General features: G+C 35.7%; 9 protein-coding genes, 2 long non-coding RNA genes and 1 other non-coding gene across 27 annotated transcripts in view; 8 read left to right on the top strand and 4 right to left on the bottom strand.

The window, feature by feature from the left end:
- The window catches only part of LOC111483336, a 16019-nt gene extending 10388 nt beyond the window's left edge, over positions 1 to 5631 (top strand). The window contains exon 3 of the long non-coding RNA XR_002718346.1: positions 5516 to 5631. This is a non-coding gene — a long non-coding RNA (uncharacterized LOC111483336). The remainder of the gene's footprint in view (positions 1 to 5515) is intronic.
- Positions 5632 to 10102: 4471 nt separating this feature from the next.
- Positions 10103 to 14562, top strand: LOC111483276 (calcium-dependent protein kinase 2-like). Its single transcript, XM_023129432.1, has 8 exons — positions 10103 to 11032; positions 12835 to 12978; positions 13106 to 13258; positions 13374 to 13489; positions 13561 to 13728; positions 13818 to 13945; positions 14051 to 14150; positions 14234 to 14562. The coding sequence occupies exons 1-8, from the start codon at positions 10357 to 10359 to the stop codon at positions 14303 to 14305; spliced, it is 1557 nt and encodes a 518-aa protein (XP_022985200.1). The 5' UTR covers positions 10103 to 10356; the 3' UTR covers positions 14306 to 14562.
- Positions 14563 to 17302: 2740 nt separating this feature from the next.
- LOC111483294 (ATP synthase gamma chain 1, chloroplastic-like) lies at positions 17303 to 18635 on the bottom strand. The gene has a single exon (XM_023129475.1). The coding sequence runs from the start codon at positions 18484 to 18486 to the stop codon at positions 17428 to 17430; it is 1059 nt and encodes a 352-aa protein (XP_022985243.1). The 5' UTR covers positions 18487 to 18635; the 3' UTR covers positions 17303 to 17427.
- A 24265-nt stretch (positions 18636 to 42900) lies between these two features.
- Positions 42901 to 51031, top strand: LOC111483279. 5 transcript variants are annotated; one of them, XM_023129439.1, is made up of 5 exons: positions 42901 to 43083; positions 46452 to 46580; positions 48292 to 48434; positions 49111 to 50385; positions 50525 to 51031. In XM_023129439.1, exons 4-5 carry the CDS (start codon positions 49198 to 49200, stop codon positions 50666 to 50668), a joined length of 1332 nt encoding a protein of 443 aa, XP_022985207.1. In that variant the 5' UTR covers positions 42901 to 43083; positions 46452 to 46580; positions 48292 to 48434; positions 49111 to 49197; the 3' UTR covers positions 50669 to 51031. The 5 variants fall into 5 exon arrangements, with proteins under 5 accessions (XP_022985207.1, XP_022985209.1, XP_022985205.1 ...); XM_023129441.1 differs by lacking the exon at positions 46452 to 46580 and having other exon boundaries at positions 50534 to 51031; XM_023129437.1 differs by lacking the exon at positions 46452 to 46580.
- Positions 51032 to 51539: 508 nt separating this feature from the next.
- LOC111483301 lies at positions 51540 to 63737 on the bottom strand. 7 transcript variants are annotated; one of them, XM_023129487.1, is made up of 13 exons: positions 63671 to 63737; positions 63186 to 63306; positions 62926 to 63077; positions 62124 to 62272; positions 61771 to 61858; positions 61305 to 61380; positions 61171 to 61202; positions 60521 to 60642; positions 53558 to 53821; positions 52759 to 52857; positions 52558 to 52608; positions 52162 to 52249; positions 51540 to 51959 (listed from the first exon to the last, which is right to left on the bottom strand). In XM_023129487.1, the coding sequence occupies exons 8-13, from the start codon at positions 60599 to 60601 to the stop codon at positions 51787 to 51789; spliced, it is 756 nt and encodes a 251-aa protein (XP_022985255.1). In that variant the 5' UTR covers positions 60602 to 60642; positions 61171 to 61202; positions 61305 to 61380; positions 61771 to 61858; positions 62124 to 62272; positions 62926 to 63077; positions 63186 to 63306; positions 63671 to 63737; the 3' UTR covers positions 51540 to 51786. The 7 variants fall into 7 exon arrangements, 5 of the variants coding, with proteins under 5 accessions (XP_022985255.1, XP_022985254.1, XP_022985253.1 ...); XM_023129486.1 differs by lacking the exon at positions 61771 to 61858 and having other exon boundaries at positions 62926 to 63105; XM_023129485.1 differs by lacking the exon at positions 61771 to 61858.
- A 1301-nt stretch (positions 63738 to 65038) lies between these two features.
- Positions 65039 to 74085, bottom strand: LOC111483262 (pre-mRNA-splicing factor ATP-dependent RNA helicase DEAH10). 2 transcript variants are annotated; one of them, XM_023129416.1, is made up of 16 exons: positions 74000 to 74085; positions 73466 to 73703; positions 73135 to 73204; positions 72999 to 73045; positions 72830 to 72910; positions 72529 to 72745; positions 71676 to 72102; positions 71278 to 71481; positions 70728 to 70888; positions 70416 to 70601; positions 69951 to 70182; positions 69551 to 69750; positions 67018 to 67152; positions 66629 to 66836; positions 65992 to 66034; positions 65039 to 65808 (listed from the first exon to the last, which is right to left on the bottom strand). In XM_023129416.1, the coding sequence occupies exons 3-14, from the start codon at positions 73197 to 73199 to the stop codon at positions 66653 to 66655; spliced, it is 2139 nt and encodes a 712-aa protein (XP_022985184.1). In that variant the 5' UTR covers positions 73200 to 73204; positions 73466 to 73703; positions 74000 to 74085; the 3' UTR covers positions 65039 to 65808; positions 65992 to 66034; positions 66629 to 66652. The 2 variants fall into 2 exon arrangements, with proteins under 2 accessions (XP_022985184.1, XP_022985185.1); XM_023129417.1 differs by lacking the exon at positions 74000 to 74085 and adding an exon at positions 66310 to 66351 and having other exon boundaries at positions 73466 to 73740.
- An 82-nt stretch (positions 74086 to 74167) lies between these two features.
- On the top strand, positions 74168 to 74493 carry LOC111483335. The gene is made up of 2 exons (XR_002718345.1): positions 74168 to 74258; positions 74350 to 74493. It is a non-coding gene; the product is annotated as an uncharacterized LOC111483335 (long non-coding RNA).
- A 12252-nt stretch (positions 74494 to 86745) lies between these two features.
- Positions 86746 to 86822, top strand: LOC111483520. The gene has a single exon (XR_002718384.1). It is a non-coding gene; the product is annotated as a small nucleolar RNA R21 (small nucleolar RNA).
- Positions 86823 to 97685: 10863 nt separating this feature from the next.
- Positions 97686 to 101240, top strand: LOC111483285 (probable serine/threonine-protein kinase PBL23). 2 transcript variants are annotated; one of them, XM_023129458.1, is made up of 5 exons: positions 97686 to 97985; positions 99205 to 99386; positions 99477 to 99666; positions 100061 to 100452; positions 100735 to 101240. In XM_023129458.1, exons 3-5 carry the CDS (start codon positions 99546 to 99548, stop codon positions 101020 to 101022), a joined length of 801 nt encoding a protein of 266 aa, XP_022985226.1. In that variant the 5' UTR covers positions 97686 to 97985; positions 99205 to 99386; positions 99477 to 99545; the 3' UTR covers positions 101023 to 101240. The 2 variants fall into 2 exon arrangements, with proteins under 2 accessions (XP_022985226.1, XP_022985225.1); XM_023129457.1 differs by lacking the exon at positions 97686 to 97985 and adding an exon at positions 97994 to 98433.
- A 3266-nt stretch (positions 101241 to 104506) lies between these two features.
- LOC111483260 (DNA polymerase I A, chloroplastic/mitochondrial) lies at positions 104507 to 117478 on the top strand. 2 transcript variants are annotated; one of them, XM_023129408.1, is made up of 12 exons: positions 104507 to 104850; positions 105591 to 106584; positions 106767 to 106958; positions 107713 to 108392; positions 108612 to 109074; positions 109481 to 109576; positions 109919 to 110011; positions 110172 to 110366; positions 116352 to 116444; positions 116519 to 116731; positions 116817 to 116906; positions 117064 to 117478. In XM_023129408.1, the coding sequence occupies exons 1-12, from the start codon at positions 104714 to 104716 to the stop codon at positions 117223 to 117225; spliced, it is 3408 nt and encodes a 1135-aa protein (XP_022985176.1). In that variant the 5' UTR covers positions 104507 to 104713; the 3' UTR covers positions 117226 to 117478. The 2 variants fall into 2 exon arrangements, with proteins under 2 accessions (XP_022985176.1, XP_022985177.1); XM_023129409.1 differs by lacking the exon at positions 104507 to 104850 and having other exon boundaries at positions 105835 to 105932; positions 106114 to 106584.
- Positions 117479 to 118544: 1066 nt separating this feature from the next.
- On the top strand, positions 118545 to 119846 carry LOC111483311 (protein LHCP TRANSLOCATION DEFECT). Its single transcript, XM_023129502.1, has 2 exons — positions 118545 to 118894; positions 119446 to 119846. The coding sequence occupies exons 1-2, from the start codon at positions 118643 to 118645 to the stop codon at positions 119701 to 119703; spliced, it is 510 nt and encodes a 169-aa protein (XP_022985270.1). The 5' UTR covers positions 118545 to 118642; the 3' UTR covers positions 119704 to 119846.
- On the bottom strand, positions 118897 to 123923 carry LOC111483286. 3 transcript variants are annotated; one of them, XM_023129460.1, is made up of 10 exons: positions 123725 to 123923; positions 123426 to 123606; positions 122966 to 123078; positions 122755 to 122833; positions 122333 to 122361; positions 121486 to 121579; positions 121166 to 121255; positions 120818 to 121007; positions 120074 to 120500; positions 118897 to 118980 (listed from the first exon to the last, which is right to left on the bottom strand). In XM_023129460.1, the coding sequence occupies exons 2-9, from the start codon at positions 123570 to 123572 to the stop codon at positions 120091 to 120093; spliced, it is 1152 nt and encodes a 383-aa protein (XP_022985228.1). In that variant the 5' UTR covers positions 123573 to 123606; positions 123725 to 123923; the 3' UTR covers positions 118897 to 118980; positions 120074 to 120090. The 3 variants fall into 3 exon arrangements, with proteins under 3 accessions (XP_022985228.1, XP_022985227.1, XP_022985229.1); XM_023129459.1 differs by lacking the exon at positions 118897 to 118980 and having other exon boundaries at positions 119908 to 120500; XM_023129461.1 differs by lacking the exon at positions 118897 to 118980 and having other exon boundaries at positions 119908 to 120500; positions 123426 to 123579.
- Between the last annotated feature and the right edge of the window lie 1296 nt (positions 123924 to 125219).

The following is a 125219-nucleotide window of genomic DNA, read 5'->3' as shown; positions in this document are numbered from 1 at the left end:
GGGTTTTTTTTTTTTTTTTTTTTTTTTTTTTTTTTTTTTTGCCTATTAAGGCAGTTCCGCATAGGCACTTACTATTACTATTTCTAGAAAAAGCATGACTGACGACCAGTAGTTTTCAACACTATTGAGAGAAATGTTCTAGTTGGATGAGTTTGACACGTATAATTAGTATCTAACACCTAAAAATAGCTTTGCTATTAGCAATTATTTCAGCTCGTCTCCTACAAGGGTATCGTTGTTCTTCGCGCGTTAGGGCGGTTCCAAAAAGTCACTTCTTTTTTAAAAAAATTTAGGTCCATTATTGTTTCCAATGGAAATATTAAGATACATGGAAGTGGCTTTTCGGAACTACCCTAATGTGCGAACAATGGTACCCCAATGAAAAACGACTCGTAAAGAATGCCTACAATGATGCTTATTTGGGTGTCGATCACTGATCATACTTGTTAAAATAATCCAACTTGAAATTTTCTCACAATAGTGTCAATAAATATTGTGACATAGCTATTTTGTCAAATGCTTTACGCGATTTGGTTAGGGTTTCCAAGTTAGGGATTTGATTTTAAGTTCATATATGACGTGCTATAGACTCTTTTTTCTTCGAAATTTAAGTCCTAGTGTTGTTTCCTATTGAAATATTAAGGTACAAAGAACATATATTGGCGTTTCAGATCTACCCTAATGCACGAATAATAATACCCCGAAAGAAAATGAGGTGAAAAGATTGTCAACAAGGAAGCTATTTTTTGGGTGTTGGTTGCTGAATGTATGTGTCATAATTATCCAACTTGAACATTCCTCACAATAGTGCAAAGAAATATTGACTATCACTCCTTTTTTTCGAAGGCTCTATGCGACCCTATTAGGATTTTGGTTCTTAGTTCATATATGCGACACTATAGGCTTTTTATTTTTATTCGAAATTTAGGTCCTAGTATTGTTTCATGTGGAAATATTAAGATACAGAGAATGGAAAGTGGCTTTTTAGAGTTTCCCTAACGTGCGAACAATGGTACCTTGGCAAAAAGCGAGCCAAAGAGATTGGCAAGAGCGAAATCTTTTTTGGGTGTCAATTACTCATCATGCATTTCAAAATCATCCAATGTGAAGATTCCTGACAAGTGGAAAAATAGCGACTATCACTCAATTTTTTATGTTGTCCGATATTGAATGCTTTACACAATTCAATTAGAGTTTCGATTTTAAGTTCATATATCTGGAACTATAGCCTCTTTTTATTCGAAATTTAAGTCCTAGTACTGCTTCCTATAGAAATATTATGATACCAAGAACATACCAAGAATAGAAAGTGGCTTTTCGAAACTGCCTTGGCACTTAGGCAATGGTACCCCAACTAAAAGCGAGCTAAAAATATTGAAGATAACGAAGCTATTTTTAGGTGTCGATTACAAATCATAAGTGCAAAATCATCCAAACATGAGTATTCGTGACAATAACGTTAAAGTTATCATCCGTCACCCAATTTTTTTTCCTAGAATGCTTTACATGACCAAATTAGGGTTTCAGTTTTAAGTTTATATATACACCCCTAATATGAACCAAAAGACATCAATTATACAATATACTTCAATGAAGATGCGAATAAAATATTGTTGAAATTATCAAAAAATATTTTAATTCATGCCACGTTGAAGAAGAATGAAGTTTCATCTTATAAATTTTGGGTGGATTACAATTTAGAGTAATTTGGAGTTATTGTATTTCATTAATGTATTTTAAGACTTTTTATTTACTTTAGGTTACAATTACATCATGGTTAACGGTGACCATTAAGTATGAATGTTAGAACTCTTGGAATGTCTAGTAGTTTCATTTTGAGGCTATATAAAGCTATGTATGTTGTATTTGTAAGAGACTTGGAAAATATAGTAAAAGAAGCATTTGTGCTCTTCTTTGGCCAATGTTGGCTAAGTTTCTTTGCAATTCTATGTAGTTTAGGTTGCATGTAGAATCATTCAAGCTCGACATGATCAATCTTGCTTGTGGAGTGATTCGAATTTCAAACAAGTGTTCTTGCGTGAGATATTTGATCAACAAGAATCATTTAAGCTAGACATGATTGATCTTGCTTGTGGAGTGATTCGAATCTCAAACTATGTTCTTGGTTTGAGATAATCGATCAACAAGGTAATTTGAATCTTATTCCCCTTGAGAAGAAAGTAAACATATATCTGGTTCGCTTAGGGCATTATACTGACCTTAATTACCTTGGTTAAAGTAAAAATCGGGATGGTCGGAGTGGTGAAAATTGGGCAAAAATACCCTTTACTGAGTTGAATAGTCGATTCTTAGCCATCAGAGCCATGGGAGCAAAGTCGAGCCAAGCCATTGGAGCTGAAGGAGTCAACGTCTACCGGTGCAACACGTGTCATTGTGGGGGGAGGTGACACATCGCGGGTTGCTTCTCGAGTCGAGGTGCGGACTTCGGGTCACTGACTCAAGTGCACGGAATGCAAGTGTTTGGGCCATTGCGGATTTTGGGCTGAGGCACTGCAAATGGGTATTTGACAGTGGAAGGCAGTGCCAAAATCGAGGTGAATACCAAACGCTTTTTGAAGTCTGTGCCAAAATATTGACGTAAAGCATGGATTTCGATCCGACACTATCAACTTTCAAAACAAAATAGTAGTTGTCCATCTAAAACTAAGAATATTTTTTAGATTGTTTTTTTTTTTTAATAGTTTTAAGGTATTATGGAAAGTTTTAAAAATTAAGAATATTTTTGAAGTAAAGTATAAAATTGAGAAGTATTTTTATATAAAATGAGCCAAACTGCCAAATAATTAGATTTTGCATTTAAAACTCATTACAGGACCCAACTTGGCCAAAGCTTTATTAAATTTAGTGCATTGGAGTCAACGTCTTGTTTGGATGTAATTAATGTGGCGTTTATTAATTCAACCATCTTTTTATTATTTTAACTTGAAACATATAAAATCGTGATTAATAAATTATTAATATATTTTAAAATTGAAAAGAAAAAATATAAATCCTTAATTTTTTATTAGAAAATTATATTAAAAATGTAAATTATTTATCAAAAAATTCTTTAAAAAGAATAATTTTTTTAAAGACTAAATAAATAAATAAAGGAAAATTTTCCTATAGAAAATTCTTGCTCCGATCCATAAGAAAAAATGGGAGAAAGAGATGGAAAAGGTGACAGGTACTCCGAAAATTTTCTCATTCTTAACACGTATCGTGGACTCTCTCAAAAGAATAATCAAATTTATGAGTATTTTCGTAATGGAACCTTCTAGATTTATAAATATAACAATTAGACATAAAAAAAAAAAAAAAAATTGTGAAAAGAGAAAAAAAGAATTAAAGAGTTAATTAAAAGTAAATACGTGTGGGGTTGTTGTTGGTCAATTCAGTAACTTTTTTACTTGGTTGACGCGGCTCGTGTTTTGAAAACGCGTTTTTCTTCTTTTCAAGAAAATTACAACAAAAAACAAATCCCTTAAATATTTATTTGAGAGAGAGAGAGAGAGCGAGAGCCAATCACGCGGCTTCTTACTTGGCATCAGCGATAAAACACAAGTTCCACGTGGCCAAGTGGTCAATGCCCCTTCATTCACAATTTTTTTTTAATGATATTTAGTAATAAATTATTGTTTACCATATATATTATATTTGATATTTTATTAGAAGACAAATATCTATAGGTATCTTTCCATTTATTACTCTTTCCATATTCTTGTAATTTATTTGATTATAAATAAGATAACTTTCCACCGTTAGGTGGGTGGATTAATCAAACATTCTTAGATATGTTTAAATAATTTAAAGTTTTTTCTTTTTTTCAAATATTTAAACTACCTATCATAATTACACTCTTATAATTCAATGAACAAGTCAGTCATACGAAAGTCGAACTTTGCAGACAACCTTAACCTATGATTGAGGTTCAAGTCACGTTTGAAATAAATGTTTTAAAAAACATGAGTGAGAAAGAAATCAATGTTATAAACTAAGAGCGAAAAAGGAATAACCATAACTTTGATAGTATATAACCTCCGTGTATGAAGAATTGACAATTAGACACATTCTCTTATGTTCTACCTCTTTGTTGGGAGGACTTGCATTTCCTTCTTAGGTTTGTCACTTTCCATACTTTTGGAGGAGTTGGGTTGATATTTTTTATTATCCCCACTTGTGGAATCCTAGTTTTGCCTTATGTCTGGCTAAGATCAAACAATCGTTCGACTATAGAATATGCCTTGAAAATGTTTTGAACTCTTTGTTCGTAGAACTTGGTCTTCGTCCATGGCTTTAACCCCTCAACAAAACTGAATACCTTGTCTTTCTCAAACATATCACGAATATCCAACATAAGTCCAGAGAATTACTTAATGTAGTCTCGACATTATCTGACAAGAACTGAGAATGGAGTTCTTGGATTAAGCTCTCCTAAGTGTCCATAGTACATCGACCATCTTGAATGTCCATGTATTTGGATCTCCACCATAACTTTACATCTTCGGCTACATGCATTGTTGCCAACATGATCTTCGCTTCTTATGCTACCATATTTGTGGCTCAAAAGTACTGTTCGAGTTTAAAGATAAACTTCTCTAGAGTCTTGACATCTCAAACCCAGCAGAAGGGCTTGGATTCTAGGACCTTTATCTTGTTGAATTAGACTGCACCCCCAACTAGGGTTTGGTTCCACACCACTCTCATGGTGAGGTTTAATCTGGCGCTCAAATCCGCCACTTCCCCCCTAACCACTCCTAAGGGTTGCTCTTAAATCTTCTGAAACCATCTGAACGATCGGTTGTTGTTCCATCCAAGCAACATAACCCATCAATCCATCCACACACGAAGCCACTAGCAGTTGTGGTCTTGTCTTCTAGGGCCTTGACCCTAGCCATTAATTCATGAACAAACATTATACCAAGGTGCCTTGTCATCTCGTCGATCCTGTCAGCTTTAGTGGCAATCTCATTCATGCAAGATCCCAAAAGTCTCATTCCCTTAGAAACTTCACTCAAGTAGAGTAATTGATCTTTGATCTCTACAAATTAGTCAACCTGGAACTTGCCCAGCTGTTTTACAGTGGACATGTTTGTGTACTACGATTCAATGAGCTTACTCGACTATGATACCATTTGTCACAATCGCATTCTTGTCGCAGCGAAACAGTGATTGTGATATGAACCAAGGCATCAATCATGCAATATAAACTTCAAGGAAGATGTGAAGAAAATGTTGTTCAAACACAAGATGTTGCAATTCATGCCCCATTAAAGAAGAATTAAGCTTCATTTATTTTTAGATGAGTAAAAATTTTGGGTGGATGATAGTTTACCGTTAAGATATTTCATTCATGTATTTTAAGATTTTTTATTTACTTTAATGTTATATTTACACCGTGGCTAATTATGGTTATAAAGTATACCTAGTGACTAATTATGGTTATAAAGTATACATAATGGCTAATTATGGTTATAAGATATGAAAGTTACAACTCATGGAATTCCACATAAAGGTTATAGGTTTTCATTTTGAGGTTATATAAAGTCATGTATGTTATCTTTGTAAAGGAGACTTAGAAAATGTAGTAAAAAGAGAATTTGTGAGTAAGTTTCTTTGCAATTCTATGTAGTTTAGATTACATGTTTAGAATCATTCAAGTTTGACATGATCAATCTTACTTATGTAGTGATTTGAATCTTAAACAAGTGTTTCTCCCTTGAGATATTTGATCAACAAAGTAATACATTTATAAACTTTCTGATATGGAAATCAACCCAAGGGAAAGTATGGAATGGATTACCTTGATGATCAAGATCAAGAGTAAAAAAAACTCGTTTCTAAACTCGTGATTTGAATCACTCCACAAGAGATTTGATCAATAACACTTAAATGACTCTTAACACAAGAATTTGCAAAGAAAGTTTAGCTCTCAACAAAACTAAAAAAGAAATTTTATTCTTAATTCCAAAATTTGATGTCTAATCAAAGAAAAGAATGTTTTATATAGTGATAAGATAAGAAACCACTACAAGGGGAGTAAGATTCGGATTACCTTGTTGATCGAATATCTCAAGGCAAGAACATTGTTTGAGATTCGAATCACTCCACAAGCAAGATCGATCATGTCTAGCTTGAATGATTCTTGTTGATCAAATATCTCAAGGCAAGAACACTTGCTTGAGATTCGAATCACTCCACAAGCAAAATTGATCATGTCGAGCTTGAATGATTCTACATGCAACCTTAACTACATATAATTGCAAAGAAACTTAGCCATTGGCTAAAGAAGAGCACACATGCTTATTTTACTATATTTTCCAAGTCTATTTACAAATACGACATATATGGCTTTATATAGCCTCAAAATGAAGCTACTAAATGCATTCCAAGAGTTGTAACATTCATACTTAATGACTTTAATTAACCATTATGTAATTGTAACCTAAAGTAAATTAAAAGTCTTAAAATACATTAATGAAATACAATAGCTCTAAATTACTCTAAATTGTAGTCCACCCAAAATTCAAAACATGAAACTTCATTTTTCTTCAATGTGACATGAATTGAAATATCTTTTGATAATTTCAACAATATTTTCTTTACATCTTCATCTTCATTGAAACATATTGTATGATTGATGTCTCTTGGTTCATATCATATAGCCTTTACAACCTTAACCTATATGATACATAATTCTCAAATTAAATGGGCTAGTAAATGAGAAATACCCATAACCTCCCTATTAAAATAGCTAGTAAATGGTGGAATATAGTAACCTATGTGGGTTACAATATAACCTTAACTCCTATATTTAAGAAGACAAATAAATAGTTAAACTATAATTAAATAATGCAATTAATAAAATGTGCTTATTAGTCATTTTTTGACTAGTTTCATAAATTCAGCAGAGTTCATTAAATGCAACTTAAAGTGCATTTAATTCATCTCTTTCTTGAAGCTCAACTTTGCATAACATATAAGGGAGGTCTAGAATTTCCTTTGATGAGCTCACTATAGCTTGAATATAATTTGTTGGCTTTTTGGCCCTTGATCTCACTTCAATTAATTTCAATCAATTAATTGATTGATGTTTTGATGATAACAAACTTACTTTTAATTATTAACTTATTTTGAACTGTCCACGGTATAAGGTCGGGAATAACGATTACAACGACTTTTCAATTACTCAAATCAGAGCTAAAACGAAGAAATTAGAGTCGAGACAACATACCCGACGTGATGATGTGGCAGCAAAATCAAAATATATCAAAGTATGACATTTATAATGTTGGAAGAGTAACAAATGGTGGAGTTTTTCTTATTATTATATTTCTAAATAAAATTATTTTTACAAAATATAAATTTGAATATAATCGTTACTCACATTGATTTTTATTATTATTATATTATTATATTTTAAAATTTTGGTAGTTACTCACATCGCTTTTATTATTATTATATTATTTATTTATAATAAATTTTGAATTTTCATTTGACTGTTACTCACATAACTTTTTTTTTATTATTATATTAAAAATTTTAAATAAATGAATTTAGAAAAATTTTCTTGTTTATTTACTTTTAATCTCCACCTTCCATTATTCCTAACACAATCCAATGGTCAATATTAATTCCTACATTTTGTCACTTTCTCTGTATAAACTCATCAACTTCCCCACATTTTAAAACACACAACTTCCATAAATTCTCCAATTCTCATTTGTTCAAAGTCTCCATTGTTTGTGGCTCTCTCCAAGCTTACAAGTTTATTTCTCTTCATCTTATTCTTGAGAAGGATTATTATTGTAGTGTGAGGAAACAGTTGTGAGTGTCCCAAATTGTAAATCTACTCTTTGAGAGAGTTGTGGTGTGTTATTATCAAACTCAAATACTTGTATCGGTTTGATCTTATGTCGTGGAAAGGATTGAGTTTGTTCTTGAACTCGTAAAAAGAGCGGTGTAGCGGTTTAGCTCTGATCCATGGAAAGAGTCGAGAAAGTTCTTTATTCAAATTCCCAAGAGGCACTTGGGGAGTGTAGTAGGTCGAGTTTGACCGAACCACTATAAAATTACGGTGTCATTTTCTCTAACTCTTTCCTATTTAATTTCAAAATTATTATTGTGATTTATTGCATGGATTATTGTTTTGACTTGAATTATTTTGTTCTAGTAATTATCATATTCTACTTATTTATAAAAAGTTTCATCATTAAAAAAAATTAATCACGTTTAAACACCTTTACCGTTAAAACCCTATTCACCCCCCTCCCCCCTCTAGGGTTGCCATATCGATCCAACAAGGTTTGTTGTAGCTTCTTGGCTCTCGTCCTTGTAATTGGACCTTGAGGTATGGAAATTCTTTGGTCGTGGTTCATATCACTTTCCCTTGAAGTGATTTCTTATCATTAGGACTAAGTTTTTTTGCAACTCTATATAGTTTAGGTTGCATGTTTAGAATTATTCAAGTTTAAAATGATCAATCTTAATTCCGGAGTGATTTGAATCTCAAACAGTATTCTTACCTTGAGATATTTGATCAATGAGGTAATCTGATTCCTTATTTTCCTTGTAGTGATTCCTTATGAGTTTGTATCAACTTTCTCGGAATTGATTCATTATCATTTGAACAAAAAGGAAATTTGTGTTGTCTATTACACGTTATGTGATAATGATTTGACTGTGTATGTATTTTTTGAAAGTATCATACTTCCATGCATCTAAATTTTATGACCATGATGTCACTTGTATGACTCTCGAGACACCCTGAAGTGAAATATGATATATAGTATGTCATAAACAATAATGTATGTTAGTCTCACTTAGAAATTCCATGATTCATCCTATAAAAATATAATTTTTTGGCTTGAACATGGATTACTTCTCCTACGTTTATGCATGTGCGTGTCTATAAGAATAAATTTGGATCCTATTTCATTTTGTGGTTCGTTGCACGAGAGTTCGTAGACCTAATGTAGACTTGGGGTTTACGAAAATAGGGGCATTCTCCTAATAGGTCCACATGTAGTGTGTGGATTATGTGTAGGGAAGAACTATACATCGAGACCCACATAGAAAATGAAATTGGGCTTCAACTATAAACATGATTCTAGATCCCATAAAAATATTAAGTCATAGTCATGTGTATTTCCATTTTCGGCCCTAACAATAGAGTCACTTACTGAACTTATCCTATTATTATTAAACATTTTTTTAGGTAAAACTAAACGACTCCGTAAAATTGAAACGTTTTAATGGAATTGATAAAGTAGACATAAAATTGGGGTGAGAAAAAAAAATTAATGAGAGAATTTTGTTTGTTTCTAATTTGAATATAAAAAAATAAAATCCACTTTTAATAAAAAAAGAACATGTTAAAATATATTTAAAATATAATTTTGTCATTTATTTCTAAAAATCAATTTAATAGACATTACTTTCTTTTTTTTTTAATTTGACTAAGAATATGTTTAAAAAAAAAAATCAAATGGGCATTGGTTTTTGAACATACTATTCTATTATTTAATACTCAATATTTCGTCATAACTATTTATTTTATTTCAATAACACTAAAATCAATAAATATAGTCTACTCGCATTATTTATTAATTAAATAGTTGATCAATAAGTTTTTATTTTTAAATTATTATTGCAAATTTTAATCTCGATATCTTAAATAAGTTAATTCAAATAATTTTTTTTAAAAATATATATAGTTCCAAAAAATTATTTATTTGAGAGAGAATTTGGTGAGGTATTTATGGATTATATAATTATTTATTTTTTTCAGTTTATATATTTATCGCATCCATAATTCCTTGGACTTAAAAAACGTGGATTCAAAATTACCTTTCTGTCCTCACTCATTAAATATAATTTTACCTTTATACCCTTTTTTAAAAAAAATAATATTTTTGGATCTGATGAATGTTATGACAACACGAAGAAAGTTGGATATAAATTTTTTGTTTGTGTTCACTCATTAAAGATAATATAATATAATATAATATAAATTTTTTATAACCTAATTTACCTATTCAAATAATTCTGTTACTCTAAATTAATATTTTATTTATTTATTTATTTATTATTTTTTTTTTTTTTTTACAAAACCCAAGTTCTTCTTCCTCCCCTTCAACAATGGACAATAGTTGACCAATTTCAACCGCTTCAGATTCATAGCCTCCATCGTTCTTCCCTTCAACCTTCGATCCCCATTTCCATAAATCCGCTTTAACTTTTGAATCCAAGATTCAGCTAAATCAGCTGTGTTCGGGCAATCTTCCATCTGGGATTTTCTTGTTTTCGAGTTTCTAATCTTCTATTTCAGTGAGGGTATTGTCGATTTGATCCAGAATGGGCGTGTGCTCAAGCAAAGGCAAATACAAACCGCAGTATGATCGTTATGAGCACCAACCAAAAGGTCCAGCTCAACACGCCCATCAGTCGCCGGAGAGTCACCACTCGGCGGCGGCGAAGTCAACCGGTCCTCCCAGAAGCCCCCTACCCACCGTCCTCAGGTCTGATTCGATTCTTGGGAAGCCATTAGAGGATGTTAAGCTGCATTACACCATTGGGAAAGAATTAGGGAGAGGGCAATTTGGGGTTACTTATCTCTGCACTGAGAATTCCTCTGGTAAGCAATATGCCTGCAAATCCATTTCCAAAAGGAAGCTTGTGACTAGAAATGATAAGGATGATATTAGAAGAGAGATTCACATTATGCAGCATTTGAGTGGGCAACCTAACATTGTTGAGTTCAAGGGAGCTTATGAAGACAAGCAATCGGTTCATTTGATCATGGAGCTTTGTGCTGGTGGCGAGCTGTTTGATAAAATTATTGCAAAGGGTCATTATAGTGAGAAAGCAGCTGCCTCAATCTGCAGGTCTATTGTTAATGTGGTTCACATCTGCCATTTCATGGGGGTGATGCATAGGGATCTCAAGCCTGAGAACTTTCTGCTTGCTAGCAAGGAGGAAGATGCTATGCTCAAAGCAACAGATTTTGGATTGTCTGTTTTTATTGAAGAGGGTGAGGTTCTTGCTCTGTTCATTGGATTTTTTCTTCATGCCTTTTTGATTGAATGTTTCTCTGTGCTTGCTTTAATTGAATTTTCTGTTCTTGTTGATAATTTTATGGTAAATTGTGTAGGAATTTGTGTGTGGCTTACAAGTTTTAGATGGTAGAATTAGATATATATTTCAATTGCTATTGGTGATCATCTGTTGTAGTGTTGGCAAATGTTCAATGTCTTGGGGCAAATTTTAGTTTTGATTTTCCAATTTAATCAAACTGAACCAGGACTTGAATTAATGGTGCATAGTTTTAGCTAGGTTTGGACATTTTATTGCTAAGTTTAGGCAATTCATGTTTTATTTTGTAGCTACATGTGGGTTTGGAGATTTTTTTGCTTGATTTTGATTAGTTTTTTGGTTGAATTTTCTATGAGTTATTGATTGGTTTGTTGTTTCTGCTTTTCTAATCTACTTTGAGAAGCTGTTCATTTCACGGACTTTTCACAGCACATTCAAGTTTAGGATTCAAATTGTTGAAATTGAAATTTTAAGGTTAACATTGACTCATGGATTAAGTGTGAGATCCCACTTCGGTTGGGGAGGAAAACGAAACACTCTTTATAAGGGTGTGGAAACCTCTCCCTAGTAGACGCGTTTTAAAAACCTTGAGGAGAAGCCCAAAGAGGACAATATCTGCTAGCGGTGGGCATGAGATGTTACAGTAAGTACAGGGATGCAAATCGATTTTATTTTATCTCGAATAATTTCACCCAACTACTCCATGTATTCATCCTGATGCTGATTCAAATGTATGTAAAGTTGTAAGTCCGTTGGTGGTATTCATGTACTTATCCAACAATGACAGATCAGAGTTAGTCAACCTCAATATAAAAACAAAATATGGCTAGAGATCAACTTGTGATTATTGAAGTCACATGGGTATAGGAACTATTATTCTTGGTCAATGTTCATCATTATGGATTCATAACCTCAACCTGACCGAATGGGCTTATTATCTTTGCGTATTATTCATTCTAACAGTTGTTAATGCCTTCATCCTGACCGAATGGGCAATCGATGTCGAATTATCTCAGTCTCTTCAGTTTTTTTTTATCAATTTCCTTTCTTGTTATATGAGATTATTTCATGAAGTGGATGGCTTCAAACATGATTAACTTTGGTTGCACAACTTTCTAATGTGTTTTCTTAATTTTATAAGACTGAAGCACGACATTTTAAGCTTTGACGTTTTGTAGGATGCATGATATACTATTTGAGAGTCGAGTCGATAGGTTCTCTGCTTGTCTCAATAGTTCTTGCTTTAATATCTATCCATTTTGTCCTGTGAACTGGTTATAGTGTGAAGAGGAGACAATTCAGATATCTAACAATATAAAGTTAACTATCACTTTAACAAGACAATTCAGAGCTAAGAGTCACTTAAACAAGACTTTAATCCTCCAATGATACGAAATAAGGTGTCTTAATTGATTTTAGACACCTTATTTCTTATTTCGTATCACCCAAGCACACTCTTGATAAATTTTGTTGACTTCTAAGATACATCCTATGATGATTATAGGCTATAATAGATAGTTGTAAAACTCCTTTCCTTAAAAACGTGGCGGAGGCTGGAACCATAGCTCAAGATTTCCTAGTTCGAGTTTCCCAACTGACTTGATAACTCAGGTGATAGCAACTGCTTCACAATCACTAAACCTGAGTGCTAAATGAACTCATGCTTTGCCGAAGGGTTTAGGAGATTTTGATGAAACTATATGTGTTTCCCCTGAAGAATTGGTATTTGACTTCTTTCAGGAAAGGTGTACAGAGACATAGTGGGGAGTGCTTATTATGTCGCCCCTGAAGTATTACGTCGTAAATATGGGAAAGAAATTGATATTTGGAGTGCTGGAGTCATGTTGTACATATTACTCAGTGGTGTACCTCCATTTTGGGCAGGTAAAAAGCGAAGTACTTTCTTTTTCACTTTCGCCTTGCTATGTTCTTTCGGTCGAACATCCTGTCGCATTTTCTTTTTCGAAAAAATGCGTGGCCAGTATTGTGAATAACATGATCTTTATTGCAGAAACTGAGAAGGGCATATTTGATGCAATATTGCAAGGACATATCGACTTTGAAACTGATCCATGGCCAAAAATTTCGAACAGTGCCAAGGACCTGGTGAAGAAAATGTTAACTCAGGACCCAGCACAACGGATTACATCGGCACAGGTTCTCGGTATGTAATTGTCTACGAATGCTTTCTTGAATCCTTACTAAAACAATTGGCAAACAATTGGTATGTGAATCTGTAGCATTTAACTCGGGGTAATGCCGTTTTGTATCTTATTTAGACCATCCATGGATGAGAGAAGGCGGAGATGCGTCGGATAAGCCAATCGACAGTGCAGTATTTACAAGACTCAAGCAATTTAGAGCAATGAACAAACTGAAGAAGCTTGCCCTGAAGGTGATCATCCTTATATTTCAGAAGAAGTTATACTTGATTGAATTAACAGGTAGTTTATGAAACAATTGCAGGTTATAGCTGAAAATCTTTCTGAGGAAGAGATCCAAGGCCTGAAAACAACGTTCACGAACTTGGACACGGACAACAGCGGAACCATCACTTATGCAGAATTGAAGTCTGGACTGGCCCGGCTTGGCTCAACGCTAAGTGAGGCTGAGGTCAAACAACTTATGGAAGCGGTAATATATGATTTAACATCATCGACCACTCGAAGTTCCTTATTTCTTTTTCCTGACATGAACTGAAAGAACCTCGATCGCTGTTTCAGGCTGATGTGGATGGAAATGGTTCAATCGATTACATCGAATTCATCACTGCTACGATGCATCGATACAAGCTAGAAAAAGAAGAGCACCTTTACAAAGCCTTCCAGCATTTTGACAAGGATAACAGTGGGTCAGTCTCTCATCCTAGAACACACAACTATATAAACAAACATTTATCTTCTTTTTGAATCAATTTATTTCAGTCTTTCTGAGAATTTTCTTATTGTTCTATCAGTTATATCACAAGAGATGAACTGAAAGCTGCAATGAAAGATTACGGAATGGGCGACGAAGGGACTATTAGAGAGATTATTTCCGAAGTCGATGCAGACAACGTAAGTTCATCCATATGTAGAGTCTGAAACACGAGCTAATCTTCTCTGGTAAAATGCAACTAATTTGTGTTCGGGTTTCGTAGGATGGAAGAATCAACTACGATGAGTTCTGTACAATGATGAGAACTGGAACCCAACAAGGCAAACTCTTTTAACATGTCGAAGGATACCGAAGATCGTCGAAGGGATCGCCTAAAGCTTGGCCATCGGCAGCAAAATGTTTGAGACAACAGCTAAAACATTGGTTTCGGGTTTTAATGTGGTATTTTTGCATAGCAATTGAATTGTTGTTTATATCTGTGTAAAATTTGTTGGCCTGTGTAAGCCATGCTGGATTAATTTGTATTTGCCTAAATGTACTTGTTTACTTGAGTATTAATTATGTCTACTTGATATTTGCTTATGTTTTATTTAATGGATGGAATTTATGAAGAAGGCTTGCTCGTCTCCATCCTTGCAACCTATGGGAGTTTCATGCACCATATAATAATATTGACTAATCATCTCATAATATACTTATATCATAGTATAAACCTAACATAAACCTAACATAATACACATCAAACAATCACAAAACACGGCATGTGTAGGGGCCACAGGGCACGTGTCATTCATACTTTAAATAATTCATCCAACCAATCAATAGGAAAGAACACCTATATCTAGTTGGCCTAAGTTGAAGTCACCACACTCCCTTAACTTAGCTTCTCCTTAAAATCTAATTCCATCTAGGGAGTCTTTCAATCATAAATTAAAATTCTACTATGAAAATTAGCTCATAATTTGCGTTGAATAATCCTAAGAGTACCTATATTAATCTTTAACACCTTTGAATGTGTTATAGTAATCATAGTTCAGTGTTTGTTAGGGAATGTATTCTCCATTTGTCTCACCTATATACAAGGAAATGAGATAATTTTTTGAGAATAATCTATTTAAATAACCATTCAACGTCACAAGGAACGAGTTGGAAGATGAAATGCTAAAAACGTCAACTAGCTGACCTACTAGAATAGGAACGTTCTCACAAGCGAGCAAGAGGAAAAGAACTTTCTTTCACACACAAATGATGATAGAGGTTGTAGGAAGAACCATGAGTATGCAAACAACCAATTTAGGTGTCCCATCAAATTTCAATTATTAAAAATTGAAAGGTTACCAATACAATACACATTGAAAAACAAAATTAAAAAACTGTGTTACAAAACCTAATAAAACACAACAAATGATGTCTACTCTAGAGTTCAATCTAACAGGTCCACAATTGTCGATCGTTCCATGAAAGAAAAATTAGCAATGGTGAGTATATAATATATTCAATTAGTAGTTCACTTAGACCTAAAAATTAGGTTTAATTATAAAGTCTTAAATAAGGTTTAACCTAAACTCTCAATTATAGGTCGTATACCACAGGTAAGCCTCACTTTGCTTATTTGAACCAAACGAAAATCGAAAGTCTTATGACCATGCTCCCTTACTTATGAGCATTCTTAATACCTTTGATATTTTAATAATCCCTCATTTGTCTCTTAGGATGTTCGGGACTTTGGATTAATAGATAGCCCTCTAATAACTCCTACAGCCACTCAAATCATGTAATCTCATCATTTACAAGAGAACCATAAAGGGTCAAAGGTAAGCTTTAACCTTAATTGTACCTTACATAGTAACTCAATCACGTAATCTCATGTTACGTAGAGTTAAAGTAATTGGTATAACTAGATCACCAAATTCCGTGTTCTCTAGTCGTTCAATTTTCATACAAATTTGGAGTTCTTTTGACTTAATTTCATGAAGTTTAGTGTCTTTTAAGCTCAATTAAAATTATACCTATTCATTCAACTTTCTAAAACCTACTCGTAGATCCTTATGTAACTACTTACTCTCATGACTTGCTTGTGTGTAACTGTTGTATAAGTAGTCTTGGGTTTTCTAACCTGAGCATTTAAGTTCTACAATATGACATAAGAGGGAGAGTCCCTCGTGTTTGTCGATTCTATGTGGTCCCTTGTTCTACTCTGACAGGAATAGTTAGAGATCCCCTAATCACACTCACATAGTGTACGCATTGCGCTGTTAGATACATATATGTCGTATAGAATTTGGAAGCACAAATGTAGACTCTATCACTAGTGATAAGTCTCTCAATAAGGATTAACTAAAAACCTTTTCATAGTGTCACAATCATACAATCATATGACACAGTGGACGTATCTAAAATAAAATATTTCTTTTATCATGTTTCATACACAACTTGTGTGGAAAGTCTACTTAGCTACTCAAAGTCGATTACATCCTCGATGAGTCTTTGTATTATGATCTTGATCATAAGTAACATAATCAGACATATATATAACTTGTGAATATATAATACTTAAATGGGTTGAACTTCTTGGAAATATTTTGCCCCTATTTTAATCCAAATACCTTCATTTCTTAAATAATAAAAATTAAGAATGATATTGAAATAAAAAAAATAGATAAATGGAGGTCGAACCAGATAAAAAAAACATGTCCACGTGTTCACATGCAGTCAAGAGCATGCCCACATGCATGGACATGCGCACGTTTTAGATTCCTCCCATGCGTGTGCGCATTTGAGCCCCAATAGTTGATTCATGTTTTTCTCTTCTTTTTTTTTGTTTTGAACTTCATCTCCTATGTTCGAGTGTTGTGTGTCACAGTTATGTTTGTCTAAGGCATGTTGCTTATGATCGCATGTCGGATGTCCCAATCATGCTTGTCCAAGACATGTTGTCCATGCCGCATGCCCATTCCAAACCTCTTTTACTATTTCATGTTATGCCAATACGGGGGTGTATAACCTGTCACCAAAATCATGTCTACACCCGCCAAAGCTAAAATGTGTCAAAATATACTATAGGTGGATCTAACTAGTCGTCAATTTTTCGTATCTGAGTTATATGCTATCAAAGTTGTTACCTATTTGCTTTTGACTTATAAAGATGCTTTCTTTACGATTATTTTCAACTCACATTTTTCAAAATATTTCTCTCAAACTTGAAGAGAAGGTCAGAACAAGTGTTAGCTGCTACAAGTAACACCTATTTGTATTTAGGGTGTTCCCTTTTTCTTTCTCCTAATTTAAATCTTATTCTTCTTTTATAGTCCAATATTCGTTGTTCACCAAATTGGAAGAAGTTTTAAGTACCAATCCAATTGAAAAAGAAGATACAAAAATCACATTCATACATTCATGTTCTGAAAGCCTACATGAAATTTGTGGATCAAATTCTGTAAGAGTAATTATCAAAAATCAAAATCCTTGAAGAGCCTCAGCTCCAGCAACAATTTCCAGAATTTCCCCAGTAATCTTAGCCTGTCTCTCTCGATTATAAGCAACCAAAACAGAGTTCTTCAACTCCAGAGCATTCTCAGAAGCATTACTCATGGCGTTCATCCTCGCTGCCACCTCACTCGCCATGGATTCCTGCAAAGCCCTCAAAATCTGGCTGTTCAAATACAGAGCTATCATCCCATCCAAAATCTGAACTGGGTCTTGTTCAAACTCCAACAATGCCGGAATTTCCTCTAAATTCCCCCTTTTCCCCTCTCTCTCCACCTTCAATTTCCCCTCCTTTGTTGTCAATCTAAACCCTCCATCTCCCATGGCTTCCCTATCGCCCAACAATGGCAGCAATGTCTCAATCACAGGCTCACAATTCAGCAACGAAACGAACTTTGTGTAAATTAGTTCCACTTTGTCCACTTCTTCGCTGATGAACAGAGAAAACACAATGTCTGCAATGGTTTGTGCTTCTTTTGCTGTCGGTACTGAACCGCCGCCGCAGCTGGTTATGTATTTATCGACTTGAACGTCGGACCGGCGGCGGAAATGCGAGTTACCCTTTTTTCCAACGCTGATTAGGATGTGACCCAGATCGAGATTTTTCAATTCGGCCAATCGGGTGTCGGCTTTTTTTATCACGGAAGCGTTGAAACCGCCACAGAGTCCCCGGTCACCGGTGAAGACGACGAGGGCGACTTTTCCGACGGGTGCAGGGATTAGAAAGGGGAAATCGATTTCGTGTGGTTGGATTTGTTGGGTGATGAAATGGAGAAATTGGGCGAGGGATTGGGCGAAGGGGCGACTGTTGATTACGGCTTCTTGGGCTCGGCGGACTTTGGCGGCGGCGACGAGCTTCATGGCTTCGGTGAGCTTCTGGGTGTTGTTGATGGAGTGTAATCGAGATTGGAGGTCGCGGGCGCCGCCGCCGCGGCATCGGATTGAAATGGGCGGTGGAGATTTGGGAATACGGCGGAGAAGGGTGGGAAATGGGGTTTGGTGGAATCTTGGTTCGAGAAAGTGGGTCATAGTGGGAGGAGATTTTTGAAGGGTTCTGTTTTTATGTTTGATGATCCGATCGGCGATCAAAACAGAGCCGCTTGATGTTGACGAACACAGACAGAACTTCAGGGGCCTGTTTTGAGGCTGTGAGAGAAGTATTAACTTTAGGGTTCACAACCAAGGCCTCAGTAATTATTATTATTATCATTATTTTAAATTACATCACTAGAATTATTATTAGTTTCATTATTTGAAATTAAATCAAAACTTGGACTACACCCATCATTTTTTTATTCGGTCAACTCGACTCGAAAATAGGGTTATAACCCTTCCAACTCTACTCTACTTTTTAAAAAATTACAAATATTTAATGTAGATTACCAACCAATTTAATCCAAAAATTTAAGTTTGTCCAAAAAAATTCACTGATTAAATATATGAAATGTATGTGTGCATTATGCGTTTGAAGTTTGAATTAAATGGAATTTTTTAGTGTTATTATAAGCTAGAAATTCACTTTGCTTATAATTATACCTAGGTTAAAAATTTGATTTACTCCTATAATTATATCTCTTATCTTTAAGTACTACTAATTTTTTAATAATTAGTTTGTTTATGATTCAATCATAAATCAAGTTTCTCTCGAGTCATGGAGAGGATTGTGCCATAATGTTCCCGTCCCAAAATCAGCACTTAAGGGAATTACTCATCTACTTACCCTACATGGGGGAGTGATATGAACTACGACCAAGGAATTTCCATACCTCAAGGTTCAATTACAAGGACGAGAGCTAAGAAGCTACAATAAACCTTATACAGTTATATTCAAGCTATGGTGAGCTCATCAAAGAAAATTCTAGAAGACGTTGAAGACCTCCCTTATATGTTGTGCAAAGTTGAGCTTCAAGAAAAAGATGAATTAAATGCATTTAAGTTGTATTTAATGAACTCTGCTGAATTTATGAAACTAGTCCAAGGATGAGTTAATAAGCACATTTTATTAATTGTATTATTAAATTATAGTTTAAATATTTGTTTGTCATATTTAAGCTAGTTTTAAATATAGGAGTTAAGGTTATATTGTAACCCACGTAATATTCCACCATTTATTAGCCCATTTAATTTGGGAGTTATATATCACATAAGTTAAGGTTGTAAGGGCTATATAAAGCCTTCTTTTCTTTGATTAGACCTCAGATTTTGGAATTAAGAATAGAATTTCTATTTTAGCTTTGTTGATAACTAAATTTTCTTTGCAAATTCTTGTGTTTAGAACTTGCATATAGAGTCATTCAAGTGGTATTAATCAAACCTCTTGTGGAGTGATTCGAATCACGAGTTTAGGAACGAGTTTTCTTTACTCTTGATCTTGATCATCAAGGTAATTCGTTCCATACTTTCCCTTGGGTTGATTGTCCATATCATTTGGTATCAGAGCTTCAGGCTCAAGATCGGATATATGTTTCATTGCGCTTATCTCTTTTAATTCTCTTATAATTTTTTTTCTCAGTTTGTGTAGAATGTTCATGTTCTATCACAAAAATATGTAACAAAAAAAAAAAAAAAAAATTCTTATGTTCTTTAAAGGGTTAGATCTGGATCTTATCAACACTTTGTTCTTCTTTAAGATCTTCTAAATCAATTTTCTTGCGGTAAATTGATAAGATTTTGCCAATGAGAAGAAAAAAAAAACCATTGAAAGAAAGAAAGCATATTGATGTTAAATGTCTTTCTTTTTTTCCTCTTGATTATTATATGTAACTCTCATATGTTCCTGCGTCTAAATTAGTCCTTAATCATTTTCTTTCTTTAATTCGTTTCTTTGTCGTTATTCGAATTGCTCCTTCAATACCCTGTGCATGTGTTGAGTGTGCTGTCTATTCACTTTGAATTGCACTTAGCTCTATAACATAGCTTGTCTCACATCCCAATTTGTTTTTTGGAGTGTGATTTGTGTGTGCTCAATTGTGAGGGTGAGTTTGTAAGGGAGTGACACATTGATTCGAGTGTTGAGTGCTAAACACAAGTGAACTACATTTACGAGTGAATACACATGAGGGAGCGCTTGTGAGGTCCTTTTTTTTTTTTCTTTTACCTTTCTTTTGTAGCATGGAAAATCTAGAGGACAATACTGACATTACTGATGCACGATTGAGAGAAGCCCAACAACGAACCATGGAAAGACTAATTCGAGGAATAGAAGAGTTGACTGATCGAATAGGCAGATTGGAGATTCAAAATCAAGCTCGACAGAGGATTCCACTACCTACGCCCTCAACCGATACATATGAGGGCAACAATTCTGATCACCACGAGGATAATACACATGTGGTTAATCATGGCTTGATGCGAGGGAGAGACCATGGAAGAAGGTATCATAATTTACAACAACGAGTTCCTTATGATGATAGAATTGATCGTAACGTGGGGAGCATCAAATTAAAACTTCCCAAGTTTTATGGAAAAACCGATCCAGAGGAGTACCTTCAATGGGAGAAAACGGTGGAGTCGGTGTTCAACTGTCATAATTTTAGTGATGAAAAGAAGGTACTGTTATGCATTGCTCAATTCAAACAATATGCTCAAATTTGGTGGGATAAATTGATGTCAAGTAGGAGAAGAAATCTTGAAGCACCAATTGATTCATGGGTCGAGTTCAAAGAGTCCATGAGGAAGCGTTTTGTTCCACAATATTTTCACCGGGACATGGCGCAAAAGCTTCAAGCATTGAAACAAGGACGCAAATCTGTGGAGGATTATTACAAGGAGATGGATACATTGATGGATCGACTTGAACTCGATGAGGACATGGAGGCTCTCATGGCGCGGTTTCTTAATGGGTTAAACACAGAGATTGCGGACAAGACTGATTTACAGCCTTATTCTAATATTGAGGAGTTGTTGCACATTGCAATTAAGATCGAGAGGCAAATCCAACGAAGGTCTCAACGGTATTCTTCTAAAACTTTTCCCAATTCTACTTCTACATGGAAAAGGGATAGTAAGAACATTGATTATACGCATAGAAATCAAGAGATTAATGTGAAGCCTCAAGCTAAATTTGAGAAAGGGGAGAGTTCTAGAACAGGGAAAGAAAAAGTAGAAAAGTCTAATGTTCGAAATAGAGATTTAAAGTGTTGGAGATGTCAAGGGGTAGGACACTATAGTAGAGATTGCCCAAATGCAAGAATTATGACCATCAAGGAGAACGTGGGGAGCATCAAATTAAAACTTCCCAAGTTTTATGGAAAAACCGATCCAGAGGAGTACCTTCTTAGTGAAGAGGACCCTACACATATATCTTTGGTTACTCGACGAGCTCTAAACACCCACATTAAGGAGGACGGCCTAGACCAAAGGGAGAACTTATTTCAAACTCGGTGTCTTGTTCAATCTGTACCTTGTAGTGTTGTAATTGATAGCGGTAGTTGCATCAATGTTGTGAGTTCCATTCTGGTCAAAAGACTTAATTTAAAGACACAACCACATCCAAGACCCTACAAGCTTCAATGGTTGAATGATTGTGGGGAAGTCCGGGTAACTCAACAAACTCTTGTTTCTTTTACTATTGGAAAATATGTTGATGATGTTTTATGTGATGTTGTTTCCATGCATGTTGGAGATTTACTACTGGGGAGGCCTTGGCAATTTGATCGTCGGGTAATGTATGATGTGTATGCAAATCGATACTTTTTTACTCACAACGGTAGAAAAACTACTCTTATTCCATTGTCTCCAAAAGATGTATTTATTGATCATTGCAAACTTGAAAAGAAAAGGCAAGAGGCTGATGCAAAAGCAAAGATTGAAAAAGAATCAAGTGAAAAAAAGAGCTTGAGGGAAAAGCAAAAGAGTAACACTCAGTCTAGAGAAAAAAAAGAGAGAAAAGTCAAATCAGTAAGCTTGTATGTTAGATCAAGTGAGGCTAGGAATGTTTTGCTCTCTAACCAGACTATTCTTGTACTTATGTGCATGGGATCTTGTTACTTTACTAACATGCTTAACCCTTCTTTGCCTAGTGATTTTGTTGTGCTTTTGCAAGAGTTTGAAGATTTATTTTTCGAGGAGAAACCTAGTAGTTTGCCACCACTTAGAGGGGATTGAACACAATTGACTTCATTCCTGGCGCGCCCATTCCAAACCGACCAGCTTATAGGACTAATCCAAAGGAGGCTGAAGAGATACAAAGGCAAGTAAGTGAACTCCTTGCTAAAGGGTATGTACGTGAAAGTTTGAGTCCTTGTTCTGTTCCAGTTATTCTTGTACCTAAGAAAGATGGTTCTTGGCGTATGTGTGTTGATTGTAGGGCTATAAACAAGATAACTATAAAGTATAGGCATCCAATTCCCATATTAGATGATATGCTTGATGAATTGCATGGATGTAGTCTTTTTACTAAGATTGATTTAAAATCGGGTTATCATCAAATTCGCATGCATATTGGGGATGAGTGGAAAACAACTTTTAAAACAAAGTATGGTCTTTATGAATGGTTGGTTATGCCTTTTGGATTAACTAATGCACCTAGTACATTCATGAGACTAATGAACCATGTCTTACGAGAATACTTAGGTAAGTTTGTGGTTGTTTATTTTGATGACATCCTTGTTTACTCTAAATCTTTAGATGATCATATTACCCATGTACGCAATGTTTTGACTACTTTAAGAAACGAATGTTTGTACGTAAATTTAAAGAAATGTAGCTTTTGCATGGAAAAAGTTAACTTTCTTGGGTTTGTAGTTTCATCTAATGGTGTTGAGGTTGATGAGGAGAAAGTGAAGACTATAAAAGATTGGCCTACACCTAAAAATGTAAGTGAGGTAAGAAGTTTTCATGGTCTTGCAAGTTTCTACAGTAGGTTCATTAAGAATTATAGTACAATTGCTTCACCCTTAAATGAACTTGTTAAGAAAAATGTATCCTTTATATGGGAAAAAGATCAAGAACTTTCTTTTAATACTTTGAAAGAAAAATTGAGTTCTGCTCCCTTGCTTGCCTTACCTAATTTTGAATCTACTTTTGAAATTGAATGTGATGCTAGTGGAGTAGGGATAGGCGCTGTATTAATGCAAAATCAAAGACCTTTAATGTTCTTTAGTGAGAAGTTGACTGGTGCATCTTTGAGGTATCCAACTTATGACAAAAAGCTTTATGCTTTGGTTCGTGCATTGCAAACCTGGCAACATTATCTTTGGCCTAAGGAGTTCATTATTCATACGGATCATGAAAGTTTAAAGCATATGAGAGTACAAAATAAACTCAACAGACAACATGCTAAGTGGTTAGAATTTATTGAAACATTCCCTTATGTCATAAAATATAAACAAGGTAAGGAGAACATTGTTGCAGATGCATTATCACGAAGGTATGTCCTCCTCAATACTTTGAATGCTAGGTTGTTGGGTTTTGAACACATAAAGGATTTGTATCAACATGACATGTTCTTTGCTCCTTTTGTTGAATCTTGTGAAAAAGGACTCATTGTGGATAACTACTTGTTGTTAGATGGATTTTTGTTCCGAAAAGGCAAACTTTGCATACCATCTTGTTCCATCCGTGAGCTACTTGTGAGGGAAGCTCATGGAGGTGGTTTAATGGCACACCATGGAGTTTCTAAGACTTATGATATGCTCTCTGAACATTTTTTTTGGCCTAAAATGAGACATGATGTTCATAAAGTTTGTGCTCGTTGCATAGCATGCAAACAAGCTAAGTCTAGGCTTCAACCACATGGTTTATACTCCCCATTATCGGTTCCTAATGGTCCTTGGATTGATATATCAATGGATTTTGTTTTAGGTTTACCTAGGACTAGGAAAGGTTATGATAGCATCTTTGTTATGGTTGATCGATTTAGTAAAATGACTCATTTTATTCCTTGTCACAAAACTGATGATGCAAAACATATTGCAGACTTGTTCTTTAGGGAAGTTGTACGATTGCATGGCATTCCTAAAAACATCGTTAGTGATCGTGATGTAAAATTTTTAAGCCACTTTTGGTGTGTTTTATGGGGTAAATTAAGAACTAAGCTAGTATATTCAACTACTTATCATCCTTAAACGGATGGACAAACTGAAATTATTAACAAAACCATGACTGCTATGCTTAGGGCTATTATTGATAAGAATCTTAAGACTTGGGAGGATTGTTTGTCCTTTATAGAATTTGCATATAATAGGGTTGTTCATAGCACTACTAAATACACATCTTTTGAAATTGTTTATGGTTTTAATCCTTTAACCCCCATTGACTTGTTACCCATACCGTCAAAAGAGTTTGCGAATTTTGATGCAAATGTCAAGGTTGAGTTTGTTCATAAACTGCACAAGTAAGTGAAAGAACAAATTGAGAAACAAAATTCCAAGGTTGCCACCCGAATTAATAAAGGACGTAAGATTGTCATCTTCAAGCCAGGAGACTGAGTTTGGGTGCATTTTCGAAAAGAAAGATTTCCTACTCAAAGAAAATCTAAGCTTTTACCACGAGGAGATGGACCTTTTCAAGTTCTTGAGCGTATCAACGACAATGCTTATAAAATTGATTTACGGTAAGTACGGTGTTAGTACAACTTTTAATGTTGTTGATTTGAGTCCTTTTGATGTAGGTGATGGCTTTGATTCGAGGACGAATCTTTCTCAAGAGGGGGAGAATGATATGAACCACGAAATTTTCATACCTCAAGGTCCAATTACAAGGATGAGAGCTAAGAAGCTACAACAAACCTTATACAGCTATATTGAAGCTATGGTGAGCTCATCAAAGAAAATTCTAGAAGACACTGGAGACTTACCTTATATGTTGTGCAAAGTTGAGCTTAAAAAAAGAGATGAATTAAATGCATTTTAAGTTGCATTTAATGAACTCCGCAGAATTTATGAAACTAGTTCAAGAATGAGTCAATAAGCACATTTTATTAATTGCATTATTTAATTATAGTTTAAATATTTGTTTGTCATATTTAAGCTAGTTTTAAATATAGGAGTTAAGGTTATATTATAACCCACATAGGTTACTATATTCCACCATTAACTAGTCATTTTAATATGGAGGTTATGAATATTTTTCATTTACGAGCTCATTTAATTTGGGAGTTATATATCACATAGGTTAAGGTTGTAACGGCTGTATAAAGCCTTCTTTTCTTTGATTAGACATCAGATTTTGGAATTAAGAATAGAATTTCTATTTTAGCTTTGTTGAGAGCTAAACTTTCTTTGCAAATTCTTGTGTTTATAACTTGCATGTAGAGTCATTCAAGTGGTATTAATCAAACCTCTTGTGGAGTGATTCGAATCACGAGTTTAGAAACGAGTTTTCTTTACTCTTGATCTTGATCATCAAGGTAATCCGTTCCATACTTTCCCTTGAGTTGATTTTTCATATCAGGGAGGAATAAATTTTATCTAGAGAATCAGCTTCCTATTTCGTAGACATATTAGAATCAACTATAAAAGTTATTCTCCCTCGACAAACTCTCACAAGCAATAGTTCATAACTCATTCAGGATTAAAATCGAGTCCAATATGATCATCTTATGAAATATTAATTTTCTCAATTAATAGATTTATAAAGAGAGATTAAATTTTTTGTAGTCAATCTCATACAAACTCATTGATGGGATACTTCCACATTAATGATTTGGATAAGATCATTTGTAACAATTTATGTATTATAGACACTTTAGGTTATTACTGTAACATAAACTGCATATATGTCAACCACATAATGCTCGTGATTAAATTAATAATCTTGAATTTTTCATACCAGAGAATATTAAATTGCAAATCAAATAATTAAATTTATTATTATTAATTAACTAAGAAGATTTAAGACATAAATACCAACACGTTCATAACTCAAGATTAAGATCAACTTGTATATGATTATCGTTTGAAATATTAATTTTCTAAATTAATAAATTTATAGAGAGGGAAAATATTTTGTGGTTCAGTCTTATACAAATTTATTGTATAGTATACCACTACACATGTCTTCACATGAACGATTTAGATCAATCATTTGTAATAATTACAAAGGGGATGTATCCATAACTTTACAGGAATAAGACACAGAACCTTATCCATATACTATAGGCATTTTAGGTTATTAATTGAACATGATTCTCCCCTATGTTAACCATATAATCTTCGAGATTACGCTAATCATCTTGAATTTTTCATTGAATTGCAAATAAAATTATTAAAATTATTATAAAAAATGAAATTATTAATTACGAAACTTTCCATTTTAAATCCCAACAATACTAAAGCATGAGATGATGACTTTTACCAAATAACCTCCCAATACCATGAAATTTTATAATAGGCATTATTTCATGATCAAGGATGATCCACGATTATATAAAGTTTTAAAATAATTGGAACACGATTAGAAGCTAAACTAAAAGTTAGGTGTAAAAGGACCAAAATGTCCCTAGATTTCTTTAAGATATTTTAAAACCGAAACATCCTCCAAATGACTTAAAACTTTAGGACATAAAGATATATTCAAGGTTTCAAGTTATTTTGATCAAGTTTAGAACTCAAACCAAGACTTCAACAAAATATTCCATAATGACTATTTACCAAGATTTAGATCTGCCTAAAATTTAAAACGTATTAGGGACATGCAATGAGCGTCTTGGGCTTAATTTAGGACCTTGAAAGTTTTTATAAAGTATCATAGTCAAGGTATTTATAATCTTTATATTATGTTTGGGGTTAGCCTTCGATTTTCAAGCTCAAGCTTTGATGTTTTCTCATATTAAGTTTTAGGGTTAGCTCTTAATTTTCAAGTAATCAGAAGTCTACCCTAAATCAAGATGAGCTCTTTGTTAACTCTTGATTTCGAGTAATCAAGATGCTACCTCACGATAAGTTCATAATAGCCTTTTGTTTTTTAACAACTCGGAGGTTACCCTAACTCAAGATGAGTTTAAGGTTAGTTCTTGAATTTTAAGTAATCAGACTACTACCCTAAGATTCAGATGAGCTCTAGGTTCATCCTTTATTTTCAAGTAATCAAGATGTTACTTTATAATAAGGTTTAGGATAGTCATTGGTTTTCAAGTAATCAAGAGCCTACCCTAACTCAATATGAGTCCAAGGGTAGCTCTTGATTTTCAAGCAATTAGGAAGCTATCTCAGGATAAGTTTTAAGATAGCCATTGATTTTCAAGCAATCAGAAGGTTACCCTAACTCAAGATGAGTTCAAGGCATGTACCTAATTTTCGTGTAATTAGGATTTTATCTCAAGATAAACTTTAAAACAATCCTTGATTGTCCAAAACCAAAAAGTAAGGTACAAGTAGTTTTTATTTTTAAGTAATCATCGGCTACCCAATGACCAAGAATTAAGCAAGCAAGTATTAGGCCGCCTTTGATTTTCCAGTAATCAATATGCTATCTAAGCTCATAAATAAAGCAAGTATGTTTTAGGTAGGCTTTGATTTTTTAAACAATGAATGTGCTAACCCTAATCTCAAAGATCGATCAAGTAAGTATTAGGTAGCCTTTAATTTCAAGTAATCAATATGCTACCTTAAATACATAAATCAAGTCAAGCATGTTTACTTCACAGTCATGTCATAAAGTAGCACGACATAAGTCAAGTCAATTAACACATGAAGACAGAAAAATTGACAAGGATCATGTTATAACCTAAAAATTAGAAGAAAAAAAAAAGCAAGGAAATTGTCCCATATTGCTTAAGTTGAGAAGTGGAGAGTTGGCCTAGCAAGGTCTCTCACCTCATTTATCATCCCATTTGAGCGGTTTGGAGACAGTGGAGAATAAACTTTTTGACGACTCAAGGTCGCCATTTCAACTGATCCAGCTTGAGTCTAATACTCTCAGACCATTTTCTTCTAGTTTCAACTCTTCCGGAGCGTTTAAAATTTTAGCTAGTTTATTTAAATTAATGATGCATAATTAGGTTTAGCTAGTATAAATTAGCTGAGTCTAATTAAATTATTTTATACAAAATGGCTCAACTAGTTTAAATTTTTAGGAGTAAATTTAAATTATTGTCACCAAAATTAGGTGAGCCAATTTTCTAATTTATGATTGTGGACTCTTTATGCATAATTGAATTTTAGAGAGTAGTGTTAAGCTAGCATCAAGGAGTCTTAGTAGCTTCGGCCTAGGCCAACCAAGTAAGTGACCTTACTATCGACTCGATCGGAATTCTTTGCCTTATGTATGACGACTTGTTCCTAGTGGCCTTTACACGTGTCATTTATGCTTTATGTTATGTGATGATGTGATGAGATTATATGATGGTATGACGACGTTATATGATGATATGATGACGATATATATGATGTGATGACATTACACGATGATGTGATGTCGTTATATGATGATGTGATGATGTATATGGTGATATGAAATGATGATATGATGATGTAAGATACATGATGATGAGATAACTTAATATGATGATATTTCACATTAAGATTGATGTGCATGTATTAAATGCACTGAAATATTATGACGATGAGTTTTCTAAGACACAACCATAATTGATGTTAATGAGGATGAACGTATAAAAACCAATGCATATGCATGTTATCTAGGGTAATGTGTAAGAGATGTATAGGGTTGTGTCATAAAGATGATTCAAATATGAAAACTATAGGAACCTCGAGTTACTTTTCCATTTATGATGATAAGTACAGACGCAAACACTATGATGATGATGATTGTTAAGAATAATTGACCGTTCATTATAAGGCAGATATCTAAATATTTGCCTTACATTACGGCTTACTATATTTGCCCTTTTATTAAAGGCAACTATATTGTATTCATTTATTATTCTTTTCTTTTATTGTTATTTCCATATTATTTGTACTTTACCATATTTCTGTATTCTGTAAAGGATTGTAAATAAGAGAACTCTCACCACCGTTTAGGTGTGGTGGATTCAGCAAACATTTACATGGTACATAGCTCTTTCAGTTTAATAACCTTGATCATTTCTTCTCTATGTGTTAAGGATATTTAGTAATAAATTATAGTTTACCATATATATTATATTTGATATTTTATTATAAGGCAAATATTAGATATTTGCCTTATTATCCTAGCTATCTTTCTATTTATTGTTATTTTCATTTATTACTATTTCCATATCCTTGTAATTCATTTGATTATAAATAAGATAACTTTCACACCATTTAGGTGTGGTGGATTAATCAAACATTCACATGGTATCAGAGCCCTCTCGGTTTAACAACCCCGATCCTTTCTTTTCAATGGCTTTTGAATCCTCTAATCTTCTTCTCCACCACCCCTGTTGGCTTTGACGCCGCAGGGGCAGTCTTCATGGCTGCCGCAGGCGGAGCCGATTGATTACTCTGGCTCCACCCTATTGACCTCCAAATCACCTTTCGTCATACTCTGTACATACAACCTTACCTTTTCCAACCCAATCGGTTTTCCCCTTGGCCAATATAGTCTCTCTCATTTTCTTCCCAATCAACCTTCATCCTTCACATAAACCCTAACCTAAACCTATCAACCTTTTGCAGAGATTTACCTTCGGAATCTGGGTGCCGCACTGGCCTATTCGCCAACCAAGTTGTCGCCGCCCTTCCTGCCAAAATTGGCTTCTTCGCCCGATGAGGCGACTCTTTCGACTGCCCTTCTCGCCAAAATTGGCTCCTTCGCCCAATGTGGCGACTCTTCAGGCTTCAACATTGTCTTTGTCCCTTGCTCTAGGTTTTCCCTTCTACTTCTTGGGGTTAGAAATATTCTCACCAGAGCCAAGGCAGCATCGTCGCTAAGCGACAATCCCTCTTCATGGGTTAGACATAAATATTCTCACCAGAGCCAAGGCAGCATCGTCGCTAAGCGACAATCCCTCTTCATGGGTTAGACATATTCTCGCCGAAGCCAAGGCAGTATTGCCACTGAGCGGCGATTCCTCTGCAATTTTCGATGGCCAAGAAAGTGTTTCTCTACGCCTCCTCTGAACCAGGTTGTTGACTTCTTCATGAAAAGTGTTTCTCAACCTCTTTGAATTTTTCAGATTCAAGCTTCACGTTCGTTTAAATCCAACGCTTAGCTTGCGGTGGGGTGTTAAGGATATTTAGTAATAAATTATAGTTTACCATATATATTATATTTGATATTTTATTATAAGGCAAATATTAGATATTTTCCTTATTATCCTAGCTATCTTTCTATTTATTGTTATTTTCATTTATTACTATTTCCATATCCTTGTAATTCATTTGATTATAAATAAGATAACTTTCACACCATTTAGGTGTGGTGGATTAATCAAACATTCACACTATGGCTTCTGAATCCTCTTATCATCTACTTCCTTTCAATACTCTAATCCATATGATCACCACCAAACTTTCTTCCTCCAATTATCTTCTTTGGAAAAGCCAACTTCAACCTCTCCTTGAAAGTGAAGACATGTTGGGCTATGTTGATGGAACTATGGTTCCACCACCTCGCTTTGAACCAAAAAGCTCCTCAACACTCAACCCCAAATATTTGGTGTGGAGAGTAGCCGATCAACGACTTCTCTGTCTCCTGGTCTCCTCTCTCACTGAGGAAGCCATGACTGTTGTCTTTGGTCTTTCTATTGCACGTGATGTTTGACTTGCGTTGGAAATTACATTCGGTCATCATTCAAAAGCTTGTGAACTGAGACTCAAGTATGACTTGCAGCTGATGAAACGTGGCACCAACCTGTTGCTGAGTATGCTCGTGCCTTCAAAACAATTTGTGACCAACTTCATGCCATTGGCAGACCCGTTGAGGACATTGATAAAGTGCATTGGTTCCTTCGTGGACTTGGCACTGAATTTTCAGGTTTTTCTACTGCTTAGATGGCTCTCACCCCTATCCCCTGTTTTGCAGATTTAGTCTCTAAAGTTGAAAGTTTTGAGTTGTTCCAGCGCTCCCTTGAGTCCTCTGACTCCACTCCTACAGCATTCACAGCCACTAATCATGGTTGCACCCATGGAAGCCACTCTACTTCCTTTAACAACCAGCAAGGTCGTTCTTATTCCCACAAAAACAACTCTTCCAATCGAGGACGAACCCACTCAGGTCAAGGTCATCGACCACTTCACTACCAAATATGCCGCAAAGAGGGCCAATATGTTAACTGCTGCAACCAACGGTATGTTCGATCTGATTCTTCTCATGCTCACCTTGTTGAAGCCTTTAACACGTCATGTTCTATTGCTGGACCCGACGCTGCTGACTGGTTTCTGGACACTGGGGCTTCAGCCCATATGACTGCCGACTCATCTATTTTGGATAAGTTTAAAAATTACTCGGGTAAGGACTCTGTGATCGTAGGAAATGGTGCATCCCTACCCATTACCCACACCGATACACTTTCTCCTGTTCCAAATATTCACTTATTAGATGTCTTGGTTGTCCCTCATCTCACTAAAAATCTTCTTTCCTCTCTCGGTTACATTTACCAATAATCTTATTACTATCCATAATCGTCAAACAGGAAGGGTGGTGGCAACCGGTAAAAGAGATGGAGGGCCATATGTGCTGGAGCGCGACAACTCTGCTTTTATTTCAATTCTTAGAAACAAATCTTTACGTGCTTCATATGATTTATGGCATGCTCGCCTGGGTCATGTGAATCATTCCGTTATTTCTTTTTTAAATAGAAAAAGTCATCTTTCTCTTATGTCTTTATTGCCTTCTCCATCATTATGTAATACTTGTCAGCTTGCGAAAAGTCATCGATTGCCTTATTCTCGCAATGAACGTAGGTTGTCTCATGTGTTAGATCTTATTCATTGTGATCTTTGGGGTCCTTCTCCCGTCAAATCAAATTCGGGTTTTCTTTATTATGTTATTTTTATTGATGATTAATCTCGATTCACTTACCTTTGCCCTTTAAAATTTAAATCTGATTTCTTTGATATTTTTTCTTCAATTTCAAAAATTTGAGGAAAATCAATATTCTTCTCGTATCAAGGTATTTCAAAGCGATGGAGGTACCGAATTTACTAGCACTTGTTTCAAAACTCATTTACGTAATTTTGGCATCCACCATCAACTCTCTTGTCCATATACACTTGCTCAAAATGGTCATGCTAAGAGAAAATATCGTCATGTGACTGAGACTAGCTTGGCTCTGTTGGGTTTTATGTCCTAAAACTCATAGTTTGTAAATAAAAACATATTCTATTTTCAATAAAGTTATTATTGTTGTTTATTCATTAAAGATTGTTATTGAATAAAGTGAACTTTACGATTATTAATCTAAATTCAATATACTAAGAACACTCTGACTATAGTATGATTACTTGAACTATATGTAGAGACATAAGAGTGAATCAAGTTCAAGTATATAGTCAAAATGATCTATAGTACAGGGATAAGGCTGAGTACCTTATCATGGGGACGCTATGGATGCGGCCCATTTTTGTATATGACATAAACAATGTGATCACTAAATTGTACATGCGGAGACATGTGAGCGGAGGCGTCCTATGCAATGAGTATTGCATAAGATCGGACCATGAAGAAAATCATTCACTTTATAATGTCGCTTACTACTAAGACTGATTTTCTTTTCATTCGATGACCTAGGTAACTCGATTTTAATCCTGAGCTAACCATGAACTCCTGTTTATTCGGAATTATCCTTAGATTTGCATGGGTGAGGGTGGCTCAAGTTCACAGACTCAATAGGTCTCCCATTTCAGGGGTAAGACTAGGTAAATGGCTGGGGACGTGGGGTGCAAGATGAAATTAACTCCTACCCACTTTTAGGGATAGAAGAGAGGTAGTTCCCTTAAGTACTGACTCTAGATCTTGAACAAGGGGCCCCACCCTCTCATTGGTCTGAGAGGGATTCGGTTTACTGGTTGAACCATAAACCAATTGTTCATTAGAGGATTAGTGAGACATAAGAAACAAGAAGTAACTTCAGGGGTAAAACGGTAAATTTATCCAGCTCTAGTTACGAACAACCTGTGAATGATCGACTTACTAATCATGGTTATATCAAATGGACAGAAATATATCTATAGTGAGGGGAGTGCAACTACTAGGCTATAGCGGAATATCCTAGTAGTTAACGAATGTTGGTTAACAAGGTTAATGAGTTTAACCAGTTAATTTTAGATCATTGGAGCCCATGATCTATAGGTTCATTAGGTCCCTCTGCTAGCTCATATCGGACTAAACCATAGAACAGTGTGACGAGTGAGTTCGAAGTGTTCGAATTCAAATTAGGAAGAATCGCTACATATATATACAATATATTTAACCACATTTTTGTTTTATTTACGAATTAAACAAAAAGAGAGAATCTGAGATATTTAAATAAGATTTAAATATCTTAATCAAATATGTGTCGGAATTAATTGAGATTGACATTTGAATTAATATTAAATATTAATTAAATAGTTTAATTAATCATTTAATATTACTTTAATTTGAAATTAATAATTCAAATGGATTGTTGAATTAAAATGAAGAAAGTCAAAATGTTGACTTCATTTAATGAAAAAATTCATGCTTGAGTTAGTGGAATTTTGAGGTGTCAAAATTTGGTTTAACCAAACTTGCATGCTTGCCAAATAAACCCCACAAATTTTTAGTGGAATTTTGAGTGTCAAAATTTGGTGAACTCAAACTTGCATGCTTGCCACATAATCCCAAACATTTGAGTGGAATTTTGAGTGTCAAAATTTGGTGATCTCAAATTTGCACGAACATGCAAACATGACTCTATAAATAGAGTTATCATAATACATGAAAGTTCTTCTTGTTGGTGAAAAACTTTGAAAAAAACATCTCACAAACACTCTCTTCATATATACAAAATCCCTCCCAAGTTTAGTCACTCACCGGATTCCACAATCCTGTTCTAAGGCCAGAGAATAGTGGAGAAGACACTAGTGGTGGTTCGAAACCGATTCGTGAGGAAAAAGAAACTTGAGCGTCAAAAGGTTAGTATTCTAACTCATTTAATGCTTTTGAACATGCTAGCTAATTTACTATAATTGATATACTTAGAGTGCCTAAGATTCAAATTGCTTCCACATGTATTATATTAACACCATCAGGCCCTTCTCTTTCACTCTCATCGTTCTCCTTGTTTTTGAGTTGATGTCTTCAACACTACAGCTTATATTATCAACCAGTTGCCTACTCCACTTCTTGGAGGTAAGTCACCCTTTGAACTCCTTTATGGCTACACTTCACATTATGACAATTTTCATTCCTTTGGTTGTCGTGTTTATCCTTATTTGCGTGATTTATGCCAAACAAACTTTCTCCCCACAACATTCCTTATATTTTGTTGGGTTATAGTCCTACTCATAAAGGGTTCCGCTGTCTTGATCCTGCCACCACTAAGCTATATATCACCCGTCATGCTCAATTTGATGAAACTCACTTTCCTGCTATCCCTAGCTCCCAGGCCCAATCTCTTTCCTCTATTCCTATTTCAAATTTCTTGGAACCACATTTTTATCATATTGATTCATCCCCCCTACCACTTCATCATCGCACATTCCTCAATCCAGTTCATCCCCGTGTGATATTTGTTCTGACCTCGTGGATGAGTTTGTGTAGGTTGATACTTCTCTTACAGGTTCCACTTTGCCACCCTCGACTTCTAATTCGACCTCTATTGAACCTACTGTTGATTCCTCTTCTTTGGGCACTCATCCTTTGATCACACAAGCCAAAGCTGGTATATTCAAGACTCGTCATTCAACAAATCTTGGTATTTTTGGCTCATCTGGACTTCTTTCTGCTCTTCTTGCATCCACTAAGCCAAAAGGATTCAAATCTGCGGCTAAGAATCCTGCTTGGGTTGTTGCCATGGATGAAGAAATTCGAGCATTACAACAAAATGATACTTGGACTTTGGTTCCTCGCTCTGCCAACACCAACATCATGGGCTCTAAATGGGTGTTTCATAATAAAAATTTTCCTAATGAATCCGTCGATCTTTTCAAGACTCGTCTTGTTGCTAAAGGTTATACTCAGGTTCCTGGTCTTGACTACACTAACACTTTCAGTCCGGTTGTCAAAGCTACCACTGTTTGTGTTGTGCTTTCTATTACAGTCACAAATAAATGGGCTCTTCAACAACTTGATGTCAAGAATGCTTTTCTCAATGGAACTCTTATTGAACGTGTTCATATGAAACACCCTCCTGGGTATATTGATCGTTGATTTCTCACTCATGTTTGTCTATTAAAAAAAGCCCTTTATGGCTTAAAGCAAGCTTCTCGTGCCTAGTTTCGAACGTTTTAGCTCATTTCTTCTCACACTTGGGTTTTCTTGCAGTCGCGCTAACACGTCCCTTTTTGTCTTTCATTAACAATCTAACTTTATCTATTTGCTTCTTTATGTTGACGATATTATTGTTACCGACAACAACTCATCTTTTATTGACAGCTTTACTCGCAAGCTTCATTCTGAGTTTGTTACCAAAGATTTGGGTTCTCTCAGTTACTTTCTTGGTCTTAAGGCTTCATCAACTCCTGATGGTCTCTTTATTAGTTAGTTAAAATATGCTCGAGATATTCTTACTCGTGCTCAATTTCTCAATAGCGAACCAGTCACACCTGACTGCTGATGGTTCTTCTTTCTCTGATCTTACTCTTTATAAATCTCTTGTTGGCACCTTCAGTACTTGACTATTTCGCGTCCAGATATTGCCTAAGTTGTCAATTCGTCAGTCAATTCTTGCATGCCCCTACTGCAGATCACTTTCTTGCCGTCAAACATATTCTTCGCTATGTCAAAGAAACGCTCCACTTTGGTCTTACCTTTCGTCCATCTACTATTCCTAGTAAGCTAGTCACTTATTCGGATGCTGACTGGGCTGGTTGTCCCGATACTCGTCATTCTACATCTGACTATTCTATTTATCTTGGTAACAATCTCGTTTCTTGGAGTGCCAAAAAGCAACCTACTGTCTCACGCTCCAACTATGAATCTGAGTATTGTGCTCTTGCTACAACTGCTGCTGAACTTCTTTGGGTTATGCATCTGAGTATCCATTTATGATGATGAGTACAGACGCATACACTATGACGATGATGATGATCATGGCTCGCATGACACTCAGGGGTTTGGTGACCTCCAAACGCCGCTACAGACAGTTAGATCGACTATGATGGGTTTAGAGGGGATGCAAACCGCCTGGAGATCCATGCTCACACGTGTGGGTCATGTGTAAGGAAGTACTACATATCCACTTTTGTCCGGACTGAAGGTCACCCATATGATGGGTTTAACAATAGTTTCCTATACCATGAGTTGTATGTGTATGCAGTTCTTTTACCCCAATAATGGGGTCACTTACTGAGTTTTTCCTTAAAATACTTATGTCGTGTGCTACTTATATATTAGGTAAAGACAAGACACATTTGTACAGTCACCATGACACGTGCATAGGATAGTGGTATTTTATTTTCTTAGTCTTAGGTTAGTATAAGGTGTTTTTACTATGTTTTACTTGTTTTTATTTCGTATTTCCTTAAGTCGTCTTAAAGATGTTTTCGAACATGTAAGTCCGTGACAATGTTTTATGATGATGTTCATAATAGAATAGGTTATGATGACGGTAGTGACTTTAGGTTAGTAGAAATCTAGGGTCGTTACAGATCAAGAACTATAACCTTGAATGACATAGGAATAAGGAGCTTATTAGGCATCATTAGAGGAGATTCCTAATAGTGCTCAGTAGTAACTTGTATGGCATTATAAGAAGAGACGTTACCTATCTCGAGAGTACAACTCTTCAATATCAGCTAGACTCGCCCTAGAGCCTGAGATAGAAAACAACAACCCTAACTTATATGTAGGAAGTGCAATGATTTAGATGGACCTCAGAGAGTAGAGATGAAAATTTAAGTGCACCTAAAACTCTAAATTAATCTTGATGGGTGAATTACACATTTGTAATAAGAGTGTGTAGGGTATTTGACTATGAAAGCCTAATAGAGCGAGTATGAACCCAATGCCATGAAGTTAGATTAATTCTAGAAACCTTAATGAACACAATTTTAATAACCGTGAATAAGAGCAGTTATGTGAGAGCCTATATGTATGTTGCTCGCCGATTATTTTTATACTCATTTTTGCACTCATTTTTACTATTCTTGTTTTTTACATTAATTGTAAATGGTTTGTTGTGGGCAAGAGAGTGTACGGCCTGATGGCCGTAGAGGGAACTTTAGACTCGTATCATGTATTTTCTACTTATAATTATGTATTTTGGAACCCTCATGATTTGCATCTTTTTTGTATTTATAACTCTTGCAGAATGTTTTTGTAACTTCAAAAACATATTTGTATCGGAATGTTTATTCATTTCTAAATTACTCCTTTGTGTCACATGTTTGAAAATTTAAAAATTTATCACCCTTTTTCATCCTAGAATCTAGGTAGTGGTCCATGGTTCGTAGGCTTGAAAAGTGGGTCGATATAAAATAGCATACTAATGGTTAAATCTCCTCCACAAAATCTTTCTTTTATTATAAGGAATGAGAGTTTTAGAGAGATTGCACGTCAATCTACTCATACTAATGGTTAAATCTCCCCCACAAAATCTTTCTTTTATTACAAGGAATGAGAGTTTTAGAGAGAATGGACGTCAATCTACTGTAAACCTAGAATTGTACTCTTGTGATCATAGAATTGCATACTAAAGGACTTGTCTAAGAAATTTTGATGGATTTTAAGCTTGAAAAGGGCTTGAATTGAGCTCTCAATAGTGCCCGAGCAAGTAAGTTGTCATTCTAGTCTTTTCTTAAAATATACTTGTAGGATCACTTTAAAATGTTCTAAAATATTAAGTTAACTCATTATTATGGGAATATAAAAGGATTATGCCACGAACTACATAAAGTGGGTCCTAAAACTGATCAATTTAAGAAATTGACTCATTAAATGATATTTGATATACATGAAATTTTATCGTATGACCTAACTTCATGAAAGATTAATATATTTTGAATTTGAAGGTCATGTGCATGTTTTGGGTATGAATCAACATTAAAAGTGAAAATGACAAAAATACCCCTATTATGCCCACTATGCGTACTATTTTCGTTTCATATCCTTAATGAACTATAAATTATATAAAAATTCACATAACGCCTATTTATAATGTTACAAATGAATTATAAATAGCTTTATGTGGGTTTGGTATGATTATGACATGTATACTTCAATTAAGGCTTATAAACTTTATAGAACGTCGTATGCTTAGATTATGTCTTAACCCCTTTTATAACAAACCGTTAGAGAGAGAACCATGAACTTAAGAACTTTGGACTCTTGCTCTAGGGTTAATAGCCAAGCACTAGTTACCACTCTTTCTAGACTTGCCTTATGCTCCACGTCATCCTAGACCTATTTCACGGTACATCATGATTTCATATTTTCCTCAGTTCTGTAGAATGCCTTACTCAAACTATTTGCGAGATGCTCTAGTTTGCAAGATGTTAGAACTCAAATTATGTTGCAATGTACTAAGGGGAATATTGAAGCAACCATAGACTAAACACGCATTTTGAATCCTAATCAAAATTCTTCCCATAAGTTTTTTCCAGTGACCTTGTGATATGAACCAAAAAACATCAATCATATGATATACTTCAATGACGATGTGAAGAAAAGGTTGTCAAAAATATCAAAAGATGTTTCAATGCATGCCACATTGAAGAAGAGTGAAGTTTGATTGTTATAAACTTTGGGTGGGTTACAATTTAGAGTTTTTAGGACTTTTTATTTACTTTAGGTTACAATTACATAATGGTTAATTATGACCATTAAGTATGAATGTTACTAACTCTTGGAACGCCTAGTAGTTTCATTTTGAGGCTATATAAAGCCATGTATGTTGTATTTGTAAGAGACTTGAAAAATATAGTAAAATAAGCATTTGTGCTCTTCTTTGGCCAAGTTTCTTCGCAATTCTATGTAGTTTAGGTTGCATGTAGAATCATTCAAGCTCGACATAATCAATCTTGCTTGTGGAGTGATTCGAATCTCAAGCAAGTGTTCTTGCCTTGAGATATTTGATCAACAAGAATCATTCAAGCTAGACATGTTCGATCTTGCTTGTGGAGTGATTCGAATCTCAAACAATGTTCTTACCTTGAGATATTCGATCAACAAAGTAATCTGAATCTTACTCCCCTTGTAGTGGTTCCTTATCTTATCCCCTTGTGATCTAGTTGGTTTTTGGGAGTCTTTTATGACAAGGAACATGCTATGTGGAGCGAAAGTGGATAGCCTAATAGAATACTCCCTTTAAACTTTTTCAAGAACAAAGGCTCACACAAACCAAGTTTTAAGGACTTGGGACCCATAACTTATACCTCAGAACGGAAGTTCTCATAATAGAACTCATGTTATGCCTAATAGTTAAGTTTTGAGTAGGTACCTACCATTAATAGTGTGGTTACTTACTGACTATTTTTTAAAAATACTCAAGACACTTGTTACTCTTATTTTTAGGTAAAGGTCAAACACCCGTATATGGATGAGAATACTACAGTAAACGTCAAAGTGAATGTCAAACACCCCTTTTCCGTATAGTTGCATTTATGTTTAAATTTTAGCCCTTAGGTTAGATTAGGGCGTCTTCATTACTTTGTGTTGGATCGATATGGCAACCCTAGAGGGGGTGAATAGGGTTTTAACAATAAAAGTATTTAAACGTGATTAATTTTTTCTAATTATGAAACTTTTTACAAATAAGTAGAAGATGATAATTATTAGAACAAAATAATGCAAGTCAAAACAATAATAACTAAAACATGCAATATACTACAATAATAATTTTGAAATTAAATAGGAAAGAGTTAGAAAATATGACACCGTAGTTTTATAGTGGTTCGGTCAAACTCGACCTACTCCACTCCCAAGCGCCTCTTGGGAATTTGAATAAAGAACTTTCTCGACTCTTTTCACGGATCAGAGCCAAACTGCTACACCGCTCTTTTTACAAGTTCAAGAGCAAACTCAATTCTTTCTATGGCGCAGGATCAAACCGGTACAAGTATTTGAATTTGATAGTAACACATCACAACTCTCACAAAGAATAGATTTACAATTTGAAGCACTCACAACTATTTTCTCACAATACAATCAAAATCTCTCTCAAGAATAAGATAATAAAAATAAAATTTGAAGCTGGGAGAGAACAACAAACAATGAGACTTTGAACAAATGAGGATCAGAGAATTTATGGAAGTTGTGTGTTTTTAAAAGATGGGGAAGTTGACGAGTTTATACTAGAGAAGAAAAGTGGTAAAATGTAGGAATTAATATTTATAGTTGGATTGTGTATAGAAGGGGGAGATTAAAAGTAAATCAACGTGAGTAATGGTTAGATTAAAATATCAAAAACTCCACCATTTGTTACTCTTCCAAAATTATAAAAGTTATCCTTTGATATACTTGTCCATCATTTTGATTTTGCTGTCACATCTTCTATGTTGTCTAGATTGTAATCTCTTCATTTTAACTTTGATTTGAGTAATTGAAAAGTCGTTGAAATCGTTATTCCCAATCTTATACTGTGGACATTGTCCACAGTACTAATTAAAAGTAGGTTTGTTATCATAAAAAATCTATCCATTAATTGATTGAAATTAATTCACAGTACTAAGAATATTTAAGTCATGACATATTTTCTAAATGTGTTAAAGTTTTATACTCACTCTAGTTTTTATGTCTTTCAAGTAATGACAAGATGTCAATTGAGGACCGAAGCAAATAGCTTAGAGAGATAAACCTCGTGTGTGTGTGTGTGCACGTGCGCAAGATTTGGATTTCTCGACTGAATCGGGTGAAGAAAACAAGATCCCCGCAGGTCGAACCCAAATCTGGACTACCTGGTTGCATCAACCCAACTCAATCATCTATCAGCCTACTCGCTTCAGTCATAGAATCAACTCAACCCACGTAGACCTGCAACCCAGATGTTGGTACGCAATGGCCCAATTCACTTGCATCAGACTCGGACTGTAACCCAAACACTTGCAGCCCACGACCCTGTATAGCTGACCTGAAGTTCGTGTCTCAACCTGAATGCAACCTACACCCGTGCCCACTTCTCCCAGCAACACGTGTCAGTGTTGTAGTCGCCGACTCCTTCGTCTCACGTGACTCCATTGACTAGGGTCCAGCTTCAGCTTTGCGACTCAAAAACCTATTATTTGGCTTGAGTTGTACAATAGTACACCGATCCTTACATTTTTTTACCTTTTGACCATAAATAAGATAATCGAGCTCATTATATGACCTTATTTCACAAATTTAAGTTGAATTTATATTAGAATTGGGAAATACTAATGAAGGGCGATGAACGACCTAATAGGAAACGATCTCCAATGACATTTGGATTAACTTTAAGGAATGAAAGCTTAGCAAACGCGAATTTAGGGAAATAACAGCTAAGGCCAAACAAATAAGTGGCCTTATTATAGGATAGGCTAGGCAATTGTTTGATGTATGATGACACGTGCCTAGTGGTACCAACATGTGTCATTTATGCTTTATACTTATGATGTCTTGATGATGAATTATGATGTATGACGTACGACGTATGATGTATGATGACATGTATGAGTTGTATGATGACGTTTGACAATGTTTTACAATGATTATGATGTGGTTATGATGATGTTGTATGATGACGACGATGCATGCTAATATGATGACATAAATGATGTTATTTCCTTAATATGACGTTATTTTCCATATTAAGATGAGAAACATTTTATGAATGCCATACAACATGATGAAGATGATTTTCATAGGACAACATTAATGATGATGAAAGAATGAAGACTAATGCATGCATATTACTGATAGTAATATAAGGATGAAATTAGGGTTATGCCATAAACATGCTTTAAAAACGAGAAACCATAGGGACCTCATGCATTTATGTGTGTACATATACATCGGGATACTTCCCATTTTACAATGATGAGTATGGACGTGTACTCTTTAGTTTTAACCTTAAAAGAGGGTAAAAACTTCTTAAACCAGTTCATTATTTTTCTTTAAAACTTTATCAATGGTTAAATTTGCAACATTTACCGTATGAATCTAATTTTAAGGTGTAATTTGATGAGAGGAAAATGGTTAAGTTTTTAAAATAATAATGATTTGAATTACACCCACCAATTTTGAATGGTAAAAATTAAAGTCTTCAATTTACATAATACAAAAATGGTGGGATCATTTTGACCCTTTCAAAACTCTTATTTTATATATTTTTTTATTTTGGTATCACATTTATTGGAGTGGTTGGGTGATTCATAAATAACAATTAATTAATTAATTATTTATTTATTTTATTATTTAAAAAAAAAAAAAAAAAAGGACAAACTTCAAAGGGATTAAAGACAAAAGAAGGAAAGAGAAGAAGAAGTTAATGTCGCCTTCAACAAAATCTATATTTTAACCCTAAAAAATTCGAAACTTCCAATTTCAACCCCAATCTCACTCCTCTCTTCCCCTCTCAATTTCTCTCATCACCATTGTCGTCCTACCTTACCTTGCTCTTCCGCTCATCAACAATACTCATTTCTCTTCTCAATTTCTTCCCCAATACTCCTAACCCAGGTATGCTCCGGTTTCCTCCACATTTTAGTGTTCTTTCTGTGTTTCTCGATTTCGCTAGGTTTTACTTGGTTTTTTTTATTATAAGAAATGTACATTTTTTGGGGTGTGATTTCCGCAATTTCTGTGGGGGTTTTTTCGATTACTAGCTATTTTGATTCGATTTTGTACTTTTTGTTCTTTTACGAGTTTTGTGGCAGCCTGAATATGGCCCTTCGAGATGCTGTTAGTAGCTTTAATTTGGGGATTTTCTTCAGTTCCAGTAGAAGGGGGTTTTTCGAAGAGGATTTTTGCTTCTTCATTCTCCTGTGATAAGCTTGTTTAAACAGGATTTTGATTCTGTTGCATGCAATGGTTGTTCTAAATGGGGGTTTTTGTTTTGTTTTTTTTTTTTTTTTTTTTTTTTTTTTTGAAAATCTTTTTAAGTTTTGAGCTATGTTTGAGGATGGCGATCGTGGTTTTGTTACAAGTAGTCTTTGTAGGTTTTTCCATTGGCGAACAAGAGTTCCCCTCGCCTATGACTATTTTTTCTAGGTCAGCTCTGTGCGATGGCTAAGACAATTAGGAAAGACTTCGGTTGACTTTGTAGCCATATTTATGATGAAACCTGTTTACGAAAATTGCTTGACAAACAAACAATTTTGATGGATTATTTTTCCTCTGGCAATTTAAATAAGTATTTAATACTTTAGGAAATAAATAAATCGACACAGTAGCGAAGAGAACTATATTTACATAATTAAAGACTGACGTGAAGGGGGAGAGGGAAGAAGGCAACATGGGCATGGGGAGGGAGAGACTTTATAAATAATGAAAGAGAATATTAATATGAATATTTAATACTTGTTGCACATAGTTTAACGGATTAAAACATTATATATATATAATCTAAAGGTTCGATGTTTCCCACATTGTTGAACTCGGAAATAAAAAAACTTAATCACACTTAGAACAAAAGGATTAAATGGACACTATTAACTAAATAGTAACTATAACTTGAATATTATGAATTAAAATGGGAGAGAGAGAGGGAAAGAGGAAGAAGTGAACTATGTTTTTTGAAGTGTGAGGCACACTAAAGTGCAATAGCCTCCCCGATGTAAGCATTAGGCGCAAAAATAAAATAAGGCAAGCCTTTTTCTTCTTTCTTGTTGAAGTGCATAATCGACGAATGTAAGTAAATGCTACTTGCAAAAGATTTCATCAACCTGAAACAAAATCCAAAACCGAAAAGAAAGTAAAGAAAGCAAAACATCTCCAATGTTGGTAGAAATGTACAAATCCCCAAAGTTAGTCACTCTTCAGGAAAATCCCCAAATCTTAGCAGGAAATCTTGAATGAAGATTGTAATGTTAGAAAATGAAGTAAACAAGTCATGTCACTTGTTTGTGAATGTTGAATCTTGAACGTACTGAAATCCAAGATGCTGCTTCTTTAAAGATCCAATTTAAAAAGGAAGTAAACTTTGAAGGCCACAAGTTATATTCTAACAAAAGAAAATAGTATAAGTTCCGCTAAAATTAAACTATTACATTAAATAACCAGCATTTCCTATCAAACTTCAGCCAAGACTCGAGTACTTTTTTATCTCACTCCCTATGAAGTTTATAACTTTTGAGCATTAGTCTCTTTTTATGACTTCAAGAAAAGAAGAACTTACATGTTGCAATGTGAAATTGCATTTATGTGGCAGTGCCATAAAGGTCCCACAACAGCCTATGTCATTATCCTTGCCTACCCCTTCACAACCCCAACCCACCAAAACTGCCTCACTCAGCCGGTCGAAAATAGAGAGAGAAGTTCCCAAGTAATGTATTTTTTATTTGTTCAAAAAAACTAATGATTCCTAGTAAATTATTTGAGTTCAACAATATGTGGGGTGGGGTTTCAAACCTTTGTCCTTTTAGTCTAAAGGCATAATACCTTAACTAACTGCGAGATGATTTGGTTGGTGATTCCTAATACGTATTTTATTCAATTAATTGTTGCAACTGCTAAAAAATTAGGTTTTCCCTTTCCCTCTCCACCCCTTTCTCTTCCTTCCGTCTTGATGTTATCTTCATTCTTTTATGGTATCATGTTGATTTTAACATGTCATTTGAATTTTTAGGATTCTTGGATTGGATGGTTTCATATTCTTTTATTATTCTTTTTTGAAGACAGAATGGTTTCATGTTATGAATTTCTGCAAATATTGGGTAGCTCCTTTGTTCAGTGGAATAGAAAACTTAAAGATAGTTTGGAGAATGTTCTCCCTTGACCTAATAATTTCATGATGTAATTCAAACATTTTCTCTGCTCAAAATCAATTTAGGGTCTGAAGAGTGGTGGTAATTTTTACTTTTTACAATTCTGCTGTTATTGGGGCATCTTGATTTTTTTTTTTTTTTTTTTTTTTTTTTTTTTTTTTTTTTTTTTTTTAATTTTATTTGTTGTTTTTTTTTTTCCAACTTTCTTTTCCATTTTGCATTTGTTGTTGGTTGATGATATCTTGTGAGCATTGGTTTCTATAAATAGAACAGGAGGTGAATATATATTTTTGTTCTCTTGTACCTGTTGTCATAGAATCTTTTATTTGGAAATTGCTACCCTTAAATTTTTATCGAAGTTCAATCACAATTGAACCTATATTTGATTATTTCCAAATTTGATAAGTTGTCTTACTTTTTATGTGGGTAGTTTATAGTCAGTATGATAAAGCTTCTATTTTGCTAATTGTTTGGAGTATATTATTGTCGTGAATAAGTAGAGGAAAGACTTATATCCTCGTCTGCTGTAGAATCATAAAAACGATGATGAATGGCTTGCAAAGATATTTAAACCATGAACAAGTTTGGCTGGCTTGTTCTAGGAAAGTTCTTTGTGATTGCAGTAGTTTTTATGAAGATTTTTCTATCTACTTTTTTCTTTAGTTTGATTTGTTTTAGAGCCACTTTCCATTCACAAAATAACTCCGATGGAATATGTTTTTAGAAAAAGTCTCCCTCGAGTTATTACCAAATATGCGTGATTTATTCAAATTAGAAGGCATATGACAGATGTGTGTAATTCCTTCCAGTTCATACTTTTTTTTTCATATTTAGTTCATTTTAATTTAGTTTGTTTGTCCGATACTAGAATATCTTCATGTGTGTATTATAGGTTATTTTTTCTAATTCTTAACATTTTATAATCAAAGTTTATTGTTAATTCATATGAGAAGTTGATACTTTATTTTTAAAATAATTAATTAAAACCTTCAAAGATCAAAATATGGATTTAACATGTTCTTCCACTGCAAGAGTTCATCTATTAAACACATTTTTTAAAACAATCAATTGAAAACTATAAAAATACATATAGATTTTAAAGCCCCCTTTTCGTTTTAACAGAAAAGTGTTGGAGTTTCATGCTTAAATCATACTGCCGGAGTTTGGAAAGGCATGCTTCCCAGAATGGCAGAGGGGTATGGGCCTCACTTCAAAGAAGCGAGGTGCCCTCACTAAAGGGTGTGCCTAAGTGTAAGTGTGCATGCTTTAGTGCGCTCTGAGGCCCTTATTTTATTTTATTTTTCATTTTTCATTTTTCATTTTTTTTTTTTTTTGTGAAGAATCTCTTGGAAACTGCTAGGAAATCTTTTTTTATCCTCAATTTCTCCAAATAATAATAATAATAATAATTTATATTCTCAAAATTAATGTTACTTTACTGTTCCTTTTTTATTTTTTGAAAATATTAATGTTATTATTCTAATACTATATTTTTAATGTATAAAAATTTATTTACAAGAAAAAAGCCCTTGCTTGTCATCGTGCCTTGTACTTGAGCTCTAAAGGACTATTTTGCTTTAGTGCGTTTTGAACATTTATAAAGCAAAGCAACTGGGTGATAAAATTCAAATGAACCTTTTTCATTTCTAGTCATGAATTCTTAGAGTGGTGGATAGAATTAGAGGAGGTGTAGGAGCTTGTGATATTTAATGTGTCTGTTTGAGCATCTGTTACCCAGACGTTTTGTAATTATCGTTTTGGTATGATGCTTTTGGATTGGAGTTTTCTCTTGTAGTGTAGCTAGTTGATGCCTCCTCTTGTGGGCTTGTTTTTTGTATGTCCTTTCATTTCTCTTAATGAAAGCTTGGATTCTTACCATGTATATGTAAGTCACAAATTGAATATTAAAATGGCTCATTTGGATTTGCTTAAACATTATAGTTCGGGATAAATGCTTCCTTTTGGATTTTTCCTTTGTTGTTTGTGTGTACTCATTTTCTTTCTCAAGTAGTTATAACCCTTGGCAAATTGAAGCAAGAATCCTTGAAAGATTAAGTACCCTTACCTCACACAAACAGACCAATCCCAAAGGATGAGTTAGAATATAGGTTGCCATGATAATCAAATACAAAGGAGGAAGGAGAACTAGTTTCTTACTCGGTTTTAATTCTCCCAATCAATTTGATCAATTCAAAACTTGGTTCAATGTTCAACCAGCTCTAGAACAAGAGTTGCAAGAGGGATGAAATACTTTGGGCTTTCAAAAGAAAAGTAAAAGTGCATTACACAAATTCATTAAGTATTTCAACCTGAATTACACCAAATGAGAAATAAGATTTTTAAACAACAATGTATTGGACTTAACCTCCTATGTGGTGACAAGGATTGGGCTAAAAGATTAAGAATCAGAGCATGAGAAGCACTAATTAAAGCTACATCATCTCTCTTTAGTGGTGTTGTCTTTACCTAGCTGTGGAATGTGAAAATTTCCCAGAAAATAAAGTTCTTTGTGTCGTGCATCCTTATATAAGAGTTTACGCATTGGGGTGAGAGGGAGTTCTTTTATTCCAAGCTTAGGGGTTGTAGATCTATGATCAATGAGCTCCTTCATTCACTCCATTTGTTTGGTAGGGAGTTCTTTGTGGAAATCTGGGTTGAGTGTAATTGTGGGGCCTTTGGGGTGAGAGGAATAATGAAATTTTTAAACAGCTTAAGATGATTTTGACCAATGTTTGGTCCTTTGTAAAGTTCCATGTTTCTCTTTGGACTTTGCAGTGAAGTTTTTTTTGTAATTAACCTTTAGATCTTATGCTGCATGAATGGAGTTCCTTTTTAAGTGTTGAACCTTTCCTTCCATCTTCAAGAAATGAACAAAAGAATTCATTTTGCAGCTCCTATCGTTTCCTTCATATTCTCCAATTCTACTATTGTTGAGGCCTTCTTGTTCATTTCCTTCTTGTAGTTCCTCTTGGGAGCAGGAGGAGGGCTTATCTCCGTGTTCTTCCCCTTCTTGGAATCTTGGAAAATATCTTTTGGAGGCATTCGTGAAGCTTGAATGTTGGTTGGATTTGCGTCTGTAACTTCTTGGTTGATCCTTCACCAGATGTAAGACACTTGGAGTTGATTTAAAATCTCTTAATTCATTTCATGTAGCTACCCTTTTCATCCTTGAATCCTAGCTTTATTGCTTTCCTCACTTTCGTAGATCACACCTCTAGCTTTATTGAATCCTAGCCTTTGTTGGTTTGGTTGTTGTTGCTATCTTTTGATTTGTTCAAAGTGTAGCCGGTCATCATTATTCAATCAGATCATTATCACAACCCTTTGTTATTGAAAGAAATCGGAGTTAGTCTAATAGAAGAACTAAGCAAGACATGAAGACATAATATTCACTTCACCATTTTATATGTATATATGTATGCCTTTTGCGCATGTTGATAGTTCGGATGTTTTGAATATTATGGGAGATAGGTTCCTAATGGTAGGTTTATGCACACCAGTGAAAAATTCTGAAGAAGGCAATATTGTTTGCCATGCATTTTGGGCCACTTTTTCTGATTTGGCTGCATATGGACGTTTCCGTTAATTATTTTTGGATATCAAGTCTTTTTACTTGAATTTTGTGATATTTGGCTTAAACCTGACTTTTTATGTAAACTTTAGGGACGTTTCATTATGGCTGCATATGAACATTTTTGGCTTTGAATATAAACTAACAGTCTCTGTTTTCTATATAAAATAATAATAATAAAGGTACTAAAGATTTATTTTGTTTCTGTAGTCTTGAAATATGCTGTTCCTTTTGCTGCTGGGGGTGCAAATTAATCGGTACTTCTGAACGAGCAACAATTTGCCAGGATTAAAGAGGATGAGTCAGGCTGACCAAGGAATCAGCGCTGATAATTTAGTTGATGCTCCGTTGAAGCGAAAACGTGGTCGTCCCAGAAAATATCCGAAGCTAAGTTATGATGAGAATATTCTTATTTCAAAGAATAGAGGTAAGAAACATTTGGAGGCTATTCCTATTTCTCCTGGTTCTGGAGTAAATGGAAACCAATCACAACCAGCAATTCAAATTCAAAATATATCTGATGGAATGTTGGGACAAGTCGTGTCTGGTGTCATTGAGGCAGTATTTGAAGCTGGATATCTTCTGTGTGTTAGGGTTGGCAACTCTGGAATCACTTTGAGGGGTGTGGTCTTTAAACCCGGGCATTATGTCCCAGTTTCGGCAGAGAACGATGTGGCCCCTGATATTCAAATGATCAGACGAAATATGGTTCCTTTTGCTACAGGAAATCAGAGTCCTGGAAATAACCCTCTGTCCAATAATGGAGAGGTCCCATCCCACGAATCATCGGGTGCCACACTGGGGTTTAAATATTCGCCTCCACATTCGAACTGGGACGCTCCTAAAGAAAAATCTGTATCATCTATACTTGCCCAAATTACCCCTTCCGGAAGCTCAAGAGGTAATGTGGTTCCTGTTGTGCAACTACCTGCTAAACTAACTAATGGACCCTTAGGTCCCTCTGAAACATTTACACTTCAGACTGCTGATATTGAATCCTCAAAAGGCAAAGAGGTTCTTATAGGTTCTTTTACGTCAAACGAATCAGCTCCCAACGATGTGACAGTTGGGATAGAAAGCTTTTCTTTCCAACCTCAAACTAGTCAGCAGGTCGTCTTACAAGATAATGTTTCGGTAGAAAACGCTTCTCACAACAAATCCTTGGTAATGGAAGTACATGATTCAGAAGGTAAATCAATGGCATTGCCTAGCACGCCTTTCGAGAGTCTTGTGACTGAAGTGATCAAGAGAATTCAAGCCCCCACTCTGTCAGCTGAGATGCAGACTGAGAACAACAAACCAACTGTTACCATATCAGCTAAAGAATTCGAAGTTAGCTCGGAGGTTGAAGCTAACCTCCTAGCAGATGGAGCGTTGATGATTGAACCCCTAAAAGCAGTGCAGCCACTTCATGAAAGTTCAGAGCATATTCCCAAAGCTCTGGATGACGAGTCTAGAACTGGCAAAATGACTGAGCTGTTACAGGTACACGAGTCTTCGACTAGAATGTATTTTTCGTCGATCTTCAAGTATTTGGTTAGATTACTAATACTTCTTGTACATGGGAAGAATTCACTTGCTTTATGCCGCTGCCTGCGCTAACAAAGTGACATACTTCGACAAGGTTTTGCAGGAAAACATGATGCAAACTCCAGATCCGTGGGGTGACGTGCACGACCCGTGTTTGATGCTGAAGTCGGAAGAACCTGGGGAATCAAGAAGAGAGATTGGGGATGAAGAAGAAGCTGGCAACCAAAAGCAAATGTGAGTAGCAGCAGCATGTATGGGCACAGTTAATACTTTGGGTATAGAAGGGGGGGGTACCATATGGTGTAGCTGTTTTTCTGGACGCTACCCAACGTCTAATCCTAACATAGTGTAGTTGGATGATTCTCTAGTTGGATATTTGGATATGGACAAAAAGTTCACATATGGAGAGTAAAGTAGCTAAAAGAGCCTTAAGTTATAAGGTTTTGTTGGGCAGATTAATTGAATTAATGAAATTTATAAGTTTTAATCCCGAATCGTTTAGAGAAAGGTAGCTGCCCGTCGTATGAATCAAATACTTCTTAGGTTAAAATGTACTTCGGGTTTCATTTATTTTAATTTTTGTACTTTTAATTTTGAAAATGTATTCTGGGTTGTATTTTCTTCTTACCTGAAAAATTATTATTGTTATTCATCTAATTTCTATACAAAGGACTAAGGACTAAATTTAATATACCATTATTGGAAGTGTGAATGGAATTGTAACAAAACCAGAGTCTACCGTTCAATTTATAGCTGTCTTTAATACTCTATTTTATTTATAATTTTAGAAAATTCAAAAGTTTAAATTTTAATTTAAACTTTAGAATTCTTAATTCAGAATTGTTAAACTTTAAATCTTAATTCCTTAACTCTTTAACCATGTCGAAATAAATAGATTTCATCTATGAACTCAACCAAGAAAAAAAAAATGCTGCTGAAGTTGATTCCTTGATCACAACATGGTCAGTGAACAGTACAATTCAGCAAGGGATCACATTTATTTAAGATGGTCATTAAAATCAAAAGAATATCCTGCCTTTTCTTTCTTTCTTTTTTTTTTTTTTTTTTTTTTCCCACATTTTCTACAATTTGAAACCAACCCATGAATGACAATGAATCGTTCCCTCCCTAGAAATAATGCTTATCCTAAACAAATTTTAATTCAACCTATACATAGTTCATCAGGCCCCATCCACCAATCGAAGGTAAACTGTCTTGATTTGAATGGAAACAATCCAATAAAAAGAAAAATGCTAATAATTAATACAAATTGGGAAAATAACTTTTAAGAGGATCAAAATTTTGCTAAAACCTTGGGGTTGACTACATGGAGAATTAACAAAAGAAGCAAATTCATTAGAACTTGGCGTTGAAGAATGAATTAGCTTCTGGCAGTTGCATTGGGTGGTTGAGTGGGAAGGATGGCTGCAAAGCTGGAATGACCTTTGGCGCTGCGGCAAGCGGTTGGTGTCCACTGGCCATGAATGGCTCTGGAACACAAAGCTGCAATGCTTGTGTTGCTGCAGTTCCTGCATTGGTCGAGGACGTTAAGATGAAAAGTTGGGTGATGAAAAGGGAATTGTGAGATCCCACATCGGTTGAGGAGGAGAATGAAACACCTTTAAGCCTCGAGGGGAAGCTCGAGAGGAAAGCTCAAAGATGACAATATCTAGTAGGGGTGGCGGACCGATACAGGAATGCTCAGGCATTAGCCAGGAACAAGAATTTCACCTTGATGTTTCGGATATTGAACAGGCTGTGTTGTCAACAAAGGGCAAGGTGGTATCGGTGAGATGATTGTCGTACCTTGAGCCAAGTCCTGAAATATGAGACAAGGAAACTAGGTAATTCAGAGTCAAAGGGAGAAGCAACATCATGAAAACAGACTAGATGATGAATTGACCTCAGAAAAAACCAAAGAACTTCAAACATATAGATTTAATTATCAAAACAGAACATATACATCCTTCAAGTTCACAATTCACAACTATTTAACTGCTGCTCATGGCGTCAAGAAACATAAAGTGAAGAGAGATCAATTCTACAAGGTAAAATAATTCAAGGAAGCAATAGAATTTGTGGAAGGATGGCTTATACTTCAGATAAATGGGGTCACTAAATGCTTACATGGGAGAGTGGCTGCATATAAACAAGTTGCCCAAGACGACCGACCATAACCTGTAGCACAATAGGGGAGGTGCAGAGGTTTTCAACACATATATTATCAGCTGGTCATGAATGAATTAAAGTACATTCTAATCTGCCAACTAAAATTGCAACCAGGAGGAACTAAATTGAAAGAACAAATATAATCATGTTTCCACTTACTGCTGGAGAATTTGGGGGCCCAAAGGTCGGGGCAGCCTGGAAAGGATACTGACCAACATATCTTAGTGGCTGCGTCCTGGTTCCCACATGTCCCACCATCTGTAGGAAAGATAGAGGTTGAAAACTCGGACAGCAAATTTGTAGGAATGAAGTTTATTACTACAGTTGCACTGAAAGTTTGAAAATGCTTTTACCATTACCAGCAAAGAGGATCCTACTGAGATTAGTTTATAAGTAATAAACAAAATTACTACATGCGACAGTTACTTGCGTCTTGTTGTAATAGAGAGCGGTATAAAAACTGTTTGCATGATCATCATGCATCCCTAGCCAACCAAATTATCATTGGAAATTCCAATCGAAAGATTCAAGGAAAACCCTACATACAACTCTTTTTTTTTTTTTTTTTTTCCTTCTGGGATACACTTCAAACCGATGTTTTCTTATGAACAATAAAATTCATTTGATATAACCATATTGAAACCAAGAAACACCTTAAAAAATCCTGGGGGATTAGCCAAGTACAAGTTTCAGATTTTAATACTCACCTATCATTGAATCTCTGTTACCCAAGATACAGTACATGGTCTTATAAATGAGATCTAAAATTGCCTTCTCAAACTAGGGAAGGAAGACCTAGATGCAGCTGAAACACTGGAATTATATATTCCGACTTTAGTTTTAGCTTTTGTTCATTTTGGTTGTGAAATGGAGACACAACTATTAGAAGAACTTGACCCCCATAAGGCCAAATAGATAGTTTGATAAGAATAACAAAGGAAAACCGATCAAGAGAAACCTGCCCAAACAATGCGTACAGGTTGGGAAAATTGAGCAACGTTGCCACCAAACCCAGATATTGAGTTGTCATTTGGGACAAACTTGGCGGCAGGCCCAGGTGAACGAGGTACAAAGGACTGAACACCACCTCTGGTTGTGCAACAGGTACATGTAGTACTGGCGTGTTGTTTGAAATGTAAGACACTGGAGCTGCAGGGGTTGCTGACATGTTATTTGCAACGGATGGATAGAAGAGTTTGGCTCTTGGATTGAGCTTGAATTCCTGCAGAAGTATAAAATAGAAGAATTATTTCATTAGTTATCGGAGAAGAAATATCAATTATAACTTTGCGACCTTACAAAAGTCTTCAATCTGTGTTCATCACTTTAACATACATGTACAAAGGCCGTTGCAACAGGTAATAAACCGTCCATAAAACACATACAACCTACCTCACGTCGAAAATGTTTCATTAAGATGTATGAAAAAGACGGAAAGTTTATCCAAATTTCAACACTGTTGTTGATCCAAATCTCATATTTCGAAGGGAAAGAAACTTACCTCAGTTGAATTTGTCCTCGCTAATTACCCATTTCTACCTTTCCTCTTGAAGACCCTTAAAAACCAGGATCTATGACTGAATATCTGTTTTTTTTAATAAGAAAAAAAAAAAAAGTAACCGATAGATCCTTTGTCAAGAAAACGAGAGGAATCATCTTGTTGGATGGGAAAATGTTGCCCATCCTAATCAGTTTGGTGGACTGGAAGTGATGTCAGAAGGAAATACGTAGCTAATTATTCCAGAGGCTATATAGAGATCCTTTGAAACCAGTAACTTATGGCAATTCAACCAGCAACTACACCAACGTTCGGTAGGTTAGTAGCACAAGTCCACGGTGCAACATTCCATAGGAAAAATGCCTTCACTCAGCCTACATTTCATGAGGACCGATGAAGGAAGCAAGGTTGATCTAAGGACTCACGGAGAGGATGCTAGTTTACCAATTTTCTAAGCTGTTCAGACATGCAAACAGCAGTAACAGTACTATAAAGCCAACATGGTTTTCCTCCTGCCCAAAGTGGTTCCTTGAGGAACTGATAAGGATGATGGTGTTGCAAATGTTCCAACTGGACCTATTACACGATCCAAGGCCAAGAAGATTCAACAAGCATTCATTCTTCACCTACAAAATTGGATAGACTGTTGCAAATGTTCCAACTGGACCTATTACACGATCCAAGGCCAAGAAGATTCAACAAGCATTCATTCTTCACCTACAAAATTGGATAGACTCGGTTCAACCATTATTTCATGTGTTACAAGCGGATTCAATTGAGGAAGAACAATCTGGAGTCTCGAAAGTGAATATTTGCATGGTTGAAGAGTAGCAGATGAAGTTACTATAAATTGCACTGAGATAAATTGTTAGAAAACTTTATTTATTATTTTTAATTTCATAATTTCTGGCCAAAGACTTTTTTAGTGGGCATTTGAAGAGTACAAAGTTTCTTTTTTGTGTGGGAGACTATAAATACTCACAAATTACTATATAAAAGTCAGATTTTAGAGGAATGAAATTGAGTTCTCAAATTGAGACTTTCACCCTTAGAATTTGAGCATCATCTTTGCCATTTCTAAGTTTCAACCAATTCTTGTAGTAGATTGCATCTAAGTCATTCAATAAAATCTTGAACAAGTACGATTGTGGAGTAACTCAATTTAGAACAAGGTTCCAAATCTTGCTTCTAGATCTTTGATCTTAAGAGATAATCTAATTCTAGTCTTATCTTTTGGTTGATCCAAGTGTTAATTTCTTTGATTCAATGGTTCTTGCTTCATCAAAAGTTTGGATCGTTAGGCTGAGGATTAGGCCTTATCAGCCCAATGATCCAAGAAATTAACACCTCCTTATACAAAATTTGGATCAACCAAGAGATAAGGCTAGAATTAGATTACTCTTAAGATCAAATATCTAGAAACAAGATTTGAAACTTTGTTCTAAATTGAGTCACTCCACAATCGAACTTGATTAAGGTTTGATTGAAGGGCTCAGATGCAATCTACTACAAAAAAAACTTGCTTAAAATTTAGAAATGGAAAAGATGATGATCAAATTCTAAAGGTGAAAGTCTCAATTTGAGAGCTCAATTTCATTCCTCTAAAATCTGTCTTATAGGTATTTATAGTCTCCACAAAAGAAACTTTGAACTCTCAAATGTCCACTAAAGAAGTTAGTGGCCATAATTTACTTCCACTCCCTTTTAATCTCCAAAAAAAAAAAAAAAAAAAAAAAGGAGTCACTTTCACAAATAACTTCCCCCACCCTTTTGCCCACAACAAGAAATTATGAACCCAACTTCAATGGGATATATATATGATAGCTTCTTTTCTTTATGGTTAAAAATAATAAATAAAGCTTTCTAATAACTTATCAATCAAGTGCAATTTATCGCACCATCATTCGCTACTTCAACCGTGCAAATATTCACTTCCAAAGCTTCAAATGGTCCTTCCTCAGTCGAATCAGTTTGTAACACATGAAATAATGGTTGAATTGAGCCTATCCAATTTTGTAGATGAAGAATGAATGTTTGTTGAATTTTCATGGCCTTGAATCGTGTAATAGGTCCAGTTTGAACATTTGAAACACCGTGATCTTTATCAAGAACGGTTAACCCTCGTCATTCTTCAGGACTTTCCTCCTGCCCAAAGTAATTATGACTGTAAATTCTATAGACCCCTTATTATGAGAGTCTATACACGTAGGTGCGGGAGGGAGAGAAGGGGTACATGAGGAGGGTTTGCTCGAATGACTGTAGACCCAAGGAATTTTGTTAGTTAGAAGAGGGGCATGGGTACGTGAAGAGGGTGTGCTTGGATGGTTATGTGGGTCCAAGGGATTTTGTTAGTTGGAAAAGAGGCACGGGAAATAGAGCATATAGTTGTATGCTTGAGGAAGGGGTATCTTTTCGCTAATGGCTTTTTTGGCTATTCTCTATGAGAATGGGGAGAGGTGGGAAGCTCTCTAAACTATCCTTGCTACCTTTCTGGTTATTAAGTAAATGGTTGAGCAAGGCCTATTAATTTTTGTATCAAAGCAGTGAATTCCGAGGGTGATTTCTCTAATGGAAATGTAGATAAACACTGAGAGGGGATTCCCTTCATCACAAAAAAACACCAATGGATAAGGGCAAGTGTGTAATTGATGATGAATTTGTATGAAAAGGAAAAGATGATCAAGGAAAAAACACTAAAAGTAGTGAAGGGATACACACGTGGTAATTAGGTGAATGAAATCCATTACATGTTGTGAATGAAATGAAGTTGACCTACCCTCTTCTAACATGTTACAATCCTCTTCTCTCCGGTTACAATCCTTTACAGAATCCATCTTGCATATCTGAAAGAGGTTGACCTCCTTGCTTTTCTCATGTTACAATCCTCTTGACGCCGAGCACCCTTTCTCCTCAATCCACGGAGACAAAATGGAGGACTGGTGCCAACAGTTCATCACAGAAGAAAGGACTCACTAAGCCGAGATCACTAACTAATACTAATCTAATACTAATTAGAATAGAAAAGAATTGTCTATGTCATGTTATGTCTTCCCAGGAAAAAATATGTGATGGATTATGTGATGATTGTCATGTATACATGATGCATATATGTAATATGTCATGGATGAAAGGAGAAAGGGAGTGATGTTAATGCAATGCTATGAATGTAAATCGTGAGGATCTCATGCATATATGTATGTCATATGCATCGGGATACTTCCCAGTTATGTTATGTTAGTACGGATGCGTACCATCGATATTTATGTTCGCCATGATATCTTCGGACCTTTCTTTTTTGGTGGCATCGGACGACGTGTTAACACGTTGTGCCCAACCAAGCCAAACCCAGGGGTATGTATATGAGCCTGCTAGTGGGTCCATGTGCGCGTGCAAGTCTGTGTGTGTGGGAAAACACTACACATCGAATCCTGTTCGAAATTAAAAAGTGTCCAAGATCATGTTACGGTTTTAAAGGATAGGTCCCATCATTATATGTGTGTGATTCCATTACTAGCCCAACAATGGGTGACTTACTGAGTATTTCTTAAAATACTCGAGCCACATGCTACCCTTATATTTTTCAGGTAAAGGTAATGCACCCCTGCACGGATGACGGTGAATGATGGAATGGTCATAGAAGTCAAGATAGGCCAATAGTATGCATTAAATTTCATTTAGTAATTGATAGGTAGTTTATTTCATTTTTCATGTTAAATGACTGTTATTTTTCTTTTCTTGTTTTAAATTAAATGTGTAAGTCCACGGCTTCATTTGAAACGTTTTATTTAAATTTCTGCATATGTTATTAAAAGCATGCATATAATGACGTCTCTAGTTTAGGCAAGAAAATTAGGAGCGTTACACCTACCCTCTTCTAACTGAAAAAAGATCCCTTAGGCAAATCATTCAAGCACACCTCCTCATGTGTCCCTACCCTCCCTCACTTGCGTACTTGTAAACTCTCGCAATAGGGTATCAAATTCCAGACAAAAGAGGAGCGACTGAACACAAATCAGCTATATTTCGATTCATCCTCTTTTTCCAAGGATTTCATAATTGGACATTGAACCCATTTCATATGATGGGAGTTGCGGGTGTATTGGGCGCTGCTCTGAACTAGCAAAGGATTTTTCCTCCACATCCGGCCAATAGCATTTGGAGACAGTTCCTCATGAGATCAGATTTTTCAATTTATTACTCTCTCTCCATTTAATTAATACAAATGACAGAGTCCTCTAACAGCCTCCTCATTGGGCCTTTCTCCCCTTATGGCTTCATCAAAAGTTTTGGTCTTCATTGGGGCAAACCTAACAACATACAGGATTTTTCATTGAAGATATTCCATTCTTTAAAAACAGAAACAAGATTGCTTTCGAATTTTTCTCGTTTGTTTGGGAGTTGAAGCAGTCTTCATAGCTAGATTTTTTGTAGTTCTCTATTCGAGCCTTTGTACCATATGCAGTGGTTTAGTTGCCGAATATGCTTTTTCAGGCCTAGCTTTAGTGGCTCTTCAGTGACATGGTTTTTGCTTCAGGGATTGTGTCTGTTTCTCCATTGGGCGCTTTGTTCTTCATTGTATTATTTGGTTTCTTATATTTTTGGAAGTTCCTTTCTTTTTGGTATGGTTGCTTGTTCTTTACACTTCCTATGGGAGTTTGTTTCCCCAAATCTTTTATTTCTTTTCATATATCAAATGAAAATTTTGTTTCTGGTTAAGAAAAACATAAATAACTTTATACAGATATAGTGAAAAGTCCTGAAGAGTAGAACACCTTGAAAAAAAAAAAAACAAAACAGAACGCTCTATAATTAAGTTAATTACAGAAGGGATATAATATCATTAGTGTAAAGAGCATCCCTTTCAAATACGCCCTCCCATTTTATTTCCCTATTTAGAAAAAATTATGTAGTTCCCTTCCATCCAGATATTTTTCCATAGCCTTGATTTAAATAGGTCTTCCCCAAAACCCCTGCCATTCACTGCAAATTCCTTCATGGATTTATGAAAACCCTATCCAACATATTGGCGATTCAGAATTGAACACCAGCATCTTGAATTTAAACTCACGCACCAGTCTAAAGAAGGAGCCAATTTGGCATTCTGTAACTTATCTGAAGCAGGCATTTAATGATTCAAATAAACAACTCCACAGTAAAATTTTCACCTTCTCTTGTACACTACCTCTTCACATCAGCATAATCAAATTTTCCTCTAGAGTGTTCTTCCTTTTCATCAATTTTTCAATAGATGATCTGATTGAGATATGGTCAGATTCTTCAAAGATTTCAAAAAATAAAAATATATTATGGATAATTACAAAGTCCTAGCCTTGTGGGTTGCCTATACCTACATCCTCCCTATCGCATGGAAAGTGCCCAACTTTCCAACCATATTCCTGTATTCCTCTATGTTGCCATTTTAGAGTTTTACGAGTGGATAAGAAGATAATTAGTTCAATCACCTTCAGTTCTTTGATTACACTCCCTTTCTCTTTGGCTAATCGGAAGATCCTATAATGATCAGAAATCTCTTCAAAATTAATTCTTATGGTAGTTGGGCCAACCTGAGAATAGCAGTTAGGTACACACTTTCAGCCAAGAGGTCATAGAGTCGAATCTCCTATGGAACTAAAAAAAAATCCTTAATGGAAAAGAAGTGGCTGATGGTTTTGGATGGTTTTGGATGTAAACAGTGAGTGGCATCTTCCTTAATCAATACTAGCAACTCTACTCAACGTCTAAGGGTTTCTGACTCAATGAGTAGCATCGTCCTCAATGAGTAGCATTGTCTACCATGAAAAGCCCTTGGAAGTCAATTGTAGTGATACAAATTGTTTACTCAAGTCTGTAACCTCAAGATGCTTGTGGATCTCATCTTCTCGAAGGTTTGGGTATCCAAATTAGATTCGACCACAGAATAATTTATCTTGACAAGTTGGTGTGTGATATGTAAAAGAGAGGATGAATTGGCGACTACCTCTTCCTTTGGTACCTTTATGTAAGAAATTGAGGAGGAAATTTCTCAAACTTTTTAATTGGTCTTATCATTGGCAAACTTTCTGTATATTTAAACCTTGTTTTTTTACTAGTATGGGTATTTTCTGCAGCTGACTTTTGCATCAATGGCTTTTCTTTGATTTGTGCCGACCGGAGAGCGTTTAGTAACTCCCATAATTTCTGTAAGCTTTTGGCTTGTATTTCGTCCATCCAATAAAATTTTATATCAATAAATACATTTTTTTAAAAGAAAAGGTGAAAATTAAAAAGTTCTTTAACTCAAGGGATTGTACTAATCTGAGGGGATTTTGGCTGAGAACAATGGAAAAGATATTAAGGTATAAATATAACATGATAAATGTCCCATGAACATTCTATCTATTAATTATAGTAGTAATGTGATAAACTGACAAGGATACGACATACCTTGCCATTTTTATTGGATTCTGAACCATGAGAAGGGGCCATGTCGATCGTTGACTGCATTGAACTATGACAGGAGTTCATGCTTCTATCCACAGGAAAAAGTGAAGAAGTTGAGACACCAACTGAAAATGCATACGTCGTTATGTTGAGTGAAATGGGTCTTTCAGTGCATGGTTTCTCTAATTTAATAAGAGCGGAAGCAGAACAATTAGATACTCTAAACAATTGTTTTATGGCATTATTAAATTCTTATTATTCTCTGAATTTACTTTATCAGGCCGAAAATCCACCGCATAAAAAGATATCTACAATTCAAGTGGTCAAAGAATGATAACATTACATAGAAATATCCACGCTGGAAGGTATTTGAAAACTATACAGAAAAATCATAGGGTCCTACACTAACTAGCTAATTTCAAGAGATAACCACTTAATCCTACAACATTTAGTGTCAAAATTTATTGAGCATTTAACATTGTAGGTAAGTTGCAACGGAAACTACAACTCCGTAGTGCTATTTGCAAAATCAGCAATTCAAATAAAAAACCATCTGCAATTATATTTAGTTCATATATTAAGAAAACCCTTTCGTAGAAGCTTTATAACCAAATTAGGTGAGCCAGATATCATTAACAGCACTTTGAACTCACCACTCAATAAAGAGGATTGAACTCAGATCAACCTACAGAAACAAAAGTAGTCAGTCTTTAGTATAGTCCACCCATATGAAATAACATCTAATTCTCAAGAAAACACGGATCCTGAATAAGCTTAACTGACATACATTTAGTCCTTGACGCATGTCAAATTCCTGACCACGATCATCCTGCTCCGTTTTCAATTGGTTATCTGGGTCCTGTCTATCAAATAATTTAACATAAACCATAAGAAAAGGAGCACTTCAGTGAGATAAGAGTAATTGTTTACAAGATAAAACTGAACCAACAGATATATCAATCTCAAATAAAGTAGAGCGTGTGCCGCATAGAATGTTTCCTTTCTGGTATGAAATTGCTTCTTACCAAAAATAGTAGTAGCAATAATATCAACGAAAGAATTCATGATAGTAATTAGTTACAAAATAAAATTAAACCAACAAATATCAATCTAAAAAAAGGTAAGAGAACCATTCTCCACACGGCATGTTCCCTTTTTGGTATGATGGCCTCATCATGGAGATGAGATAAGCCTCAATTCTTTGCTGAACAGCCATAAAGAAAGAAATATATTTAGGAGAAGTTATTTCATACCTCCAATTGATTGCAGCGCCAGTGACAACTTCAAAATGCAAGGAGGTTGGTGGGAAGATAGGGTCATTATGAATAGGAATATGATAAACTTCAAAACAAAGGCCAACATGCATAAACTTAGATAGCATGCCAACGAAATAATTCATACAAACAGTTAGTAGTGTAGGTATGTTGAGCGAATACTATTTTTCAAGTACTATTAGTAGGTATCTTTCAGGAGGTTATCTTAATTAATACATGAGTCATTCTTAACTATTCTTTTAATAGAGCCATCGCTCCTCTAACTTAAAATATTAGAAGCATATGCTGGGTGAGTGTGCTACAACTATGCAAGCAAGGCACCAAAAGTTCACCTTTTTGCAATTTATTCTCTCTTTTCTGCTGTGCATCTCTCTGGTTGTTCTCGACGCTATCTCGCAAAAGTGGTCTAACATCACTAAGCTTCCCAGTTACAGTAGGCAGTGAACCATGAGCAAACCCATTTTGATCTTGGACCAGGTCACTGTTTTTACAATTAAAATCTGTGTTGGTAATCACGTGCATTTAAATGCGCATATGAATCACAATAGAAATCGAGAACCCCCATCTATCTTTTTAGTTCAACCATTGTGAGTATGGAAATTTGAACCTCGAAACTTTTGGCCAAGGTTGCCAAGGTTATAATGTCATAACCAATCTCAAGATATGCTTTGGTTGACAAAACCTTCCCCCATCTTGAAATATGGATTATTAAGCAAGAGAATATAGCTTTCTATGTGATGCCCAGTGCTAATTAAAATGCCAATAAATGATACTTTCCTGAAGCTACTATCATGAAACTAATTATGCAATAATTTGTCTAGTATATAAAACCAAGTAGGAGAGAACAGAATATTCTTTCCAAGTAAAATCAAATAAAAAATGGCCATTTGAAGACAACATAACCTTCTCAACCACAGATAGGCGCTTCTCTTCGGAAAAATCCCTCAGTTCTAACTCAAAATTCCTTAACATAAATTATGAAACTCCAAAATTTAGGCCATTTGTACCAAGAGTGACCATGGAAACAATCTGCTAAGAACAACCATATACATCACTCCAAACGCCACAGACAAAAGAATATCAAACTCCAAAATTTAGACCATAAATATACACAATGCTAGGAAGGGAGTATACCTTATTTGATTAATCGGACACCCCTCCTTGAATGACTCCGCACATGTCTTAGCCTCTGTCGCTGGATGCAACAAAATAGGATCGTTGGCCTTGGCTTCGTAATCACAACCAGCCAAGAGTTTGGAAAAACTACCAGCCGGAAGTCGAACCTACTGTACATTTGAAATAATCCAATGTGACCTAGATTTCCATTAAACTAAATTAGATTAAATAACATGAGTACTAGATAAAGCGAAATAAAAGTGGCCTTAATTACATACCATCGCAAAACTTGAGCAAGATCACCAGAGAGAACAATAAGAGTATCAATTACAACGGCATCGTCCACATTCACATTCCTTTTACTCTTTTTTGGCATCCTTGCTTTCTTCAAAACAACGCCTATTGATGCACAGATTGATTTCGTAACTATCACCATTTCTCGACGTATATGAAAAATGAAAAAATTCAACAAACAAGATAGGTACGTCTCTTGTCCAAGAGAAGGTGATGTAAGAAAAAAAAAACAAAACAAAACAAAATAGATGCCAATGTTTTCATCCATCCATGGTCAGGTCAAATTTACGATCCAAATCATCTACACACCGGAGCACCAAATGCATACGATAGAATTGAAATTAAAAAGAAAAAAACGATGGAAAACCACAAATTCACATAAGAAAGAACACAAACAGTACGATTGAAGTAGCATAAAGAATCAGGGAAATTAAATGGAGGAAGCAAAGATGAAGTAAGAAGAGAATACCGTATTCATTCTGGACACAGGCAATGTGGAGTTGCAGAAACGAGATCTTATGGAATATGAGAAATTTTTGGCTGTTGCGTTACGTGCTATATTATCATTTTATTTTTAAATTTCAATTTTTCTTCACATATTAAAAAAAATGTTATAAGTTTCAATTTAATAAATATTTAAATTTTCGATTTTCGACTTGTTCTAACAAAATTTTAAATTATACCTTTATTAAAAATGAAATTAAAAATTTATATCATAGGATAATTTTAAAAATATAATTGATATTAAATATGATCGAACTACATCAATTTTATTTTTTTAATATAATTTCTATTAAAAATATATATAGTAACATTATTTCATAAATTTGAGAAGAAAAGTTATTAGAAATAGAACGAATAATTGAAGAGTAAAGTTTACCAAGACTCTTGAGATACATGTATGTGTCAAGGCATAGGGTGGATATGACACTGATAGTCATAGATATGACGTATTTTCATGTGATCTTATAAATAAGTTAACTTTTCTCTAAATTTTAGGTGTATTTTTATAGGGGGTGTAAATTGTCATTTTTAATTGTTTTTAAAAAGAATCGGGTTTAAAAAATTATGTACCAAACCTATACCAACTACTTCTAGAACAAAGAGAGTGAAAGAAAAATGATATCCCATCCTCCTGCCCAATAAACCTCCATTTTGCATGAATTCTACCTCTACCCAAGAGCTTGAAGGAAAAAATTGAATATCTACGCATACACATTCATCCTTTCAAAACTCATCCATTAGCTTCGGGGAAGGTGAGGAAGAGAGTTGACGAAGAAATCGAGCCATGATATGGCTTGGATTTCGACCAACTTTTATGGCAAATATCTCTCCCACTAAAGGTTGAAGATGATGACATGGTCAAGTAAATTCTAATTTTTTCGGAGAATTGGATTCTCACCAATGTTTCTATTATTCAAACCGACATTCTCGCGTCCGCTTCGTCCACCACTGCTCGCACAAGTGCTTCCCTCTAAGGCAAAACACTCTGTTACCAATGCATTTTTACATTCCATAGTCTCATCAGATCGCTTAACCCCGTTCATCTTTGGCACAAGAGCGCTCAAGTATGCTTTCAAGTTTGCTTTTAAATTTGTAAAGAGTAACAATTGAACTCAATCCATGGAAAGAGTAAAAAAGGTACTTATTCAAATTCCAATTGAATTGTTTGAGAAACACAGAATGAATGAATCAAAGGTACATTGAATTAATACTTCAAAAGTATGGATCTCAAAACCATATCATTACAATTAATCATTTATAACTAAAGAATCTTTATTTTAAATCTAAGATGAAAGTGTCATTAAATAAAAAATATATAATGTTCAGTCTCAAATTTACATCCAACATTCAACTTTATATACCTAATTAATTAACTTATCACAAAATATAAGACTTCAGATATTAATAGAAATGAAAAAATCTCAAGTCTCCAATACCAAAACACACACATTAATCCCTTATGTTCTAGCCCCTGCAATTCTAATGAACAACCACACAATAGTACATCAACAATGGCAGTCCTAGTCACTCAAGCTGACCCTGCTCAGAAGATTACTGCAATGAATTTCTACTAATCTGAGGATAATTTTCTTTTCCTAATGGAATCTGAACCAACAAGAATGATATCTATATCCCATATTGAATCCTCCTCAGCAATGCAGCTACCGACAATTGTTCGCTACTTTTCTCAGCCTTTCAAGAAGATATGAAGGTCAAAAGTGTCAATTCAATGGGGGTACTCATTTGCCACAGTAAACAAAATAATTTCAATAATCCAACACTACACAAGACCACTTGAAAACCAAGGCAATGCAGAGTGACATCCCTGTTTTAGACCATTGAAAGGCAGGTTTTCTCAGAAAAGGTTGAACGCAAGTAATCAGAAGCATACCAAATTGTTGTGTGTTGGCTAATTCTCTTGAAGGGCAATCAATCGTCATTCATGTTGATACATCCAGTAAGAATGTCTGCTTGTTTCCCTTTAGTCATAGAAGATAAGCCAACTTTCACAATATCTCGTAGAGTGAGAGCACTAGACAAGCACGTACGCTGGCAAAGAGAATTGGTTTCCCTTTAACTGCCTCCTTTTCTTTTGAGGAGTTCCTGGTGGTTGAAACAAAAGTAAATCCACGTTATTGCAAGAGAGGAACAGTTCTTCAAACATAAGCACGTTGCATGGATCAATGTGAGAAGGTATTGAGAAGAAAATAAATAGGAAAATGGCAGGCAGCGGTGAACTACATGGAAAAGAAAATAGCAGTATAAAATTCAAAATGAATGACCCACCTCAGGCTATCCCTTGTAGTCGATCCTTCCACATCTTGGGAACCTTCATTCAAGAAATACAAAAATGAATGGAGTATAAGCATCCACAGCCAATAAAATTACTCAGAATCCAAATGAAATGAACTATCAATTTGGGAGAGAGAGAGAGATACGTGACCGGAAGAAGTAAAAGAAAGTAATCAACCAAAAGGAGAAAAAATTAGCTCTCTCTAAATTATTATTTGAAATCAAATGCTTTTCGAAAGTGATGGGAAATCTCGCTTCATTCTCCATCAAAGTTATAAAATGCTAAAGGCATCCTATCTGAACTTCAAATACCTTCTCCGGAAATGGAGCTGTCCAATGTGGAAAGCCAATGAACTGAAAAATGCATATGAGAGACATGACATTGAGAAATATTTCCCAAGTATCAAACATTTACTATTTCTAAAACCTCAAAATCAATGCTATATATTAGTGGACTAGAGAAACGTTTCATATCATTGTTGTTCTCTCTGGACCTTTGTACACATTTTTTCTCTTGTTTTCCCACCTTCATTAAAAAAAACCGAGTGCAATCCAGCCAATCAAGAATAAAAGAAACTCTTTCCAGAAATAATTACAAGACAGTGCAGAGAATGGAGTAATACAATAATACCTATGTGAACGTAGACACATCAATTTAGTTTTGCAGTGCATAATAATGCGGAGCCAGTTCAGACAGCCAAAGTCGATCAATTCTAGTGATATTGCGGATGTACTTGTGATTAGTTTGCACGAACTCGTTGAAAATTACACAATCTGGTTTTTTGCGGAATAGCACAGAAGAGGGATGAATCTGTACCACCTCACCACTTGCACAATCCCTGCATTTTTTGTCATGTGTGAGATAGAATAAAAAAATTTAACAAGACAACTAGAACTACATGAAGAACGTATCATAAACACGACCCAGAATGGCCTTTATTCTAGAGTAATCCCAAAGCCCAAGTTACAAAAAGCGTGATTAGAGATTGATACAAGCATGAGACAAATACAGATGAATACCTGTATGTTCCATCTGGCTGCTTTGTGGCTACGTTGAGGAAAAAGGAAGCAGCTAGGCATCTACAAAACTGAATCGTGTCATCTCCACAAGAGTGAAGAGGAAGATTCATTTGTTCAACATGTTCCCTAATTTGACTGCAATAAAATATATGGTTGGAAAGATTATACAATGAAAAATTTATATGGTTCTTTGCTTTTCATAAGCTGAGAGAGAAATGAAAGAGTGTACAAGCGCATACAAAAAACAATCTACAAAAAAAAACCCTCAACAACCTATAAGAACATGCTCCAATCCAAAAGAATAATAAGTATTAAGCTGATAATTTCAAAAGCCCAACAAAAGATGCCCACAAATAGGCTTTAAACCTTGCACCTTCCCAAAGATCTTATGAAGACCCTCCAATCCTCTAAAAATTCTATTGTTCCTCACCATCCACACTTCCAACAAGATAGAAAAACAACATCACAACCACAAGACCTCAATTTCACGAAAGGTTGAGTCCATCGCAATCTCCTCAAACAAAGACCCACATTTCCTACTACGTACCAAGTCTATCTTAAACAACTTGAAACACCAACTCCATAGGTAGTAACCAAACTAGCAACTCCACAAAAGATGATCAAGATCCTTGCATGTTGTCATCGATCACACCACTGCAAATCCAAAATCAAGGATGAAGGTCGTCGGATATGATCGTGAGTGTTTACTCCATCAGGCAAAAAAAAAAAAAAACTTCACTTTCTTGTGGATTTTTAACCTTCCACAAAGAGGAAAACATGGAGGTGTCCTAAACGGGAAAAGGGAAGCTTCAGAAGAGAAGCTTTAGAAGAAGGGTGGTAGAACCAAATGTTTTTAAATCTAAAAAGGGCAAGATCCCATGTCACCAAATATTTTCGAATTTAAAGATGATAGGCCAAGGATCTGAAGTCTATGCCCCCTCAACGATCACCTGAAAACATTATCCACCCATTAATAAAAACGAATTCTTCCCAATCTACAAAACACCACTCTCTCTGCCATTAGACTGAGTAAACCTATTGATAACTAGAGAAGGATCTAAGAGTTTGCACTCAATAATTTTATTAAGGTTCCTCACCGACCTCGTGAGTCTTCCTCAACTAAACTTCTCAGGCAGGAATCTAATAACCTTGAAACTCACAGCTAAGCATCAATGCTCACCATAAAGGTCATAGAGGCTCCCGAAACTCCTTCCTCCCTTTGGGACTAGACGGGCCATACACATCCAAGACTATCCTACCTTCACAACTTGGAACTCAAAATATACAAAGAGAGAAAACACTCTTTTCAGAATCTTGTAAGACTTAAAACCTCTCCCATACCACATCAAAAAAATGCCTCCAAAGCCCATATTAACTCCAGCCCTGCCTACTCAACATGATACCACCTAAAGACTCTTAACAAAGAGACTACAATATTCTTGGAGCTTAGTTTCCAACAAAGTGACAATATTATGCCTTTCCCAAAGTAAGAAATCCTTGAGCAGCCTCCACTTGTCTCACTCAAACCCCACACATTCCAAGAGACAAAGCTTCATTGAGTTTAGTTCCCCAGCTTCTGACAAAGCCTTTTTGCCATCCTAGTTAATTGAACAATCTAGGTTTTTCAGCTTCCTTAGCCTCTTACTCATGGTCCAACTGTCTTTTGCCCCTTCTCCTTCCCCAAATGCTCTTGAGACTGCTCAATTGATACAAGATGATTTCTCACCGATTGAGGAAAGCATAGCAACCATACCATTCTCTCTTGGAAGCGGTACTCCAGAGAATTAAGTCTTGGCCTTGGAAAACCAATATGACCTCTAGTAGTATCGAAGTGGCTCTCAAGACCCCACACATGCTCTATGGCTAACACAAAGGAGTAATCAAAAACCCACTCTCCCCATTAAAGTTGTAACCAACCTTTGTGAGACCATGCTAACCTCAGAACTGATGCAGTTTAAACAATGGAAATTAGGAGGGAGTTGTAAAAAGACAAGGATAAGGAAAAAAACTCAATCCCAGGTAAAATAGGAGGACTCAGCATAAGAGAAGAGGAGAGCAACTTTGGACATGAAACAAGGACTCAAAGACTTGCATCAAATCAGAATGAGCATTCTAAGAAGAATTGTATATCTGATTAGTATTAACTAGGGGTTTAGCACCCTGACCCTATAAAGCCTACACCTTGTTCGATGGATGCGGACTCAATTAAAAAATAGGTGGGAAGAGATGCATAATGTATAGCTTAAAACATTTTGTGCATGTAAACATTCAATAATCAATTAAATAAACAAAAGAAGAGCCCCGGCAAAGTTCCTTTTAAATAATTCATTAAGAAATTAATGGCAAGGACTAAAATATTTTTTTTTTATCCAAAGTTATAATGCTAAAAAATATATTTTTAAATTAAGGTACTAAAATAGAACTTAAACCAAAATTTCAAAAGTGAAGAATTTGCTCTAGTTAGAGGGATCAATTATCTATGAGACCTCATCACTTGATCCATGAACATTAACCAAGGAATTGTGTTGCTAACCTGTGAACGTCACGTGCGTGTCTCAAAGATCTACTATTTATAAAATTTTCTTTGCACCACTTTTTCAAGCTTTTCTCCACTTTTTCTTTGCTAAGTTCCAACTTTTTCTTATTCAAAAATTCCTCAGCAGATCGATACACATTGATTAGAGTGAGATGATCACCTTCCAGACTTGAAAAACATTTCATTTTAGCTCTTGCCTGAAAACAGAATAAATATATGGAGTTTTACCATAGAGATAAATAGAAGATAAACAAGACTTCATCATAGGAAATATTTCTAATTATTAACTATTGTTGAGTGAATGACACTAGCATGCTATAACTTTTATGATACGAGGACAAAATCTAAAAACAAAAGAGGAATAGAAACACATAATTTGTATAAAGTGTTGACTGACCTCTTCTAACTTCTCACGAGGGTGGTAAAAAATGGATTCAACTGAGAGCATTGACACAGTTATCAACATTTCTTCCAAACAGTTGAACTGACCGGCAACTATCAAAGCTTTAGAGTATATTGGATCTAATGGAATACGAGCCATCAAATGTCCTACTGGATTAGATAGTTTGCCGTCATGTGCTACAGCCCCAAGCAGAATCAATTGCTCCAATGACTTGAAAATAGCTTGCCTGTTGAAAATAAGGGTCAAGGAAACATTCCCATCTTTCAACCCCCACCCCTCAAAACCTATCTTTTCTTCCCTTTTTTTCCCACAAGTAAGAGGAAGCTAAGGTAGATAAAAGAAAATAAAAAGTAGTAGCTCCTATTCACTTAACACCTACATATAAAAACATCCTGCACCCACACATGAAAAGATAAACCATACAACATGCTTAAGCAATAAACTCTATAAAACTTGCACCTTGGCGGTTCTTCCAAGAAATCAAATTCCATGATATTATCAACGCCTAAAGCCTTCAACTGTAAGATGACATTAGAAAGGTTGCATCTCTTTATCTCTGGCTTTGTTGAATCCTCAAGTTTATAAAACATATCCTCAGGATACTGACGAAAGCATTTTCCAGGTCCTTCACGGCCAGCACGCCCACTGAAGCACTAGAAGATTAATACTAGAACTCTCACTAGTTAAATTCAAATATTTTTCGCTAAAATTATAGCCTAAACAAAATATCATAATAGCAATCATGCAGTCATGCTTAATCCAAAATACTACCTCCTTTGTAGTGCCTGTGCTTTTGAGGTTGGAAAAACAATCAATGATTCCATCCCTTTGTTTGGATCATAAGTGCGTGCTTTTACAAATCCAGGATCAATAACATATTTGATCCCAGGTATTGTCACGGATGTCTCAGCAATGTTTGTTGCCAATATTACCTAAAAAGCAGGGCCACCAGCAAAATCTTTAGGCAAGAAGAATTAATTTCAAATATGAAACAAACAAGGACTCTAGGAGATATAAAAAAAAAATGCAAGAATGTAAAGGATCTTTTTAGTAAGATATGCTGAAATGATAATATTTGACTGAGAGAAAGAATGGAAAAAGAAAATTTATACAATGAACTCTTTAGATACAACGTTGCTAAACTACCTTAAAAACTCCAAGAAGCATCAATTTCAAATATGAAACAAAAAAGGAATCTATGAGATAATAAAAAAAAAAAAATGCGAGAATGAAAAGGATTTTTTTAAAAATGATAATATTTGACTGGGAGAAAGGATGAAAAGAAAATAAAGAATTCATTTAATACAATGGGTTAAACTACCTTACGGACTCCAGGTGGAGTTGGGGCAAAAACTCGCAATTGTTGCTCCGATGGAAGGGCTGAATATATAGGAATAACTACTATGTTCTGTTTGCTTTCAGGCAACTTCTGAATCTTGTCCTTGGCAAGATTTTCAATAGATTCTATCTCCTCTTGCCCAGTTAAAAATGCAAGTATATCACCGGGACTCTCCTCCAAATGAATCTAGTTCACAAGATATGTGCGATAATACATTGAAATTGTTACATGAATTAGAAAGACAAAGGGTGTTCAAAAGTTTACATTGAAAACAAAACTTGACAAACAACAGTCGTGAAAAACATTTATATAATGAGCAAGTGGCTAGATAATTTACATGTTATTGTTAATAAAAGCCATGGTGAGAATTTAATAACTACCTGAAATATAGTAATAAGAGTGGCCTCCAAATAATCTGATACATGCTTACGAGTATAAAATATAGCCACTGGATGTTGACGCCCCTGGACACGAAGAGCCCTTGCACCACCAAAGTACTCAGAGAAAAGGCGTGCATCTAAGCTGGCAGACATGATAATTAACTTCAATGGAGGTAGTTTCCTTCCACGATATTGCCTGAGGGAACTTGCATATTTACCATTATTTCCATTTTCTACCACTAGGCCATTAGCATGCATGTTCTCGGCATTCAAAGAATCATTCAAAGAGTCATTCAAAGATCTAGATCTGGTTTTCTGCACTTTTTTCAAAAATCCTAGCAATACATCAGTATTAACTGTTCTCTCGTGAGCTTCATCAACAATGATAACTGAATATCTTGAGAGAAAAGGATCCAACAGTGCTTCCCTGAAAATTTATTAAAGCAACATGATACCTAAGTTAGAAAATTGTACAAAGTCCACATTTACCCTATGTTCTGCAAATCGTAAAGAGACAATTAGAATGTCAATAAAAAAAAAAAAAAAAAAAAAAAAAAAAAAAAAAAAAAAAAAAAAAAAAAAAAAAAAAAAAAAAAAAAAATACTTCATGTATTAGTCATCAAACAAATTTTATTTATCATGCCTATCAACAAATAGGTTACGTGGAAAAAGATATACATTGCATGGAACAAGAGGAGGGAAACAACATGAATTCAAAATCAAGCATCACCTTCAAAATACGAATACTCAAAAAGACGATAAAGAAATATAGAATAAAAAATTGTAACAAAACCTTATTCGTGCGTCCATTGAAATGGCAATTTGAAATGAAGTCAAAGTTTCTATATAGTACCTTAGCAATAGACCATCAGTCATGTACTTGATTCTTGTGGAACTAGAAGTTACATCCTCAAATCTAATGGAATACCCAACCTTTTGCCCCACTTCAACACCACATTCCTCAGAAACTCTTTTAGCTACGGTTACCGCAGCAACACGCCGAGGTTGGGTCACCCCAATAGCTTTCCCATCTCGACAAAATCCAGCATTAAACAGGAACTGCGGTATTTCTAAAAAACATGGATACAAATAGTTCAGCATAACAATAAGGTAACTACAAGTATAAAATTTAGAAACATGGGACAGAATCTCACGCGTCGTTTTTCCACTCCCAGTTTCACCAACGATGACTAATGTATCATTTCTATGCACCTCTTGTATGAGCAGATGTTCAACTAATCACATAAAAGAAATCAACAACTCTCAGGAACTTAGAAAAACAACTAATTTGAAATAGAAGACCAAAAGAATTTAGGTTAGTACCCGAAGCTACTGGGAGTGACTTTCTATGTTCTGCAATTTTTCGCTTCCTGCATAGCAACCAAAATCACGTCACCAAAACTACTACCAAAACATTGCAAGTTGTAGCCAGAAACAGGTTAGAACTATATGTACATGCCTGGAGATATTTTCGCTCTTGCAATCATTAGCTGAGACCTTGGCATTGACTCCGAGTGTTTCCATTGCCCCTGTAGTATTACAAAAAAAAAAAATGATGGAAAAAAAGCCAGTCATAATCAATTACAAAAAACTTATAACTTAATTTCCAATGGCTTATGTATAGAAGGGAATTGCCCAAATGCTTGCTAGTTTTTCTGAAATTAGTTATGATTTCACCTATCCGACTCCAAGCTCCAAGCGTAAACGGATACTTCAAGACGATTTTGAAAGCTCATGGGTTTGACTCAAATAAAATCAACCACAAAACCTTTTAGAAAAACAAATCTCACCTCGAGTCGTCACTAGAACCCACCGGAAAAGGGTCGTTGAGGGCCTGTAGTCACAGCCGGTGAGGAAAGAAAAACAGAGCCGCGCTCGTTATCGGAACTGTTGAAGAGAGAGAATGGCCGACCGTCGAGCAATGGTCGATGGGAGCACCGGCGTTGGCCAACCGCCGGCGGAAACCGAGAAAGAAAAGCGGATGATGATAAGCCGTCGCACGATGAACACTCCCCTAGTCGAGGGTGACTCCGAGACAAAGGGAAAAGAACAGTCGAGGGTTTAGGTTTAGGCTTACAAAATTAAATTTCATAATTATCTAATTATTTTCCTAATTAACATTAAAAAGTAAATATGTTTATTTTTTGGAAAAAAAAATATAAGTTATTTGGCTCGGTAATTATTTTCCTTTATTTTATTATATATTTGTAAAAATATATATAATAATTATTATAAGAAAATTAAAATAAAATTTTTATATAAAAAAAAAGTTTACCCTTTTTGTAACTACAGAAAAAAAAAAAAAAACAAAAAAACTCAGTCACCAGAAAACTCGCCGAGTTTCACGGACCCCACGCGAAACAATAGCCACACCTTGCTTAGCCTTCAGCCCACGACTCCCAAAATCGATCAAAGTACCTGAAAACAGAGAAAAGGACGAAAATACGAGAGAGAGAGAGAGATTTCAAATAATATCGGTGAGTTTCCAATTCCTCCGACGAGCCCCAAACCACCCTAAAACCGACGCCAAACGCTCAGTTACCACCACGAGAAGGATCCCAAACGAAAGCACAATAACTCAAGGTAAGTTTTGTGCCTTTTCGTAAGCGCCGTCATCGGTAATCGAGGTCGGAAAATTGGCTTTTCCTAAACGTTCTTAGATCTGTGGTTTTAGGAACTTGTAGGCCACAAAACTCCCAGAAAGGAAAGAAGGACAACAAACTAAGAGGAAAAGGAAGAAAGAGGACTAAAATCAGCAACGGAAACGCAGCGGGAAGGAGAGAGAAAATGCACCAGTAAATCGGCCGAAATTTGGTAAGGAAGACGAGATCCATGGATCCGGGTCAACCCAAACCCAAAACCCGAGAGAGCTAGCCCAACTTCTTTCCCTTGACCTCTGCCTTCGGCTCAGCCCAACTACAGTGGCCCAAACCTCAAACCAGCCAAGAAGCTAGGGTTCAGCTAAACCAACCCGAGACCAGACCCACGGTCCAATTGAACCGCCCTGCAACCCAAAACACTTGCGGCCCAGCCCAATAAGTCGAAGCCCAACGATTAGTTTGGCCCAGTAGCCTTCTGCAGCCCGCGACCCAAACCGAATTATGACCCGCGGCTCGACCCAACACTACCGCACAACGTGGCTCATTCTGCTGCTGCCACGTGTCACACAGAGGCTGATAAGATAAGGAACCACTACAAGGGGAGTAAGATTCAGATTACCTTGTTGATCGAATATCTCAAGGCAAGAACATTGTTTGAGATTCGAATCACTCCACAAGCAAGATTGATCATGTCGAGCTTGAATGATTTTACATGCAACCTAAATTACATAAAATTACAAATAAACTTAGTCATTGACTAAAGAAAAGCACAAATGTTTCTTTTACTATATATTTTTCAAGTCACTTACAAATACAACATACATGGCTTTATATAGCCTCAAAATGAAACTATTAAAGGCATTCAAAGAGTTGTAACATTCATACTTAATTACTATAATTAATCATTATGTAATTGTAACCTATAAAGTAAATAAAAAGTCTTAAAATACATTAACGAAATACAATAACTCTAAATTACTCTAAATTGTAATCAACCCAAAATTCAAAACATGAAACTTCATTTTTCTTGATGTGGCATGAATTGAAATATCTTTTGATAATTTCAACAATATTTTCTTTACATCTTCATTGAAGCATATTGTATGATTGATGTCTCTTGGTTCATATCACGGTCCCTCGGCTCGGCTCAGGCTCCCTCCGGCTGCTCCTCCAATGGCTGTTCGGCTCGGCTCACCTGTTTTCGGGCTGGTTTCCACTGTTTCGACCCTCCCAGACCTGTTTTCGGCCCGGATTAAGGTATCTGAGACCGTTTTAGAATCGTATTTCACATTTATTGAATTATTGATAAATTAATTGTGAAATACTAACGGAAGGTGGCGAACGGTGTGATAGGAAACAAATCCCGGCAATGTAGGAAGCAGCTCTCACGGAACGGGAGCTTACGTTTAGCTAATTAAGGAATACTTTAGCTAAGGCCAACCAAGTGATATGAACCAAAAGACATCAATCATACAATATACTTCAATGAAGATATGAAGAAAAGGTTGTCAAAATTAACAAAAGATGTTTCAATTCATACCACATTAAAGAAGAATGAAGTTTGATTGTTATAAATTTTAGATGGGTTACAATTTAGAGTAATTTAGAATTATTGTTTTTTAAGACTTTTTATTTATTTTAGGTTACAATTACATTATGGTTAATTATGGCCATTAAGTATGAGTGTTACAACTCTTGGAATGCCTTTAGTTTCATTTTGAGGCTATATAAAGCCATGTATGTTGTATTTGTAAGTAGACTTAGAAAATATAGTAAAACAAGAATTTGTGCTCTTCTTTATCCAATGGCTAAGTTTCTTTGCAATTCTATGTAGTTTAAGTTGCATATAGAATCATTCAAACTCGACAATGATCAATCTTGCTTGTGGAATGATTCGAATCTCAAGCAAGTGTTCATGCCTTGAGATATTTGATCAACAAGAATCATTCAAGCTAGACGTGATCGATCTTGCTTGTGGAGTGATTCGAATCTCAAACAATGTTCTTACCTTGAGATATTCGATCAACAAGGTAATCTGAATCTTACTCCCCTTGTAGTGATTCCTTATCTTATCATTTGGTATCAGAGCTTGAGGCTCAAGATCGGATATATGTTTCCTTTGCGTTTCTTTTCAATTTGTTATTCTTTATAGTTTTTAATCGACCAAAAATAAAAAGTCCAATTTGGGCTCTACTAACAAAATTTGAGAGGTGAGAATGAGAGATTCATTTGTGTAGATGAGTGCAAGTCTAAAATTCCTTGAGTATATACACATGAGAGAGTGTTGTGAGGTTCTTTGTATTTCCATAACTTATTTTTTGCAGCAAAGTTTCACAAATAGATTTGAAGACGAATCCTCTTGAAGAAGTGGAAAATAATATGAACCAAAAGACATCAATCATACAGTATACTTCAATAAAGATGTGAAGAAAAGGTTGTCAAAATTATCAAAAGATGTTTCAATTCATGCCACATTGAAGAAAAAAGAAGTTTGATTGTTATAAATTTTGGGTGGGTTACTGATGGTGTTAATATAACACATGCGGAAGCAATTTGGATCTTAAGCACTTTTAGAACATCAATTATAGTAAATAACTAGCATGTTCATAAATATTAAAACTTAATGAGTTTGAATACTAACCTTTTGTAGTTCAAATTCCTTTTTCCTCACGAACCGTTTCAAACCACCACTAGTGTCGTCTTCATTATCCTTCGGTCTTAGAACGGGATTGTGGAATACAGTGAGTGACTAATCTTGGGAGAGATTTTGTATATATGAAGAGAGTGTTTGTGAGAGGTTTTTCTCAAGGTTTTTCATCAAGAAGAAGATTTTTCATGTTTTATGATCACTCTATTTATAGAGTCATGTTTGCATGTTCATGCAAATTTGAGATCACCAAATTTTGACACTCAAAATTCCACTCAAATGTTTGGGATTATGTGGCAAGCATGCATGTTTGAGTTAACCAAATTTTAACACTCAAAATTACACTTTTGGGATTTATTTGACAAGCATGCAAGTTTGGTTAAACCAAATTTTGACACCTCAAAATTCCTTTAAAATGGATTTTTCCATTAAATGAAGACATTTTGACTTTCTTCATTTTAATTCAACAATTAATTTGAATAGTTAATTTCAAATTAAAGTAACATTAAATGATTAATTAAACCATTTAATTAATATTTAATATTAATTCAAATGTCAATCCCAATCAATTCCAACATATAATTGATTAAGATATTTAAATATCTAAAATTCTCTCTTTTTGTTTAATTCGTAAATAAAACAAAAATGCAGTTAAATATATCGTATATATGTAGCGCATATTTCTTTATTTGAATTCGAACACTTCGAACTCACTCGTCACATTGTTCTATGGTTTAGTCCGATATGAGCTAGCAGAGGAATCTAATGGACCTATAGATCATGGGCTTCAACGATCCAAGATTAACTGGTTAAACTCATTAACCTTGTTAACCAACATTCGTTAACTACTAGGACACTCCACTATAACCTAGTAGTTGCACTCCCCTCACTATAGATATATTTCTGTCCATTTGATATAACTATGATTAGTAAGTCGATCCTTCACAGGTTGTTCTTAACTAGAGTTGGGTCAATTTACCATTTTACCCCTAAAGTTACTTCTTGTTTCTTATGTCTCACTGATCCTTTAATCAACAATTGGTTTGTGGTCCAACAAGTAAACCGAATCCCTCTCAGGCCAATGAGAGGGTGGGGCCCCCTTGTTCAAGACCTGGAGTCAGTACTTAAGGGAACTATCTCTCTTCTATCTCTAAAAGTGGGTAGGAGAGAATTCCATCCTTCATCCCACGTCCCCAGCCATTTACCCAGTTTTACCCCTGAAATGGGAGGCCTATTGAGTCGGCGAATTTGAGTCACTCTCATCCATGCAAATCTAAGGATAATTCCAAATAAACAGGAGTTCATGGTTAGTTCAGGATTAAGATCGAGTTACCTAGGTCATCGAATGAAAAGAAAATCAGTCTCAACAGTAAACAACATTATAAAGTGAGAGTGATTTTCTTCATGGTCCGATCTTATGCAATACTCATTGCATAGGACGCCCCCACTCACATGTCTCCACGTACAATTTTAGTGATCACATTGTTTATGTCATATACAAAAGTGGGCCGCATCCATAGTGTCCCCAGAATAAGGTACTCAGTCTCAACAGTAATCACTATGAGTTACCTAGGTCATCGAATGAAAAGAAAATCAGTCTCAACAGTAAACAACATTATAAAGTGAGAGTGATTTTCTTCATGGTCCGATCTTATGCAATACTCATTGCATAGGACGCCCCCACTCACATGTCTCCACGTACAATTTTAGTGATCACATTGTTTATGTCATATACAAAAGTGGGCCGCATCCATAGTGTCCCCAGAATAAGGTACTCAGTCTTATCCTTATACTATAGATCATTTTGACTATATACTTGAACTTGATCAACTCTTATGTCTCTACATATAGTTCAAGTAATCATACTATAGCTAGAGTGTTCTTAGTTTATTAAATTTAGATTAATGATCGTAAAGTTCACTTTATTCAATAACAATCTTTTAATGAATAAACATCAATAATAACTTTATTGAAAATAGAATATGTCTTTATTTACAAACTATGAGTTTTAGGACATAAAACTCAACCGTTACAATTTAGGATAATTTAGAGTTATTGTTTTTTAAGACTTTTTATTTACTTTAGGTTAAAATTACATAATGGTTAATTATGACCATTAAGTATGAATGTTACAAACTCTTTGAATGCCTTTAATAGTTTCATTTTGAGGCTATATAAAGCCATGCATGTTGTATTTGTAAGTAGACTTGGAAAATATAGTAAAAGAAGCATTTGTGCTCTTCTTTAGCCAATGGTCAAGTTTCTTTGCAATTCTATGTAGTTTAGGTTGCATGTAGAATCATTCAAGCTAGACATGATCAATCTTGTTTGTGGAGTGATTCGAATCTCAAGCAAGTGTTCATGCCTTGAGATATTTGATCAACAAGAATCATTCAAACTAGACGTGATCGATCTTGCTTGTGGAGTGATTCGAATCTCAAACAATGTTCTTGCCTTGAGATATTCGATCAACAAGGTAATCTGAATCTTACTCCCTTTGTAGTGATTCCTTATCTTATCACCAAGTAAGTGACCTTACTATAGGATAGGCTAAAGATTGTTTGAATTATGATGATGTATGAGTATGACGTTGTGTTGTGATGTATGTTAAGTGTATGTTATTTATGTTTTGATGCATGACGTATATGTTATATCTGATGCACTTAATGGCTTCTATGATGAGTATGATGTATGCATGATGATGTTATTAACATGATGATGTTATTAACATGATAATATTTTCCATGTTGAACATGCCCTATGATATTGTTTGCCATATTGCATCATGTCGTTAGATCGATATAGGACACAACCCTAAGAATATAAAAATGATATTAATGTAAATATCCATGAGCACGTGTTACATAGTGTAACCAAGAGATAAGACTAGAGGGTTGTGTAGAAGAGATGTATAATTGGACTTAGAGGGACCTCATGCATAGTGTATGTTCATAAGCATAAAGGTACTTCCCCTAGAGATTATGAGTGCGGACGTGCACCATATGATGAGCGCGAATGCGCACAGGTGTGAATGCACACAAATGAGGGTGTTCATGAGGCACATGACACTATGGGGTTCCGCTAACCTCCGGACGTTGCTATAGATTAGCTTGACCAGAGGGTCCAGGGGGTGTGCGAGCGCCCTGGGGATTCACACTCGCACGTCTAAGTCATGTGTAGGGAAGTACTACACTTCCAATTTGTCTGAGACTGGAGGCCACCCTTAAGATGATTAGAGATAGGTCCCTAATTCATGATTGCATGTGTTTGCATTAGCATGACCCCTATAGTGGGGTCAGTTACTGAGTATTTCTGCCATTTTGTTTTTCAGGTAAAGGCAAGGCTCCCATGTACCGTTTACGGCGACATTGTGATCAGAGACTGTAGTGCTTGCATAGTGTTGCATATTTAAAATTCCTAGTCTTGATTAGGATAGGGTGTTTGCATTTCATTTATTTAAATTATTTAATTTGTAATTGTTTTATCTTAATTTGAACTCCAGCATGATGTTTGAAATATGTAAGTCCGGCAGTGTTTTCTAATATTTTAACGTATTCTAAAGTTTTAAAATTTTCCTCTAATAAAGATGAGCATTCTTAAAGTTATATTCTGCATTAGAGATGAGCATGAGACAGTTAGTGGCAACTCTAGATATGTGAAAATTTAGGGTTGTTACACTTTTGTTATCCCAAACATAACTACATGTCCATGACGCTGCAGTGATGAGGATTGATCGATGTCGATACGTGCTTGCAAATTTGAGTACATTGATATGAGTGACATAAAAGAGTTTATTGCCTCATGTGTTTTGTAGTCGAGATGTTCTTGGTGCAACCAAAGTCGATTCAAGAAAGATGCTAGCTTTTCTCATACTTGTAAATTGAATCGGGAATCTTTAATGAACTACAATTTTTACTCCTTTTGAAAGTTATTCTCGATTGGATGGTATTTGCTGCTTGGTGCCACGGTTGTACGTTTTCAACCATGCGGCGACATGATCTTGACACGTTCATAATAAGTTTTAAGGAGAACCCAAGCCTCATTCACATTTTTTGCCCCAATTTGTGGCTTTGTCGAACTTTAGGCAAGATTCGCTTTCGCCAACCAGACACAACTCAGGTAGAATCCAAACTTGTTTGGTCACTCACGCTGTCCGTGCGTACATGTTTAATCATCTGCAACTCTAACTAACTTGCCTTTACTCTATACCAAGTCATCAGACTTGATTTTGTCTCTACTCTAACTCAGGGTCTCTCATAAGCAACATCACATCTTATCATCATCTTGGCTCTCGTCGACCAACTCATGCATCGGGATGTCGTCCCATGTCTCGGAACAGCTTGCCCATTTTTGCTTGCTCGAACATGTCTATACACATGTATTACTCATCTTATCGAGATATCCCGAACATCCATTCAGATTCTCATCGAGGTATGAACCCTCCTGTGTCCATGCTAAGTCATTTACAGACCCCGTATCGGATAGTGAGTTCATAAACCAACCTCTGACACATGGGTTGGGATGTAATGTTGATACACCCGTGTCATCTGACATTGTCCTTGAAAGACCCATCTCAAAGGAAAACACTTGAGATGCTCGTCTCGCTACACTTACACATGTCTCCCCCCTAAGATACATTCTAAGACATTTTTTTGTGTGGCAAGAGTGACATGATTTTGGTGAACAGTCATAAGGTCTCATGCATTTATCGAGTGTCTAATTGACATCAAATTTGGCAAGTATTCATATTTCATATAGACAGACTTAACTTCAAAGTCATATGACATAACTCATATCGGAATCCCAACTTTTGAGGTTAAGGCTCGGGGCTCTATTCGACCCTTAACAAGTCTGTCTCTAACACTCATGTCAACCTCGTTGCCTCTGTTTTACTTATCTCAACTTAGTGTGTTAGATGATGCACTGTTCTCCTCGATCACATCATGACACTTGTGTATCTTAGGACTCACGTGGTCGAATAGGTGCCATAAGAGAGTCGCTGCCTTGTTTGTCTCTATGTAAGGGTCACAACCTACTCTTTTCATAGTATTGTTGTGACATTCTCCCCCACTTAAAATAGTTATCGTCCTTACTGACTTTTTCGAGGGTATAATTGTACCATGTAGAAAAACTATAGGGTTTGACCATAGGTTTGAAAAAAAAATAGGAGACAATTAGGACTTGGTGATACTTTTCACACTACTAGCAACCTCATAAACTCCCTTTAATTTACTTGGGTGGTGTGGAGGTTTAGGTATTTAGGATACTTAGACTAATCCACTACTAGCAATCTCACATTTTTCGATTACTCGGGACTAGTTCATCTGGGCTAATCTAATTTTTGGGAACACTAAGGTCTAGACCTATGATCATCTCTCATGATCCTAAAGTGCTCAATCTACTAAAAATGTATTGAATTAGGGCAACATAAAAACTGCTCTAGTTCTACTGCCCAAATCTAAACTTGGTTTATTGTGCATGTTTTATTAGGGAGATAATCTTACCAATCACCTAAAGTACAAAATTCATAACCTAAATATTCATACAACGGATAGATAACATCCATCAATTACTTGGAGTTCATTATCACGATATCGCATCCTCTTACTAGCAGAAGAATGGAAAGCACTAAAATCAACGTGTAGATCTTAAATTCTCATATATATATTTAACTAATTTGAATCTCATTCAAATTTTAAATATTTTTTTTATTTCATGTATCTAATATATATATTATATCTAACCTATCTAATATATTAAATACGAGTTGGAACACTTCAAATTAATATATTTTTTTACATTTTTATTTAATAATCTAATATATTAAATATAATTTAAACCTTTCAAATTTTTCTTTAGACTAAGTTGAACATTTTAGCATTATTATAAGCTAACAAAAGATCTTATGAACCTATACATTATAAACTTCAATGATACAAATTTAATTAATTAAATTCTTCGATTAATAAATTTTCATTCTTTTAACTATAGGTTACTCTACGGTAGACTTAGAGTTGCACTCATGCACTATAGAATAAGTTGTATCAATTGATATAATCATTACAAGCAAGTTGATCGTTACGATTATTTGAAATTACAATTAGGTCAAAATGCTCACCTTATCACCATGAATTCTTGAATGAGCCTCCTCTTGTGTATCGTCAACTCTGATAATGGTTACGTGTGGAAAATCTTTAAATTCAATCCCATCTTGAGTTTAAGAATGTCCAAACACTTCAACCTTCCTCAAATCGGTCGGGAATCTCACGGTTTTTTTTCTTCAAGAAATCAAATATTACAAAATAAATAAATAAAATCAAATCTCAAAATACATAAGAAAAAATAGTATTTCTAACCTAACAATAATGAAAACTACTGATAGGCCGAACGAGGTATGCACCCAACGATTGCTTTCCGACATCGTCTCTGCAATAGTGTATCTACCCTTCGAGTTTGTAAATGCTTGGTAGTTTAGAACTTAGGTTCCTAAACTTTCTACAACTCCCGACAATCTTCCTAAGTAAAGGACGAAACTTGGTCTAGTTCTCCTATAGTTGCTCTATAAATTAGTAACTTATTTGATTAAATCTATTAACCATTGTCAAGTTACTCATAAGTTGATAACTTATTCTATAAACCAAGTTTATTAGCTCAAAAACAGTAGTCTATAAGCAAGTTTATTAACTTAGAAGAAAGTTGTGAGAAAGAGCAAAAGGGTTGGTGCCCTTGCTTATCGTCTTGATTTTACGTAAATACGAGGTCAGAAGCAAAACAGACAAATAGAACGACCCAAACAGCAACGATGGTAAGAAGAAGAAGATTCATTTAAACTACTATGTGAGATCCCACGTTGGTTTAGAGAGGAGAATGAAACATTTTTTATAAGAGTGTGGAAAGCTCTCCCTAATAGACGTATTTTAAAACTGTAATGCTGAAGGCCATACATAATGGATCAAAGTGGACAATATTTACTAGCGGTGGGCTTGGGTTGTTACAAATGATATCAGAGTCAGGCACCGAGCAATATGTTAGCAAGGACGCTGCCCCCAAGGGGGGTGGATTGTGAGATCTCACATTAATTTGGAGAGGGGAACGAAACATTCCTTATAAGGGTGTGGAAACCTCTCCTTAGTAGAAACCGTGAGGCTGAAGACGATACGTAACGAGCTAAAACGGACAATATTTGCTAGTGGTAGGCTTGGGCTGTTACAAATGATATCAGAGTTAGACAATAAGCAATGTGTCAGTGAGGACGCTAGCCCTCAAGGGAGGTGAATTGTGAGATCCTACATTGGTTGGAGAGAGGAACAAAACATTCCTGATAAGAATGTGGAAACATCTCCCTAGTAGAAGGGTTTTAAAACTATGAGACTGACGACGATACGTAACGGACAATATTTGCTAGCAGTGAACTTATATTGTTACAACTAAGATTTATACCGCTCAAATGAAGATGATATGAACTTCATAAACAATATGAATATTTCAGCAGCTCAAATATAAGTGATAAGAATAAGATGAAGATTCATTTAGCCTACTAATATTAATAAAGCTCAAATGCAAGTGATACCCTTCTTAGAGCGTGCAAAACAACACAATCAAACTAGTAATGAACAACAAAGCACGATCAAGCTTTACTCCTCGTCCCTCATCAATCCAAAAAAATGTTAAATGGATATTATATCAATATTTCAACACTCTCCCTCAATTGTGAGTTTGAAAATATCTACAAGTCCCAATAAATGGATATTAGGTTGAGGAGGAAATGACATTACAAGAGTAGTTGGAACACAAGATCTGATGCTCTGATAACAAGCTAAATAACCAACCAATCCAGACGCTAACATATCTGCTATCCAACTCAAACATCGAATTCTGATAAATCAACCAAAACACGGAAACAATAAACAGGTGAAGAACTTATTGTTGATCCCCATCATAAAAGAACTCCCCATGTAACCATTTCCAAAACTGTAAAAAAGGGGCAAGAACTACAAATTTAGTACAATGGGAGAAAGGCATTAATGAAATAGCTATCTAGAGCTTTAGATATTTCACTCTCCAATCCAACGTGAGTGCAGTTAGCAGTAACCATATGCAATTCATAACAATCAATCCAGTTGTTTACTATGGCTAACATCTCACAAATTCTTTAAATGAAATAACTATCTACGCATACAGTTTTACTTGATTTCATTTGAAAAAATCGCTAATCCCTTCACAATATACCCAATTCTTCCTTAATTTCTTAGCAGTACTTATATCAGCACATTCCAGTGAATTCATGGCCAAAAGCAACAATCTCAAACGAAATCATCTCCAAAATAGCCGAACCATGAAGATCAAAAACCAAAACCAGGAAATGTAGTCGAGAATTTTTCTACCAAAAACGTAACCGCAAAAGATTGAACCAGGAGACCAACCTTCAAGAACATGGTCTTCTGGTCCTATGGAAGAATCGCCGCAGACATCACAAATCACACGGCCATAGAAGCCAGTCAACAACTGCTTCCTGTGCGCCTCCATGGATGTGGTTCTTCAGCTCTAAATTTTGATTCTCTGATGCCAAAAGGCGAAATGAGTTGTTCTGCAGTGTAGCAGTGTTTAAAAAATCGGTCGATATGTCGGCAGGGAAATTTCGTTTTTCCATACGACTTGTCGTCGATTCGAGTGTAGTACGATGAAAAAAATCCTTTTTTTTTTTTTTTTTTTTAATATACAAAATTGACTGACGGGCTGCCCGATGAAACGGCCTGGCCACCTGACAAGCTGTCAGCGCCTGAGAAGCTTTTTAATAGTTATTTTACATTATTTTATAATTGAAATTTGATGATTAATAAAAAAAAGAAATCCTAATAAACAAAGTTTTGAATTTTGTGATTTATATAAAAAATATTATTAAAACTTTCAAAAAAAAATTTAATAATATCTTTGAAATTTAAGAAAAATGGTTGATTTTAAACCAAAATATTAGTAGGGGTGAAAATTTAAAAATAAAAGAAAGTAAAATTTTTTTTACCATCTATCATTTTTTTTAATGGAAGAATATTAATATTACTTTTAAAACTATAATTTATAGTGTTTGGTCCGTAACAAATAAAAATTTTCTAAAGTAAAAAAAAGGTCTACATGTATTTTTAAAGTTTTTTAAAAAAGGTTTAAAAGTGTTTTTTAAATTAAAAAAAGTTTTAAAATATTAATGAAATTTTTTAAGAATTAATTAGAGGGTAATTTTTAAATTTTTTTTAAAATAAAGTATTAATGGTTTCATTTTAAACTAATTTTTTAATATTTAAAAAAAAATTAAGATTGTTATGAAACTTTTGAATTTTTTACTCAAAATTTTCAAATTTAAATGTATTTTTAGATAAAGTAGATAGTTTGGAGATATAAAAAAATAAACCAATAAAATAAATAAATAAATATAGATATTAAAAAACAGTTACGATGGCGAAGGGTAAAAATGTAATTGTGTATACCCTCGTGAAGCAATTGAAGGTTCTGGTCTCATCTGCCTCATGTATAAAACCAGAAGAACCCAGATGTCACAAATCCGCCGCTCGTCATCCTCTTCCTCTTCATCTTTCGTTTCATCCAGAATGCTCTAATTATAACGGCCCCCCTTTCGATGCAAATTTGTAGGATTGTGATGAGTTTTCTGATTTTGCTGCTTGAAAACTGTAGCTAATCGTTCCGTTTGGATGCTTTTTGGTCTTGTTTTTGATGGCTGAATTAAGCTTTCAATCTCTTGGTTAGTTGTTCTTAGTTCTCGATTTTTACCTTGAATGAGGATGATTGGTATGTGAAAAGGTCTTGAAATTTATATCCCTATGATGATCGATTTGGTATATAAAAGTAGTGGACTGAATCTTACTGATGAATTATCAATTCTGAGGGATATTTCAAATCGATTTATTTATGTGTTTTTGTTGAGCATTTTTTAGATTATGGATGTGGAAGTAGGGGCATGTTGTGTTCATATTTGAGCTTCAGAAATCATTTAGATGATTGTTGTTTTGTGCTGAACATTTTGAAGCCATTCCAAATGCTGACAGCTCCTATAATTGTGAAATATAGATTCTATTCTGCATTTTGGAATACAATTTTAATCTCTAATTCTTTTGAGTTATTTATGGGATGAAAAAGAAAGTACATTCTAACATTGTTTTCCCCTACAAATTCTGGTGTCAAAACTTGCCCTACTTTTAAACTTTATTCCTATGGGTTCAAGTGACATTTGAATGAGTCATGAAATGAATGAAAGATGTACACATTACCTATGGGTTGAGTTGAGTTAGTACATTTTAGAGTACTCAATTATGAAATCTGAGTTATGAATTCTGAAGTTAAGTTTAGAAAGTATCTGTGATGTTGAATTGCTTAGAACTTTTAAGTCTGAGTTTCACAAGTTTGCTTGAAGTTCTGAGGTTTAGGTTTGAATCAATAACTGGACTTATTTCATTTGTCTAACCCGTATCATCTTGTTTAGGTCATGGTTTGTTTCGCGGGTCTCATTTGGACCCTATTAGTACAGTGGGTTAGATCAGTGATTTAAGTTTGAATTCAATGTCTTGATGCACTTAAACTCTTTGTTCCACTCCAATTCAGTATATGCAGTTTGGAGCATTTTTTTAAGTTGCTGTGTACTGTTTATTAAGACTTGCGACTTTGCAATCTAGTCTGGCAACTTTTCTTCCATCAATTGTGGCTGTTTTTGGTTCCTTGGGTGAATGCCCCATTGTCTGATCTCCACTCTCTTTCCACTAGGGCCATAAGTGATTCAACATGCTTTGAATCCTCTATTTTTGACAATGAGTTCCTCTTTCTTTTTTATGTACATGTCATTATGTTGTACAATGTTGGGGTTGTAATAATTGTGATCATGATTATTAACGGAGAATTATTTCACATCTTTCCAGGTAAGGGTGAGTTGAAATATACCATATATAGTACAACAGAAATGGAGTGTAGAAGATGAGAATAACGGATATTCAAATGGTCTAGAAGGGTTAGGTGTGATACGTGCACTTAATAAAAATTCTAACAAAAAATATAAGGTAAACATGGTTAGATTATGGAGTTACCCACAACCTTTTGGCATTGAGATACATGAAGATGAAAATCATCAATTTAGCAGCTTTACCTATCTTAGGAGTTGTAAAGAGAACTTTGATTAAGTTGTGGACTTGGATGGGACAAATTGGCTTTGTGATAGATAAGATGGATGACTTCGATATCGTGTCAGGGATAGACATCATATAATAACACAAAGTCATTCTCATGCCCTTAGCAAAATGCTTAGTAGTAACGGGATTCAACCTAACAATCATTCAGACCAACACCTGTCAACGAGAAAGGGTGAAAATGATGTCAGCACTATAGTTGAGAAGGGAACTTAGCCATGATTAACCTATGCTCATTGTCGGGATGCAAGACTAGAAAGTTAGACAAAGTATTTATCTCTATCTAAGCAGATAGATCATGAGATTTATTTTATGTCGAGGGTGAGATTGTCTGCCAGAGATGACGACTCAACTGCTAGCTGAGTTCCAAAAATAGCTAAATGACTTATTGAAAGGTGGGTCCAATGACTTATTGAAAAGTGGGTCCGTTAGACTCTATGAAACTCTTGTTAGTGATCATCCAAATGCTGGAAAGAGACACCACGCCAACACCCCTACTGAAGCGGGAAGACAAAGACAAACCTTCGAAGAAAATCATGTTTACATGGGAAGACCATCCAGATAGATGAAGAAAAGAGTCGGTTGGAAGCGTCGGCCATTACAATTCGAAAATGGAGAGAGTTTTGATCAAGTTGAGGTCAGATCAACTTTGATTTCAAGACAACAAGAACCTACGCCTGGTGCGAAAATACTATGGACCAGTCAAAGTCATTTAGAAGGTCAGGAAGGCTCATATAAGATTCAATTATTCCCTGGGTGCGGAGTACCTTGAAATGTTACTCTCTCGATAGAAAGACACAAGGCACAAAGAAGTGGTACAACCTCATGCCACGAAGAAGAGTTCCACCGCAAAGAAAGTAGAAGAGATTCTGGTAAAGAAGACACGAAAGTCGACAAACAATGAAGTGATTTTCAACGGATTCTAATAGATTGGGAGAGACTCCTCAAGGAAGATATCATCTGGAAGCACTTCAAGAGACTTGGAGCCAACTTCATCCTACATCACTAAGTTTGTGAAGTTTCGGTTGACAGATACATCGATCAATTGAGTGGGGGATGACGTCACTTTCATGTTTATCCAAAGTGTGCCTATGAACTCATGTCTGATGTCCCAGTCATGCTTATCTAGGACGTATTGTCCATGACTGCATACTCGTTCCAAAACCTTTTTAATTGTTTTCATGTATAATTAAGTCTTTACTATTTATGTCGTACAAATTCAGGGGTGTATGAATGTCCATCAAAATCATGTCTATACCTATAAGAGCTCAAATGCTCCAAAATGTAGTATAGGAGATGTGACTAGTTGTCAATTCCTCCTACCTAAGTTATATGCTATCAAAGTTGTGATTGTTACTTATTTGCTTTTAGCCTATAACATTGATTTCTTACAATTTGTTTTCAACGCATTTTCTCGCTCACGTTTTTTAAAACACTTTCTCTCAAACGTGATCGAGGCTTGATCATCATCAAAATTATTAGCAACTTACGATTTCATATTGTTGACTTGTTCACCTCGTTAAAATAAGTGGCAGTCACCCAGTTAAAATAAGTGGCAGTCACCCAGTTAAAATAAGTGGCACACAATTATAGTCCACTGCCACAAGAGTGCGATTGTGACATCTGACACGCTTCTCAGCTAGCTGATCGACATGTGTCGCCGCCTATCGCTGAGGTAGGTCCTTTCTCACGGCTGCATGAAAATACCAGAATCCTTCGATTTTTTGATTTCTTCTTTTTTTTTTGTTGTCGATATTTTTTATAACTTGTACAAATTTTGAATCAACTTGGTTCATTCACCACACTTGTATAGTTTTAATTCATCTTTACAAAAATGTTTTTTCGGGTAATTTTTCATCAACCACAGGAAGAAATAATGAAGTACTAACTTAGTTCCATCTCCACCTTCCAATTCGATTCAACTCCAACTTCTGTCATAGACTTTGTGCGAAATCTCTTCAAGAACAACATATCAAAAATTCAGAGCATAACTCTTCCTAGATCTCACAAATCTAAGAAAAAACTGAAAACAAAAATAAAAAACATACCTCTCATTCTTCCTTGATTCTTGACAGTTTTGGATGATCAAAATGTCCAAATTGAATGCTAACAATATACCAAAAATTCGGGCTTCCACTGAAAGATTTAAAATGTGTTTGCCAGGGAGAGATTTCTTCATCCTTATAAAGAATGCTTCTTCCATTCTCCAACTGATGTGGGATCTCACAATCCATCCCCTTAAGGACCCAGCGTCCTCGCTAGCACTCGTTTCATTCTTCAACTGATGTGGGATCTCACAATCCATCCCCCTTAGGGGCCCAGCATCCTCGTTAGTACTCGTTCCCCTCTTCAATCGATGTGGAATTTCACAATCCTCTCCCTTCGTAGCCCAGCATCCTCGCTAGCACACTATCCGGTGTCTGCCTCTCATCGAGGCTCAGCATCCTCGCTGACACACCTCTCGGTATCCACCTCTTCGTGGCTTAGCGTCCTCACTGGCACACCACCTAGTGTCCACCCCTTTTGGGGCTCAACGTTCTCGTTGGCATACTACTCAATATCTCGCTCTGATATTAACTATAACGTCCCTAATTTTCTTACCATAAATTTGTAACGTCACTACATGCATGCTTTGAAATCATATGCGGAATCTATAGTAAATACTTTTAAAATAAGGTCATGGACCTTGGGCTCATAGGGGGTGGATTGTGAGATCCCAAATCAGTTGGAGAGGGGAACAAAACATTGTTTGTAAAGGTGTGGAAACCTCTCCCTAGCACATGCATTTTAAAAGCTTGAGGGAAAGCTGTGAAGAGAAAGCCTAAAGAGGACAATATTTGGTAGCTATGGACTTAGACTATTAGAGTTGGTATTAAAGTCCTAGGTCAGAGTCCTCAATCAGGTGATGCATGTAGTAGATTTTTTTTTTTGTTAAAGTAAAGTATAACATATTATGTGTGATATGTTAGCATGATAACAATAATGTAAGATTAGATATGTTATGTCATTGTATGTTAATGTGATATGTTATGTCATTGCATGTATTGGATATATTTATATGATTGATTAGAGAAGCTGGTAAGTTAAGTCGAAGTATGTGACTTAGTAGTTAACTAGGAGATTAGGAAGAGGATGCAGGGGATGACCCCCTATTAGAGGTAGAAGAATAGATAGAAGAGGCCCCGATCAGGAACACGAGGAATTAGTGAAACAACCTGACGAAACGGTGCCACTCCCACCTCCAGCAGCGCCTCAGGCTACACTAGACCCTATAACTGCTGTTAATGGAATTATTACATGCCATTATGCAAATGATGGCTACAACACAATAAGAAATTTTTTTTCCGTTAATCAGTGAAGCAAAGTGCTTGCAAGACTTTAGGAGGGTGACTCTCATAAATTTAGTGGGTCTTAAGATGATCCGACAGTGACACAACTATGGTTGAATTCGATAGAGTCAGTGTTTGTGCTGACCAATTGCCTAGATGTTCAGAAGGTACAATGTGGAGCGTTCATGCTACGAGATGATGTAGAACTATGGTGGCAGTCCACCTGTGAAATTATTAGTCATGGGGGAGGTGTAATCTCGTGGGCGGACTTCAAGAATGCCTTTCTAGAACAATGCTATTCGGAGGAAGCTCAACTTCGTAAGCAGTAAGGGTTCACTCAACTGTGTCAAAGGATGCATTCAGTTACCAATTATGCCAGAAACCTTATGAGAATGAAATGCTTCTCCCTAGAGTTGGTGAACACTGCATATAGAATGACACGAAGGTTCGTATTGGGATTGGACAAGAAGATCTGTTGTATAGTTGAGGCGATAACACCTACTACATATGTTGCCGCCCTAAGAGTAGCTAAGGCCATGAAGGGAGTTGATGAATCTCGAAAACTCCCTCTACCGATTGTGGGACAGAAGCGACGTCATGACTGTTGGGTTTTATGTTCTAAAACTCATAGTTCGTAAATAAAGACATATTCTATTTTCAATAAAGTTATTATTGATGTTTATTCAGTAAAGATTGTTTTTGAATAAAGTGAACTTTACGATCATTAATCTAAATCTAATAAACTAAGAACACTCTAGCTATAGTATGATTACTTGAACTATATGTAGAGACATAAGAGTTGATCAAGTTCAAGTATATAGTCAAAATGATCTATAGTATAAGGATAAGACTGAGTATCTTATTCTGGGGACACTATGGATGCGGCCCACTTTTGTATATGACATAAACAATGTGATCACTAAAATTGTAAGACATGTGAGTGGGGGCGTCCTATGCAATGAGTATTGCATAAGATCGGACTATGAAGAAAATCACTCTCACTTTATAATGTCGTTTACTGTTGAGACTGATTTTCTTTTCATTCGATGACCTAGGTAACTCGATCTTAATCCTGAGCTAACCATGAACTCCTGTTTATTTGGAATTATCCTTAGATTTGCATGGGTGAGAGTGACTCAAATTCGCCGACTCAATAGGCCTCCCATTTTAGGGGTAAGACTGGGTAAATGGCTAGGGACGTGGGGTGCAAGATGAAATTTCCTCCTACCCACTTTTAGGGATAGAAGAGAGGTAGTTTCCTTAAGTACTGACTCCAGGTCTTGAACAAGGGGCCCCATCCTCTCATTGACCTGAGAGGGATTCAGTTTACTGGTTGGACCACAAACCAATTGTTCATTAAATGATCAGTGAGACATAAGAAACAAGAAGTAACTTTAGGGGTAAAACGGTAAATTGACCCAGCTCTAGTTACGAACAACCTGTGAAGGATCGACTTACTAATCTGGTTATATCAAATGGACATAAATATATCTATAGTGAGGGGAGTGCAACTACTAGGCTATAGTGGAGTGTCCTAGTAGTTAACGAATGTTGGTTAACAAAATTAATGAGTTTAACCAGTTAATCTTGGATCGTTGAAGCCCATGATCTATAGGTCCATTAGGTCCCTCTGCTAGCTCATATTGAACTAAACCATAGAACAGTGTGACGAGTAAGTTCGAAGTGATCGAATTCAAATTAGGGAATATGCACTACATATATACGATATATTTAACTACATTTTTGTTTTATTTACGAATTAAACAAAAAGAGAGAATTTGAGATATTTAAATAAGATTTAAATATCTTAATCAATTATATGTCTGAATTGATTGAGATTGACATTTGAATTAATATTAAATATTAATTAAATAGTTTAATTAATCATTTAATGTTACTCTAATTTGAAATTAATTATTCAAATTAATTGTTGAATTAAAATGGAGAAAGTCAAAATGTTGACTTCATTTAATGGAAAAATCCATGTTAAACATGAGTCTTTAAATAGGGTGATTATGGTACATGGAAGGGCTTCTTCCTTGAAAAAGACCTTGAAAAAATTCTCACAAGCTCTCTCTTCATATATGCTAAATCCCTCCCAAGTTTAGTCACTCACCGGATTCCACAATCCCGTTCTAAGGCCGGAGAATAGTGGAGAAGACACTAGTGGTGGTTCGAAACCGATTCGTGAGGAAAAAGAAATTTGAACTACAAAAAGTTAGTATTCAAATTCATTAAGTTTTAATACTTATGAACATGCTAGTTATTTACAATAATTGATGTTCTAAAAGTGCATAAGATCCAAATTGCTTCCGCATGTGTTAAATTAACACCATCAATGACTAGATTGATCATCACGATCTTCCTCCAACATAGTCACAACAGCGACTTGGTAGACATCACCGAGATTCTGCGCATGGTCAACAAACAGGCCGATGTGAAAATAGACAAAACAACAGAACCTAAATGTAATGTTTGGCCCACACCAGAGCCTATTTTTGGTGTGGAAAGGAAGGTCACATGGCCAGAAATTGCTAGTAAGGATACTAGGAATGCCTACACTATGGTGATAGGTACTTTATTTGTTCTTGGCTCATCTTGTTTCAACATGCTTTGATTCGAAATCTACACATTCACTTATATTTGTTGTTTTCGTCCGTCACTCAAATTTGTTTTAGAATCTTTGTTTCATGAATTGTCTGTTAGCACCCCGGTAGGGGTGGATTTGATTGTTGCGTATAGAGAAAAGATGGTTAAGTGATAGTGTCAGGAATTAGCTTAAAGGTAGACCATATGGTAGTTGACATGAACAATTACGATGTAATATTGGGAATGGATTGGTTAGTGAAAAATCATGCTAGTATAGATTGTTATAAGAAAGAAGTGGTGTTTACGCCACCGTCCAAAACTAGATTCATATTTAAAGGTATGTGTCTGGGAACAATGCCTAAAGTGATATCGATGATGAAAGAAAAAAGTTAGGTCCAATATGGAGCATGGGCTATACTAGCCAGCACCGTGAACACCAAAAAGGAAGTAACTCCCTTGGCTGCAGAGTTAGTAGCAAACAAATTTTCAGATGTGTTATCTAAAGATTTACCAGAAATCCCTCCACCTCGAGATGTGGATTTTTGGAATAGAGCTAGAACTAGGTACCGACCCTATCTCTAAGGCCTCGTATCGTATGGCGTTAACTGAGTTGAAAGAACTTATGACACAATTTTAGGAACTATTGGACAAAAGTTATATTCGGCCCTGAGAAATAGGAATCCGTGTTATCAAAGGATTTCCTGCGATTATTATGGGGTGCGTAGGTGTTCGTTAAGAAAAATGATGGTTTGATGCGCTTGTTAATCAATTATAGGGAGTTGAACAAGAGAACAATGAACAACCAGTATCCTTTTCCAATCATTGAAGACTTATTTGATCAGCTCAGGGAAGCAACGATGTTTTTGAAGATAGATCTCCGGTCATGTTATCACCAAATCAAGATAAAAAAGGAAGACATGCCAAAGATAGCTTTCAGGACAAGGTAGGGTCATTATGAGTTCGTAGTTATGTCATTTTGACTCACTAATGCCTCTATAGTGATCATGGAGTTGATGAATCGGGTGAGCAAGGAATGTCTGGATACATTTATATATGACATCCTCGTATACTCTAAGATGAGCCAAGAACATCAGTTGCACCTTCAGAAGGCCTTGGCAATCTTGAGGGAGAACAAATTATACGCTAAGTTCTCCAAATGTGAATTTTGGTTAGGCGAGGTCTCATTTCTAGGACATGGGGTATCTGAGAATGGTGTGTCAGTAGATCCTACAAAGGTGGAAGCGGTCGCTAAAGAACTAATCCAACCACTGTTTACTGAGGTACGTAGTTTCTTGGGTATGGTAGGTTACTACCAACGCTTCATATAGAATTTTGTCAAAATAGCCTCATCACTTATGCAAGTTGACTTAGAAGGGTGTATCATTTGTATGGGCCGAAGATTGCGAAACAAGTTTTCAGGATATGAAAGATAAGCTAGTGACTGGACCAGTACTCACGATGATGCCTGACAACACAGGAAATTATGTGATTTACAGTAATGCTTCCAAGAAGGGTCTGAGATGTGTGTTGATGTACCATGAAAAGGTCATTGCATTCTTATCCCAACAACGGAAAGATTATGTAAAGAACTACCCCACACATGACTTGGAGCTAGCAGGTGTAGTCTTTGCATTAAAGATTTGGCGACACTACTTGTATGGAGAGAAAACTCAAATTTACACCGACCAAAAAAGCCTGAAGTATTTCTTCACTCTGAAGGAATTGAATATGAGATAGTAGAGGCGGTTGGAATTAGTGAAAGACTATGTCATCGACATCCATTACCACCCCAGGAAGGCCAATGTGGTTGCAGATGCCCTACGTAAGAAGACAACCCATTCATCTGCGTTAATCACGAGAGAGCTTTGTGTACAGACAAATTTCGAGCAAGCCAAAATAACACTGGGAGTGGAAGGAAATAGAGCAAAATTAACCCAATTGATTGTCCAACCCACACTTCAATAGAGGATCATTGATGCTCAAGTAGGAGACCCTTGGTTAGGAAAAATAATTAATGAATTGGTGATATAATCAATTGACGGGTACTCTAAGTCTTGATTCGTGCCCTCAGCGCTGCACGTGCCCGACACGTGACCTATTTCTAGCTGTGGCTCCTCTTGGCTTGGCTCAGTGACTTTGGTCGGCTCAATCAGCTTGGCTTCGCAACTCATTTCGTGGCTTGGTTTCTCGACTTGGCTTAGGTGACTCAATGTCCAAATTTTATACCGTTTCCTAGGTTTTCGACCATCTTGAAGCTATTTTTGACCTTATTTAAGGCTTTTGAGATTCATAAAACTTATATTATCCAATTTTAGTAAGTTTTAGTGTTTGCATTGGAAATAATCATCATGATTAACTAGGTTAAGATGTTTATATGCCTAAGTATGTTATATAATTAGGCATTGGAGTAGAGTTTCAAGGCAGCTACCAAGTAACTAGAAACTTGGGCTAAGACCAAACAAGTGACCTTACATTTTGAATTAGTTAATTGATTGATGTATGAATGATACATTTCCTGTGGCTCCGGCATATATCATATTAATTATGTGAAGCTTATATGCTCTTTTTATTGTCATGTGATGTATGTGTTGTATGCATGTGATATCCATTACACTATATTTTGAATAAAATGTTATGACTTACCATGTAAAGTTATGTGACGGATTACTTCATTTTTGCCATGTATGTATGTCATGTGCGTCTAGATACTTCCCCGCTATGTTATGCTAGTACAGACACATACCTTCAATATTTTTGTTCGACATGATATCATGCGAGCCTTTTCTTTTCTTAGGTGTCTAGTGACGTGTAATGCATCGTGTTCAACCAAGTTATGTCCAGGGGTACATATACGAGTTCACCTGGGGGGTCCATGTGTGCCTATGTGAACTGTGTGTGGAGAAGTACCATGCATACAACCCTGCCTGGAACTGAAAAGAGCCTAAGATCATGTTACGGTTTAAAAAGATAGATCACAATCATGTATTGTGTGTAATTGCGTTACAAACCCCAATGGTGGAGTGACTTACTAAGTATTTCTTAAAATATTCAAGCCATATGCTACTCTCATATTTTCAAATAGAGGTAAAGCTCCCATGCACGAATGATGATGAACGTTGGAAAGACCATTGAAGTCAAGATACATCATGATAAGAAAGTAGCATTGAATTTAATTAGTAGTTGATAAGTGTTTTACGTTACAAAATTATATTATATTTATTTATGTTTTGAACCTAATATTTGTCCATGACCTTATTTTAAAAGTATTTATTATGAGATTACACGCATATGTTTTTAAAAGCATGCATGTCGTGACCCCTTCGGGGCTTTACATAACTCTTCCTAAACCCGGACTCTTAATAAACATGGTTTATTTTATTAAAGATAATTTTATTTCTCAATTTTTTTTTTTTTTTTTTTTTTTTTTTTTTTTTTTTTTTTTTTTTTTTTTTTTTTTTTTTTTTTTTTTTTTTTTTTTTTTTTTTGTGAGTTTTACAATAACTAAAGAATACCTTGAAAGATATTTTTTAACATAAATATTAACAATATATTTTAATATTTTTTAAAAAACTGAAAGTATTTTTATTAATTTAGGGTTGAAAATAATTAATTATATGGAATTATGTATTTAACTGCTCTCGTCTTCTTCCTCTAATTTTGTAGACACAGTTTGAAGACCGCGAAATGAACCCCGACAATTTGGGAACGGTTGTTGAACCGATGGTGAGCCTCCCATTCCGAGTAATGTAAGGCTGCTGCAACTGCATCCAAAAATGGGAATCTCTGTGTAGAGAAGGGCGAGAAATGCCTAATTTGGCGCTTAATTTGGCTCAACAAGCTTTCTGAAAATGGGGAAATGGCCGCTCACCCATCCTTCTCTAATTAGCAAATTTGACTCAGTCGCCCTCGATTCCAAACTTGGCGCCTTCGGACGGCAAGAACCAACAAAAACAAACATCATGGTAAACTTTACCTTCTCGTTCCTCAGAGACCAGGAAAACAGAACCACAACGCCTGGGTTTTCTCTGGGAACAAGCTCTTTATTTCTTTTACTATCACTATCTCCTTTATCTCTTCTTTCGGATCCCTTTGTTCGTTCTTTCTTTTTAGATTTCTAGGGGTGAATCTGAAGAAGAGGGCATTTCCAATCTCCTCGTGCCTTTTATTTCTGTTTCTCTGTTATTATGTGCTTTGATTTTTCGTGGATTCGTTCAATGCAACATCTAGAATACTGCCGTTTGTGACTTCCATTTGAGTTTTTTTGAGAAAAAAAGAGGAAAAGGACGATGAATTGCTTTCAATGTTGTATGTCAGAGGAGAAAGTCAAAAGGAAATCTTCCAAAAAGAGCGTTAAGGAGCATCAGGAGCCAAAAGCTCTATCCTCATTTGCCAACATTTCCTTTAAATCTGGTTGGCTCTCTTCACATTGGTTGCATATCACTATTTTTTCAATCTCAAGTCTAAATCTCCATGTAGGTTTTATTAGCTCATTGGAATTTAAAACGCGTTTTCGGGTTTCGATCGTTCTTGCTCAAAATCAGTGTTTCAGCATATTGAATCTTGATATGGTTTGAGGCATTAATACACTCCAAGAATTCCCCCTTGTGTTAGTTTTTAATAGTTCAGTGGAACTCAGAATGTGTTTCCTCTCTCAAACGTGATATTTGAGTTTCGATTTGTCTTATGTCTTATGGTAGAGAGTATCTGTTTTTCTCCAAATAAATGTATATTATGTTAGTAATCATGACTCTCTACAATGGTATGATATTGTCCACTTTGAGCATAAGCTCTCATGGCTTTGCTTTGGCCTTATCCCCTAAAACATACCTAGAATTTGGAGTTTGTTGGAATTCCAAATGTGTTTCAGCCTTGTATCTTCCTCGGTCGAGTATGGTATTTGAGCTAGGAAACTTTATATGGTTGAGGCATTTGGTAGTTTCATTCTCGGAACGGGTTATATTTCTTAATCACTAACTATCTTTTGGCAGTAATTTATTTCATTGCTTCATACATGTGTAAATGTTTGATGGATTAATTCCTGGGTTATTTCAACTCTCTTCTTATTCAACACATTCTACAAGATCATTGTTTAAGCCTTAGTTGCCTTGATTCTTCAAAATGTAGCAGTTTCAAATCACCGATCAAATGTTTAATTCTAAAAACTTGACTGTGGACTCACAGATAACAGTCGGCGAAGGTACATAACTGAGGAGATAAAGAAGTTAGGAAAAGGAAACATCTCTGCTCAAGTTTTTTCATTCGGTGAGCTATCTACTGCTACGAATAACTTCAGCCAAGACAATCTATTGGGGGAAGGTGGTTTTGGAAGGGTTTACAAGGGCATCCTTGAAGGCACAAACCAAGTATCGTGATTCAACCTTTACTTTCGTTTATGCGAAATAGATTCATTATCGAGTTCTCTATTTATTTATGTTTGGTTTCGTCTTCCTTAGGTAACGGCCGTGAAGCAGCTTGACCGAAATGGATTTCAAGGAAACAGAGAATTCCTTGTAGAGGTTTTGATGTTGAGCCTTCTTCACCATCCTAACCTTGTGAATTTGGTTGGGTATTGTGCTGATGGAGATCAGAGGATTTTGGTTTACGAGTGCATGGCTAACGGTTCCTTGGAGGATCATCTTCTTGGTATGACCTAATGATTTGTTTCTCAATCGATCACGAGCTCATAATATCCCTGAATTATATGTTTTAATTCGTTGAAGTCATCTAGATCTAGATATATTTCATGTTACATTACAAACATAGTATGTTTCAATGTAAATGTTTCATTTTTAGTAACCAAAATTCAATGAAACCTTGGGATTTTTTATTCATACATTGAAAAACGAAGGTGCTCGATCTTAAGCTTGCATCTACAAACATAGTATGTTTCAATGTAAATGTTTCATTTTTAGTAACCGAAATTCAATGAAACCTTGGGATTTTTTATTCATACATTGAAAAACGAAGGTGCTCGATCTTAAGCTTGCATCAACAAAATTTTATATTGGATTTTGAAGTTGGAGCCTCCTATTTTCAGATATACCGCCAGATAAGCAGTGTCTGGACTGGAAGACGAGGATGAAAATTGCCGAAGGAGCGGCAAAAGGACTTGAATACTTGCATGAAACCGCCAGTCCGCCCGTGATATACCGTGATTTCAAAGCTTCAAACATATTGTTGGATGAGGAATTCAATTCAAAGCTCTCTGATTTTGGTCTTGCAAAGTTGGGTCCTACTGGGGATAAATCTCATGTTTCCACTAGGGTGATGGGAACCTATGGTTACTGTGCTCCTGAATATGCGCTTACGGGACAATTGACAACAAAATCAGATGTCTACAGCTTCGGTGTCGTGTTTCTGGAGATTATAACTGGAAGACGGGTTATAGACAACGCTAGACCAACAGCAGAACAAAATTTAATTACTTGGGTATGCTTTTTCTGGTTTGTTATCTTCTCTCACCTGCACACACAGATCATTAAGTCAATGTTTTCAATTTTTCTTGACATTTCTTCATTATTTGATCTTGGTATTAGTGAAGAACATTAAATTTATCTTGTGATGTGATTTACATGTCGATATCTTGTTCCAAACTACGAAAAAACTTCCTAGCATGTTCGTCGATATCGATATTTTTGTGTATGACGAGCGTTCTAAGCTCGAACGTTGAAAGATCTGTCTAAAAACTTGTTAATTCTCGTTTTATTGCAGGCACAACCACTATTCAAAGACAGAAGGAAATTTACCCTAATGGCAGATCCAAAGCTAGAAGGAAATTACTCAGTGAAGGCTCTGTATCAAGCTCTAGCAGTAGCAGCCATGTGTTTACAAGAGGAAGCGGGTACTAGACCATTGATCAGCGACGTGGTTACAGCAATTGAATTCTTAGCTGCAGACAAGGACATCGATGACGATTCAAATTTGGGACCATATTCAGGTTCAGGAGAAGGTTCTCCGGATAGAAGTAGGAACGATGGAGATAAAATTGTAGGAGGGTGATGGTGATGGTGATGGTGATGATGGGAGGTGATTTAAAATGGAACATTTTAAGAGGAAAAAAAAGAGAAGATGTTGTTGGAGGTCTGGCAATTTTAACTGGGGCAGCTTGGCGCTTGGCCCCTCATTTCCTTCTTTGTAATATTTTCCAATATGACAGCCATTTTAAGGATACTGGACCAATGTGCCAAACGGAATTACAACTTTCATCCTCTTTTTTTGATGTTTTTTTTCCCCCTCCCAGGGTCTAGGGTTGTTTCAAGGTAGCTACAGCATATTTACCATTATGCCCCTGTTGGATTTTACGTCTATTTTCTAACGCTGGTATGTACGTAATGGAGTGTGTTTGAATTCTCTCACTTTTAATTTTGTGTTCAGTAGATTGAATCAACTTAGAATTATGTTTGACCCAACTCAGAGTTATGTTTGACCCATTCTCCAATACATTGGTAGAGCTTGCGAGAATTTCAATGAATCGCCAAAAATTAGGCTAATTAGATCATCAACTTCGGGGTTGAAGGAATTGAGCTCTAAGTCCCTCTAGCACTCGTTCCTTGGATAGATTTAGGATTGTTGTCGCGCCTCCTTTGAAATCGAGCACCATTGCCAGTGTGGTTCACGCACCTCAAACCAACTTTGATGCTATAACTGCAAATATCAAATTACTTCAAAACTAAGTAAATAACTGCAAAGGTTCACTCACCATTGCCCGGGACTCGAACCCGGAACTAGTCGGATGGAGTAGATAACTTACTTTTTTAAAAACTAAGTAAAAAAAATCCCTCCCCAAACCGTGCTTGCATTTTTCATTGCACACGGCTTTACCTATGTATACATCTAAAACGCAGTTACTTCCCTAGGCAGGATTCTAACTAAGAAAGTGGAATATTCAGTTGATCAACTCTTACCAAATGAACCTTTCATAATAGAAATTAATTAATTTTTTTTTGGTATATCTTTAGCATTTATTAAGTAAAATTTCCATTTACATGGTGTCAGAACCAATCATTCATGATTGGCCAAATCGTTGAGAATGATTGGCCAAATCGTTGATGAATGTAAAATGCTACAAATGCAGACATGGAATCCCCCCTCTACTCCACCCATTACCAAAAGAGAAAAATACAAGAAAAGTTTAATGATGAGATAGAGACTAGAAGTGTCTATTTAACCTATAGAGATCGATCTAATGCAAACTCAATAACCACTATTTAACCTACAGAGAGATCGATCCAATGTAAACTCAAACTCCGTTCCAATGTCATTGTGTGACTCAGTCAAATCAGGCAACCTTATATCAATATGTTCGTTGCATTTATGCATGATTGGATAGCTTAATGGTAGAATTGTTATACATAACACAGTGATACACTTGTCTTGAAAATGATAAGTTTTTTTCAATACTCTCCTCATCCAGACCCTTTGACAATCACAAGAGCTAGTTGCTACAAACTTGATAGGAACAACAAACCTCTAGGAACAACAAACCTCGATATTGGTATGATATTATTCACTCTCAGCATAAGCTCTCATGACTTCACTCTTTGGTTTTACTAAAAGGATTCGTACCAATAGAGATAGTGTCTCTCACTTATATAAGTATGATCTTTCCTTTCATTAGCCAATGTGGGACTTTAGAGCCTTCCCAGAGGCCTCCTTCTATGTAGCCCTCAAACAAAGCACATCCATTTTTTCGACACCTAAGTTATTATGACTACACCTTCGAGGTTGACAACTTCTTTGTTCGACACTTGAGGATTTCATTGACATGATTAAGTAAAAATAAATGCAATGCTTTGATATCACTAATGGGAATAAATAAGGGTAGAATCTACTTACTCCACTTTGTATCACATAGATACACATTTGAGAACAACTTCTTGTTTGCACACATATGATCGCTACAACTTTTATTACAACCCGATTTTTACGATCACGACTATGTAAAAACTTGAAAATGAAAAAAAAAAAAAGAATAAAAAAAAAACCATAAATTCATTTTATTTACAAATTCAAAATAAAATTTGAATATATTGGACCTAGTAAACAAAATACCTTAAAGCCTTAAAGCATTAAAACAGTTGAAACATGATGTGACTCTATATGACATGTAGTTCAGATTCGCTTCGATCCTCGACCAACCCCTTCTTGTCACCTTTAAAACATGAGAGAATAGGAATGTGTACAAAAACTCGGTAAATCGCGTACATGGTTGATGTTAGGGTACTACACTCTTTCATGTCATGTTCTTTTTCTTATCCTGAAGTCCTTAAGTTTTGTTCTTGAGTATTGAATTATTTTCCTGATTATGGCTCAAGGACCTTGGTCCTAGATTTTGAGTTCTTAGGTTATGATGCTAAGGACTTTGATTCTAAGGTTCTGGATTCTTAGCTCTGAAAACTTGAAGCTTGATACTTGTTCTAGTTTCTTATCTTTGGAACTCGGTTCTTGTTCTTGATTTATGCCCTTGTCCATAGTTCTTGTTATTTTCTGATAATGTTCTCTAAAATACCCTCCCTAGGATTTATGGTACAAGACATGAACTTGACAACCTGTGTCCAAAGCTACATGCGTTCTAAGCAATATAATCTGGAACTTGCGTCTAAGGCTTTATTTGTTTCAAGCGACATAGTCTGAACTTGCATCTAGGGCTTCATGCATTCCCAGCATATAGTCTGAAACCTACACCCAAGGCTTCTTATGTTCCAATTGGTGTAGCCTAAAACTTACGTCCAAGACTTCTCACATTCCAAACGCGCAGTCTGAAAATCTATGCCCAAGACTTCATACATTCTAAGTAGCATAGTTGAAACCTACATTCATGGCTTCTTATGTTCCAAGTGATACAATATGAGAACTTACATCAAAGGCTTCTTATGATTCAAGCAATGTAACCTTAGTCATGATTATATTGTCGCATGAGAGTTGTAGGGGTTCTTAAGTTTTGAGTCTTAGGACCTTGGTCCTTCGTTTTTGAGTAGTACCTAACAATCTTCTTGTTTTAATGGACTTAGGGCTTGTTTTGTACTTATCTTTAGAGCGTTTTCTTAGTTTCATGGGGTTCTTAAGTTCTTGCTCCAAGGGTTATTCTTCTGGAATAAGTCTTAACATACATTCTTAGTACCCTCGACTTTTTTAAAAACTTCAAAGCGTTTTTAAACTTTTTTAAAAAAACTTAAAAAATACGCATATTGTTAGTACTATATTTAAAAAAATACACATAAACTTTTAAAAGTAGATAATTATGAGGTGTTGATAGACAGTTTTCGTTCATATATTGGTAGTAATTTTTTTTTTGAAAGTTTAAGAATATTATTGAATTAAATTAAATTTAAATGGATTTTTATTAATTTAGAGAAAATTAACCCATTATCTGTCACACCAAATTTAAAATTCATTTTAAAATGATAAATAATTTTAATTATAATTTCTGTTGGGGCCGACAAAATTAAATCAGAAATGTAACGGGAGTGGGAGGCATGAAATTTGTACGTTAATTTTGGTGTTCTCTCATCAGTCGTCACTCCCACTCCCCCAGGGTTTAACCTTCGCCCCTCCGCCATGGCCGTGCTCAGACCCACAGCCCTGAGGCAACAGTCACTATAAACCCCTCTGAACTTTGGTTTAGCCCAAACTTCTCAAAACGGCTCCTTCTATAAGCCACTCCTGGAGCAAGCTGGGCAGAGTTGCAGAGATGATCACTTTGGGGGCCTCCACTTCCCAAGCCTCTTCGTTGATTACTCAATGGCCCTCCTATTTCTTTCTATGGCGGTCCAACTCTGTTTCTAATTCTTCTATTTCCATTTGCGCCTCCTCCAAGAGGCTCTACAGGTCACTTTTCTCTTGGGTTTGTTCTTTACGGGAGGCTTTTGTGTTATCCTTTTTGTTATTAATCGGGGCGTGGAGAACATTTTGTCCTCTGTATGGGGAATTAGCTGCATTTTTGTGTGTGTGTTTATGTGCTTGTTGTTCGTTCCAGACATTTGTTAGAAGCTTTCTTGATTGAAACTGCGAAGTGAGTTTCCTCCCCCTGCATGTGATAGGGAACTTGTGATATGGGGAAGGACATGTTTGGTGGGTGTGATTTCTAGGAATTTTTAGTTATCATCATGATGATATCTGAAAAAATGAACTCGTTGTTAACCTCCTGTTCTGTTCACTCTGTTTCTTGTTGGTAGAATGTCTTTCTTTGAATATGATTTGAAGCATTATGGTAATGGTTCTTTAGTATGAGTTTTGAGGCTTTTAAATTCACTCATGAAGAAGTATATCGGTTATCTTTCTAGGCACTTTAGCTCTTTTCTCCTATATCGTTGTCTAGTCCATAAAATTGTGTCATATTATTTGGATTCATCTATGGGGAGGACATTTACCTTTAAATATGAGCGTGATTGTGTCTTAGGTAATCAAAGTCAAATTTAGCAGAAGTGATACTGACCTTTCTTGGGTCATCCATTTTGTTGTTTTAATTGTTTATGTATCTCACATTGCGCACTTTATTGATCAATTATAGTGAGAGTATGGTTGTGAAGAACTCCGACCCTAATATTTCTGAAAATATTGATTTGCAGGGCTGAATTTTGTCCTCTGAAGAATGTTGGCAGCACTTCTCCAAATGTGAATATGTTTCATGCTTCCTTGCAGTGTCGACAAAGTTCTTTCTTGCACACCAATTCATTTTTTGAAACTAGACAACATGACAAGGAGAGGGCGTTTCTGTCTGATGTAAATGATTGGTCTAAGAGTACTAGGCAGCTGAAACAAGAGAAGCTCTTTAGGTTTTCAGAAACTGAGATCCTGACGAAGAATGACGAAGAAAAGCTAAGAAAAAAAGAAAATCTCATTGACTATGGGACTTTGCATTGTTACAACAGTCTTTCCCCCCCATATTCTAAGGTTCAGTCAAATTTGGGAAGCAACTGTTCCAATGCTTGTAATGATCCTAATTGTATAAACCCTCCAACTAATATGTTATCGGATGAATTCAGCAGACAAGAACCTATAAATTTTGAACGAACTGAAAATGTTACAGCTATAGATAGGATGATTAGTGACAGGGTACCTTTACTTGAGACTGTCAAGTTTTCACGTGGTGAATGCAATGGAGACACTAATTCTTATTCTGGGGAATGGTCCATGAGCAAGCCTGCAAATAATGTTTTGCATAGTCAGGTTGTTCCTATTCAAAGTAACAAAAAGTATTCTGTTTCTCAAAATGGAAAGGGATTAATTATTCGACACGTACCAAACGTTTCACCTAATGGCAGAAATAGAAATATCTCTTTGGGAAAGGTGAATAGTGTACGAAAAACTTCGAAATTTACTGAAGCTGCTAATGGAATAAATAAGGGTGTAGCTGTGGAAGAATTTTCTAAAGTGATCGTCAATGGAAGTGTCACCAAGATGATGGAAGTACTTGCAACTGCTGATAAGCCAGATATAAAGGAGAGGCTTAATGGTGTATATGAAAGCGTTCTTGTTGTTGATGGTGTATCTGCAGCAAAGGAAGTTGTTTCAATGCTTACTACCAAGTACAAGAATCTGGTGCATGCTTGCGATACTGAGGTGATTAAATCTTACTTTATTTTCGTTCTCTGCGTTATGTACCTTTACTGCCTTGAAACAGGCCAACAGACCAATAGATCCAACATAACTGTATAATTTACTCCCAAGTTCTGTCATATGATGATGGGCACATACTTGTGAAATTTCTTCAATCCTTGTTCTGTTTTTCTATTTTCTTTAAGGTGGCCAAGATTGATGTGAAGCAAGAAACACCCGTTGACCATGGTGAAATAATATGCTTCAGCATTTATTCAGGACCGAAAGCAGATTTTGGAAATGGAAAGTCTTGCATCTGGGTGGATGTTCTTGATGGTGGCGGTAAGGAAATTTTGCGTCAATTTGCACCATTCTTCGAAGATCCTTTGATTAGAAAGGTATTTCTTTTTGTTCCTCTTGGACCCTTTTTTAGGAGACTAATGTAGGCCAAATTTTTTGATAAAGGAGGTTTCCTTTTCTGGGACTAGTTTGCAGAGAATAAGGGTGTCTTTTGGCATAAATTCCTAAGTCATTTTGGATTACTCAACATTATTTTCTTTTTCTTTCTAAAGTATGCAATATTTGGTTGCGAATATACATTACTTTTTAAAAGAATTTTCAAGTTGGTTTTCCAAAACTTGATTTTAAAGTGATTGGTCGGCAATCACTTTGTTGTAATTTAATATTTGTAGAATCAATTTTAGATGCAGCACAACCAAACAAACTTGTAATTTAAAATCATTTTTAAGAAAATGTAACCAGACAACTTAATGTTTTAATTAAAACCAATTCTATTAGAAGTGTTTTAAGAAAAAATGTTTTTAAAAGTGGTATGCAAACTCACCCTAGACACATTATCCACCGTCAGATAAATAGTTGGGACACACTCGGGGAGATGGACAAAGCTTTGTCTTCTAGATGTTGGCTTCTGAACATATTGTTGATAGATTCCAAAACTGCTATAGCTCGGTTTTCTCATTCATATATCAAATGCATCATAATTGTTTTTTTTTTTTTGATAAGATTGGCTAAGTATTCTGACCATTTATTCACTTGTATTAGTTAAATTATGAGAATGCAACATGTGCATGTGTGTGGTATGCTGTAACTCAGAAGATAGTTTGGTTTTGACCAAACCTGCCTTCCTATTAGGTCTGGCACAACTACAGCTTTGACAATCACATTATTGAAAACTATGGGATTAAGATTTCTGGCTTCCATGCTGACACGATGCACATGGCACGGTTATGGGATTCATCAAGGAGAATGAATGGTGGATATTCACTTGAAGCTCTTTCTTATGATACAAAGGTCATGTCTGGGGCTAAATTGGGCCAGGAAAAGGAGTTGATTGGTAAAGTGTCCATGAAAACTATCTTTGGCCGGAAGAAGATGAAAAAGGATGGATCTGAAGGCAAACTTATAGTCATTCCCCCTGTTGAAGAACTTCAACGAGAAGAACGGAAACCATGGGTATCTTATTCTGCATTAGATTCAATATGCACGCTGAAGCTTTATGAGAGCTTGAAAAAAACACTGTCTGACATGCCTTGGGAGAGAGATGGAGAAAGGATTCCGGATAAAACAATGTTCAACTTTTATGAAGATTATTGGAAACCATTTGGTGAAGTTCTTGTCAGAATGGAAACTGAGGGAATGCTGGTTGATAGGCCATATCTTGCTGAGATAGAAAAATTGGCCAAAGCAGAACAAGAGATTGCTGCTAACAGATTTCGAAACTGGGCTTCAAAGTACTGCCCTGATGCCAGGTACATGAATGTTGGAAGTGATGCACAACTGCGCCAATTGCTCTTTGGTGGCACTTGTAACAGGTAATTAGTCTATGCTCTAAATAATATTTTTGGCTTTTTAAAAATTACAATTATGAGTTATTTACTATTTGTGGACATGGACTTGTGCAAGTTGTTAAGCTCTTTATTACACAATTTAATGCCTATTCCCCTTTGATAATGGACATGTTTCTGATCCTTTAGCTTCAAACTTGTTGATTCGTTTGAAAAGTCATGCTTCCTTATTTTTTCATTTTACAGTAAGAACCCTGAAGAGTCTCTTCCAACTGAAAGGACATTCAAAATTCCAAACAGTGAAAAAGTCACTGAAGAAGGGAAGAAAACTCCCAGCAAGTTTCGGAATATTACTTTACGTCGCTTCAGTGATGAGGCTCTCTCAACAGAATTGTACACAGCAACTGGTTGGCCTTCAGTGAGTAGGGATGCTCTGAAGATCTTAGCAGGCAAGGTCTCTGCAGAATTTGATGACTTCACCGACAACTCGCAGTCTGACACTGAGGTTGTCAACGATTTTGAGACAATGCCTCGTGAAGAAAACAGAAGGCGTATAATTCATGAATGTGCAAATATGTCTGATTATGGAACTACTTTAACAGCATTTAAATTGAAGGAGGAGGGCATGGAAGCCTGTCATGCTATTTCTGCTTTATGCGAAATCTGCTCTATTGACTCTTTGATATCAAATTTCATCCTTCCCTTACAGGTGAAATTCTTCTGCGAAGTCCCCATTTATGCCCATTTATAATATCCTTTCAAAAGAGTCACGATAATTAATGGAACTTTTGCTAATTTTGACCCGTTACTGGTGGTAGGGGAAGAACTTTAGAAGGTAGGTGTAAGTAACTTTGTTTGCCATTATGACTTTTTGACTTTTATATGTGCCTGAGGTTCTAGAAGGAACTAGTTCAGAGTATTATATACTGCTTCACTTGATTTATGCACAGTTATCTGAAGACATGTTGATTTTGATTGATGAACATGCAGCTTTGAAGTTTCAAAACATGGAGTCCTTCTCTTACTCTGATCAACACTTATGATTTTCATATGTTGGACTTCAAATTCTAGGCACAATTTTTGACTTGCAGTGAAACTGGCTGTTTCTATTGCAGGGAAGCAATATATCTGGTAAGAATGGGCGTGTCCATTGTTCTCTAAACATCAACACAGAAACTGGCCGCCTCTCCGCTCGGAGACCAAGTTTGCAGGTTCATAGTTAACTAGTCTCCACTATATTTGCATTTGGCACTGAAGAGATCTGTGATGATTTCCATGGGAAAGTAGGTTTGCTTCTTCTATTAGATAGTGTCACCTCATAGCGACTAGAAGCTTAGAGCTTATCATGATCGCAGAGTACTAAATCCTATAACAGGCATTATGTAAAATATTATGGTTATTGCTAGCTATTTTTTTGCACAAATTGTTTTACATTTAGCCTTCTGTGTGAGTGTGTTTCTCATCTCAGTTTCAAGTGATCTTTATGTTCATATATTCCTTGTGAACTATGATTCTAATGGAGACTTGCGTTGGTTATATTTTTTCTGTACTAGAATCAACCGGCTCTGGAAAAGGACCGATATAAGATCCGTCAGGCCTTTATAGCTTCTCCTGGAAATTCCCTCATTGTTGCTGATTATGGCCAGGTAATTTTGTTAATGAATGGGAGATGACTTGTTTATGCGGTGTGTAATTTAGATTTACCCCATCTTCCGCTGCTATCTTTTTGTTATCTATTGGCTTCAATTATATAATCGCATAAAGAAAAGAGAACATTAATGATTAAAATGTAGATTCCTTTTGCAGCTGGAACTTAGGATTCTTGCTCATCTTGCCAATTGTAAGAGCATGCTGGACGCCTTTAAAGCTGGGGGAGATTTCCATTCAAGAACTGCAATGAATATGTACCCTCATATTCGTAAAGCTGTTGAAGAAGGAAGCGTGCTTCTTGAGTGGGATCCTCAACCTGGGGAAGATAAACCTCCAGTTCCATTGTTGAAGGTAAACTGATGTTTTTGTTACGAGAAAATGTGTGCAAATGTGATTCGTTTTATTGGAGTGTTAGTTTTCCAAAGTATAACAAACTGGTATCCGTTTCTCTTATTATCTTAGAAATGATATGAAATGGAAATGCTTTATCTTTAACACTTGAATTGTCCACTGACATGCTTTGATGTTGCGAGTCAGATTCAATTAGTAATTTCTTTTGATGTGCTATTATTTTAGCGTTAGTTTGTTAATTTTAATAGTCGTCAGTCTGTTTGTTTTGTAGTAGTTATGGTATGGTATTTCGTTAGGTAATTGTTTGAGTGAGTTTGTTCTAGTTGGTTTTGGAATCCACCATTATAAGTAGAGAGAACCTTTGTATCATGACACCCAAAAAATGCAAAACTTTTCACATGGACCTAAATGTCTTGAAAGTATGAACACTGTATGAAAAGCAAAACTTAACCGGAATAGTTGCCTGATTTAGTGCCTTGTAATCTACACAAAACCTCGCAACACCACTTTCACTAGAAGCACGGGGCTAGAGAATAGATTGGTGCTATGACCGTAGAAGCGAGCATCTCACTGATCAGCCTTTCAAAATAAAATTTTTATCATACTTATAAAATTTGACGTTGATCTGGCCAACAGCATAATCAGCTGGCCGCTCTGGTGGAATGCCTTTTGGTAACTCAAAGATACGGTTGTATTCCACCAAGGCAAATGCATTTCCCTGTGAACATCCAAGTTGGCATCGTCTTTGCTAGCCTCTTCCCCATTGGTGATCCTTCTTTTGTGCGCCGAAACCGGAACAAATGTACTCATAACACCAATGAATGGAATTACACAAAGAGACACCAAGATATTTACGTGGTTCGGAGAGAAGAAGTTCTCCTCCATCTGGGTAGCAACCAATCACTAATAAACAAAGTGTTACAAGTGAATATCTCATTATCACACTACAAAGACTCTCACCCATATGTCATTCAAGAAATACAATGTGACCCACAAAACTCCCCCAAATCCCTGACACTCAAGAAATACAATGTGACCCACAAAACTCCCCCAAATCCAGATACCACTAGTTAGGAACAATGTGACCCACAAAACTCCCCCAAATCCAGATACCACTAGTTAGGAATGGAGGGAGAAATCTCTAATTCTTTTCTTTGAAGAATAAAATTAGCTATTAGCTATTCTATAGCATTACAGAATCAAATCGACCAAATCTGGTATGACCAAATCTAATTCAAATAATCAAATCAAATTTAATCTAAATAACCAAATCAAATCAAAATTGAGACAATTTACAACAATCTCTGTCAATAGATCTCTTGTGCCACCACCTCAAGCCCATAAACCCATTTATAACCAATTTCCTTTTTACCTTTGTTAAGTTGTACCAAATCCCAAATTTGATTTATTTGCTGATTCATATTCTATTGCCAATGTAAGCTATTCGGCCTCTGAATAGCATCTTTGTAACTGTTGGGAACTTCATCAATCATAGAGAAAGCATATGCTATCGTATCATCAAACCTTGCAGGTTTTCGAATTTTCCTTCGTGGTCTATTCTTGGCGATGGACTCAGGTTCCTCCACTATTTCATTTACAAGGCTTTGCTCCTCCTCTTCTAAGACATCAGAGTTATTATCTACTCTGATCACTCTTTCATTTACAAGGCTTTGCTCCTCCTGTTCTAAGACATCAAAGTTATTATCTACCTGATCAATCGGTTCTTTAGGAGCAACCATATCAGGAGAGAACACACCTTCTCCACCTGCTTCAATGCCTCGTTATTATTTTCAATTTTCTGCAAAAACATTCCAGACTCATCGAATGTCACATCTCGACTATTAACCATCTTACTTGTTTCTGGACACCATATCTATATAGCCCTTCATGCCTTTGCTAAAGCCCATAAACTTGGCTTTTTTTGCTTTAGGATCTAGTTTTGAGTCTGTCACATGATAATAAGCAAGACACCCAAACACATGCAATTTATCATAATCACTAACAGGAGTACCTGACTATACCTCAAGCGGAGTTTTCCCACCATTTTCAGAAACAGGTAAACGATTCACCAAGTGAACTGCATAACTGAGAGCCTCAGCCCAAAATGTCTTACTCAATCCTGCTTGAGACAATATGCATCGAACCTTCTCTATTAATGTCTGATTCATTCTCTCAGCAACTCCATTTTGTTGTGGCTTATCAGGAACAGTGAAGTGTCGAACGATCCCTTCATCTCAGCATACTTTAAGGAATGAATCATAAGTATATTCTCCACCGTTGTCTGATCTCAGCTTTTTGATTTTCCTGTCCGTCTGATTCTCTACCATTTTCTTCCACTCTAGGAAGATTTGGAGAACCTCGTTTTTGTGCCTCATGGGATACATCCAAACTCTCCTCGAGTAGTCATCAATAAAGGTGACAAACCACCTCTTTCCTCCCAATGGGACATTCTTCGTGGGACCCCATGCATCAGTGTGAACATAATCCAAAATGCCCTTTGTTTGGTGTATACCTGTACCAAACTTCACATTTTTTTTTCGTTTACCAAATATACAATGTTCACATAAATCAATTTTACCATTGTGGCATCCTTAAGGACTCCTTGGTTTACCAATGTCTGAAGCGCCTTCTCACCCCGCATGCCCAAGTCTCATGTGCCATAATTTCGATATGTTTTGTTCTTTCGAACTTGCCACAGCATCATGCCCAATTATTGTGGTTCCGTTGAGGTAGTATATGCTACCTCTTCTAGTTCCTTTAATTGCCACCAAACCTCCACGAGCTACTTTCAAATTCCCTCCTTCCAAAATGATTCGATAACTACTCGCATTCAAAACGCCAAGGGAAATCAAATTTTTCTTGAAGTCAGGGACATACCTCACATCATTGAGTTTTCGTTTAACCCCGTCAAACATCTTGATTTGTACTGAGCCGATTCTCGTCATCTTGCAAGTACTATCATTGCCCATATAGACAACTCCACCATTGAACTCTTTGAAGTTCAAAAACATCTCTTTGTTGGTACACATATGATAGGAGCACCCAGAATCAAGAATCCATTCACTAGTTTGGCTGACTGATAAGGAGATCGTCAAGGCGTTATCTGTATCAGTGTCGTCATCTCTAACCATATTGGACTTCAACCCCTTCTCTTTTAAGCTTGGGCACTCTTTCTTCCAATGACCTTTCTATCGACAATATGCGCACTCATTTTTATCAAATTTTCTCCAATTATTAGATCTACCTCTCGACTTTGATCGGGACTTTCCACGTTCGCTCTTTTTCAAAGTAGAAGTCCTTCCATGAGCGGTGAGAACATTTGAGCTAGAATCTTGATATGCCTCATTTTCCTTCTTTTGCACCTCATTATTCATCAAGGCATTTGAAACATCTTCAAAATTAATGTCAGTGATTCCATGTAGTAGGGTGGTTACTAAAAACTCGTAGGACTCTGACAAAGAATTTAATAACATCGCCTTGTCTTCATCATCAATCTTAACATCAAGATTGAGCAAATCAGTGATGATTTTGTTAAAATCATCCAAATGCTCAACCATTGAGATACCTTTCTTGTAGTCAAAACGGAAGAGTTTCTTCTTCAAATAGAGTTTATTTTCCATTCTTCTTCATATATTTCGCCTCAAGCTTGTCCCATGGTTCCGCCATGGTCACCTTCATATATGGATATTTTTGATCCTTGCCAAGACAGGATCGAATAATTCCGCAAGCTTGCCGGTTTAATTTCGTCCATTCTGCTTCTGTCATGTCTTCAGGCATCTTCTCTTCGAGAGAAGCATCAAGGTCTTGTATAACCAGCAAATCGCTAACTTCGCCTCGCCAAACACCAAAATGATTGGTTCCATCAAATTTCTCTACTTCAAGATTGGAACTCAACAATCTCGATCCACGCAGTAATTTAATTCCAGATGATTTTGCCATTTGCAATAATTAATCTGGATGTAACTAAAAACACAATTTTTGAAAATTGATTTTCAAGAAAATAAGCATGATTGTGAGCACGTCTAGTGGTCGATGAGGCCAAAACTTTCACAATACCTCAAATACCAAAATCAGGCTCTGATACCACTTGTTGTGCACCGAAAGCGGAACAAATGAACTCACAACACCAATGAACGAAATTATTCAAAGAGACACCAAGATATTTACGTGGTTCGGAGAGAAGAAGTTCCCCTACATCCACTGGTAGCAACCAATCACTAATAAACAAAGTGTTACAAGTGAATACCTCACTATCACTCTACAAAGACTAACCAATATGTCACTCAAGAAATACAATGTGACCCACAAAACTCCCCAAATCCCGATACCACTAATTAGAAATGGAGGGAGAAATCTCTAATTCTTTCCGGAATAAAATTAGCTATTAGCTATTATATAGCATTCTAAATCTGGTATGACTAAATCTAATTCAAATAACCAAATCAAATCTAATTCAAATAATCAAACCAAATCAAAACTTATTACAACGCCTTCCATATCTAATTCAACTAAGAAGCCCATGTTCTAGTCTGTCCAGTTCGGGCAAGTATTTTTACTGAGACCTTAGGCCTTAGTGAGGGAAAGATCCCCTCACATGTCACCTTGTTCTACCGAGGTAAAAAGGTCTTGGTTAGCGACATCCAATCCACACCCACAAACCCATCTTCCATGATCATTGCATTTCCAACATTACATCTACCCCTCCTAGGTCTAGGGGTAGGAAATATTCCCTTACAGTGATCTCAGTGGGGTAGGCAAACTACAACTGAGTTACAGACTCCTATACCACAAATGGAAACTCTGTTTCCCATATCACTACACCATAGTTCGCTGTCTCAGTGAGGAGTAACTTCAGCTCTTCTACTAGCAACTGAAAGATGATATTATGCGTAGCTTTGCATTCTATAAGAACCACTACACTTCTTTGATTCACCTATCCTTTCACCTTCATTTTTCTTGGTGACGAACAGCATGACGGAGCATAGCTAATTCCATCGAATCTTCTACTTCCAAATTCTTCACTTGGGGGGTTCTCTCTTTCATTTCCTCTATATCAATCGATATTTTCTTATTCGGCACTAGCTACCAAAATCCTTAATTCCCAAATTTCTCAATTCTTACAAAGGTTCTCTTAGGTCTACTTCTCATCACACCTAAAACAAAGCCCCTTCGAGTCTTTGCCTGGTACTCAGCATTCGAGAGTCTTTTAGTGGGCGGTTCCCTTTGGTTTCATCGCCTTTTCAAGAAGTGTAACAGTCAGGTCTAAGTGACATTAATGATCTAGTTTGGCCGTTTTGTGATGGGCTCTGGTTGCCTTGTTAGTGCCACTATGGGCCATTATGGGGCCTTGGTTTCTCCTCGTAGGCTAACCTTACTGTTGGATCTCAATCTTCCACCATCTAGGCTTGTTTGATTGTACCTAGCCCAACATGGTTACAACTGATAACCTATGCTCGGATTGTCGGATGTAGACTGTTGAGGAATATTCATGATTGGAGGTCTCACGTGTAGCTTAGAAGATCAATATATTCACGATTGGAGACACAGTCGGAGTAGGTTTGTGGGTGATTGGATTCCTTAAGAGAGGTGATTTTGCAATCTTGAACTGTTGGTCCTGACGGAGATTCTTCATCGTAGTAATATTTCATCCTCCAACATAGTCAACCAAGTCTTTTTAACTTTATTTATTTATTTATTTATTTTTTATTTTTTTTTATGTAAATCAGATGCTTTGTATTTGAAACCCTTGCGTTTATCATTTGATACACAAAATTGAACTCAATTGTTATTTATTTTCTATTTACTTATCAGTCATTTTTTATTTATTGTAATTCCTGTCGATGCATTTTCATTTTAATATATGCAGTTTCTTATCCTTTTGTCTATTCTTGTGCAACCATGTTCGTCCAGCAAGAACAAAGTGCCATTTAAACGATCTCTTGTTTTTTGATTTCTTTTATGTGAACATTTCTTTCTCTTCTGCAGGATGCCTTTGCTTCTGAAAGAAGGAAAGCTAAAATGCTTAATTTTTCCATTGCATATGGCAAGACTCCTATTGGCCTTTCCAAAGATTGGAAGGTATTTTCCAAAACCAACTTTCTGTCTAAATATCGTTTTGTTGCTAACTGGCGGCTGGTTACCTCACCATTCAGGTTACCGTGGAGGAAGCAAGTAAGACAGTTGACTTGTGGTATAATGAAAGAACAGAGGTTCGTAGATGGCAAGAACTTCGAAGGGAAGAGGCCGAGAAGAAATCATGTGTTCGCACATTGCTTGGACGAGCTCGTCAGTTTCCTTCAATGAAGCAAGTTACTCGTGCCCAAAAAGGGCATATAGAAAGAGCTGCTATTAATACGCCTGTGCAGGTTTGTACATAAATTTCCTTTCTTGGCTTTTCCTCGTCCCAATCTCCAGTATTAAATTTGGTTCACGAACGTTGGTATGTTACAGGGTAGTGCTGCCGATGTTGCCATGTGTGCCATGTTGGAAATATCTAAAAATTCACGTTTGAGGGAACTTGGATGGAGGCTGCTTTTGCAGGTCAGTCATCACTATCTTACCTGCGATTTAATATCTCAAGACTTGTGTTTCTGTTGGTTATTTTTCAATTATAACTTGCATCCCTTCCTGCAGCACCCTATTTTTCTGTACTTATCTGTGAGATACTGCATGAATTAACACTTCTCCTGAAAGTTAGGTTCATGATGAAGTGATCTTGGAAGGACCAACTGAGTCAGCTGAGGTTGCTAAGGCCATTGTTGTCGATTGCATGTCGAAACCCTTCAATGGAAAGAATATTCTTAAAGTCGACCTTGCTGTGGATGCCAAGTGTGCACAAAACTGGTATTCTGCCAAATAGATATATACCAAAATGAATTTCTAACTAAACTAACCGACATCAACAGCCATCTGTCGTTCGACTCTGGATGCCTTCTGAAGGATGTGTTTATGCTGTGGCTGATGTGAAATTTTTTACCACACTTTTGCTCTTTTTGAACCGTTGTCTATGTAACTCAATTCCAATTCTCCATGTCTATGTAATCCATGAAACGAACTGTCATTTGAATTTCTAACTTCTTAGCCAAAGGCATGTCGTTAAGCAAATGTTGACATGCTTAGATGGAGTTCGTAGCTTGAGAATGCGAAATATTATAGAAATGTTTGTTGGTTTTTTCTTTTTGGGAGTTGAAAAAGGAGAAGAGAACATGGCAACTTAAACCAAATTGAATCATGGTAATATCTTTGTGGGTATTGAATTAAACTGAGTTGGGTCTTGTTTCATTTAATGATGTAAAATACTAATATGCGTTAATTACTGACCAATAATGGAAGTTTTATTTTTATTAATTATATCACACGTGTGGTCTTGGTAATTTACTTTTTGGTTACTTTTTGGTCAAGAGTGCACATTAATTAAGTATGACATTAGTGTATGTTTATGAAAATTTGTTATCGTATAGACGGGATAATATGATGTAATTTAACTTCCAAGTAGAGTACTTCAAACGTTATAGGCACACCTTCTAACTCATAGGTAGGGTGGTGTTGGTCGTTCCACCTCAATAGTAATGATATAGACCACCAGTTCACAATATCTTCATACCAATTTTTCATACCAATTTTTAACCATTATATGCTCACGAACGTGGACAATATTTGTATATTTCGAAGCCTATAGAGGATCAAGAGGAACAAGCTCTCAACATGTCTTACTGACACATTAATTTTCATTATGTACGACATTTTATTTATTTTCTTATACGTGAAAGAATTGTAATGAATTACTAAGTAGTCTACAAATATACAAAAATTAGAAAAATATATATCCACATTAATTGATAAAAAATGAAATTGCTCCCAAAAATAGTTTCTTAAATTTTGGAAGGTTCATAAATATTAAAGTAGTTAGTAAAACAAATCCAACATAATTATGACAAAAAAAAAATGGAGAGTATGGGTTTTGAACTCACTCCCTCCAAATCCAAACCCATTCCCTAACCCACATTTATAAATTGTTAGTTGTTAGGGATGGGCCATCAAAGCCCATCTATCTCATCATCAGTTCATCACCATTCACCACCCCATCTCTGTATCATTCAAGATTTCATCTCTGTCAAAACCCATTCAACGTCCAAGATCTCTTCTGCAAACAGTTACCCACAGTCTCTACATACCCATTATTGGCCCACTGGATTCCGAGTGGATGGATAGAATCTGCAGCACACTGCGAGAGCAAAACCTCATCCTCCTCTTACAAAACTTGCAAAAACTCAGCCATGGCTTCTGTCTCCTGTACTTCTACCTCCATAAATCTCTCCCCAGCATCCTTCAATTCTCGCCCCCCACTCAAATTGGGTTCCCAATTTCTCGGTCTTCAATCCAACCTCCGATGGGTCTCACCCATCGCCATTGGACCCTCCAACGGCTCTAGAGCAACCTGCTGGTTCAACCTTAGGCAAAATGCCGAAGGTGCAGGCATTTATGGCAGCCAGTCCCGAGACGACTTTATCAGAGACGATGTTGAGCAGGTTCTTCTTTCTTCTTGTTCTATGGATTTCTGTTTCTTGTCATTTGGGAACTGTGATTGTTGAAGAGCAGGTGTTCTTCAGGTGTTCTTCAGAAAAACCATTGTATCAAGCTTTCCAATTAGATGAATATATAATAACCCAGCATGTTGCTATCCCAAATTATATACAGAAGTCTATTTTTGATGTTCTTAATCCAATCATTCATTATAGCTCAACTCAACTGGCTTATAGGATAGGTATGTATTATCTTATCTTGGTATTAAAGTTAAAGTTGTGATAAGCGCAAAAAATTGCTGGATTTACAGAGTTAAAGGGTCCTTAATCCATGCAAAATTTCACCAATAAAGCTAACTTAACGACCTAAAGATGTTTCACCTTTAGAGCCGGCCAAATAACGTCAACCAAATGCTCTGGTATCAAATGATAAGCGCCAACAATTGCTAGCTTTGCAAATCCAACATGATTGTTCAAGCTAGAGACCAAAAGCTCTTAACTCAAGTTTTTAAAGGAAGAAGAAGAAGAATTGACGAGTGAACATTTTGGTTGTGCAGTACTTTAACTACATGGGAATGCTCGCTGTGGAGGGTACGTATGACAAAATGGAGGCTCTTTTGAGCCAAGACATTCACCCAGTGGACATTTTGCTGATGCTAGCTGCCTCAGAAGGGGACAAACCAAAGCTTGAGGAGCTATTGAGAGCTGGGGCTAAGTATGATGTTAAAGATGTAGATGGCCGAACCGCCATTGATAGGGCACCTAATCAAGAAATCAAGGATTTTATTCTTAATTTTTCTGTTGAGAAGCTATGATTTGGTTGGTAAGTGGCTCTGTTTTGGGATAGGCTTAGAAAGAGGTTTAAGATTTGTATTTCACTGCCTTCGGATGTTAATCACAATATGGTACACTTGTTTTTGGAGTATTTTGAATGACTAGTAATGATCTCTGGCTTTCATTTTCTCTGAGAATGTTGATAAAAATCCTAGACAAGTTCAGAAAACAAGAACATTATCAAATTAAGCCTAAACTCCAAGAATTAAACTTGATTTTACCTATCTATCTACCTATAATCATACATGATTGTACAGCACTGCTCTCAAAATTTATGAATAAATACTATTGGATGATATTTCATAAACAATGCATTTATGCACTTTCTAATAAAAACATACGACTGCTTACTAGAATTCTCTCTACTGCTAAAATAGACTGCTTTTGGGTTTCCCACCGGTGAGAAAAGCGAAAAATGGATCCTCCTCCACACTATCAGCTTTGGTTTCGTTGAACTGAATTCCCACTGCACTAGTTGTAATCGGGTTGGGAGGTTTAATTGAAACAAATGCTGGCCTCTTCGAATGCAGTTTTTTTGCACCAACCAAGGAGGGGCTTGAATTTACAAGAGAACTACCTCCTCGAGGCATGAATGTCTGGCTCGAGGTCGCTGCGGGACTGATTGAACTGTCTTTTGTTTCTGTAATATCTTTGACAGAAATTTCGTTAACTCTTTCGGAGGGGCTTGCGAGCAAATCATTCTTACTCATTTTCATTAGATCAACACCTTTCTCGTTACTTTGATTTGCCTCTGCCTGCTTGGTAGCAGGTTCATCATCTACACCCAAACCCAAAAAGAAGTTATACAAGTACACTAGAGTTTATTTTTCTTTTCATAATAAGATGAAAACAAAAATCAAGTCTGCATACAAAGAATTAGAAGACAGAAAAATGGCGGTTACTAGACATTGCAATTGTATTCGGTTAGTTAGCTCTACAAAGAAGCATAATGTATTACTGCTGAAATGCAATTGACAAAGAGGAATATTGGATACTTAATACAAGGTGATGAAGAACGCGCACGCACATATATATATATTAAGAAAGGTAAATATGTGAAGGGAGTCACGAGTATAATACCATTAAAAACCTTACCTCCAAGAAAAGATTCAAGACTCTGATACCGCACAGTTGATGCGGCCGAAGAAACATTTGGCCCAATATGTTCTTCCTGATTGTTAGTCGCAACTTCTTGTTTGTTTTCTTGCAATATAAATTTGCCTTCTTTCCAAACACACTCTAAGAGGACAAATTCATCATTTGTAGGGTAAAACTCTCTAAAGACCTGTAAATATATTGGAAAAGAATTTAAAAACTTCTATTTTGTGAAGATAATTAGAAAGGCAGATATGAGAACCCTAGTGGAATAGATTAAGAATCCCTTGGTTATACAGAAGCAGGCTTTGCAATTTGGAAAAGAACGGAAGAGTGGAGCCCATATACCTGAATTCCTTCCTGGTTTATTGTAACTACATGCTTTTTTTTGGAGATAGACGCAACCATGTTGAATATTGAAACAACATCGAGTAATATCTGTATAAAACAATAAAGAAACAGATGGTTAACGGAAATGCAAATTCATCATAAACATAAAATAATCAAAGTTAGCGATGGTAATTATGTTGCCACAATTTCCATCTCAGAAAAATGACAATGTACTGTCAATTGTCATGCAATCCTTCGAAAGTTTCTGAAAATCCTAACCTTCAAATGTCAAATGATTCCTGCTTTTCTTAAATATTTATTAATAAAAATGGACTTACTTGTTGAACCAACACCCAAATACGTGCCAGTAATGCCAAAATTATAAAGCAAAACCCTGTGAAAAATGTTCGAGCAAGCAAGATAGATATCTCACTGATAATAGTCAAGGATGATATTTGCACAATGAATTTCTTCAAATTAGTTTCCATCGTCTAACAAACAACAAATTAATAGAAAATAATTATCTATTCAAGGCGATGATGTAAATGTTTCCGAGGCAGAGATAGAAAACAAAGCACTTATTTTACATAGCTACCATCTAAGTGGGAAACGTTCTCACTATTGAACTTCTCACTTATGTGAAGGTGCATTAACTAGCAAACTTATGGAGTGGGCAAAAACAAAAAAGAATGACTGTGCTGAATCTCAAGAATGCCCAAAACACAACCAAGATATAGAAAATAAAAGAAGGCAGGAGCAAGAATCCAATAGGTAAAAAAATGTCAATATTGTCAAAAACCTTTTTACATACAAATATCTAACACTGAGAGATGCTGAGGTGAGTTGCTGTACATAATTGATGTAATGTAATACGATCTAACAGCTTCACGTTTTATATTAAGGAAAACATGAAGTTACATATCATATATGCCTGTCAAGTAAATGAACAAGTTAACCAAGTAAATAAGCCAGCCAGCTTTCATATTAAACGCTGTGCAATTACAGGGCTGTTTTCCACTTCCACTGTTGGACATACAGGAAGACTAATTGAATAGCCATTGAAGAAATCCAACTTACACCACTATAAAGATTCTCATGGATACTAAAATGAATTTGAGCAAACAGAAAGCAGCAAGCAACACCAACTTATCTCTAATGCATTAGACCAATAGATAAAAAGGATACGTTGCTGCCTTAAAAATTGGCTCCACCATCTGCAAAAGGTTTGGAAAAAGATCCCTTCAATACAATGTCCAAAGGGGAAATCTACGATGTAAAGTGAACATCATTTTATAATTTCCGTAACAGTAGAAATATTGCCCCTTGAGGTTAATAGCAAAAATAACCCTTGATTGACCTCTCATTCAAAACAAAGCCCAACTACTTGAAAATATTTTTTAGTGAACATGGAACAGCTTACATCAAGCAAAATAGATTTAGATAATATACTATATCATAATCTCCTCTTTTTTCTTTTTTTTTTTGGTATAGGAATACACCATGATCTTTTTCAATCATAAGCATAAACATATAGAAAGAAAATGAACATTCTATATAAAGACTCCCAATTAGTCTTGCAAAGAAGACAAATTCAATAGAAAAATCACCTCTGATAGTAGGCGTGAAGCCCCCAGAAGCTGTTCCATGAAATTATATTTCCCAACTTCACATTTCCTCCGTTTCAAACTGTAACAAAATAGAAAGTCAAAACAGAAGATCAAAGGAAAACGAATACATACATTTATAATCTAGTCATCTCTTTACTATATGCTAAGTAGAAAAAAAATTCATGAGGAGAAGGAACTCAAAATCACATACCTTTCTAAAAAATGAATCTTTTGCTTAGGTTTCTTTCCGTCAATAACTTGAAAGCAGGAACTTATCAACTCCTTTAACTTGGCAGCTTGTAGAAGTCTTAAATCTCTCCTTACCTAACATTTTTTATAGACGCAAGAAAAGTTACAATGCATGCCAAAAATCTCAAATTCTTCATCTAACACTGAGTGAATGATCTCACCATAACTACATACTTCCTATGACTATTGGTTTTGTGTATCATAATGTCCCCTTTCCTTTCAACTGGTGTCATCAATATTAAAATGTTTCCCTCTTATTGCTTGTATGAACATATATTTACACAGACTAACATATACGTATAAAAGCAATATTCTCCTCCTACAAGAAAAATTCCATGCACTTCTTTTCTTGCAGTTTAGTTTTCTTTTCACAGTAACGAATCAATCAACCACAATTTTCTTAGAGGGAGGGGGATGAAAACCTGTAAAAGATATCGGAAATAGAAACTACGGCGATGCTGGTTCTTGTTCTTATAAATCATTTTATGTAGAATGCCACTTTCTAAACAGAGCTGGTCAAGCATGGATGCCAACTTCTCCTGACGGTTCTCAGCTTCAGAAGAGGCCATGGAACCTCTAGAATTTTGAAATTACAATCAAAACCTAAGAATTAAAAACATGAGTCCAATCGATACAGCTTCACCAGAAATCGAACATCGATACAAACCGAAGAATTATTAGAACAATGATGAAGACAAGGAAGCAGAGTATAAATACTAACCTAGGTGGAGAGAAGGAAGACGAGACAAGACCGCGAGGGAGAGAAGAGGTGGTTTAGGTATGGCGCGCCAGTGAAATAAAACGTTGCCTAACGACGGTGTTTCTTCACGGACCGACTCTGAGAAAAAACGAGTTTCACTGGCGGCGACCGGTCGACGGAGGCGGAGAGTTGAGCCCTCAGCCCACTTTAATACTTTTGGGATTATTTTTCCTACCGGTAAATGATAAAATAAAATAAATACAAAATAAAAATATATTAAAATTTTAAAATTTTTTAAAAAAAATGCTCCCAAACTTAAAAAAAAAAAAAAAAAAAAAAATCGTTTATAATTTATTTAAAAAAATATGTTAAAACTTTAAAATAATAATAAGTTCTCGACCAGCCAACAAAGCAAAAGTGAAAGTGACAAGCTGGTATGTGATGATTATGGTGGTAAGGACGTTGTTTGACAAGGTATGGAGTGCGTTCTAGGTGCGGTCAACAAGGACACATTGCTACTTGCTAGCCACTATACAACCATCGAGCTTTGGTAGGATAAAAAAATCTCTTGACATGAAAATCACTCTAAGAGAGTAAGATTCAGATTACCTTCTCGATCGAATATCTCATCGCAAGAACTTTTGTTTGAGATTCGAATCATTCCACAAACTAGCTTGAATGATTCTTGTTGATCAAATGTCTCAATAGAATAACACTTGTTTGAGATTCGAATCACTCCACAAACAAGATTGATCATGTCGACTTGAATGATTCTATATGCAACCTAAACTACATACAATTGCAAAGAAACTTGGTCATTGACTAAAGAGAAGCACAAACGCTTCTTTTACAGCATTTTCAAAGTCTCCTTACAAATACAGCATATATGGTTTTATATAGCTTCAAAATAAAACTATTAAAGACATTCCAAGAGTTGTAACATTCATATTTTATAGACATAATTAATCATTATGCCTACAGGTAAATAAAAAGTCTTATAATATATTAATGAAATACAATAACTCTAAGTTACTCCATTGTAATTCACTCAAAATTTATAACAATAAAACTTCATTCTTTTTCAATGTGGCATGAATTAAAATATTTTTTGATAATTTTAATAGCATTTTCTTTACATCCATTGAAATATATTGTATAATTGATGTCTCTTGATTCATATCACCTATACCGACTCACAAACAGGAGAAAACTTATGCCTCTATCAGCAAAGACACGCACAACCTTAATGTAGTGGTGATAGGTAATATATCTATTTTTGGACACTTTGGGATGCATGGGAAAAATTGAAGGAACTGAAAGTATAGTTACAGGATCTGTTAGACAAAGACTTCATCTTGGGATGCAGTCTTACTTGTAAAGAAGAAGGATAGCGAAGAACAAATATCCCCTCTCTTGTATAGAAGATTTGTTCAACTAGCTATGGGAGGCAACAATGTTCTCCAAAATTGATTAATAGTTGGGCTCCCATCAGATAAAAAAGAAAGGAGCGTTCATA

This window comes from Cucurbita maxima, unplaced genomic scaffold, assembly GCF_002738345.1.
Source record: "Cucurbita maxima cultivar Rimu unplaced genomic scaffold, Cmax_1.0 Cma_Scf00008, whole genome shotgun sequence".
In the NCBI taxonomy this organism is placed as follows: domain Eukaryota; kingdom Viridiplantae; phylum Streptophyta; class Magnoliopsida; order Cucurbitales; family Cucurbitaceae; genus Cucurbita; species Cucurbita maxima.
This window is presented reverse-complemented; position numbering and strand designations above follow the sequence as displayed.

Excerpts from the sequence above, each read along its gene's own strand:
- LOC111483276 (XM_023129432.1), top strand. The coding sequence starts at position 10,357 with ATGGGCGTGTGCTCAAGCAAAGGCAAATACAAACCGCAGTATGATCGT. Across the intron at positions 12,979-13,105 it reads TGTACCTCCATTTTGGGCAG|AAACTGAGAAGGGCATATTT; the intron begins GTAAAAAGCGAA and ends TCTTTATTGCAG. Across the intron at positions 13,490-13,560 it reads TGAAGAAGCTTGCCCTGAAG|GTTATAGCTGAAAATCTTTC; the intron begins GTGATCATCCTT and ends AAACAATTGCAG.
- LOC111483294 (XM_023129475.1), bottom strand. The coding sequence starts at position 18,486 with ATGACCCACTTTCTCGAACCAAGATTCCACCAAACCCCATTTCCCACC.
- LOC111483279 (XM_023129438.1), top strand. The coding sequence starts at position 49,198 with ATGAGTCAGGCTGACCAAGGAATCAGCGCTGATAATTTAGTTGATGCT. Across the intron at positions 50,386-50,524 it reads AAATGACTGAGCTGTTACAG|GTTTTGCAGGAAAACATGAT; the intron begins GTACACGAGTCT and ends TACTTCGACAAG.
- LOC111483301 (XM_023129486.1), bottom strand. The coding sequence starts at position 60,601 with ATGAACTCCTGTCATAGTTCAATGCAGTCAACGATCGACATGGCCCCT. Across the intron at positions 53,822-60,520 it reads AATCCAATAAAAATGGCAAG|GAATTCAAGCTCAATCCAAG; the intron begins GTATGTCGTATC and ends ATACTTCTGCAG. Across the intron at positions 52,858-53,557 it reads TGTACGCATTGTTTGGGCAG|ATGGTGGGACATGTGGGAAC; the intron begins GTTTCTCTTGAT and ends TCTTTCCTACAG.
- LOC111483262 (XM_023129416.1), bottom strand. The coding sequence starts at position 73,199 with ATGGAAACACTCGGAGTCAATGCCAAGGTCTCAGCTAATGATTGCAAG. Across the intron at positions 72,746-72,829 it reads TGGGAGTGGAAAAACGACGC|AAATACCGCAGTTCCTGTTT; the intron begins GTGAGATTCTGT and ends CATGTTTTTTAG. Across the intron at positions 69,751-69,950 it reads CTCGTGAGAAGTTAGAAGAG|GCAAGAGCTAAAATGAAATG; the intron begins GTCAGTCAACAC and ends TTCTGTTTTCAG.
- LOC111483285 (XM_023129457.1), top strand. The coding sequence starts at position 98,310 with ATGAATTGCTTTCAATGTTGTATGTCAGAGGAGAAAGTCAAAAGGAAA. Across the intron at positions 98,434-99,204 it reads CAACATTTCCTTTAAATCTG|ATAACAGTCGGCGAAGGTAC; the intron begins GTTGGCTCTCTT and ends GTGGACTCACAG. Across the intron at positions 100,453-100,734 it reads AACAAAATTTAATTACTTGG|GCACAACCACTATTCAAAGA; the intron begins GTATGCTTTTTC and ends GTTTTATTGCAG.
- LOC111483260 (XM_023129408.1), top strand. The coding sequence starts at position 104,714 with ATGATCACTTTGGGGGCCTCCACTTCCCAAGCCTCTTCGTTGATTACT. Across the intron at positions 104,851-105,590 it reads TCCTCCAAGAGGCTCTACAG|GGCTGAATTTTGTCCTCTGA; the intron begins GTCACTTTTCTC and ends ATTGATTTGCAG. Across the intron at positions 108,393-108,611 it reads TTTGGTGGCACTTGTAACAG|TAAGAACCCTGAAGAGTCTC; the intron begins GTAATTAGTCTA and ends TTCATTTTACAG.
- LOC111483311 (XM_023129502.1), top strand. The coding sequence starts at position 118,643 with ATGGCTTCTGTCTCCTGTACTTCTACCTCCATAAATCTCTCCCCAGCA. Across the intron at positions 118,895-119,445 it reads TCAGAGACGATGTTGAGCAG|TACTTTAACTACATGGGAAT; the intron begins GTTCTTCTTTCT and ends TTGGTTGTGCAG.
- LOC111483286 (XM_023129460.1), bottom strand. The coding sequence starts at position 123,572 with ATGGCCTCTTCTGAAGCTGAGAACCGTCAGGAGAAGTTGGCATCCATG. Across the intron at positions 122,834-122,965 it reads AAGATTCATTTTTTAGAAAG|TTTGAAACGGAGGAAATGTG; the intron begins GTATGTGATTTT and ends ATTTTGTTACAG. Across the intron at positions 121,580-122,332 it reads CCAATTTTTAAGGCAGCAAC|TGAGATATCTATCTTGCTTG; the intron begins GTATCCTTTTTA and ends GACTATTATCAG.